This window comes from Dermacentor andersoni, chromosome 2 (assembly GCF_023375885.2).
Source record: "Dermacentor andersoni chromosome 2, qqDerAnde1_hic_scaffold, whole genome shotgun sequence".
NCBI classification, from domain to species: Eukaryota; Metazoa; Arthropoda; class Arachnida; order Ixodida; family Ixodidae; genus Dermacentor; species Dermacentor andersoni.
The window spans coordinates 132,863,463-133,007,641 of NC_092815.1; the positions used below are offsets into that span (position 1 = coordinate 132,863,463).

The 144,179-nt window shown below is 47.0% G+C and overlaps 4 protein-coding genes, 1 long non-coding RNA gene, 2 other non-coding genes and 1 pseudogene across 9 annotated transcripts; 4 read left to right on the plus strand and 4 right to left on the minus strand.

Moving 5' to 3' along the window:
• The first annotated feature begins 12,107 nt into the window (after positions 1-12,107).
• Positions 12,108-16,808, plus strand: LOC126540698 (uncharacterized). Its single transcript, XM_050187542.3, has 2 exons — positions 12,108-12,629; positions 16,390-16,808. The coding sequence occupies exons 1-2, from the start codon at positions 12,357-12,359 to the stop codon at positions 16,762-16,764; spliced, it is 648 nt and encodes a 215-aa protein (XP_050043499.3). The 5' UTR covers positions 12,108-12,356; the 3' UTR covers positions 16,765-16,808.
• Positions 16,809-18,006: 1,198 nt separating this feature from the next.
• Positions 18,007-21,232, plus strand: LOC126540694 (neprilysin-2-like). Its single transcript, XM_050187538.3, has one exon. It carries the CDS (start codon positions 18,014-18,016, stop codon positions 19,721-19,723), a length of 1,710 nt encoding a protein of 569 aa, XP_050043495.2. The 5' UTR covers positions 18,007-18,013; the 3' UTR covers positions 19,724-21,232.
• Positions 21,233-32,534: 11,302 nt separating this feature from the next.
• LOC129387323 (piggyBac transposable element-derived protein 4-like) lies at positions 32,535-34,628 on the plus strand (annotated as a pseudogene).
• A 12,776-nt stretch (positions 34,629-47,404) lies between these two features.
• Positions 47,405-84,918, minus strand: LOC129387322 (uncharacterized). Of its 2 annotated transcripts, XM_055076240.2 has the most exons (3): positions 84,696-84,918; positions 62,064-62,176; positions 47,405-54,249 (listed from the first exon to the last, which is right to left on the minus strand). In XM_055076240.2, exon 3 carries the CDS (start codon positions 53,910-53,912, stop codon positions 53,340-53,342), a length of 573 nt encoding a protein of 190 aa, XP_054932215.2. In that variant the 5' UTR covers positions 53,913-54,249; positions 62,064-62,176; positions 84,696-84,918; the 3' UTR covers positions 47,405-53,339. The 2 variants fall into 2 exon arrangements, 1 of the variants encoding a protein (XP_054932215.2); XR_011892831.1 differs by lacking the exons at positions 47,405-54,249; positions 62,064-62,176 and adding an exon at positions 76,536-79,209.
• A 1,543-nt stretch (positions 84,919-86,461) lies between these two features.
• TRNAK-CUU (transfer RNA lysine (anticodon CUU)) lies at positions 86,462-86,534 on the minus strand. Its single transcript has one exon. It is a non-coding gene; the product is annotated as a tRNA-Lys (tRNA).
• Positions 86,535-86,815: 281 nt separating this feature from the next.
• On the minus strand, positions 86,816-87,686 carry Blos4 (biogenesis of lysosome-related organelles complex 1 subunit 4). The gene has a single exon (XM_050187551.3). The coding sequence runs from the start codon at positions 87,626-87,628 to the stop codon at positions 87,014-87,016; it is 615 nt and encodes a 204-aa protein (XP_050043508.1). The 5' UTR covers positions 87,629-87,686; the 3' UTR covers positions 86,816-87,013.
• Positions 87,687-88,119: 433 nt separating this feature from the next.
• Positions 88,120-92,819, minus strand: LOC140216152 (uncharacterized). 2 transcript variants are annotated; one of them, XR_011892833.1, is made up of 3 exons: positions 92,236-92,819; positions 91,288-91,399; positions 88,120-91,105 (listed from the first exon to the last, which is right to left on the minus strand). It is a non-coding gene; the product is annotated as an uncharacterized lncRNA (long non-coding RNA). The 2 variants fall into 2 exon arrangements; XR_011892832.1 differs by having other exon boundaries at positions 88,120-91,399.
• Positions 92,820-92,979: 160 nt separating this feature from the next.
• TRNAG-CCC (transfer RNA glycine (anticodon CCC)) lies at positions 92,980-93,050 on the plus strand. Its single transcript has one exon. It is a non-coding gene; the product is annotated as a tRNA-Gly (tRNA).
• The last annotated feature ends 51,129 nt before the right edge of the window (positions 93,051-144,179 follow it).

Consider the following 144,179-nt stretch of genomic DNA (forward strand, 5'->3'; position numbering starts at 1 on the left):
TCGTTCTAGCTTTATCTCTTTCTATGGTTGAATTGTGAAACTGAGAGAATGGCAGACAGCTGGCGCTTCGATCCCGACCAACTGCGCGGCAAACTTGGAAATGAAGAAAACGCAAACCATCAATGCTGGACTGCCCGCACAGAGCGGTTTGAAGCAAAAATTGTGCGAACACTTTTTTTGGCTTATAATTTAGCAGGAAGAACACAGAGAAACGTCGATGTTAGACTGATAAAGAGAGCTTATCTTTAATTAGGCGAAGGCGGCATACATGCCCATTTTCCACCTCGCTATATACAGGGTGATCATTTTTATGTTTTACGTAATTTTTAAAAATTCACCTGTTGCACATAACATAATTCTAGTCCTTGAGCTGAATTAGTCAGAAAGGCCGGCATTGTTCGCACGAGAAATCGAAGTGCATAGTCAACTAATTACCTTCACAATTAATTACTTTACAACATGTGTGGCAATTTACTAATTGTAGCCGGTGAGCTTGCAAGACATATCCACTTGAAGTTGACTTCAAGAATGACACCCAGTTTGGAGATACACGCCATCCAACTCACCGTAATAACGCACTGTTCTTCCACTTACTTTTTTAAACAAAACGCTCTTTCATGCACTGAAGCACAAAAGTAACTGGAACGCCGGTGTATTTCGTTCCACACTTCGGGAAATAATACCTCGAAAGGGGTGCCATCCTCGAAATTCATTTCAAGTGGATACGTCTCGCAATCTCGCCCGCTACAATTGGTCAATTGCATTATGTCCTCTAATGTAATTAATTAAAATATGTAATTAGAGCATTTTCGTCAATTAGTTGAATGTGTATTTGCGGTTTCTCGTGCTAGTAACGTCCGAATCTTGGAATAATCCAGCTCAAGGACAATATTTATGCTATAGCTTAAGTAGTGGATAATAAATAAGAACGATCGCCTTTGGTAGACATAACTGCCACAGGCTATCCTTAAAGATTCCGTAAAATTCAAACGTGATCACCCCGTGTATTCTTACTGGCCGCAAACGCCTGGCAGCGGAAACTAGCTGTTTCGTCAGGCGTTTACGAAACGGGCGCCTTCACACAAGGGTCAGTTCGGACATCGTAAAGAGCGTGGACCACGTGAATTCCATTCTTTCTTTCTTTTTTTCCCACTCATGGGAAATCGACAGACCGATGCAACGCCGTTGCATGTGAGCCAACGTAGTCCGTGTTGCCTCCCCACCATCAGCAGTGGTGGGCGCCATGCCGGACAATAATGGCTACTGTTCGCTTTGTTTCTCAAGCCATAGGTGGTCCTTTACATGCAGCCTTTATCCTTTTTTATTTCGCGAACTTCCGTACATCTGTGTCCGTCGTGTGATAGAACGGCTGTGTGTGAAATGTGGAAAAAGAAAGAGAATTCGGGTAGGCTGTACCGGGGACGCAGCCGCATGTGGGGTACGAAAAACGTCTTGTGCGTGGTGCTGAGGACGTGTGGGCACTATATAGGGTACCGAAATGATGCAACCAAATACGCAAGCGACATCTATTCACGCATTAGAAAGCCTACAGGCTTAACTCGTCATACAGCTATAGTGGTGGTCCTACAGTCTAATCTTGCAGTCCTTCTCGATCCCTTTTCGTAGAGGGCTCGCCGTGGTCAAAGTTGGTGGGCGCGGATTGGCATCCTTCCGTGCCCAAGCCTCTTCACGCCATTTATGGACCCTGCGTGTCGGACGAGGGGGCGCCATATAGCCGAGCAAGCGCCAAATTCCTGCAACAAAGTGCACACTTGTAAGCCGTATATAACTCCTGATGAACACGGGTTTCAGTTTGATGCATCATCTACTATATATGGGCTGGCTGAGCTCCCTCAGACGCGACCACTCCCGCTGGGATCCACAAGCTTACTGCCGAGCTGTGCCGCTTTGTCTCCCTGAACACTGAGCGAGAGGGTAAATTTAACTCGCACTGCGTCATGCGCGACACGACAAGGGTGCCCTCTGTGCACGCGACTCAAGCTAGTCTAATACAACCTACCCATGCATGGTCGAGTAACGTTATCTTGCCTCTGCACAACGATACCAAAGTAAGGCGGTGTAGCAAGCGGCCCCTTATATGCTGAACGAACTGAAAGACGTTGTATGTAAAAAAAAAAAGATACAGCTTAACGCTGACGCTATTATCTGTGTGCTGCTGAGCGTCATTTTGTCATCTTTTTGTTTAATTCATTTCAGTTTCCTTCTCCTTGCGTTAGCTGAGCGTTTCAGGTTGTTTTTAAGTTCAAGCGGATTGCCACGCGTATATTGTAATTATATCAGCAGCAGCCCCTCTTAAAAAGCCACTGAAGCACTTTTTGACGTTGTAAGGTAACGTTCGCGGTCTCTCGTGGACCGTCATGTCTGTCATGAATGCTGCCATGAACATGCAAGCCGAAAGCTGACACTTCACACAGCTGGAATATGTATGACGCGTTAACATACCATGGGCGCTAAAACTTAAAGCTATTCCCGAACTTTTATATTCCAAACTTTTATATTACAATTCTGCAATCAGTCCTCGACGATTGTTCAAAAAAATTTGCGGCCCCCCCTCCTCTGCCTGCCTGTCACGCGACGTCACGAAAACCGCGAGACGTCCCATCTGATATGATATGTGCACACTAATTATGCATGACTAGACCTAACGAAAAAAATTATAATTTCTGAATAGACGCATTTTTCGCTATTAGCTAAAATGGCGTCATTTGAGCAATGGCTATTGGTCAAACGTTTTCGGGAAGCGCCCACTTTTTGTGACGTCGCGTGGGCGCGACGTCACAAAACTGCGAACTCACCGCGTCAAAGCGACGTGTACGCGTTAAAGACGCATTATTATGCCGAACAAAACATATTTTTCTGAATAGCCAGAGACTGGCCCGTTCCGAGAGGAATAGAAGATGGCTACCCGCCGATCGCTCTGGCACTAGCTACTCGGAGATGCCAGAGAGCATGGATTTATTTGTGTAAAATAAACCATGTTGCGGTGCAGTATAACGTTACATGACATTGCGCTGCCAGCTCTTCTTTGCTGAGGATCCCTTTTAGCCGCATTTTTAGCCTTCAGTTGCAAGCCGCGATTTTCGACCAGACACAGCATCCTAAGTAAAGGGAAGCGGACCAATCACAGACACCGGCACCACCCTCCTCATCCGGTTATCTAATTTCACTGTGCTGGCTCGGACCCATTGAAACTCTCTCCCCTTGAGCGTGCTCCTCGCCTCTCCTCAGCCAATTCGATAAAAACTGCTCAATGTAGGCAATGCTATTCGCTTCAAAACCAAAACAAAAAAAAAAGTGACATCCTATAAACGAGAAGCGCGTTTGATTGGGCTTTTGAAGCAACGCTGCAGGTTACCGCCCGATGCTTGCGTCGGTGGTTACGCAAATTTGACGTCAGGAGATCGGAATAAAAACATATTGGAATAGCTTTACGTTACAGAGCCCCATATCGCATAAAAGATTGTTCGCTCTCTCATTCAGATTCTGAGTCCTCTTCCCTGCTTACAAGGAGATTAATCACCGCGGCAACCCACACACGCCAGCCTTTGGGCGATCATCCATGACCTTGAGTTATTACCGAGCTAAAGCTCGCGCACACATGCACATTGGGTATAGAGCGCTAGTTTTATTTATCTGGGCCTTTCTTTTTTATGGGGCTTTACGTGCAAAACCACGATCTGATTCTGCGTCAAGCCGTAGTGATGGGACTCCGGATTAATTTTGGCTACCTGGGGTCCTTTAATGTGCACCTAATTCTAAGTACCCATTGGTGTTTTTGCATTTCGCTCCCATCGAAATGCGGCCGCCGTGGCCAGTATTCGATCCCGCGACCTCGTGCCTTAGCAGCGCAACACCAAAGTCACTAAGCCACCACAGGGTGTCCGCCTGTCCTCTTAGACGCTAAAAGCGGCTTTTTCGTTATTGTAGATGGAAAGAGGGAATAAAACGATTTATTGAGGCCCCCGATCTAGGCTAACCGACAAGAAGAGAAGTAACTGATTCATACAGCTCAACCCCATAAAGTACAGGCCCACTTCGCACCGGCAGAGCAGGGGGTAGTTATGAAACATACCGTCCATAAGCCTTCTCCATATGGGCGCCAGTTTAGTCGCTTTGTACTGGTCGTAATAAAAGTAGCTTTTCGCAGACAACCCTCGATTCACTCTACAAAACGAAAGAAGGTGAAAAAATATGGGAAAAGAGCACAGCAGGCGTGTCACGGGGTCTTCGTTTATTGAACCGCCAACCCACGTGACAGAAGGTGCAATGGCTGTCAGGCACGGGACCCTCCGCACCTGCAGCGTCTTCATCCAACCGAAAAAAAAAGTGAAGTTCATGAGAGCAGAGGCGCACGACCATCGCGAATGTACCATATAGGAGATATATAGTTCTTTTTTTCTTTCTTCTTAATCGTTCGTTTTAACGCCCGAAAGCAACTCACACGTTGTGAGAGACTCCGTAATGGGAGGCTCTCTATTAATTTCGAACGCGTGGGGTACTTAATGTATACCCGAACGCACGACCGCCGCGGTAGGGAATTAAGTCCACGACCTCGTGCACAGCAACAAAGCGTCGTAGCCCACTGAGCCACTGAGTGGGTGGAGAAAGTTTTGGCCATCGTGGAAGAAGCTGCAAGCTGTCTAGGGAATAATAAAAAGAGAATGAAAGGGGTTTCGCGTGAGCAGAGAGTGATATTATATTGATCCGCATGCTAACTGTACAATTATCACGTCGTCGTTGACTTATTCAGAACACCTCATTTAAAAAGAGCAGGTCTAGCGCATCGCATATGGAATTATATAATTTTTTTATGTAGTTGGAACTCCATCTTGTGCGAAGGAATCGTAATCTCTAATGCCAGATTCCCAAACCCGTCATCCGTATACCTTCCCGTCACCGGGACGGCAGCGGTTTCTGCCCCGAGAGCGCGTTTTCTGACCGGTTTCTCCTCAAAATACTCCCTTTTCTGCATGCAAGAACTTTGGGTCGGGATGGGAGTAAATTTTTCACTCCGACTGGTACGGACTATAAAAAACCCAGAAAGAAAAGTGCGATACTGGACGAGCGGAGGAGTAGATTTTAATGAAGCGAAAGGAGGAAAAGTCGGCCTGGAGAATGTGTCTCTGGTTTGCATGCTGCTGACTGGGGTGACAAGAAGTGAGAGCGGATTTTTGTCAGCAGTGTACAGCCGCTTCGCAGCTGCGCCGTAGGAAAGACGGCGGATAGATTGAAAGAGGGCAGAACGATATGCATTATGATTATCTCTTATGCTTCAATAAGAGTCTTTTGAATAATTATCGCAGCCTCACTTTTTGTTTGTTATAATAAACGCACTGTCGCCGTAGTAAAACACGCTAGCTTATTTTGAAGGTATGACCAGCATGTGCCGTTACGTGATCCTGTCTTGTCTTGTCTTGTGTCCTCAACAGTGGCGCGTACTCACTATATGGGGGATTGGCCAAGAAGCAGGCGGTTTTCCGTATGGTTAGAAGTAGAGAGAAACTAGATTTGTATAGTGGAGCGTGGGACGATAGAACTGTAATTTATAAGTGTAATGAAAATATTGTTAAGAATTTCGATAAAATAAGTTAACGTAAAGAAATGAAACAATAGAACTCATGGATAATTTTAGAAATTCAGCAAGGTACTCTTTTTGTCTCTCTAATAAAATTGTAAATTGCCAGAAAAGCATCCCCGTGGCTGGATCCCAGTGAAGTCGTCCCCAAAAGAAAGAATGCTTGGCGTGTCACGCAGAGAAACGAACAAGAGGATAAAGAAGCAGCTCGTTCCACCTCACGCGCCTCACGGGGTACGTGGAACGAGCCGTTCGCGAAGCGCGTTCGACTCGGTGCTCTATCTCCAGCGTCTCGCCCAACCTCACTGACCGCCAATCCGAGGGGCCTTCTCGCGGCCATGTCGACGGCCAGCGACACGTCTTCGAAAGGCCGCTCTTCGTCGGACTCGCAGAAGACCGAGCCGGCCGCTGCGGAAAGCGTAACCGCCGCGGAAGTCGCAGTCTCTGCCAGCGCACTGCCGACCCCTGAGAGCAAGCCCGACGGCGGCGGGAAGGAGCGCAAGCAGCGGAGAACCAGCCCACGACGGTTAAAGCGCACCAAGTCCAAGAAGCAACCGCGGGATGGCACCGGCTCTGACGCCGGGTCCGCGCAGTCCCAGGTACGTTGCGTCCTGTGCCAGCGTCGCTGCGACGCTCTGCTGTCCCCGTTACTCCCAGGAAACCACGGTATACGGGCGCAGCCGTATACATACGTCTTGTCAGCGCTAATCACCAGAATCAAAGTTGCCGGATTCACAGAGGGCTTTTACGCTACACTTGTTCGTAAGAGAAAGTTTCAGCCAATTCCGATGCCGGACATGTCATTCGCTATAAGGCGACCGGCCAATGGCAAAGAGCACTTGCGAACGAAAAGCTTTGCGAATATGGCCCCAGATTATTCTGTACTCTGCCTTCCTAATGGCTCTTTCGAAAGCAACACTAAAAAATTGGAGGACGCTTAAGTTTCGCATTTAGGAGTGGAACGCGACAGCATTCAAAGATCCCTGGCTGCTTCTAACGTTTCCCAGCAACGGGAGCGTATGTAACCGTAATGCTTACCAGAAAACGCTGGCGGCGAACGTTATGCACTAAGGCGAGCTTTCTGGTAGAAACGCGGCTTCTTGCGCGGGCCGCGATGCGGAGGAGGCGAATACTATCTGTAGGTGTTGCAAGGAACCGGGCACGCCCCTTTATGGCCTTTGAGATTTGCGCGTGCCGACGCGCTCTATGAATGATAGAAACGCTGGAAAAAGGATTTGTGTTTTGAGTTTCCGCGAAACAGAATTATGTTTCCTCGTATATTCAAATTACATTCCGACGCTATCATGTCTGTAGGTTGTGTGTAAGTGGTGCTCTACCATATTTCTGACGTATTTTATCTTGATAAACTCAATTAGTTCAGTAACTTTCTTGTGCTATATGGAGGGCCTGCGTGTTTTGATATTATATTAACGATAGTCGACGCCGGACGCCGGGTTTTGTGCGACACGGCGCCCTTAACGCTTTCGCGTTAAAATCAGCTTTGAACGTGCTCTTGTGCGCCAGTCTTGGTGCTGCCGCCAAGAGTTTCGCGAGCCCACGCTCCTGCAGCAGAGTTCAGAATGCCCGTGCACACCGGCCGGCTACTATGTGCACGCCACGAGGCAGCAGGCTGTGAGTTCGATCGCAACTTATTTTTGACGTCCCAACGCACGCGCGGAACCAATTTCATGCGCAATAACAGACGTGGATCTGTGCCCTGACGTTGAAATTCACTGCTGCAGAGGAGATTATGCGTTTGTCCTCTTCGGTGGCTATTCACCGTATCTGACGCGGCCGAGTGCGAATGTCACTGTCAACTCGGTGAAGTAAACAAAGCACGTTTATATTTGGTTTATAGAGGAATTATGTTGATGGTCGTATGATACATGTATAATGTTTTAATTGTTTAAATAAATTAATTAGCATTTCGTTCAGATTACTTGTAAAAGCGTCCCATTGCTTAACGATCGTATTTTACCAACACCAAAGGAATTTTGTGTGTGTGTGCGTGTCCTAAAAACAGTCGACGTGCCAAAAAGTTAATTTTGAGGGAATTGGGGTCATTTCATGGGCTTTTGTTTGGGCAAAGTTTCATCAGCATAAGTTAATTGAACGATTTGCAAAAAAAAAATCATTGTGTTCTTTATGTATATCTTTTCCTGTTTGATTCCTACACACATTTCATTTCGCATGGAAATCAGCCGTAATGTTCCCCAATTTTCACTTAATTTATTCCTGCTCACCTATCCTTGCCACATCATTTCTCTGTACTGCACTCTTAAGCAAAATTACACCCTTTTGCCACACAACGATAATCGGCATCTGTCTTTTCCGCATTTTCTTTCTTTAACGCGGCGAGCCCGGTACTTTCCAGTAACGAACGACATGCGCGTTATCAGCATGGCATAGCGTTCCCGACAAGAAAGTAGCGGGCGCGGCGTTTTCAAGAAAGGAAACGCAAGCAAGGTAGATGACGATTATTGTAGTGTGGCAGAGATACACCCCAAAGGGTGTAACTTTGACTAAGAGTGTGGGACGAAGCCATCATTTGCGTCATTAAATACCACAAAGCTTGATTTGTCTACAGGAACGTTAAAACCTGGAGCCTTAATTGTCCCCCTTGGTACAAGTGTTTGCGGTGCAAGCTTAATTTCGCACGCAGTCTAAAGGACAACAAGTGTTTAGTGAACCCAAGACTCTTGGACGTATATGTCTGTAATGGCAGCTTATATTGACTTCTAGCATTTGCGTGTCTGCTTTGAGCTAACATTTTCTTTAAAGGGACGCTTAAGAGAAAAGCTATTTGAATTGTATTAGTAAATTCGCATCTACAATGCCAAAAACAACACTGCTCTTACCATACGAGGACACTTTATAGGCCAGAAAAAAGCGCAAATGACACGTAGTCAGGCCGCTTCGGAGTTTTCGCACCAGGCCGCCGTGAGGTGGCAGATATTGAGTGCGTATGCTGCGGCGTATAGTTATTGTGGGTAACGCTTGACCGAACTGCATTCCAGAAGGGCCACAGACTGAGATTAGAGAGTTTCAAGGAAATTTACTAGCCACAATGACCGAAACGCGAAAAAGAAAATATTTTGAAATCCGTGACGTCACACTGACGCATTGGCTCGAGCGTTTCGGCGCGAAATATGTGGCCTCCATTTTTTCTCCTAATAATCAACTGACTACCGCAAAATAAGCGACAGAAGAGTTTTGAGAGAATACTTTTTTATTAGTTATTGATCCGGTGTTTTTGATTAAGTGGAAGCTTTAGCTCAATAAACGCCAAAACGCTTTTGTGAGACAAGCCCTGGAACAATTTGGATGAAATTTGTTGCATTTGAGAGAAAATGGTAATTTCAAGCAGCTCTAGGAACTAGAATTTTGATTTCGGAGATTACACATTTTGACAAGGTTGCCGAAAATTGGTAAGTTTAAAAATAATGGCAGCACGAAGTCTACAAATCCGCAACTCTGCACCAAAAAGATACCGCAAATCTGTTATCTGCATCTAAAGCGGACAAACATGATGTGCTAATTTATAGCTTATGCAAATTTCTTAGAATATCTTAGAATTTCTTAGAAACTCCTACTCACATATTAGTGGCATATTTCAGAGCGGTGTATAATACATCAGCCTTGTCCGCCTTAGATGCACTATAATATGCAGTTTGCAGGATCGCGATACCCTTTTACATTGCTGAATTATAAAGTTTATAGTTTCGTTTACGGAATTTTACCAATTTTAGGCAATTGTTATACAAACATTTACGGCCTATATCAAGATTCTGCCTTCTATAGAGTCACTAGTTTTAACTCGCTCTCTCCAAATGCAACAAACCTCTTAAAGTTCAGTGCTGCGGTTGCCGAGAGAAGCAATTTCTCAGTTCCAAATGCATTTAGATATAGGATCCCCCGAGTCAAAAGCTTCCTGCTAACTCCCCCTTCCCCTTTGCTGGGGCTGTCATAATCTCCCTGCCTCGACTTGGCTTTGCAGGCGGCGCAGGGGCAAGCTGGCGATCTCGCTTTGCAATCTTTAGCGCTCACTCCGCTGTCGGTGTCGACTACCAGCGACGACCCTTCCGCGCAGCTACGGACCAGCGGCAGCAGTTCCGTCCAGAAGGAGCTCTCCAAAAGGTGAACCTCGCTGCGGCAAAGAACTACGTGCCTGTCACGTGTGCCCGTATAGTGCAAGACATCGTATAGTCCTCGGGCACGATTCGTTGACTCAGGATGATCCTTTCAAACAAGCCAACGGTGCTCGCGGATTTGATCGACCTATGTCCGTTAGTTTCATCGATAGTCTGAAACACACTTTGCCGAGTTGATGTTCGGGTTTCGCTTTGAAGGAAAGCTCCTTGACGATATATGCCAGGGGTCTGTTTTGTGCAAGCTTTCGTGTGATGGCGTTTCCGCGCTAGAGTCGTCGTCTTTGCTATTGAGCATCATTTGGCGCATGCTATAAGTTGGACGCAAAATTCCGCAAGCATGCAGGCTTTCTAACGCGCGCCTAACACGCTCTAACCAACATGGCCGACCTGCCTCTAGTAAGCAGATGGTGCGAGGAACGAAGCACACCAGGGTTGGCAGCACCAGGGCGAACGCTGACACCTTACTTACGATTCTACTCTCATGTCCGCCGTCTTATTTAGGTCTTAAAACATGTGCGAAGAAATACGCTTGCACATTTGCCTGTCGTCTATTACTACAGCACGCCCTCCCGGCCATCGCTTTCTTTTATTTCCGTCATAGCGGCGTGCGAAAACGGACGCAAATGAGGGGGGGGGGGGGGGGGGGTGGAGGGTGGAGTTAACATTGCTTGGGCCTCAGGCTGGCGCCTGACTTCGACCTCGCTAGGCTTCTTGCATATTAGAGTACGTGAGCCGCAGCTGTGCGCTGACCGCCATCTTAGCTGCCTGAAAAATGTGCTTTCGCTTACCCTTTTCGGTTAAAACAGCATTCCAGAAATAAAGATTAGGCATACTTATCGCACTTATTTATTTTTACACCAGGAACGCGGGATCCTGCTTATAGTGAATTCCACGGCAAGCGACCGATTCGTATTTCACTGCTCAACTGCGGCGGGTTCGCGCATGGCAGTCTCGATCGAGTCAACTCGATTCGCCGTCGCCGCAGGGGTTCGACTGGAAATTCAAGGGCACGTCGCGTCACACCGTCTGTTCAGGTTAAAATTAAATTATGGGGTTTTACGTGCCAAAACCACTTTCTGATTATGAGGCACGCCGTAGTGGAGGACTCCGGAAATTTCGACCGCCTGGGGTTCTTTAACGTGCACCTAAATCTAAGCACACGGGTGTTTTCGCATTTCGCCCCATCGGAATGCGGCCGCCGTGGCCGGGATTCGATCCCGCCACCTCGTGCTCAGCAGCCCAACACCATAGCCACTGAGCAACCACGGCGGGTCCGTCTGTTCAGGTTATTTCAATCGACAGAAACGGCTTCTCTCTAAAGAAGAGTATTCTCGCTGGTAATAGTCGGTAATGCCAAAGGCTTACGCTACGCGTATATGTTCGTTTACTGAGGTAAGGCGTGTGATTGTTTAAATTGTACACTGGAATATTACGGGGAACATTACCTGGCTATGGTGTTCAATGGTACGGAGTGCGATGTGTTGATATATAATACATCCGCCGAGTGCAATGTGTATTATATGCTGATGACATCAGCCTTCTCTGACCATGATATTGAAGATGTCGCACAGAAAGCCGACACTGCGCATTGCGAGTTATTCAGTTTGGTCTGGTGTCAAAATATATCGTAACAAATGTAAAGCCACGCTGTTCGAAGCCATGGGCAAACGGTGCCCGTTTAGAACAAGAGTGGTTTTTTAGACGGTGTGCTCATTTAGGCGGTTTTTTTTAAGTTTTATCTGTGACCTAATGTTGACATTAACTGGAACGCTATGCAGAGCTTCGCGTGGTGCCTTCATTGCCTTGCTAATCTGAAGCTCCGTCAACCAATCGGGCTCTATCGGTCCAGAACGATAGACGCCCAGTCGAATTCGATCACCTTCTTAGAAATTCTGAACGCAGCCCTAGAAACACCACTGCGTGCCCCTTAAACAGCTATGTGCACTGATAACTGAGCGAACTTGAGGTAATCAGTCAATCAATTCATGCAGTTTGATCCATTCAATCAATTTGTATGACCCACTCCTGCCTTAAGGCCTCGCGTACAGCAAAGGTCGGCAGTATTTCTGAAATAAATAAAATCAATCAATCAATCGGTCAATCTTTATTTCCGCTTCTATCAGCGGAGAGCTATACAGGAGAAAAAGCCATAGCATCACTGGCGCCTAAGCCCTGCACAATTCGGTAGCGATGTGATCGTGGCAATTAATGGTACGGAAACTGACCACAATCAAAATTACATGCTGGCTACTGGCCAGCATGCTATATATATGATATATATATATATATATATATATATATATATATATATATATATATATATACACGACTAGAAGGCCGCACAACTTATCACAAAAAGAAAGAGACAAGCAATAAACGAGCAAAATGAAAACCAATAAAATGTAGATCCCTGCACATTCCAGAGAGTCAAAGAACAGAAGTAACCAAATAAGCAACGCGCACGCAGAGGCGACCAGCCGCCGGCTTCAGACGCGCCTTCGAGAGCCGAAGCGGGACAGTCTGAGGCGTCGACTCCAGCTGTTCGGCATACCGACGAGCCGCCAGAGTCGACGCCGGTTCCGGCTTCGTCGCCGGCTGCCCTCAAGGTCATGCTTCTCTATCCGGCCTCCTCGTTGGCCACTCAGGGCGACGCCGGCTGCAGGGACGCCGATGCGAGGACGGCGCGCCGCAGCGCCGAGGCTGCGCCGTCCTTTTCCGAAATCGGGAGGAGCCTGAGCCGCCGGCGGGAGACGTCCCTGCCGAACCTGACGGCGGTGCCCGGCAAGTCCGCCCTGGCTGGACGTGGCGCGGGCCGCACGGCGTCGCTCTCCTCCGCGACGGACAGGCGCGCCCGCTTCCGCGATGCCCCCATCGCCGAACTGGTGCGTCTCCACGCGGTGGCCTCATATAGCACACTGTCGTATAGCTACATAATGAACACCGAGTTCGGGATATACCAGAAATGATAGTGCGTTCCGTTTTGTGGTTCGCCAGACATATTGAAATTTTACGCGAACTAAATCGCGAAGCACATTCGTCGACGTCTCTTTCTCTCTTTTTCTTTCTTTTTTTGTCTTTCGACCTGTCGTTTTTCTTGCGTCGCGGTATATGTACCTCCAGTGGTTTTACTGACGACAAAGGGCACCTACTGCTCGCTCCTTCTCCCAGATTGCGAGATAACGTAGAACATTCATATTCAGATAACATTCATATTCGGTGGAAATTGGGTCTTGTTAAGGCTCATGTGTTTAGAAAGTTCAACGTTATTGGCTTAATTATGATCGTTGCAAGTAATTACTCAACACCTTTATATATATATATATGTTTTTTTTTTCACGCGTTATACGCGTTATACGAGGTCATTTGTATGTTGCCCTAGTGCCCCCGGTGACAAAACAGGCCACCTTGTTTATACGTGGTGAAAATAAGCGCCTAATTATAGGTGACCTGCAGGCGAAGTTCACAATGCGTGTTTTAATTAGTACCATTTGCAGTATAACTTATATGTACGCGAGTTCTGCGGCGTATTGTGTGTTTTAAACACCGTAAAATTTATCCAGCGGTCCTCTGAGAACTATATATAAGTTCCGCCTAGACCGGACTCGATACGGCAAGGTGGAGTGGGGGGGGTGGCGGGAATAATGGTCAATATGCATGCGCAAGTGTATTTGTGTAGGTAAAAACACCCTTTACAGAACATTTCGCCACCAAGTGGTCGAAAGCGTTACAAGACCGCTACACGCTGTTCAGTGTCCAGAGAGAACTGTTCGTCACACAGAGTTCACATCAGTTGAAAATGTGGGACAGTCAATTTTAATGCGCAGGGAAACTAGAGTTTCTAGTTTAAATATGAAATTTGCATATAATTACTGAACCCTCGCTTTCTCCCAATTTCCATGCGTTATACTATACATACGAAATACATACGACACCTCTGCTCCTGGACAGTGTTAAATGTGATAACAAAAGAGGAAAAACGAAAAAATAAAGGCAAAACCCTTAGCAATGCAAATCTACAATCTACAACATCAAAAAGACACATCATTTGATTCAACCGTCACAACATCACTCGGCTGTCTATTCCATTCCCGAATGGTTTTAGGAAAGAAAGACATTCTAAGCAATTCAGTTTTTGTCGCAAATTCACGGACCTTAAAATCATGGTCAACACGATTGGATCTATGAAAAGGCACTTGCACATACTTTTCGTAATCAACCCGAACAGCTGAATAATAAATAGCATGGAAAAACTTCGGAAAAACTTCTTACGGCGCGTGTCTAGCAATTCCCAGTTGAGTGCTCCCTTCGTAGTGTACTGTACTGTACTGTACTGTACTGTACTGTACTGTACTGTACTGTACTGTACTGTACTGTACTGTACTGTACTGTACTGAGCCCCGCGTATGCCAGATACGAAACGAGCGGCAATGTTCTGCACCCGCTCCAGCTTATCTTTATCTCTACGAGTAGGCGGGTCCCAAACCGTACACGCGTATTCCAGAATTGACCTCACATAAGCCTTTTACAAAATGTCCCGACATGACTGTGGAAAAGTGTTTGCATTTCGGCGAAGAAATCTCAGGGTTTTGCATGCTTTAGCAGCGACATAATCGACTTGACGGCGCCAATTCAAAGCGGGGGTAAAATAAACACCTAAATATTTAAATTCGAATACCTGTTCCAGCATCACATTCCTAATAAAATATGGTTGCATATCAAGGCTTTTCTTTCAAACTCAAATTCATATTCCATTTGACGCACCACTCTGAGATTCTGTTCAAGTCTTCCTGAAACATCTCAGCATCACGGTCACAAGTGACTACTCTATAGAGGACGCAGTCTTCCACAAATAACCGCATTTGAAACACTATTCCGTCACTAATGTCGTTCACGTACAGCAAGAACAATAGCGGCCACAACACGGAGCCTTGCGGAACACCGGACACAACTTGCACCTTCTGAGACTGAGTACCATTCACCACCACAAACTGCTGGCGTAAACGTAGGTAATCTCTTACCCTTGATATCACTTGAGGACGGATATTGTAAAAGGCCTTTTGTTTTATTGGTAAACAGTGCGTCATGGTACCAAATGCCTTTTTGAAATCCAAAAACACACAGTCCACGCTAAGACGCCTGTTTAATGCTCCTGCCAGGTCGTGCACAAATTCAGTCAACTGCGTAGTACAATATAGGCCCCTTCGAAAACCATGCTGACGAGGATTAAGCCACTTGCCCACGTCTAGTCTCGGCATGCAAAGTTCCTTCCCTGAGTTCTTCCATAACGGAGCCAGAGTATCGCGTCACGTACACGTCACAAGCCCCTCCTCCTTTTTGCGTTCTTGCTGTGCGGCGCACTTCCGGTGACGGTCTAGCGTGCGAGCCCGCGAGCTGTTGCGTTTGTTTCGTTTCACTCTGCGCACGATCTTGCGAGCTGAGCACGAGAACATCTGCGTTGGTGTCTGCCTGCTTCTGCGAAATGGATCCCTCAGTGCGCGCACGTTTGGAGAGGCCGGCCAGGCTCACATCCTTATACCGCGATAGATTGCGTCGTTATAGCGCTGGCATAGTGGTATGTTAAGTCAGTGCCACATGAACACTGAAGTAGAGGCGAGCGGATGAAAGAGCATGATCGCGCGCTGGAACACGGTAGAAAACGACAGTTTCGTTCTCTGCGCGCGCGACTGCACGACGTGAGAACAAGCATACGAGACAGAAGTGCATCTATTTTGCTACGGTACGAGGTAAAACACTCGCAGACATTCGGGTTGTAGGTTTTACTGTTTCTCTAAACCTTAATTCGTCTATTGAAGCAACAGATCAAATAACTGCTGTTACCTTAATTGAATTATTATCAAAGTCAAGTCACGTGTCACTGCTAGTGACGTCACAGCACTGTGAATTACGTAGCGTGGTTGTGCGAATGACGTTGACTCTCCTGCTGGGAGCGCAGCGCCCGCGTGGAGAGCGCCACATGGCGTTTGGTTAGATATTTCACCTGTTTTCACGGTCTGTATGGCGCAACACACACGATCGTTAGCCCGCATCGTATGCACTGCGCTTGTCAGCTCAATATGTCTAGACCTGGTGAGGAGCCCTTTAATAGCCGAGCCTTTGCATTATCATAAAATAGGACACAGAGTTGAATGCCTTCTGGAAGTTTAAAAAATAAACGATCTATTTCGCACCTGGAGACCAAATAAGACGTAACATGGTAATAAATATCGCGAAAATAATTTTCAATGGCCTTTTGAACACCGCTGCTAAATTTTGTAGAATTTGACTGTGTAGCCTGTGTGCAACTGCCACACCACCATTATCCGAACTACAAGGAACTGAAACCACTTAGGCTGTTGAATGCGACCTTACGTCTGTGGCCCCTGCAGGTACATGCAGTATGGCCGAAGACAGCAAAACAAAAGCATATGCCACACAAGTAACGGATACGTATAAGATAGAAGTGAAGTAAGTTGGTAAGGTTGCGCCAACTTCCGTTATGCGACTCTTGCCAAGTTCCCTGACATATCTACCCACCCTTTTTCTCTTACATTCGTGCGCCGTTCTCACGAACAACACCGTTGCCCACTCCGTACACCTCTTACAGGGAATGAGCTCCACGTCTTGCACACCCATGACTCGCAGGTGCTGCTTAGTCTGACGCAGCTTTCGTCCGGCAAGAGGAGCGCGGCACTGACACTGACGGCGGCGGCCGCCGCCTCGGCAACCATGGTGCTGGCCGCCATCATAATTTACGCGCTCTTCGCGCACTCGGACGCCGAGGAAGACTCGCCCGAGTCCGCGGGGTGCACTAGCGCCGACTGCCGACACCACGCGGCGCTAATCACCAATCGCCTTAACCTGAGCCTGGACCCGTGCCACGACTTCGCCGCGTTTGCCTGCTCGGCCTGGTCGCCGCCGGCGACGTGGCAGCACCGAGAGTTCCCTTCGGCGCGCGACGACGTCGTGCTCGCCTGGGCGCGCGACTTCGAGAACACTCTGGTCACGGGCTCCAGGTAGAGCGAATCCACGTGCCTCTCAAAGTGCCGATTGTTGAGGAATGAATCCCGAATAATGGTTTAATAATGTAATAAATCTTATGACGTTATCGTTGCGTTTTACAGTGATGGCAGTGTACAATCATTGCACTCCAGTGGGACTAACATATGGGGCAGAAACTTGCAGGTGACTGAAGCAACTTGAGAAGAACTTAAGGATCATTAAACGAGCGATGGATAGAAAAACGATAGGCGTAACGTTATGGGACAGGAAGACAGCGGTGCAGTTGAGAAAGCAAATGGGGTAGCCGATATTCTAATTGACACTAAAAAGGATATATTTAGCTGAGTCGGCCATGTAATACACAGGGCAGATAACCGATTGTCTATTAAATTTGCAGAATGGGTGCAAAGAGAAAAGGCGTGCAGTTTAGTACGACTGAGAATTAAGTGGTGGGATGAAATTGGGAGATTCGCAGGAATAATATGGAGTCGGTTACGCAAGAAAGGGGTCACTAGAGATCGCTGGGAGAGGCCTTCGTCCTGCGTTGGACATAAATAGGCTGATAATGAAATTCTACTGACGTCTGCGTTGCATGGCAGAAGCTTCCGGTCATATCCGAGAACATGGCACATCAAGGCCCTAACTCCCTACAGTGTGCACGATAGAGCGTAGCTCAGCGAGAGAGCGAAATAAAACTATAGACATACCAAATGATATTGCTGTGTGCAAACTGAAAGTGACTTCCTTGGAGAAAAACTTACCAACAGTACTTTATCGAGTACATTCGTCTAGACCAGTGTAGGGCATTGTTACAGTGCTATATAAGACCCATTCTCGGTAAAAACAAGTTGCCCGTGTCCATATTCCATTCATACTTGCGCGTGTCTTGCAGCTGCCGCGCGTTTTTTGAAGCAAGCACGAGTGGGCGTCTTGTGAGACCAACGATACTAAGTGGTTGAGGTCATATACGGCTAGGTCAAACCTGCGCTAGTGGACCTATTTCATGCAATCTTACATGTGCACCAGTGAAGCCTTGCACTAGTGAATAAGGCAGTGCAGGCCTCACCACTAGGCTTCCGCTTACAAGATAAACGAACGAAAAAGCCAGCAACTTGTTTTTGATCACCGCTATGTACGAGCGTCAGTGCTCCTATGACGTTAGCGGTCGCATCGAGCAACACAGAACGACGTCATCCGAGCTGCGATAACGATGGGTAAAGCGTCGCGTGGTGCGTCCGCACATCGCAGATACCTCCCAACAGGCGAGATGGCTACGCTGATGTTCCGCGCCTGCGCGTACGACACGACGTCCCAGCACGACACATCTGCTCTGCTGGAGCTGAGGCGATTCATGACCCAGCGGGGCATTCCGTGGCCCTCGAAGCTGTCCTCTCCGGCAGTCAGGCCTTTGGGCGTACTCATCGACCTGGCGTTCAAGTGGCAGGTGCCTCTATGGTTTACCGTGCGTTTTGTCCGCAGAAGCGCGAAGCCGGGCAGCAGTCCGCCAGCTGTGATCATTGGGCCGAGCTCCTATACACTCGTCTGGTTCAGTCTGCACAGAGATATCGTCAGGAGGGGTGCCTTTCAACATCACTGGCGCCGGCTACACGATGCCCTGTCCAACACCTCGAACGCCAGCGAATTCAGCGTCCTACGCGCGCAGAACACGGCCGATGTCGATTCGACGGTGCTGGGGGAGCTGGCCAACGCTCTGACCAATGGCAGCGGGCCCAGCGACGATGTGGAGCTGCGATACGTGAGCCGAGAGCACACGCCGAGCATCAGCCACACCGAGTGGCAGCATCAGCTCCAGGAACATGTGCTGCCCAACATCGACGGCAACCACCTGCTGCGTGTTTCCAACAGCGCCATCCTCAGGGCCACCGACGTGCTCTTCTCCCGGTTCACAGAAAGCACGCTGCTCGAGAACATGGGCTGGTTCTTCGCCCGGCTGTTCGCACCGCTCGCTGACCCGTCACTGCTCCGCGACCGGCACGGGACGCACCACACAGGGGAAGAGGAGCTCTTCTGCGCAGCCCAGGTCGAGGCAGTGTTCCGGCTGCTCGTCATCTCACTGTACACGGTCCCGCGATTCTCGCCGACGCTGCGCGAAGACATCAACCAGCTTCTTCACGCCATCCGCGGAATGGTAGCCGACAAAGTGAGCGCGCTGGCGTGGTTGGACGAGGAGTCTAAGCAACGCGCCGAAGAGAAGCTCCGCGAGATGGGCACCGTGCTGTGGCCCCCCGATAACATGATGGATAATGCGGGACTCGCGGCCCTGTACTCAAAGTTCAGGCAGCCGAGCGGCCCGTCCTGGACGGTCGTGGACTCCTGGGTCCACTACAGGGAGGCGATGAACAATCTGGAACAGGAGTATCGCGATGTGGTGCTGCAGCTGCCGGCTAACATGGAGCTACCACTCGTCGAGTATGACTACCTACGCAACGAGGTGCGCGTGTCGGTGCAGGCGCTGTCGCGGCCTGTCTTCTACTTCGAGGGTACGCGTGGCATGTTCTACGGTGGTCTGGGCTTCCTATACGCCGCCGAGGTCGTCCGAGCGTTGGACGCCGACGGCGCGAGACGCGATGCCAGCGGCGTGCTGGTCACCAACGGGTCCTGGCTGTCGCCCACGTGGACCGAAGCCGTCGTGGACCGCGAAGATTGTCTACCAGAGTCCGGTGGTTACTTCCCAGAGATCCCAGCCGTCGAGGTGGCCTATGCGTCCCTTGAGAAGGCACTGGTCGCCTCCGGCGAGCGGATGCGCACGGCTCGCTCAGCCTTCTCCCAGCGCCGGCTCTTCTACGTGACCTTGTGCTACTTGATGTGCGCGAACCAGACGCTCCACCCTCAAAGACGTCCGTTTGCAGGCGACTGCAACAAGGCGGTGGCCAACTTCCCGCGTTTTGCCGAGGACTTTGGGTGCGGCACGGACGCCAGGATGAGGCGCGAGAGGCCCTGTGTGTTCTTTGGCTGAACAAGTGGGGGGCGCGCATATGTTTCCGCCCGACATTACAGGCGGAGGATATACGGTACTCCTCGGGTACACGTTGTGGGACGGCGGATATCCGTGTACGCCTCGTGTGTCGTACAGAACGCTTACGTCACGTTCAAATTGCCCGAGCGTGACTTAATGAACAACAGTGATTTTCTTTGCGTTTGTTTGAGTTCGTGCTTATCGTCACTTTTTTAGCTCTCGTCGTTATATCTTGTAATACTTGTAACTGTGGACACGTACCATGTGCAACCCTGGCTTATGCTTTGGTTTGATTGGAGATTTACTCTGTGTAATCTTAACATGCTTTGTATTTTAATTCGTTCCCGCTCACAGAGCATCCAGTACTTCTCTAAGCACTGTCGCGAGTGCTCCGCCTTGAATAATGCATAACGAAGGAGTTTTCTTACGTTATAGCTGGCACCATGGATTTGTACACGCAAGTCGTGCAGCATACATTGAATGGGCGTCAGCCGTAGTGCGAAACCGCTCTTGACATTGCTTTGAAATTGACGGCTTTTAAATGCCGTATTACCGCCTTCTCTTATAAGGAGTTCGCAATAGCGAATGAGCACCTCATTCATCACCTGTTAATTCTCACGCCATGACCATCCAAGAGTCGTTACCATAGAAATTGCAGTGGTCCTGGTATGTATAATACCACAAGGACCTCTTCCAAAGCGTGATATAGAATAATGCGCTATGGTGTTCAATTCGTTTACGCCTTAAACCGTATATAGGCTACGGTGACAACGTGACGCATGGCATTGTTGATATACCGCAGGATGCTCCAAAGTGCGGTTAGAATAGTGTTCTATACATCGATTGCGTTAGTGCGTTGGTGCACACTGGTGCGTTGAATTCACATTAAGTATTAACTGTCAGTGTAGCTGCGCCTTCCGTGTCGTGACGTACGTGATCGAAACGAACTTTGTGCCAAAACACAGTTGTGCGTTGACTGCATTAGGCATAAATTGTTGTGGTAACACAGCCTCAAATTCGGCTGAAATCGATTGAAACGCTCAACTCTTGTTAGCACTGGTGTTATTGTGCATGACATCATATCGGCGCAGCTTTCAGCAATGTTCCAATAGCCTTCGGACGTTCAAGCAAAGTTTACCTATGGGCAGAAAGCTTGGAAAAGTACCCGCACAAACTCTGCACGTATTTTTCGTCGTTCGGCTCGATTTTTGTAGTGATTGAGTCTGTCGTCTGCGGAGTTGTGGAATACACTACCAAGCAATGTTATAAATACTAATACAGTCGCAAGTGTCGAGTCCTACTTCCGTTTGTTTCCAGAAAAGTTATCTCTCCAGAAAAGTGACGCCCGATTCTTATTTTGTTTTTGTGTTTTAATGTTCATAGCTTACTTGACACGATATCGCGTGTGATGTGCGGGCTGACTGCTTTTGTTTTATATCTTTTGAACCTTTTGCGCTCAGGCGCGCTGCTGACCTCTAGCTGGAATATCGCAGCCGGCATGCATCTCTTTGTGCCGTGCTTGACCGCAGCACTGCTACGGCACCCGAGCGGAAAGCCGGGTCCGCTTATCCTTCCTTTCGAGATGATTGGTGACGATTAGCGTCCTACTTTATGATGCGTGCGTAACTGGTGAGATGTTTCGTACGGTATAATAATGATGAACAACGGCGTAAACACAGGGCTAGAAAGCGAGCTCTACACCCACGGGCAACGTCCACTCGCACGCATCCAAGTTGCCAAGTGACCCAAGTTGACGTCAGAGAGGTTCACTGAAGAGCGCCACATACCCGGCGACCTAAGTTGGCATGAAAGAAAAAAAAAAGCTGTTAGAACCGGACATTGATACCGGAAAGTACGCAAAGTATCCTAGGAATGCCAATTGCATTGAAAGAGCCACACAGTAGAAAGCGCACCGCAAACAAATTGCATATCGTAAGTATGGGATGGTTGTTTATAATTAAGGGGATACTATTTTATTCTTTGGAACTAAGGAGGGTGAACTCATAAATTCGGCAAGTGATATACTCAGCAAAATGTATAACTGGTCGGTAAACTCTCTCCACGCAGTTAAACTGCTCCAAGACAAAAGCTGTCCTCCTTAGAGCGAAGTCCACGCCTCATGATCTCGCTCAGTGCCTCGCACTCAATGACACGAAAACAGAACTTCCCGCTACAGCGAAAACTTTGGGTGTTATCTCTCATGAACGGATTGTATGGGACCACCACACCAATTATACTTGCGAAATAAACTTAGTAAAGCGTTAGGTATGTTGCGCAGATGCCAGAGGTTACTACCAATACCACAGAAACTTATGGTTTATAACGCGCCAATTGCTTCTCACCTGCGCTTGGTTGGTCAAATAGTACTAAGATATCGTTAGAAACGAGAAGAAAGGGGGTTAACCGAGGGGCCCGATTTTTATTAGTGATATCATAAAAAGCCAACAAACATTGACACCAAGGATAACATAGGGGAAATTACTTGTGCTTAATAAATGAAATAAACGATTAACTAATACAAATTAAAGTGGATGAAAAAACAACTTGCCGCAGGTGGGAAACGAACCTACAACCTTCGCATTTCGCGTGCGATGCTCTACCAATTGAGCTACAGCGGCGCCGTGTCCCCATCCACTTTCTTGGGTATTTATTTATGTGCCCTAGTAGAACCCTGGGAGTGTTAGCCAGTGCCACCACTCACAGACCTTGACGGCGGACGTGGAACGTCCTCCCAGGGTTAGTTTATCCCAGGATAGTTTAGGGCATTAGTTTATCGTTTCTTTATTTCATTTATTAAGCACAATTTAAGTAATTTCCCCTATGTTGTCCTTGGTGTCAATGTTTGTTGGCTTCTTATGATATCAATGAGACATCGTTAGGTAATTTAGTTTCACTAAAAAAAAAAAGCCTTACGTGCTATTTCGGACTTGCCTTACAATGCACACACGTGTCATATATTCCGGAAGATTACAATTGTACGAGTAGACCACCTTTACGAGTATCAACTTATATGTTCTTTTAAATGCGACGTGATTAAGGGTACTAATCATATCACAAACATTGAAAACTTGCAACGGAATCCTGCTTTCCGCCTAAACCGATACACTGAACACTGGACAGTTCCACGAACTAATTATGGCCTTCAAGCACTCTCCTACTGCCTTCCCTCTACAAATACAATCTAAGTGGTGTAAATGTACGTCATATATCTTTACCCTTTAAAAATTGCCATTTATGCTTTTGCTGCATACACCGTTTTTTCTTGGGCTCCACTATGGATGGATGGATGGGTGGATGGATGTTATGAGCGTCCCCTTTGGAACGGGCGGCGGGTTGCGCCACCAAGCTCTTGCTATTGTACTGCCTAATGACTTACCTAGGTTTAAAAAGAAATAAAGAAAAAACCAATATGAACTCCCACAACCAAATTTCCTGACCACCTGTTGCGAACTTTGCTTTTGTACGCCTCCCGTTTTCTGTGGTTTCCCTACTTTTTATCCACCAATCTTCCGATCGACTCTTACCATGGATGGATGGATGAAAGGTAGGAGCGTCCCCTTTGAAACGGGGTGATGGCAGTTGCCACCATGCTCAGCTTTTTGTTTTTGTTTAACTATGTTATAAGTTATTAAAATTCGCCATTTTCTTTAAATACTTCTTCCTACACTTTAAACCTTGTGTCAACTCTCTGCTTTTGAGCCACCAATCTTCCAATCACTTTTTGCTAATTTCCACCGCATATTTATTTACATGAATATTGTTATCTCTAAACCCTAGGGCCTCAGAAAGCGTGACTATGCCCGCATCGACATCGGGATGGATACCATCACATTTTAGTATGAGGTGTTCTACTTCTTCTACAGATTTACTACATACAGTGCATGTGTCTTCTTCGTTAAATTTATTTTTATAGCTGCGCGTTCTAAGACATCCTGATCTAGCTTCAAAGAGTAGGGCACTGCCTCTTGAGTTATCATAAAACGTTTCCTTCCTGATCTGTTGTTTCCAGTATCGATATAGTTCAACACTATGCTTCTTTTCCATTGAATTTATCAAATTTTTACCTTCCGCATTTTTAACCTGTCGTTTAATGCTCTGTCTTTCTCCGTCCTCGTGTCTGGCATACTTACTGGTTAGCTTCCTAGTTCTTTTCCGCCATTGGAAGTCAATGCACTTTCTGTATAGGTATTTATATACCTTAGCTGCCCATCTGTTATCGTCCAATTTCCTCAGGCGTTTTTCGTATAAGATTTTACTCTGAGCTTCCCATGCTTAGAACGATGCCCAGCCCATATCCCCCTGTACCGCCTCGTTTGTGGTTTTCCCGTGGGCACCTAGTGCTAATCTTCCAACAGCTCTCTGATTTACTTCGTCTCGACTGAACTTCTGCCCTTAAGCACAGGACCGCATTCCCGAAAGTAAGCCCCGGCACCATTATTCCTTTCCAAATACCTCTCAGTACTTCATAGCTGTTGTACCCCCACAATGCCCTATGTTTCATTATCCCGGAATATCTTCGCCCTTTTGCTATGAGAAACTGTTCGTGCTTTTCCGTGTACATCTGCCCTTTGTTTATCCATACCATGGATGGATGGATGGATGGATGGATGGATGGATGCTATGAGCGTCCCCTTTGGAACGGGGCGGTGGATTGCGCCACCAAGCTCTTGCTATTATTCTGCCTAATGTCCTATCTAGGTTAAACAATAAAAAAAGAAGAAAAAAAACGCTATGAACTACCACACCCAAATTTTCTTATTTCCTATTGCGAACTGTGCTTTTGTACGTCTCCGTTTTTTGTCGTTTCCCTACTTTTGCTTTTGCATTTTGCTACGCAGTGGCGCCATCTACGGGCAGTCTGCATGCTGGCTTGGGCGAGCACTCCGTTTTGCCTGGCAGGTATACGTTCGGCGATAGTTTCTGGTGTCTGTTTTCGCGCTCGTGCGGTCTATTCAGCATGACGTGCGTCTTCTACGCGCTAAATGGTTGTGTGAGGCGTACTGAAGCAGTTTAAGTCGGTATGGTCAGACTTTCTGCTGGCATTGAGGCGGACGGAGCACGCAGCGCGATGTGTGCGCGCATGTATTTGAGCCTACAATCAGCCTCGAAGATAAATTGTGTATTTCTGAATGTTCCATTCACTAATGTGACTTTATTGCAGTGTTATCCTCTAGTTCTAAGCTGCGGTGCAGGAGAAATGCAACATACGCGACAATCGTAACAGCGTGGATACCGTTCTGGTACGATAGGAGCTGTGATGTTATACTTTCACAAGCGTTCAAACTGTTCGCTGCAGGTTACATTGCGTGATTACTTGGTTCGATGGATGACGTTTCCGCCCATGAATAAAATAGTTTTGGCGAGAAGCAGCCGCATACCTTACAGTCTGAATTAAGCTTGTCCAGCAAAGCGACCGTTTACGAACTGCGCGAGCGTCCTAAGCAGTGGCAGGTGCTGGATTACAGATATCTTTGTTCTATATAGCGCATGGTCCAAGCATACGGCATCAGCGGTTATATATCTATAAACGTTGTGCGGCGTGACTATTCGAGGTGGTATTGCGGCGTTAGCCCATTTTCTCTTGCTTTTTCGAGAAAGAGAATGATAACCTAATGTTTTTCGGTTGTGTTCATTCCGTTCTCTACGACGCACTCACACGTATTACAGAAATTTTGTCCTCAAAAATAGCCATCGCATTCTTTTTATGCGATCCCTCTCATATATTATGGCTATATATAGGCCAAAACGGCAATGCTGAAGCACACAGCTTATATATGTATCGTGCTGGCTCACCAACCGCAGTGATCGCTGTGTTGAACAGCGCCATCGGCCTCATGCAGGAAGGCTAGCGTAGGCATATAGCAATTTCAAACCTACTAGACTTGAAATGCGTGAGAACGATGCCGGTGTATCACAAATATTTGATAGCGCCTGCCGCTTAGATGTTTCGTGGTTGCCTTAGGTTGGCCGTGCACGAGCATGCGCTCTTTGTTTTATGTCTTACTCCCTACGCCAAGCGATCAGAAAGTGAGCTGATTTACCATTTAATGCTAGTAATACAGAGACACTGGTTTTCTCTCTTGAATAAAAACCGATATAAGCAAGATAGTTCACAACACATACACACACCGCGGCTGATAAAGCGCGTCACATTTTTGCGCTCCCAAGACATATTTCCGCCTACTGTAGTTACCGATGCACTGAAAGGCTTCCCTGACGACCTTATATGAACAGATATGGCGTAAATTTCACAAAGTTCGATCTAAAACATTCCGAAATTGTTCCGCAGCACGTGACAGCAATACTTTCAAGCAGCGCCGCACCGGATCGCCCAAGCCAAAGAGCAGGGAAGGCTCGCGGCGCGCCTTATCCTCCTCGCCAGATGAAGAGAGGTGTGTGTGTGTGTGTGTGTGTGTGCGTGTGCGTGTGTGTGTGTGTGTGTGTGTGTGTGTGTGTGTGTGTGTGTGTGCGCGCGCGCGCACGTGCGTGCGTGCGTGCGTGCGTGCGTGCGTGCGTGCGTGCGTGCGTGTGCACGTCCCTCTAGGCTGTGGGGTGTATGCGATGTAATATGTGTAGGTTCGTGTAAGTGCCTGTCTGGAATATGCTTCAATAAAACTTGGTGCTGGGCTAGTTGGTGATGCATTCTTAAAAAGTGACGTTCCCTCGTCGTCGTGTCGTCTTTTCACCGTGTATTCGTCCCTTTTAGCGCTGCCATCAGTTTTAAAGAAAGCCTGTCTGGAGCCTACTCCAGGCAGCGGCTGGAGCCTACGCCAGGCAGCGGCATCCTCTGTCTAGATTTCGACAGGGTGGTGGATATCGCAAGCGCCTACAGGGACGAATGTCCGTGGTGCGGGGCCACACCAACCTTGTACCACATTACGTGGGAGTACACACTACACAACATAGAACACCCCGACACGAACACCATGAAGGAGCAATGGGAGGCCCTGCTGTCCAGCTCGGCCCTCGACGGCCAGCTCAAGCTGATACAGAGAGCTGAGAAGATGGCAAGAGCCAGCGGAGCCCTGGAATAGGGGCCCCGACCATTAGCGATTCTTCTGATTATTACTTTAATAAAGTTTATCTATCTATCTATCTATCTATCTATCTATCTATCTATCTATCTATCTATCTATCTATCTATCTATCTATCTATCTATCTATCTATCTATCTATCTATCTATCTATCTATCTATCTATCTATCTATCACATGCGATGCGTCAGCTTCGGCGGCAGCCGCTACGTTTTGCATCCTAATCGGCGCGGAATTTTGGCCAGTTGATGCGATTATTTTTATGCGCGATTGTTTTGTTCTCGTTCGACCATTCTGCATGCTATTGGCGGCGAGGAGTTACAGAGTCGCCATCTATCGGAAGTGCCTCGCTGGCGTAGTATGAGGGATCATGCGGCGCGCTCCTCATAGGTTTCGCTGTCAGCGATCACTGAAAACACCACGCGCGAGCTCTCCCGGACATTTGTGTTAAGTGCTTTCGAAACGAGAGAAGTTTTTTACTGTCGAAATAATAATCTTGGGCAAACTTAAAGCACAGAATCGTTTACAGACGCTATCTCTTTACCGAATACGTACAGTGAACGCCACTGCGCGCGGTAGCCGCGATGGAGTCTCCCGAACCGGCTTCTTGCGTGAAAGGTAGGTAAACGCTGAGAGCAAACTATGTGAAATATGTTCTTATAGTGTTTGTATAACTAAATGGAGCGTAATAGAATAAAGCCTCAATGCAGCGATCGCACAGATTCGCAGCGACCGACTGCGCGTCTGCATGCTTGTCCGCGTACTGTTTCGCTTTCGCCGCGTGCGCGTTTTCGCACCGTGCCATGAGCTTTAGGCCGCAGAATATGAACATTTGACAGTATCCAAGCAACCATTGTTGCGTGGGGGCTATCAGAGCTGTTCAAAAATAATTTCATTGTAGAGACTTCGACGCCTACGGGGACTGTGATGTGCCTTCGCGACGATTCAATCTTTTGTTTTCTTCTAAATTCTTGGACGTTTCAATATTATTTCTCGAGTTGCGTCGCACTGTATGTTTATCGGTGTTCTCAGCGTGCGATTTCCCCGCTGCTTCTTTTTTGTAATCCAGTGCATTAATTCATGACACAAACATGACCATATGCCACGCTTTCTTTAAATGTGCTTCTTACCGCTCCCTTTCCACTCCAATGAACTTGCCAGTATCTATTGCATCGACAAGTTCATAGACCAAACCGTCATGACATTAGTCGGGCAGCGGACTCGGGCGAGCCTCTCAGTGCGCGTTTTCCGAACATCGCAGACCCGGCGCCGTAGCAGAAATCTTCCTGGCGTCTGTGCTTGCTGCATACCCGAGTTGTAGCCGATGACTGTTTGCCAGTTTTATGTTTCGCGAGCCAAGCTTCACGCAGCTTCTTGTCCTGCAGCTACGTGTGAATAAGGCTGACACCGGGCTCCGTTGCGTACGTCCGGCACTGCGGCACTAAGCAGTAGCCTACCATGTTGCGCGCCTTCAAAGGCAGCCACTACCTATTGTAGTGCTTTCAAACGTTGTAAAGGAGACACACGAAGCGGGAAAATCTCGCCACTAAATGAGGACCGCAGCGTACGAGGGAATTTAAACTCTCGTTTTCAGCTCGCTTCGGCGCTCCCGAAGGCCACTGTGTCCACGTGATCCCTAATAGCACGTCACGCCGACGGTGGCGCCAGCTTTTCCAGTGGTGGAGCTCGAGGCCAATATGAGACAATTCTACGTTTTTCTGCGGTCTATCATCGAACTTTGCTGCGTGTACTGTCTGCTGGCAACTATATTGTGCGGAAGTGGACGGGCGGTGCTGCTGGCTTTTCCGGAACCTGGATGCTCGTTAAAACCTGGTCGGTCGCTTTTAAAGCAAGCATATCTGCCCGAAATCACAGGATTCGGCCCTCAAAAGTGACGCACTCGGATAAGGGAAAAGAGTCACCTCGACACTCTTTACCACAACTCCTGGGCATGTCCCAATACTCCCACCCATCCTCCAATCCCCTCACCCACTTATTCCTTCCTAGAAGCTGCGCTGTACAACTCGGACCGCGTAGTCTAACGCTGGGGTTATCCGGCGGGCGTAAGACATCAAGCAGCTAATGGAAATCCTGCAGACCAAGGACTCGTGGCACTTCTCTTTCTCTCTCTCTTTCTCACGCAACTGTCGGATGCGGCAAGTAGAGTGCGTGATATCGCAGCTTATCGGGTTTGGCTGTCCTGAAGACGAAAGACAATACTGCCGACGATGCTCAAGAGCACTTGTCCCGTCAGATCATCATATTTGGTCATGCTATTTCACATCTGCACAACTATGTGATGTAAGCACCCAGCGTCTTCCCTTAAGCCAGAACCCGATTAGTTCAAAAATGTTTCAAGAAACTTTAATAGTCAGGTCTACATAGTGCGAAGTTCTGCTATAGACTTCGTGATGACTTTCTCATACAATTCCTACGGACAGGCAGCGGACGGTAGCGAGAAATCGTGTGCTGTCGATGTTTCTCAGCATTCTGTGACAAAGCTCAAGGACGGGACTCAATCTATAGTCTTCGACTTCTAGTACAGTGAACATCAAGAAAAGAAATAAAATATCGCGAAACTCTTATGGGTGCGCAGCGGCTTCGCATAATGCCGTAGAAATGGACTAATTTTACGCGGTGTTGGTACTGTATACACCGTTATAAGCATTCCTTATTCGATTTCCGCTAAATATAAGGCATGCCAGGAGCCTTTTTCACAACAGCAGACATCATCGGGAACGTTATAGCCCGTGCTTCTCGAACCAAGATGTTTCACGAAATGTTAACGCACAATATTGCGACTGTGGTTATCCGGCGGAATATGTTGGTTTATGTTGACCTCGCTTCAAATTGCTTCGCGTGCTTTCTTGACCCTGAAAAAAAACCTGTAGACTTCAGTGACCCCTTCGGCAGAGTCTTTTGTCAACGGCATGTGCAATACGCTCAAGATGGCGAGGAATAACATAGGCCAGTTATAATTAGCGAAGTACAGTGATCTTTTCTACCAATAAGCTTTGAAGACCACACAAAATAAGCACACATCACGAAAACTGCATATACCCAGAAGCTCCGGTATGAGCCCCTTCATAGGCGCTGACTCAGGCCCTACCGGAGTTTTCCGGAGGGGGCTGAGCTCCCCCTCCCCCCCCCACCTCCACGTAAAGTGTTATTGCCAGAGTTTTGACACTCAGATCATCTGAGGTTTCTTTTGAGTTGCCTCGACCTTTTCACTTAAAATTTTATTGTGCCTAATAGCTTACTGCTTCATTGTTGGCGCGAACGTGCACAGCTTTTAATTCATACTTTCGCATTACTTCTGCAAATCCTGACAATAGGAGGACAAGCGCATTAGAAGCATCAGCGGCGGCTGCTTCATCTGTATTTTCTCACTTCAACATTGTTTTAAATTTACAACCATGCACATATACAATATATTTAAATATGTGCACAGGATAAAGTTTACTATATTTACTAGAAGGATGTAGCCCATTAACAAGTATATCTAAAGGTATGAATAGCCTATGCCTAGAAAATGAATATGTTGGCGTATGTTCACCTCGCTTCAAAATGCTTTGCGTACTTTCTGAACCTGCAAAAGACCTGTAGACTTCAGTGACCCCTTCGGCAGAGTCTTTAGTCAACGGCATGTGAAATGCACGTGAATGATATGTGTCTTAGTATTGCTTCTCTTTTCAGCAAGCAATGCTAACGACTCATGAAAGAAAAAGCACTTCTAATAATTTACAACATTTATTAGGGATGGAAACATCGACACTTGCATGCAGAGATGATAAATATATTCAGGGTGCCATGCACCAAGATTTTAAAAAAGAAAGCAATGCGTTACTCAGAGAAAACCTCGTGCATATTGTTTCCAGTACAGTGGAGTAGCTGCTGTTAAGAACGGCCAGCTGCAGTGCAAGTTTGCCAGCCATTTACGCCAGCGGTGGTAACCTCATCTTGGAACGCCGCCGCCAACCTCTAGCCTCGTCGCCGTTGCGAGTGAAGGAGTTCGACGAAGCAGGCTTTGTGCGCAACACGACAACGCCGCCCTGTTCTTCTATGAGGGGGGGAGTTGCCGCGGGAACGCCGACAGGGGCTCCTTCCCGCGTTCCGACCAAGACGCAAGACAATGTGCTACCCGCAACGGCTCAGAGTTCTACGAAGCCCTTCTGACGTCGGCTCCGGACCATTACACCTGTGTGTATGTGCGGCACGTGTATGTGAGTCCTCATCCTCCTCTAACAGCCCTCATCCTCCTCCAAAAGGGCTGGTCTACGGTGACGTCGAACGATGACTGGACGAACGTTTCCGTCCGCTTGGAATCAAGGGGGGACCAAGTGCTTATAAGCAGCGATTGCCGGCTGCTAGTGTGTGCTCGTTGTCGTGCTCGAAATGTACTAGTGAGCTGTGTGCTCGTTGTCGTGCTCGAAATGTACTCGTGAGCTGTGTGCTCGTAAGCTGTTTGCTGTATGCTCGTCTTGCGGGCTCCATTTGGGAGTCACGCTAGACTGTCGATGTATGTCTTGTCTAAGATGTAAATAATGTAAATAAATCCTGTTCACCGAGTTCCTCTCTACGACCGTCAACTCCTTCAAACGGTGGCAGCGGCGAGATCGTCCGACGACTCCAAAACTGCCAGTAATTTTTTTCGTTACTGAGATTTAGTTAGGTAACTGTAAATAATTATATAACTCGAGACGTACTATCCTAATTATCAAAGTGTCAATGAGGCATTTGTAAGCACAACCAATTAAGGGAAATCCAACTGCGGTGTTTTCAGTGACGTACAAATTGCGTACTAATTTTTCCGACTGATAAACTAACCCCGCGAAATATGGAAAATACCACGTGACTGCGCTGCTACGCGCATCACAAAGCAGCGCCCTCAAATAAGCTGACTGAAAGCAACTGCACTGCCTGTCGCAAACACCCGAGAAGAAAAAGAGCAAGCATGAGGAGTCCATCTTCAAGAAATATACTACCTAACACAGCTAGCCTGATGCGGGTAATTTCGGAGAAACGAGTACGAAGCACTATATGAACATGAATATAGTTCGCGGTAAGCAAGGTTAACGTTAATGGTAAATAATAAGGCAAGCATATATCGCGATCATAATTCCTTCTCGGAGTAGGTAGCGACTCTAGTGCGGCATACGTATGTGTACGTATGGTTATTTACAGGGGCCCTGAACCACTTTTTACCGAAGTGGAGAAATGCATTTGAAATGAGAATAGCCTATTTCATAAATACTTTGCCGCAAAAAGTACTTCAATGCATTCAGCAGAAGCCGAGTTGGCAATCAGACACGGCCTGCGCTGCGCTCCCGTTCCATCTTCAATGCCTTGCACTGCGACGGCTAAGGCGCAGCGTGGCGTGCCTACAACGTGCCTTCTGATTGCCACCGTGGCGCCAAGTTCAAATTTCATTTTGGATGTTCACGTAGACGCCACCACTACCAACGTTCTAGTAACGTTGACCACTACCGACTTTGGTGCGACGCGCCAAACAGCCAAACGTAGACCTCAGCGAGCCGCAGGGCTTAGCCAGTGGACTCGTGGCGGCACCCCACGGCGGCCGCGGTATCTATGGCTCGTAGTCGACCGCCGTTACCAATAGCAGTCGCGTACAGGAATGCGACTTACTGCGAAATAAGTTAACTCTTTCGCTACGATCAATTTGATCGAAGCATTTCAAGTTCTCGCGCTCCCGCGCGGCTTGCGAGCGCCTAGCGCCATCTAGGTTAGAAAGTGGGAAGCACACAACGTGATCTGCTATGTTTTGTTGGTTTTTTGCTTTCCGGTGTGTCTCCCCGTGCCGCAAAAAGTTTCGGATTGTCAGGCCATTGGTCAGGCGAGCGCGTCGGTCATGGCGTCGTCATCGCGCGCAGACGCTCCTAAAGGACGTCGTGTTTTCTCGCGAATCGAGCGCTTCTGTAGCTGATTTTACGGATGCAATCAGTAGTAGTGAGCCTGAAGAAGATGTGGACATATCAGAATTCAGCACTGAGGACGAGGATGCATCAAATCAAGCCGGAACATCCAGTGGGTGAGTGTCAGCTCTATGTGTGGCGCACATTTCGATTACTAATAGATAGTTATGGGCAGTGGAGCATGTACTCACAGCTATATTATGTATTTTCAGGGTTTCAACGTCATACGGACACGATTCCTTGCCAGCAGCTGTAAAGCGCGTACAGTTTTTTCCGAGAAGAAACCCGGGGGTCGAAGTTGGCGGCGCGCTCCGGAGTAATGCACGGTACTTCATACGGGCCGTCGATGTCTTCCAACTATTTTTCACTGCAGAGCTAATCAACGTTATCTGCGAAAACACAAACAAATATGCGTGGACGCATATTTTAGAGACGCAGACCTACGCAGAAAAGGACGGCTCATGGAAAAATTACAGTCCGGCTGAAGTAATGCAATACATGGTAATACATGGGAATTGTGGAACTGCCTTGCCTGCATCTGTACTGGAATACCCCGGAGTAATTTTCGGGCCTCATTCCTTCAATGATTATGCCCAGGAGCCGATTTTTTTCGTTCCTTGCTTTTCTCAGTGTGATGGACCCGGAGAAGACTGACCCGGCCTGACCGCGATGGCAAGCTGCACAGGATCGCACATCTACTGCAGCATATGAATGACGTGTCAGGTCAGCTTTTTCAGCCATACCGAAATTTGTGCGTGGACGAACGAATGGTTAAATCAAAAGGACGATCGGGAATTCGGCAGTATACGCGTGACAAGGGGGTCAAGTGGGGGTATAAGCTATGGGTCCTCGCTGACTCAAGAACAGGCTACACTTTTCAATTCAGTGTTTACACCGGGAAGCGAGTAACACCCAGCTCAAAGGGACTGGCTTATGACGTTGTAACCCGCCTGTGTGATGCATATTTGGATCAAGGCTACGTCGTCTACCTTGACAACTTCTACACGTCCACCTCCCTCTCTGAACATCTACTTGAAAGGAAAACTCCCTCTTGCGGAACAACGCGCAAAGATCGTCGTGGATTTCCCTCCCAGTTGAAAGACTCCACTTGGGAGAAAAGAGCAGTGGAAAGACAAGCGCGCTGTAAACATGATAAGCACAGCACACACTGCCAACAATCACGTCACTGCAATGCGAAAAGTGAAGAGAGGAGACCAATGGACAAAGCTCCCCATGAGGAAGCCGCTTTTGATAGAATACTATAATAAGGGCATGCTTTGTGTTGACAAATCCGATCAACTTATTGCTTCCTATAATGTCTTGATGAAGGGTGTCAGGTGGTGGAAGACACTGTTCTTCCACTGCATTGACATTGCTGTCGTCAACAGCTTCATCATTTTCCAAGAACACAGGGAGCATCACCCCGAGATAGAAGAGCTCTCTAGAAAGACTGGCTTTGACCAGCTTGCATTTCAAATTGAGCTGGTAAACCAGATTTTTGGGATGGACGACAGACATAGTCACCCTCCACCTCCTCCAAAGAAGTCTGAGCACAAGCCCCAGGTGCAAGAAAAGCGCCGTAACTGCAAGCTCTGCTACGAGAAAAACAAAGTAGAGATGAAGATGACAGTTTTTTGTGAGCCATGCGGTGTGTATCTGTTTCATCCCGACGAGGGACTGCTTTGGAGAATGGCACGCCACTCAACCACGCTAACTTTTCTTTTGTAGAAAGAACAGTTTTCCGAAAAACTTTCTGAAACTTGTGTAATCTCTTTAGGACATATTAGGCTACAAAATGTATATCTTCAAATTTTTTTGCCCCTGATATTTTCAAAGTTGTGCACCTTTTTCAAGCAGAACGATATCCTCACTGTATAAATTCTTACACTATAAACATATTTTCATTAATTTGTGTAATAAATATATATGAAACATTTATGTTATTGAATAGGAAATTCCCTTAGCTACATTTTGATACCAAACAATGTAAATGAGGCATTCGTGCATAGCTGCCAAAAAATATTTCCTTCTTCCTAGTAAAAACTGCCCTTTTTCCCCTGGTAGCGAAAGAGGAGGAGGCAGGCTTGTGTTCAAAAGGAAGCGTCTGAGAGAAAGGCGACTTTGCGAGGTGCTTGGGAGCTCCACGCACCGTGTACGACAGCAAAATTTGGCTGAGATGTTCACAGCAGCGTACGCTTCCCGCGGACTACGTTATTTCACCAAGCCTGAGGCGTGGTTCAGGGCCCCTTTAAGAATGTAGCGACCGAAAGATATCACTGAATGAATAAATAAATAAATAAATACAATTATGCTGATCCAAAGCACCGTGGGAATCGGCTACCGTCACACTCTCAATACCGAGATGCTGTGGTCTCGCCGCACAGATACACCGTGTATCCCAGCTAACATTAGCCAAGCTGCTCAAGAAAACAAACGATAAAAAAAAAATGATGCAAGATACGATTATAAAACCTACGGTGTTAGGTCGCCAGAGGTGTGAAGGCTTTTATTTTTTCACTTATTTTTACCCTCGGGGCCTTTCGGCATTACTGAGGGGGATGGGCACGTCAGCCACACAACTTGATTCAGACAATATAAATGCATACATATTACATGAACACAATGACAGAAATTAATACAACAGTAATGTAGATAGTAATAATACAAACATAACACATAATAAAATAAAGAAATATTAATACAATAGTAATACAAAATAGTAATATACAACTGAACACCGTACGTCTTGATATCACACCTTACGCCGTGTCATTTCATTCTTTTCTTTTTTCGTTGAGCAGGTTGGCTAACGCTAGCAGGGACACCTTATAGAATTGCAAGTGCACATGTATGTACTGAGAAGCATGACGCATAACCGGACATTTATAAAGTGTCTGCCCCCCTTGGAAAGACAATGAATTGCACCTTACATTGACTTCGATAAACGGTCGTTTATGGTCGCTTAATTATATACGAATACCATATGGGATGTACAAACCAGTGTCACTAGGCAAGTGCTTCCTCCCCAAACTTCTCCACATTGATGTTACAATGCTTCTTCGTGCTTTCTCTACATCTATTTGGCAAGACACCAATGCAAAACCCGGAGATAAAGGCAGCGAAGGCCAGGCTCGCATGCTATATGTGCACACTTGAACGACTGTAGCGGAATAGCATTACTGGGATCAGCTGCAGCCTTCGATTGCACCACCTACAGGGTTGGCCCACGTTACGAAAGACAACACCACAAGTGTTCGAATAGTGAGATTTTAAAATTTAATGGAATATGAATGCTCTATAAAAACGATCCCCGAATATAAATATTTGCTCATTTCTGAAGCAACATCAAATATAAAGATTGCACGCAGTCCATCTGGTGAGAAAAAGAGATCAGTCAGGCTTAGAATACCTTGTTACAGACATACATGTAATACCGTTCGCAATTAGACATTCGAATAACTGAGGAGCTTGTAAATAGTAAAAAAACTGATTTCAGTTACCTGGGGCACCATGGCAGTGATAGTAATGCAATAAGGAAACAGCGTGTCAACAGATGCACGTATGCAGACTTTTGTATAAAACTGAGCCATTCTTATTGAATGGCCGCAATAATTATCTGCCCTGTGGGCTCAGTCAAGAACCGGTGCACCTGTGTGCAACAACCGCAGCTATATATATCCTGCAGCATAATCATAGGGAACCGCCCTCACATCCGTCGTGGTCTCCCTCAAGACTCCTTTATAGTGTTTCTATCCTCTTGTACTGTATATTGGACAGAAACGAATATTCGACAACTTAATAGTGAATTCTCGAACCGAATACAAATCGAATCAAATTTCGAATATCTTAAACACCTCTAATAAAAATCCTTTTGAGGTCGCATAGCGTGCACTAGTGTGATGATCGGCATACCAATGAAATCACTATCCCTTTGAATATATTACACACTCGATCGGCCAGTTAGCCATTACACTATGTCCTCTGGTATCGATGCACTTTAAACTCACAGAGAAATGCAAGGGACAACCCAAACCCCGGGGAGATATTCTAAGAAAGCTTCATTTTAATAAGAAATGAAAATAATAGCATAGCACACTCGTTTGCAACAGCCGTCTGTATACATGAAGCAAAAGGCAATGAAGCTTTGTGTCTGCAAGCTTCATATTGTTGTCACTAAAATCGAGACTCTTGGTTGCCCCTATTCTCTTCGCTCAACCTGGATAGGAGTAGCGCCAAAGAGCGATTTACTAAAGTTCAGCACCATGGCGGCCAGCTGAGTTGCAGTTATAGCGAACACTGTAACTGTAGGTCGCAGGTTTGACTCCCGTAGAGGCTGTGTCTCTATTGTGGAGGTATTCAAATGTGCTCGTGCACTCGCTGTGCATCTTACAGAACTATAAGTGGTCGCATAATTAATTCGGGGCGCCCTACTCACTCCAGCGTTCGCCGTGTGCAACACTTGGACGTAAAACTCTGCCAGTTCTTCAAATCTACAAATCTGCGATTCGCACAAAAGCAGCGCACGCATCATCTAAAACATTTCGAGTAATTTTCTTGTTTTATGTGGGGTTTAACGTACGCATGCAGGTAGAGTCACTGTATAGGCTCCCTTTAGGCACCCTAAAGGGAGCATACAGTAACGCTACATGTGGTGATGATGATAGCATTATTTATTTGCATCCCCTTTCAAACGGTGCGGTGACAAATAGTCACCTAGCCTGCTTGAGTTAATCAGGTATGCTATACAGGGTGTCCCACGAAAATTGAGCCAAACGTTAAAATATGCAAATGCCATGTAGCTGGACAGAACCAAGGTAATGTTGTTTAGATACTAAGATTATTTTTTTCAGTTTGCCTAATTTGAAAATTAGTCTTAATTAATCAACTTCTAAAATATTATGATTAGATTAAAAGCGTCAATGAGGAAATTGTAGAGCGACATGAAAAACTCCTGATACAGCTCCTGCAGTCTGCACAGTGGCCTAGACTCCCAATTTACATGCACCATGATCGGTGCTCCCCGTTCCATCCTTTCCTGCCATAGCTGTGGGTGAATTGTGCTTGTGGCCTTCCTTGGCCGCGATTTAGCGTGAGCGGGGACCAGCCTACATGCTCACATGGTCCGACGTGTATGAAGTTGATAGCCACTTGGGTGGAAAGGCCTGCAAAAATGGCTGCTGAAAGTGATGCCCATGAAACCGATTTGTCCCTATTGAGACAAAGTGGGGTGCCAAGTGTGAGCCACACATTAGTGGCCACCGAAAGAAATGTGCAGGTTGAAAAGGAGTTAATGCTAACATGTCGGGTAGTTCATTTCGCTATGTTGGCTGCGGCAGCAGACGCCTGCACCAGCTGATTACTTCACAATGCAAGCTTATCTTCAACGGTGGCTGTCAGCGCAAATAAGTGGGACACGCTACCCAACCTGTTTGCACTACCGGTTGTCGATCGTTACCAGACCATGATGTGTGATGATGAAGGTGAGTCATTTAGGAGCTCGCATTAATGATTCCAGCGTATCTCGACACGCAAATTTTATTTCTGCTATTGTACGAGACAGTGCACTGCTTGTCTTCTGCCAACGAAGTTGCCTGTTCTGCCCACTCACTTCTGGCTTGTTTGTATAGGCGTGAGTAGAGGCTCTTTGGTCTCATGGCAATTAGAATGCACCAGTTACGCAGCAGGCAAGGCACTGAGGCATGCCGCAAAGCCAGCAGGCCGAGCACGGCACTCACCAGCCAAATTGCACCAGCGTACGCTTCCGGTCAAAAGCGGCCTTGCTGTAAAAAAAAAAGTTTATTCCTGCTTCCTGTTTGAGCAGCGCCATCAGCCGTACACCTACGTAAGTCCCATACACTTTCGCTGCTTGCTTTCATCAACGCCTGTTTTCGTACTACCGTGGAAAGTACAGTTTCCCTTCTCCAAAGCTGGTTCTTTATACACTTCGCTCTTTCCAAATACACTGGTGCAGCCGTGTGGATTCTTTCCAAAGCTGTAGAGAGGTGATGGGAGTGATGGGTTCTTGGATCGCAGCGTTGCAGTCTGCAGCACTCTTCGGTATCGCGACAAACTATCTACGCGTGAAAAATAACCTTATTCGTTGTGCCAAAGTACAAAAATCATGGAATATAGGCAAAAATAAGCCCGCACCAGGTTAAGAAACAAACGAAGTTGTGTGCCATAAAGGTCCAAATTTGGGAAGAATGTGAGTGAGGAAATGGTCATGCACATGAGTATTTCAAGAAAATTTCTTTTGGGGCCACCTTGGTTAGTGTATTGAATGTTGTGCCACATTCAGTGTTTCCACTTTTATTTTTTTAGGAGTAGCGACAGAATATTTTGAAAGCTCACATCCTCGCAAATGCAGCTGAAGGGTAATGTTGCTCCTTCAAAAATACACAGTTCAGCTGGGATATATTCGTTACAAGATGTGATTCTAGAGTGACACTTTTGCAAAATCATCGTATAACCAGCTGTCGTGGCGTGGCAGTTTTGGTGTTGCACTGCTAAGCTCTAGAATACAGATTCAAATCCCAGTCAGCGTAGCCACGTTTCGATGGGGGTGAAATGCAAAAACGCCCATGTACTGTTCATTGGGTGCACATTAAAGAACACCAGGTGGCCAAAATTAATCTGCAGTGCCCTGCTACGGCTTGCCTCATAATAATATGGTTTTGGCATGTAAAAAACAAAATTTAATTTTTAATATCACCGTATGTCATGCAATAGCACAAACGGAATGGAAGATTGTTACAATACCTTTATTTGCAAGCAAAGAGATTGAACATGTACTACAGTGCTTGCGGTCTCCTTAATTCCGATATATGTAAACGTGACTGACAATTATGCAGCATCACATTCTACGAGACCGCTTTGCATTTCCTCAGAAAGGCCAGACTAGTAAGCCACCTGCTACTCGTGACAAGCATGTTTCCTCGACCCCTCCATCAATTCTATCACCGCCATCTTTAACCTTCGCTGTGTCATCTGGAAAATGCAAATAGTTTGCAACAGGCGTTGCTGCAGTGCTTTTAGTGGTGACAAAATACAGTGGCTGCTCCCCACGCTAACAAATGCTTGCAGTAATGTGTAAGGGCCAGCGAATACTGGCTGGCAGTGTTAGGCCTAGGTCTTTCTTTTTGTTATCTATTCGATGCCTGAACTGTGGATTGCAACTGCACTTGTTGCATGCAGAACGCTGAGATCACGGGCAGTTATTGTGCAGTGCTGTGGCCAAGCTAAAGTAAGCAAGCAATGCTATACCAGTTCATTCTCTTTTTTGGTCCTAGCGCAGAAGTAGTGTAAGCACTGGTAAGTAAAAACTGAAGCTTTTTGTCATATGTGTGTGCTGTCCCTCCGTCTTTCATCACCTCTCTTGTTAGGAATTGTGCATGTACCAAGATGATCATCTAATGACTGGCCTCCTTAACAGTCTTGCCAGTACTGACAACTGTAGGAGCTTTTTCATCCTTAGTTTCTCCAAGATAGTGAAATCTCACCTTTTTTTTTTTTTTTGGTAGCCCTTCTCTATGCTGTCATCTTCAATAAGAGGTAGACAGCTGTTTAAACCAGCAGCTGGTGTTGTCTAGTTGTGTTATGCCAGAAGGAGGCATTGGTCATGCAGTATGCATGTATGACCAGTTAACCAGGAGGCTGGCAGATTGCAGAACAAGGCTGAATTAATAAACTGCTCGAAGCAAAGTACACACTGACTATGGCAAAATAGTTCTGCGGAAGCCCTCAAGATAAAGGCTCATGAAGAAAATAATTGTCATCCACCTAACTGTAGTACAAAGTTACAAAGGAAGCCCACATGAGCTTCTCAAAAAGAAAGCTTCGCAATTGAAGAAAAATTCATCTTAATCTGGTGATCGAACCTGAGACCAGCACCTCTTCGCGGTGGCTGCTCTACCATCTGAGCTATTCATGAGGCTAACTCATAGCAGAGGAAAACTGAATTAATTGACAACTCAAAGCAAGGCAACACTGAATATGGCAAATCAGTTCTGCAAAAGCATCGCAAGGTAGAGGAATATTAATGAAAGGGAGAAACTGTTATATGCCTGACTGTGGCACAAAGCTAGAGAATAGTAACAAATTTGGCCTCACTTTGCAATCTGCCAGCTAAGCATACACGTTTACAGGTGTAATACACCACGATTCACTTTTGAGAGCCCTTGGGGAAGCGATATGGCACAGCACCAATGCCGTCAACACTTTGGCACCTTGCTACACACCACCGTCTCCCATGGCACACAGCCATGGTCAAGAAGAGTGTCAAGTTGAAGGAAGAATGAGCATGCTGCCTGCTTTACAAAAAGAAATAAAGAAATATGACGCTGGAGTAGACTAATTTGAAGCCAGGTGAGAGAAGCAAGAATGGCAAAACCCAGAGACAAATCAGGAATAAGAATGAACCAAGCCAGTAACTACTTACACTTAACCTTTCCATGACCCAGGCAAGGCCCAGAGAATAAGTAGCCCAGCAAGCAGAAGCATGTGTCAATGTGTGCTTGGACTCAAATTACAAACCTATAAATATAAATTGTTTCTTCATTGAACACATTCACATTAAATACAGTTAGATCATTAATAGCATATATCAAAACTTATTAATTCCTAACATTACAGCATAATTAGTTTTTCACAATACTGTACGGCTTTGTAACCCACAGTTGTGCTCCAATTGCGCAACCTTCATAATGTTGCTGGAAGCTAACTTTCAGCTAAATTTAACCCCCACTTTTGCAACCTATGTGAGTTGGTCATAGTGGAGTACACTGCAAAGCCTCTATGGCTCTGCTTTTTGTTGTGGCTGCCAGCTGTTTAGCCTCCATGCATTTCCATTGGTTATATGCATGAGCATCATCAAAGACACACTGAAGGCAAAATCCCTAGTACAGTGATTTTTACAAAGCATTTTTAAGCAAACCATGGTTCAAATTATTGGGAGAGTTCCTGCATTGTGTAGAGCAAGCATCTAACCAAACGTGAATGGAGCTGCAGGCTCACATCGTGTACTGGCTTGGAAGATTTCATACTTCCATAAGCAGCCAGTGGAAATGAGAATTTCTCTCTACATAATTATATCATGCCTTTATGTTTTCGAATACCAAGATTTCTTTCTAAATTTAAATATCTTGCCTCATGACAGGATCCAAAATGCTGTTCAAGTTATCTGTTTGTTCAAACTATGGGAGTTATAATTAAAGCTACTTCACTGTAGCTGGTAAACACTAGAAGGCAGAGCACAACGATCTCTTGTGCTCTCTGATTTACTATTTATGACTGAAGGAATTAATACAAAAACTGAGATCACTTGGGTTTCTCCAGATCTGGAGTGTTCTGCTTCAAATAAACTGCTCCAAATTCTAAATATTCTGCTCCAAAACAAAGCTTTTTCCGTTCCAAAAATTGCTCCTGCTGTCCCACCCTTACTAGACTAAACTGAAAGGCTTGAAGCAAACTGTCTTTCAGTGTTTCTGACTATACTTCCACATTGTGTAATGCATTGATCATACAATTTCTTAGTGTTCCCACATAGTTATGGCTGCACATGAAGTATCGAATCAGTCACTTAATGAGCGGCTCTGTTCAGAGGCATACCGAAAAAGATTCTAGCATCATTTATCAGTGGTTCTGTACACAGGTGTACTGAAGCGCAAATTCTATCCAGACAGCAGCACCAGCTGCATCCCTGCCAACTCTCCATAATTTTTTTTTTTAATTTCTTCAATTAGGGCACATTCTATGATTTTGCATTTTTACAAATTCTAAAGTTCACTGGTTGACAGGTATGCAGTGGTACTGCCACCAAACATATCTCACTTCACTGTCTCCTATGGCAAGCCAAGGCATCAACCTTGGCTTGCCATAGGATAAAACGCCTGTGATTAAAGGATGGCCATCCAATCTTTTGAGGTAGCGTGTTTGTTCAAGCACACAGTATAAGCCTGTCACTGTTTTGATTCTATTACTAAATGATTGTTACGGACATTTATATGTGCCTCATTCTCCTTTGTTCTCATCCTTTTCAGCCAGTGTTAGCAGATCTGACGACTTCTTTCAGTGCTGTTAGTCCACCCGTGTGTATAAGAAATGCTGTGTAAGAGCCATTTTATTTAGTGGGGTCAACCACTTACAGGTACTTCATACTTCATTATGTACCTTGTTCTGGCACAAGCCTATGTTATTTCATACCGTTCACTTAGGCCACAACAGTGGTTACTGTTGGCATGGGATTGCTGTTGAACTGAAGCACCGCCAGGGCCCGCACACTCTCAAGTTCAACAAATAGCCACAGAGGGCGAAAAAATCGACCGCGCGGCGCTGCTAAAGAAACAGGCATAGTACGCCAATTAAAAAGGTTCCCCGTTGAGCACATTATCTCCCGCTAGAGGCGCCGTAGTAAGCGCAATTTTAACCTACAAGCTTTCTTAAACAGTTTTTTTTTTTTTTTTCAAGGGAATTTTCCACGTCTCAGTAATTTCTCTCGTCGTATTCGAGTGCTGATTGCCGTGTTATAGTTTGTTAACGAAGCTTTCCCTCAAGTCTAAATATTTTAAGGCAGTTTTCCTAGCCTCTAAAGCCGCTCGAGTTCGCTCTTCTCCTTGAGCGGCCATTTTTCCTAGAAAGTATGCCTTCCAACTACTCCGCCCTTAAACTGGCTCTCTCAACTACTACACGCAGAGACAAAGCAACAGCGCGCGCATTAGATCCCATAGATGGTTCAGAAATAAATATGCTTGATATATGCTTTATTGGCTTGCTAGTCTTGAGATACATGTCAGTTGTTTGTAGCAGATGATATGAACATTTGTTCATGTTTACAGTTCAGCGTAATTAGTTCGAACATAAAAGAAAACACTACATGAGTTTGGATAATCTCTGCTGTATCTCATGTGCCATTGTTCTGCCCCAACAGAGTCTGTGCCAAGTACATCTTGGTCATCATGGGAGCCCCCATCTACACCAACAGGAAGGGGCTGGAGCTGAATTCGCAAGACCACAAACAAAGAAGCCATTCCAGAATTATTTGGATGAGATATCAAGTCTACGGACGACTGTTTCAAGAGTGAAAAGAGCCTACGCCATCATTCCACCAGCACGGATATTGGCCGAGTCATCCAGGTACCTCAACAACAAAAATTATTTGTCTTCAGATGTACCTGCAACCTCTGAACAAGCACAGATGACGCTGGCTAAGAGTGTTCTGTCAGCTTGCCCTTCCTTAGTGAGCTTGCCAAGTATAATTTTGTTTCAATGAATGCAAGCTTTTTCATTCCACACTTTTGTTAGAGATCATTCCTATTCCTCATACAAACAATAAAGGTCAACCGATTCTTTGCTCATACTTAATGCCAGTCACTGTCTAGTAGCATAACATATGTGTAGCAGTTCTTTCTAGTGTATGTTGCCATGTGCAATTCCTCTCCTGATATAGCTGATGCAGCATTGGCGTGTGTCTTGCATTAACCTTTACACTGTGTGCTATGTAGCATTTAACTTTTGTTAATGTTTTTGGCTTTCAATGCTTGCAAGTGGCTTCTTTCTTGAATGCAAGCTTTCTCATTCCCATATTGAATTCCTAGTCTCATTCAGGATTGCTATTCTTGCTCGACAGCCTGTGTTTTTGTGCAAGCTACATTGAAGTGATTGATTGCAGAATCTGGTTTCGGCGCTGTCCGACTTGGTACTTGTCACCGTGTTACATTTCTCATATGTGGGAGCCTGGTCAGTTGCATTGGGAAACAGTCTCTCGAGGCAAGCACCTGCTCCTACAGTCCGCACAGTGACATAGACTGCGAATTTACACGCACACCGTGGTTGGTGCTCCCCGTTCCGTCCTTTCCTGCTGCTGCCGTGTGCAAATTTTGCTTGTGGTCTTCCTCGGCCATGATTTGGCGTCAACGGAGACTCTCATACATAATTACATGGTTCTAAGTGTATGAAGTTGATATCCACATGTGTGGAAAGGCCTGCAAAAGTGACTGCAACATAGTGATGTTCACAAAACCGACCATGCCCATATATAGAGAATGTGGGGCACCAAGTGTGAGTTACACATTAGTGGCATGCAAAAGAACAAAAAGAAACATGCAGGTTGGAAAGGCGCTAACGCTAAAATGCCGGGCACTCCATGTCGCTGTTGGCTGTGGCAGCAGATGCTTGCGTCACCCGATTGCTTCGCAATGCAAGCTGCTCATATTCAACGCCAACTGTCGGTGCAAACATGTGGGGCACACTGTCCAATCTGCTTGCGCTGCTGGTTGTTGCTTGTTACCAGACTGCAGTGTGCGACGAAGGCAAGCACTATGCCTACAGTCGGACGGTTGAATGTGCCGCAAGCAACCCGTGTGCGTGTATGCTCACTGTTGTCATGTAGATCGTAGCCAATGCATAGTGCCAATGTATAGATTGAGCATTATGTTAGAGTATGCTGAAGTGATTTGATTGCATAATCTTGTTTCAATGTTGTCCCACTTGGTCATGGTTGCAGTGTTACATTTCTGGGATGTGGCAGCCTGTTCAGTTGTATTGGCCAATGGCCTCTCGAGGTAAAGCACCTGCTCCTGCAGTCCACACAGTGACACAAACTCCCTGTTTACATGTAGTGTGATTGGCGCTCCCTGTTTGTCCTTTCCTGCTGCAGCCGTGGGTAAAGCGTGCTTGTGGCCTTCTTTGGCCATGATTTGGCGTGAACAGAGACTATCATACATGATTACATGGTTTGAAGTGTATGAAGTTGATATCCACATGGGTGGAAACGCCTGTAAAAGTGGCTGCGAAGTGGCGATTCCCACAAAACAGACCACATCCATATTGAGAGCAGGTGGGGCACCAAGTGTGAGCAACACATTAGTGGCCACCGAAAGAACAAGAAGAAACGTGCATGTAGGAAAGGAGGTAACACTAGGATGCCGGGTAGTTCATGTCGCTGTGTTGGCTATGGCAGCAGGTGCCTGCGTCACCCAATTGATTCGCAGTACAAGTTGCGACTGTCAGTGTAAACAGGTGGGGCACTGACCAATCTGCTTGTGCTGCTGGTTGTCACTCGTTACTAGACCACCATGTGCGACGTAGGCAAGCACTGTGCCTGAAGTCGGATAGCTGAATAAGCTGTATGCAATTTGTAGTGCATGAATGCCCACTGTTGTCATATGGATCTTAGCCAATGTACAGTGTATTGTCTGAACCTTATGCGGTGATTGAATGCAGAGTCTAATTTGATAATGGTCGCCGTGTTATGTTTCTTCGATGTGGCGACCTAATTAGCTGCATGGGCAACAGTCTCCCGAGGTAACCATCTGCTCCTGCAGTCCACACAGCGACAAAGACTCCCAATTTACATGCACCGTAATTGGTGCTCTCCCCATTCGACATTTCTTGCTGCAGCCGCCGGCAAATTATGCTTGTGGGCCTTCATCGGCCGTGATGTGGCGTGAGCGGAGACAGCACACGTTATTACATGGTCCGAAGTTGATAGCCACATAGCTGGAAAGGCCTGCAAAAGTGGCTGCAAAATGGTGATGCCCACATTGAGAATGTGGGGCACCAACTATGAGTTACACATTAGCGGCCCCCGAAAGAACAAAAAGAAACGTGCAGGTTGGAAAGGCGGGAACGCTAAAATGCCGTTTAGTCCATGTCGCTGTGTTGGTTGCGGCAGCAGATGCCTTGCGTCACCCGATTGCTTCGCAATGTAAGTTACGGCGACTGTTAATGAAAACAGGTGGTGCACTGCCCAATTTGCTTGCGCTACTGATTGTCACTCGTTACCAGATCGCCATGTGCGGCGACGAAAGTGAGCAGTTTACGAGCTCGCGTTAATGGTTTCAGCGCATCTCGACATGCAAATTTTATTTCTGATCTTGTATGAGAAGGTGCACTGCTTTTTCTTCTGCCAATAAAGTCGCACGTCCTGTTCACTCACTTGTGGCTTGTTTGTATGGGCGTCAGTAGAGGCTCTCTTTAGTCTCCTGGCCATTAAAACGCGGCAGCTGAGGCATGCCGCAAAGCCAGCGAAGCGAGCACGGCGCGTACCCAGCGTACGGCACCGGTATAAAGCGGCCATATTGAATATTGTACTTAAAAAAAAAAATTTCCGCTTCCTGTTTAAGTAGCGCCATCTGTCGGGCCCCCCACTAAGTTCCATGCGCTGCCGCTTCTTATTTTCGAACCACTGTGGAAGGTACAGTTTCCCTTCTCTAAAGTTGTTCTTTATTCTATGGCACCGCTGTCGGCAGACAGCCCAAGCACTTTGGGGGAAGACGGCATTGTGGCTGCGCATGGTTCGTTCAAACAGTTTGTCGAAGACAGGAATGAATACTTGCAGTCCTTCATTGAGCACTTCGAATGCTACCTCCAAGTCACGCATGTGAGCACAGAGTTGAACGTCTTTGTTTTGGTAACAGCCAGAAGAAAAAAGGCATATCATACACTGAATAATCTGCTCATTCACAAAAAACGGGAACAGAAGGATTACGAAGAGCTTGTCAATGTTCTCAAGGAATACTGCACCCCGAGAAAGATGGTGATTGCAAAATGGTTCTGGTTTAACCACAGAGTATAGCAAGAGCATGAGTCAGTGGTAGTACTTGCAATTGAATTAAAATGGCTAAGCACCTGATGCGATTTTCTAGATGAAGCAACATACTTTGTGGCTGGGAGACCAGGTTGCCCAAGCGGAACTCTTGAAAATGAGCAAACTGAGAGAGAGAGAGAAACAACTTTATTTGACCAAGGGGTTCGGGCATGTAGGTCCCACGGTCCCCGCACGACCCCACTGCACTACACGTCTGTGAGTTCATTGAGTTCCATGACGTGGGCGGCCCAGTCAGTGGCGATCTTCTGCCTGGCCAGGTCCATCGAGCACAGAAGGGTCTCCCATTCCTCCCAGGTAGTCAGGAGCTCCATGCCCCGCGGGGGAGGGTCCGCCGGGCATTCAAGGAGAATGTGGGTAAGCATAGCATGGGGGTGAGTGCATTGAGCACACGAGGGGGTGTATGCTCCCGGGCGGATGCGGGAGAGGAAATAGGGGGAGGGAAGGGTGCGGGTCTGGAGGTCGCGCCATAGTATTTGGTGACAATTGCCAAGAGATTGGTGGGGTGGGGGGTATAGCTGGCGTTCGGCGCAATATGCCTGGGATCAGCTCGCTGAACGAGTGCATGCGCTCCCGGGAAGAACTAGACTCATTGGCAGCTTTGTTGCCAGGATTCCCAGAGTGCGCAGGCACCCAAGGGTCAATTTTGGGTCCACTGTTCTTTATTCGATATGTAAACGATATTATAAACATACCGCTTACTCCAGATATAGTCTTGTATGCTGACGACACAAGTTTGTTTTTCTCAGGTGACAGTCTACGAGTGCTAGAAATTACAGCTAATAATTGGTTAGATCAACTTTTAGTTTGGTTATCAGCGAACCACCTGCAGTTAAACGTCAATAAAACGAAATATGTGGTTTTTAAGCCTAGAAATAGGCCTGATGACTGTGCTTTTTGTGTAAAGTTCAATAGTTGTGTAATCGAGCAGACTTCAGCTTTTAAATTTTTAGGTGGGCTTTTTGACGAGAACCTGAGTTTTACACCTCATGTAACGAAGATTCATTCTAGCATTTGTAGGTCAATAGGCATATTGTTTAAGATTAGATGCCTTGTTCCTACTTGGTTGAAACGCCGTCTGTATTATGCTTTAATTCAGTCCCGTTTTAGTTATTGCCTGTTGGTATCGGGGACTACATTCCAATCAAACTTGGATCAATTGATATGTCTCCAAAAACAAGCAGTTCGCTGTGTTGAGAACCTTGTACCCCGTGATCACACGGCACCTTTTTTCATAAAACAAGCACTTTTAAAAATTAATCAACTGTACGAACTTAAGCTCGCTATATACATACGAGGCGAATTCAAGAAAAATTCACTCATTTTTTATCAAAACCACCTCTCAAGTTACACCCAATACAATTTCAGGCATGACCATATTAGAGTTCCATTTTGCAAGACCAGCTACGGTAGGAAACGACTAGCATACTTAGTCCCATCCTTCATAAATGCACATCCTAACACGATCACTATCGTGCAAAACTTCAGATCATTAAGCTGCTTTAAAAGTGCCATGAAAAAATATTTGCTTTCCCTTTCTGATTGACATTGTGCTAATTGGTTTCTTGTGTGTTTTATGTGCAATTATTTTAAGTGCGTTTAATATTGTGCTTGTATGTATATAAAGCTTTTTTCGTGTTCATATTACTCTGTTGACCCTAACCTATTTCTACTTAGAAAGTTGTACAGTGATTGTTGTATTTAATGCACGTATGTTCGTAATGTATGCTATGTATGTCTAATCCACGCTATTGATATATGTGTATGCTATCTATATGTTATGATATGCTACCTCACTCTTGAGCAATGTATGGTTGACAGGGCGTTAGTCAGGCAGACAATGTACTGCCTTTAGCCTTGCCATGCAAGACCTTCACTGTGTCTAAATCAATGCTGAATTAAAAAAAAAAAAAGATCAGTTCCACATGGCGGGGCGGGTTTGCGGAGAGCAAGCTGAGAATGCAGAAGGCGGTCTCGTGGACTCGTCCTCGTGCAAAATTTAGGGGTGCGGTTTTTGACTCGGTAAGGACGTACCGGGCATCAGTGTGCGTGAGGGCAAGCGCGATCGCCGTTTCTTCCGAGGATTCCGGGATGGATCCACCAGGAAGGTGGAGAGTTGCGATGGGTTGGAGTGTATTGTCAACGACTACAGCTGCCGCGCCTCCACCCGTGCAGGCCGCGTCCACCCACACGGCGTCAGCTTCGAAGCCATAGTATTTGTGTAGAGCTTTTGCACTGGCTTTGCGGTGGGCCGAATGATAGGTGGCGTGGGTGTTCCGAGGGAGGGGTTTTACTATAAGCTGAGTGTGTATAGGGCGGGGAACTGGTAGGAGTGTGGGGTCGTCTGCTGGTATGCGAATTCGGAGAGCGTCTAGTATGTAACATCCTGTGATAGATTGAGCTAAGCGAGTGTATTGTGCTTGTCTGTGGGCCTCAATGAGTTCATGTGTGGTGTTGTGGAGCCCAAGCTGGAGAAGTTTAGTGGTTTGCATGTTAGGGGGGAGGTGTAGGGCCACCTTGTAGGCTTTACGAAGCATAGCAACTAGGGTGGCGATTTCTTCTTGTCGAAGTCGAAGATATGGGATTCTGTAGAGGAAACGGCTGAGTATGAAGGAACGCATGAGACGACACAAATCGCGCTCCTTCATGCCATAGTGTTTGCTGGTAACTCTGCAGATGAGGTGCGACAGCGCTTCCGTCACCTGCTTGAGTTTCCGGAGAGTTCCGTCACCTGCTTGTGTTCCGGCCGTTGCTCTGGATGTGAAGGCTCAGGATCCGGAGTGTGTCGACCTCCGGGATAGGGTGTCCGGCCAGAGTAATGGTGATGGGGGCCATGGGAGGAGTACATGGTGAGGGACGCATGAGAAGTATCTGAGACTTTTCCAGGGAACAGGAGAGACCGATGCTTTGTGTGTGTTGTTGTGTGATGTTTGCGGCGGTTTGTAAAGTTTCCTCTATGTCACCATCAATGCCGTGGGTAGTTAAAATAGTGATGTCGTCTGCATAGAGGGTGTGGTGAAGGTGAGGGATATTGTGAAGAGCATGGGCTAAGGGAATGAGTGTGGAATTGAAGCGAAAAGGGGGAAAGGACAGAACCTTGTGGAGTACCCACTTCTCTGAGGGTATATGAAGGGGCCGCATGGGAGCCCATATGAACCTCGGCCGTGTGTCGCGAGAGGAACGCTTGTATGTAGGCGTACATGCGGGCACCTACATTGAGAGGGGAGAGAGCAGCCACGATCGCTTGGTGTTCTACACAATCAAAGGCCTTGGACAAGCCCAGGGCCAAGATGGCTTTAGTATGAGTGGGGATGAGAGGGTCAAAGATGTCGTGCATCAATTGAAGCATGGCATTTTGGGCGGAGAGACCTGGGCGGAAGCCCACCATGCTGTGCAGATATAGGTTGTGCATATGCTGATTGAGTCTGTTTAAAGCAACATGCTTGAGCAGTTTCCTGAGACATGATGTGAGTGATATGGGGCGGAGGTTTGATATGGTGCGGTGTTTGTTCTGTTTCGCGATGAAGATAATTTTGGCATGGTGCCAGGACTGTGGCAGGGTGCCCTCTCTCCAGCATTGATTAAAATATTCTGCAATCTGCGTGATAGATTGATCATCCAGGTTACAGAGCATAGAGTTCGTTATTCTGTCCTTTCCCAGTGCAGAGCTTGTGCGGATGTTTTGGAGGGCCATGCGGACCTCTTGCTCCGAAATATCGGTGTCAAGGGCCTCATTTGGGGCTAATGTGTAGGGTGATAGAGGGGGGGAGGTGCCAGGTTCCGTGTGTTCTGTCCGGAGTGGGTCCAGAAGGGTGTCGGAGGAGAGCATGGAGTTGTGAATGAGGCGTGTAATATGATGTTGTGATGCTGTGTGCGAGTGTGTGGGGTCAACAAGATGCCGTAGGAGTTGCCATACGTTCTTGGTAGAGAGGTTGCCAGATATACTGTTGCACACCTGATCCCAGTTGGAACGGCACAGCTCCTCGGCGTGTACAGCGATTTGTGTCTGTAGCGTGACCAGTCTTCGTTTTAGCTTTCTATTATGTTTTGGCTTTTCCATCTCTCTAGGATGCTGTGGTGTGCCATTTAGAGGTGAGCCAGGCGTGTGTTCAGTGTTGGGATGTCGGGTGACGTGGTAATGTGTTGTGTGTGTGCGGTTATGTCGTTTAGGAGAGATGCGACCCAATGATCAATGTCTTGTATCAGGGTGTCTGGGTGTTCTCGTCATGTGAACCGGATTGCGTCCCATTTAATAAGATTGTGGGTGAGGAGTCGAGGGCTGTGTTGTGTATGAGGTATTTGGATGGCGATAATGTAATGGTCGCTTCAGAGTGTGTGTTGCGTACGTGACCACGAGATACCTTTGAGGCAATGGCTGAATGTAACGTCCGGACTAGTATCCATGGTTACACTGTTGCCGATTCGAGTTGGTGTGTGAAAGTTATGTGTAGTGAGGCGCAGGTCTTGGATGGTGGTCCAAAGCCTGCGACCCCATGCTGTGGTGTAGTGATAACCCCAGTCAGTATGCTGACAGTTAAGGTTGCCTCCTATTAGAAGGAGATTTCGGCCTGCGATGCGATGAATTTTCTGGAGTAGAGCATCTAGAGTGGTCATGGCTTGGCGTGGGGTGTGGTATACGTTGGCAATAAAGATTGGAGGTGTATTACGTTTCATGGGGATGATTTCGATGAGGACACATGGGGTGGTGGAGGTGATTGTGTGTTCTTGGTAGGCAATAGTGCGATGTATCAATGTGAATACCCAAGGGTTGTCAGTGGTGTGTGAGTGTACTGCGTGGTAACTGGGAAGTTTGGCTTGGTGTTTTGTGTCCTGTAACAAAAGGGGCTTAGGTATGGCAGGGAGGGTATTAAGAGCTGCAGCGGTGGGCGCTTGCCCCGAAAGCCGCGGCAGTTCCATTGGATTAGTGATAGGGGGGTAGAATTATCCCGGCCCGCCATATTGGAGTGTGGGTAGGGCGAGGATAGGTTCTGGCGGTGGTAGTGGAAGTGGGTAAGAGGAGTAGGTAGGTGTAGGACGGAGGTAGGGGACCCCTCATGCGAAGAGATGGTATTTGTCTCTAGCCTCTGAAGGCGCGTCTCAAATTGTGCAAAAGTATGTTCAAGAGTTAGGCTTAAATGTGTGAAAAGTGTGTCCATCTGTTGCTCAAGACGAAAAGATAGTGCAGCGAGTGTGGTGAATTTGGTTTCGAGGCGTGCCTCCAGAGCAACCAATTTAGCGTCAAATTTTAATTCCAAGTTTTTGGCCTGATAATCGTCATGCGAGTCCGATGTGCATTTCTTTTTATGGGGGCGTGAGGCGGGGATGGCAGGTGCGGTGGGTGATTCCACAGTGGTGGGAGGATTCACTCTGGGGAGGGATGTTGGGTTGGGCAGGGGGGAATGGGGTTGTGTGTTAAAAGTGTTGTGAGTCGGCTTACCTCCACACGCAGAGCCTGAAGCTCCTGGTCACGGGGGTCCGGGGTAAGCGGGATGTTGCTTGCCAGTTTTGTGTTCACGTTGGGTGTCTTCAGCTTGTCAGCCCATGTCGGTCGTTCCGAGCTCTTGAAGCGCCCTGTTTTCTGGTCGGCGGATGGTTCCGGGCGTTCGGATCCTGCACTGCGCAGCGAGTGGTGCTCTACTCATCGCCGGGATCGTGCTTCGCGTTCGGAGGTAGGCTTGGTTGTCCTGGAGGTGATGGTGCTTGCATTCCCGGGTCCCGGACAAGTGCGGGCCTTGGCAAATGATGCGGGCTGGAGTGCATGTTGGAGTTGGCTCCTTCGGGTGTAACTCTCCGCATCTGGGGCACTTGCGTGTCCTAGATTGGATACAGACATCCATGCGGTGGCCTATGGTCTGGCAGTTACTGCAGGTCTCGACTCTTGGTGTATAGGGCGTGCACAGATGCAGTCCTCCGCCATAAACAATTTTTCGGGGGACGATGGCTTGACCGAAGGTGATGAGTATCGAGCGTGTGAGTCCCATCCGCCGAGCATCTAGTATAGTAGCGTTGGGGTTGCGGGCGATCAAGTCTGCTAGAAGTTCTTGCGGCTATTCTTTCCAGTAGGCATTCGTGATAACTTCCCTGACTGAGCCATCAGGGGGTGCAATATATGCCGCCATGGCATACTCAAGTTGGTTGTAGATGATGTGCTGGAGTTGTACGAGCTTGAGAGTGTCATCTTCATTCGCCGCAGACACTATGCAAGTGTTATTGATGAGGTGAATCAGAAGTGTCAGCGTAGATGGGTCGCTCAGTGCAGCGGCCTGCATGAGAGCGGTGAGGAAGTAGCGTGGCTGGAGCATCGTCAGGTCAAGGCCTCCCTGAGAGCAGAAGACGACTTTATATTCGTCTGGGGGAAGAGCCGGCAGTTGCTTGATCTTTTGTGCAGCTGTACGGAGCGTGCGTAGCTGCGTTGAGGAGCGGTGTAGTGCTGGAGTTGTGGCGGTCTCCCGCATTTCCAGCGACTGACTCTGCGTCTCCTGGCCGGTAGGATCGGCGTTTGAACCTTGGGTCGCTTTTCTGGTTTCCCGGGGGTTCACCTGTGTTCTCAGGACTTGGGTCCAGTCCCGAGGGTCATACTGGCTCGGGTCCATGTTCGTATCTTGCACATGAACCTTCATGCTGATCACAGTACAGGGAAGTTGCGTCGCGAGGTGCAGCACAGCAGTGACACAAAGGGACCGGGTTTTCGGACCTGGTGTCCTCCCTGGGGCTTGCCCAAGCCTCAAGAGGAGTCAGTAGAGACCGCTCACCTGTATGAAGGCGTTGGTGTAGTTGTGCACACTCGGGATATCAGCGACTAGCAAATTTCGCTGTCATGGTGTGGAGCTGAAGCGAAGAGGACCCAGCGGCCAGTCCCAGGAAGAAGTTGGTCGGTGGGAAACGGCGAGAAGGCCACTTCCCTGATGTTCTTCTCAGAGACAAGCGACATCGCAAAGAGCATCAAGCTTGCAATGCCTGCACAGAGATAAAGAGAATGCAGCTGAACTCTCACTTGCAGAAAGTGGGGAAAAGAGCGAAACTGTACAGCAGCTAAGAAAATTTATTCTCTAACATATTTGCACAATTTGTTTTACTCACGCTGATCATATGAAGATGTGGCCATTACATGCACAGTAGATTGCAGTGTTCGTTTGAATGACTTCCACTAATTTAAGACATGTTTAGATGGCAAAGTTAAAGATATATTGAAGTAGCGCGATGGGACGAGAACAAAGAAAACACACTCACAACAGGGCTTTCTTCGTGCTCGTCCCATCATGCTACTTCAGCACACTTTCAAGATGAACCAACTCGCTCAAATCAAGTTGTTGCGGCAAAGTTGATGTTCAGCGGTACTGTCATGTTAGTCATAATTCTTTAAAAGGATGGTGTGGCCACATTACTCAAACATGTTACAAGCTTCTACTTGTAGTGCACAACATGTACACTTGACATGTTTCAATTTTTTTTCACCAAAAACAAGCACTGATTGGAACCATTTCCAAGCCTCCGTCACCTCCATCAGTGACTGTAGTGCATTCTATACTACTTTTACTGATTATGCTATGGAGCAACATTGCTTGTTTGTATGCTTTTCTTTTTATATAACTGCGTTGTTCTATTTGTTGTTTGTTATAATTTTTAAACACTAATTTGGGATGCTTGACCCCTGAGAGAAGATATCTTGAATGTCTTCTTGGGACCATTCTGTAAGTAAGGGTTCCCTGAAATGTTGCAGGGAAGAACTAAACTATGCTGTTTATGGTAAGCAAACTTCACAATATGAGCGCAACAGCAGTGGTCAGTCTGCAGCCAAAAATGCCAGCTCTCTGCAGGTTCTCTCTAGCAAAAATTTAGTGCAACAGTGCCTGTAGCACAAGACATCACTTGAACATTTCTCTCAAGAGCATTCTGTAACCATGATATTGTTCACGATATTTCTGCAGCCTTTGACTTCCTCCTAGTCCCACTTCTCTGCATGGACATGTTTGGAACTGGTGTTCTGGTGGCCTTATGTGTAACCAGTAGAGTCAACAGGAAAGCCATGCAGCTCTTCAGAGCTGTGTGCGAGAAAATAGGCCATGTTCAAACAAAGGCGTTCATGTGTAATGATGCACCTGCATTCTATAATACTGGACAGCCATCACGAGGAATGCTGAGCAGAAAATGCTATGTGCTTAGCATTTCAGCAAAAACTGTAGAGGGAATATCCGGAAACCCATTTAAGACCTGCAACCAGCGCTGGATTAAGGGGGGGCTAAGGGGGCTGCAGCCCAGGGCCTCACCTCGGACAGTAGGAGAAGGGGGCCCATTTATTCTAACCTGCTTAGTATATGAAACCATGGGCAACGGAACTTCGAGCGACATGTATGAAGCGAGAAAACCAGAATGAGCAGACGGGGCCCCCCACCTAATGTAACAGGATGCGTTTAGCCTGATCAGCTTGTCGAGCTGCAAAAACAGGAACCCCCGCCAATCCAGCGGGGCCCTCTTTCTTACGAAGCGAGGTGCATTTGCTTGGAAAAGTTTTCGTGGTTTCCTGTCAGTCTGTCTGTCCAGTGCTGTCTGGAGAGGGGGGAAAGGGGAAAACACCTAAAACATGTAATGTGGGATGAGTACCTAAATCTCCCTTGCCCCTCGTCAACACCACGCCACCCTCCACCTCTCAAATAGTTCCGCCGCTGTCCTTCTCATAGAAAGGATGTGCTGCTGTACCCAACATTCCATTCCATGCCTCCCATTCGACTTTTCTTTACCGTGATGGTAATTTGGGCGGGGGAGGATGAGTCCGATAGCAGATGATGATGAGTCTGATGGCAGAGTCTAGGCAGGAAAGGAAAGAAGACGTCACACGTGCTTTTGGCCGTGTGCCGTGGGGCATGGAATGTTCACTGTTCGGGCTAGGGTTGTGGAAGATTGAAGGGGGAAGTTGGAGAGCTGGACACAAAGGCCTGTCTCCAGGGCCCATTCCTGCCTAGTGGCTGCGCACCCTCGCGCGCGCTCGACGGAAAAAGTAGGTCAGACTGGCACCGAACTTTCCAGAAAGAAGTAGAAAAAGATGACTCAGAGGCGACGGAGGGCGCATAACTTCGCCCGCGCTAGGAGTCGCCCTCTCCCCTTCGTTCTCGCGCTCGGCGTCGACTGGGCGAAAGAAAAATCAAGAACCTCCCAGAACAGATGATTGCTCCTAGCCAATAGGAAGACGAGACCGGAACAGGAGAAGGAGTGAGTTTGTATGGAGAAGGTGGGAATTTGTACAAGGAACTCTATGTGTATGTGAACGCCTGCTTTGGCGCTAGTAAGACGGGACGCGGCGCGCATCTATAAAAGGAAGTTGATCGCGGGCTGCGATTCAGCCCCGAGCTGCCGGTTAAGCTTGCATAAGCCCACCCACTGAGGAGCTCCCGGGGGACACACCACTCTCGGCCAGCCATGGACCATCCAGGCAGCGTGCGCCACTTCACCGGGCAGGTGAACAATTAGCATCCATTCATGTGAAAATGCTCGGTTGGAAGCATCAAAGTGGTGCGTCTAAACGAAAGATGAAGTTAGAAAGAGAAAGAGCATGAAAAGAAGCTACCAAAGATGAAAAAGTACCTACTGAATGCAGCTTCCGCGGAGCAGTATCTTCGCTCTACCCAGAGTCCGTGTCAAACTCCCAATAGTACCGACTGTGCTTCTGTGGAGGACTTGCCAATTCCATCACCACGGTTTCCTGGCAAGAAGCAAGGTTTGACTCATCTTGGTTGTCTGGATTCTGTGAAAACGGTGCCAACCTCGGTCGTCCATATTTCTGAGCAACCGATACTAACTGAGCCCTGTCCTGTTCCTGAGTCAGCAACGTAGCTAAGTGCCAAACGTAACTAAGTGGTACAAAGGAAGCCCACACGGGTTCCTCGAAAGAAAAGCTTCGCAGTTGAAGAAAAATTCTACATGGTCCGGGACTCAAACCCAGGATCACCGCCTTTCCGGGGCAGCTGCTCTACCATCTGATCTAATCAGGCAGCTAGCAGATGGCAGGCGAAGTCGAATTTATGAAAAACTCAGAAGCAAAGGCAAGAGTTTGATGTAATAGTTCCGCGGAAACCCGCAAGGTGGAGAGAAGTAATTATTAAAGGGAAAATGAGACATCCACCCAAACTTAGCTAAGTGCTACAAAGGAAACCCACACGGGTTCCCCCAAAGTAAAGCTTCGCAGTTGAAGAAAAATTTGTCCTGGTCCAGGACAAATTATATTAATAATTACTTTTCTCCACCATGGGGGTTTCTGCAGAACTATTATGTCTTCCTGAGCGAGTTAGGGGTAACGTGGGACAGGAGTCACTGCGCACCGCGCTATGTTGTTAGTCATGTGGATGGGTTAAGCCCAAACCCCATTAGAGTGATCTTGTGCGCGACAGCAATGAGCGATAGCTTCAAGCAATGAAACAGGCTGTCGCACAAACCGATTGCTCGTTCTTGTTGCTCAATAGCTCAGTTCTGGAAATCCAGAATCCATAGCTTGTCGCCCGGAAATGCTATGAGCAACTATAATCAATTGCCCGAAGTCGGAACAGGATGTACATCAGTCAAGTGCCTGCTGAGGCATGTGCCTGTGGTCAAATAGTTAGAGCATGGGCCTGCTGTGCTAGGGGTCCTCTGTTCTAATCCTGCCATTGAAAAATATTATATATATATATATATATATATATATATATATATATATATATATATATATATATATTACCGGGATCACCGGTAATATCATTATCACCAGGATCCGCCCACAGTAAGAGGCTAGAAACACTAGATATGGAAATGTGGTGGTAACTTGCTAAGAAAGACTTTGTCCTTAAGTATATCAACCAATAGGGCATTGGTACCACCTGGTGGTGGAAGATCCCACTGTTACATGTATACCATGGCCTCAGAAATCGGATGATGCGACAGACTTGCATGACACAATATCAAGATCACATAGATACAAAAGAGTCGCATGGTTTCAGAAGCATGGCAGGTGTCATTTCACTCTGGCATAGTGGCAGAGTATTAAATGCAATTCTAACTATGGAAAAGAGAGGAATGCCATAAGGCCGTGGGAGCAGGTGAATTTCTGTTGATAAATCCATTTATACAAAGCCCATTCAAGACCTTTTGTTGGAATTGTCTCAGTAGATGCCTCTCAGTACTACTAGTCCCATTGGTTTCTCTTATTTATGACAGGTATTTTATTGATGCAGTCCTGGTACCTTTAACCTTTACTAGTCTCAAAAAGAATCACACAGGAATCAATGTGCCAGAAATTATCCATTTACATGTGCTTCAACACTGTGTAAAACTTTCATAGCTTGGCCACTAAATAATTGACAAAAGGTAACATAGTTTTCAATTAGAAGTGACACTGAGACAAGTGTTTACTTCCAATATGATCAAGTGATACAAAATTTTACTGGTGGAACACACACACACGGGTTGGCAAGAGTAACCAATGTGCAACATGAAGTAAATAAATATCAAGTCATCTAAACGAGACATTACAAGTGAAGCAGTGGCCAGAAAAATGTGGAAAAGCCTTAATTCTTTCTATCGAGACCGGTGAGCATCAGCATCATTAATTTTCAATTAAAATTGACTTGTCCAGGCAGCTGCATATTTTTTTCACTTATTCAACCGAAAAGATATGTTGCACCTCCGTGGCTCTAGAATTGTCACATTATAGAAGGCGCAAAAATGTTTGCAGCCAGCGTTCTAAAAGACATCTCGTAGCTTTTCTCTCGCTGAAGAATATATTGTGTCCTTTGCCAGAGCAAATCATGGAAGTTTGCTAAAAACACCAACTTTAATTTGGAGATTTCTACACCAGGTTTGATACAGCAGAATACTTTTGACTTGGCACTGGTAGGAGAGATATGGGCAACTGTTCTTGATGCCCGTAATCTATGCTCGTAATAAAAGAACTGTTCTGTCCAATATGCTCCGACTCCAACACAGAAGTTTAAGAAACATTTGGCATCCTTGCCTAGAACATATGTAAAGAAATTCAAGAATGCATGCTAAGTTACCAACTTTTTCAACACCAAAATGGTAAAATATACCAGCTGACAATAGGCTTAAAGGATACTAGTTGCATGGCTACTGCAGGATTTATATTACAGCAATGCAACAACGCATTTACCACAAGCAGATCAACCATTAATAATGTGTACAGCCAGGAATAAATATGCAGCAATTTGTTGCAGAAGCACTTTATTGTGTTCGCGCAACATTTAGCCTTGCATCTAGCATATTAATTGCAGCAGAAAATTTTCATGACCGTATCTTTTTGTTCCCCAGGATTCCAATGAGAAGATGCAATCGAGGACAATTTTCTGGCTGCTGCAACTTCACTCCGGATTGCACAGGCAAAGGGAGAGGCAGCAGCTTCAATACGCTTCAGTGTAAAATATGGCCAAGTGATTCGTCTGTCTCACACCCTGCTCTGCGTCTTTCAGGCAGCTCTCTTCCCCGTCTTAATCTCGTCAGGTTCGGCATCGCACTGGCTTGAAATTTTATCATGTTGATGTACTCTCTGCCTTGAAGAAAAGAACAGCCATCCTGGACACGTTCGGCGAACCCTTTGCATTAGCACCCTCTGGAAGTGGTCTACCATCATATTTGCTGTGCAATTCTCTAGCCCAGTACTAGGATAGCCCCCTGCTTGAGGTCATTCGTGTGCCTCTAAAGGGTTGCAAATCACTCTGCCTGACACTTTGCTTCCATCATGGTGTTCTTTGTGGCAGCAAAGACACATGCGGCAAAATTAGAGTGAAACATGTTCTCAAATCGTCTCAGCCTCAGCACGGGAATTGTCATCTTCACACGAGGAATGCCCAAACCACCCTCTTCCACATCTGCATAGAAAAACTCCAACAGCATGCCTTTTGGCAGTGCCAGACACCTCCTGACTAACAACCTAATGCGTCTGTCGAATGTCAACAGATTTAGCGGACACAGGTCCAAGGACCAGCCTATGGTTGAGACGTGGTAGCAGGTAATACCTCAGGACTACCAGTCGTCGCTGTGGCTTTAACGGAGCTTTACTGACTCTGTCAAGCAAGCGCAGCAGTTCTTCTTTAGTAGGACGTTCTGTGCAAACTCTGGTCGAAGAAGTAATGCCTAGGTAATGCCAGGTGGATGCACACATGCTGGGTGCAATCACCTTTCATGGATCGTGAACTCATCGTCACAAACTTTCGCTTACTTTTACCAACGAGATGGTAGGATAACGAGTGAAGATGATTTCTCTGCATTAGCCTCTAAGAGCCTTGCTCTGAGGAATTTCTCCAAGTTCTTTAAGTGGACCACAAGACCCTCAAATGAACTGGTAGTAAGAATAAGATCTTCAGCAAAGGCCATCACCGAGACCTCTAGACCTTCACTTTGAACTTGGGGCTCTAGATGGTCGCACGTCATGATTCGAGAAGACCTCTCTCAAGTATGCATTGAGCATTATTGATATGCCGGATCCATCTAGATAGCACTTCGTTCTCTCCAACAGGCGGTGCTCTCGGAATGTCCTCCGGGGTGGCTTTGCAGTCAGCTTCTGCAGTTCCTCTCTGACTACTTGTGTTTCGTCCTGTGCAGGAGTTTTTTTGGCTTCGTCAGAAGGTTGTCCAGCTTGAGAAGTTATGGTTGGTCGGAGGCGGTTCTTCACTTTTTCACCAAGTCTTCTGTAGTTGGGGGCTCTGCAATGTGATTTGATCACGTCAAATGTCCTACTCTTGCAGTACTCCGAAAGTTTCTCATTAACATACATTACACACACTTTGGGATATATACATAGGCTCAACTTCTTTGGTTGCCACCAAATGTTCTTCGCTACCCCAACATATGCTCTAACCCGTGTGAGATCTATATCTACACTGAACTCTGACAAGTGCTGGTGATGTATATGGTGACTGAGGCCAATGCGAGTGCTAAAGCCTCTACCACACTTTGGACATTGCAGGTTCAGCTTACCCACAGCGCACGGTCCTGCAGCTGCAACCACATCAGCCGAGGCAGCGTTTTTTGGCACCGCCTGCAGCGGCCCTGGCATCCTCTTCTGAACGACTAAAGATCTCAGAGGGCACTTTATTTTCGGGAGGCCATGCAACACGCGAGCTCCTTTCTCGACTTGTCCCCTGACAACAGATCAGGCAGTAGTTGAAACTGCCACCCATCTTTTTACCTTGCCCCCATACTCATCCAGGCTGACACCTGGTGGTTGCCGGCTGCTGAACCACAAGGGTTCACCCATGGTTCATCGGCACGGCCTCACCAGGGGCTGGGTGGCCGAAGGCTGCATGCCGCAGACCGGTCTGCTAAGGCAAGCCTTTCTCCTACTCAGTCCTTGGTCATGCTTGTTTCATCAAACTCATTTGACTCGCCACTCTCAGCCACAGTTTCCCTAGTGGCCACTTTGATTGTTACCACCAACTTCTCGTCTCCGTCCTCTGCTACAGCTTCCTCTGGTGCTCTCATTCTTTGCCAATGCAGCTTTCACATCACTTTCTCGGTGGCGCATTCTAGTTTCATGAACATTCAACCCTCTTACGGTGTTTAAAGTACGACTGCAAACCATGCACTCAAATTCAGGGCCAAGTGTATTCTGGGACTTGGGCTCACGTGTCTCAACAGACGGGGCCCCAGCAGACACACATGTCCTATCGCTTGATACCTCAGCCACACGGCTGAAGTTTTCTCATTGGATTATGTGCCATCAGTCAAGCGCAAACAGGCTACCAAAACCGAATCTCGGAGCCTTAAGTTGCTACTGCTGTTGCACCTACCTCAGATGGTTTTGGTAAACAATGCACACCTTTCAAGAAACGGTGGCAGGGGGGAACCATGAGTAGGTGATTGTTGGACTTCTCCATTACTGCTCGATGCCACTCGAGGTCACCTGCAACAGTGTGTGCCAGAAACGTTTGTATGCTAGTTTGAGCCTGTGCTGGAGGAGGCTTTTGCAGGATTAACTGCACCAACCAGCAATTCACACCCAGCACACTATGTGCAGAAAAAAAAGAAGAAAAGAAGCCGCAGTGTCGTTTTTTTTTACCCCTTAAAACACTGTGCAGAAAAAAAAAAAGAGAAGAAGCCGCACTGTCGTTTTTTTTTTACCTCTTAAAGCACAATCTCTGTCTCACCTGCATGTAAATAACCTTGAACTGGTACTATTTGGTTAGGGGTCTAAATAATGATGTGCAAGTCTAAATATTATGATGATGAATAAACTCTGAAACTTGAGATGAATTAAACTTAAAACTTGAAACTGTGGAAGAGTGAGGGTGGGCTTGTACTAAATAAGAGCATGCCCCAGAAATTTCTACCTCCATGCTGTTTCCTGTCAAGGAGAAAACACATTGATTGGTGCACTCCATGCAAGCAAAGGCAAACTTTCAATTATCATGACCTTTGAGGTATTCACTTACACCGCTAACAATGAACAGTTTATCTTATTAATAAAAGAATAAAGAAAAGCATATCTCCCTGCTCGACTATGACTGTTTGTTAACATGCTGCTTCCACACATGGGAAGAACAACAAACTGAAAGCTAGTATCACCTACAAGCAAACACCTACACAGTCACCACGAATGCGTACTAATTCAGCACAACTGCATAGAGTATGGGCTCCTTGTGACCCACCGTGATCACCTTCATAAATCAAAATAAACAATATGGCAACCACCGTGAATCATGGACAAACAAGAATGTCCGAATCAGAGAAATACAGTAAAAGCTCGTTAATTCGAACCGCAAGGGGAAGCCGCTTCAGTTCGAATTAACGAAAGTTCGGACTAACGAAAGTGAAGGAGAGCAACAGTACACTGCGATTTGGAAGCAGTAGGGCATGTCAGAAATTTGGCGTGTCAGAAAGCGATGGCGTGTGCCGCGGGCACACACCATCTTCAAGTCGAAGCTCTGGGTCCGACTGTGCCACACCACCGATGTCCACCGAAACAAACGTTAGCTGAGGCTTAACACCATCACAATGAATCGCGACGGCCGATACCTCCTAAGCTGAAAACAGAGGTACACAACCGATGAAGACTGCAGAGACAAAGACGATGAACATGTGAAGGTGGCGAAGGCCCTGATTCGTTGGTTCTTGATTGCAAGCGCAGCTGCGACGTACTTGATTCGCTGTGTTTTGGCGCTTGCCGTGCCATCTCCGCACAACATTAGCAGCTGTACAAGATTTGCAAAGCCTCCGAGATTCACAACGGGCAAGAAGTCTCGGAGGTTACGTAGAACGGAGAGGCGGCAGCCGCCGCTGCCTTCTGGCTGACCCCGCGTCGGTTAGATTTTTTTCCGATTTTGCCTTCTCTCGCCGTTCTCTCTGTTTAGGAGGCAATGCAGCCTTGTGTGTAGGCAGTAGGCGCGTTTCTCTGGCCTTGTGCCAGGCGAGCGTAGTTCGAATTATCCGTGAGGGAACCTCCTCGCGTTCGAATTAACGGACGTTTTTATACATAGACTTCTGTTGGAGCTTGGCCAGACCAAATCGTACAGTTCGAATTATCCATAAATTCGAATTATTGAAGTTCGAATTAACGAGCTTTCACTGTAGCTGTTTCAAAGAAGTAAAGAACAAGCAACTTTATCACGGGACATCCAGTAAAGGAGAGTTGTCCTCCTTTCTTACCTTCTCTCTGCTCATGCATGCTTAGTGACGAAGCTTTTAATCCTCACCTAAACATTATACAGAATCTGATGGCGTTTAGCTAAGTATGTATTTCCCACATGGCACAATTTATGGTTGCTAATTGCACTGGCAAGTTGATCTGCTACAACAAATGTAGAGATAATTGAGGTTTAACGTTTTCATGTGAAGCATCTGTGCCTCATACCAGGCACTTTGCTGTAGGCACTTTGCTGTAGGTACGTTCCTGCCTCGCCTCATTTCAGGCTGCCCCAATAAAAAAAAAATGTGTAATAGTGCGATTGATCCATTGTCCTCTCGTGCAATTCCAGTGCTCTACCCATCAGCTACAGACGCATGCATACTTCTCCCATGCCAAAGCCAACTGTTGCTTTGAGATTATTGGTGTGTGCCTCCCATTGGGGTCATAGCCACAATTTTTTTTTAACAGTGAGAGCACATGCGTGTGTACCACAGGTGCAGGAATGGAATGCACAAATAATTGTAGACTTTACCATTGCACTTCACATGCATCATGTCACATAAGTTTATAAAAGCAAGAGTGTAGCAGTTTCTACCATAATGTTATGCCCTTGGGACCGGCCCAAGTCACACAAGAGATTATGATAGTTATTCGCTGGAAAACAATAAATCAGCTGCCATGCCGCTGCTATCATCACCATACTATTGTCAATGCCTCGCTGCTGTCATCACGCACACTGTCATTCAAAGGACAATCGCTAACCTTGCAGGAACACGTTGGTCCCTCTAGTAACATTTTGCAGAACCACAGCAATGCTGGACAGCCAGCTACCGTCAAAATGCTTTGCATTACATCAATTCCCACAGTGCGTGGGATCAGCATAATTTTTATTCATTGTTGCATCTGAAGAGGCAGAGATAAAATTTACCACACTTCCATGTGCGGGTACATCATGAACGTCATTGGAGCTCTGCTGCAATGCAGATCAAGTAATACAAGAACATACTGATTATGATAGAAGATCAAATTCAAAAATGGAACTCTGCAAAGCCATGTGCATTAGGTGTTACATCTCAACACCATAATCGCAACAGTGGCCAGCTGTAATTACGTAGAAAGATACAGAAAGAAACAGAAGGAAATCCAGGGAACTTGATCGTGCTGTGCTGGTTGGCTACACTGCTCTTGGAGACAGAAAAATGGGTGTTGTGTACTGATATCGCTTGTCACACTGCATTTTCATGAGCATCGCTTATCAGCCATGCCAGTAGCAGTTGGCGGATCACATGTTCATCACCCTATAAAAGGGCACTGCATTAATAAATGTTGTCTGTTCCACCCTGGCGTCCGGATGATACACAACAGTTGGCGGCGAGGAAGCGATGGTGATGGCCGTCGACAGGATCGGCGAGTATCGTCTCGGCACGAACGAGACATGGGATGAATACGTCAAGACGCTGGAAATGTTCTGTGAAGCAAACATTTCCAGCAAAAAAGGTAGTGAAAGAAGAATAGAAAAGAGCCATCCTGCTGAGTTGTTGCTGTGAAGAAGCGTACAGGCTCATCGTAACTCTGGTGAAGCCAGCAAGACCGACAGCAGCAACCTACGACGAAATTAAGACGGTGGTTCGCAAGCACCTGCATCCAAAGCCTTCAGAGCTGTACGCAAGGTTCTTGTTCTACAAGAGAAACCAGGCTGCCGAGGAATCGGTTGTGGACTACGTCATCGTGAAGCTAGCCGAAGACTGTGGTTTTGGCGATGAGCAGCTTCTGTTGGACATCATGATGCGAGATCGTTTTGTATGCAGCCTCCAGAACGAAGCAGTTCAACAGTGACTTCTTGCAGATCACGACCTTACATTCAAGGTTGCATATGACATGGCCGTAAGCACAGAAGCGACAGCCAAGCAACAGTGAGACATGCGCATGCAAGGCCGAGACGAGACAAAGTACTGCCAGGGCATGATACAAGCAACCCACACGAAGCAAGACTCTGCGGCAGAGGGCTCCAATTGCTACCGTTGCAACAGTAAGCACACTCGCATTTATGCAGCTTTAGAAAAGCGGCATGCTTCAAATGCAAAAGGGTTGAACATATAGCGAGGGCTTGTCGTTCAAAAGACGAAAGTAGAGTGGCCCGGAAGACGACGCCTTAGCAAAAGAGGAAAGTTGAAAAGAGCAAGGGCGTGTACAAAATGAGTGCATTGTTTTCACTCTGCGAAGTGAATGAGCAAGAACAGAAGTTAATGGTTCAAGTACAGATACAAGGGCACGAAGTCTTGATGGATGTTGATTCTGGAGCCTCGTGCTCAATTGTGAGTGAAGATACATTTCGAGTAATCGAGAGAAATTCAGGTGAAAACCACTCCAAGATTCTGGAACAACTCTCGTAACCTGGTCAAAGGAGGCGTTACCACTGCTGGGTTGAGCAACCGTCTTGGTAGAATTCAGGGGCCAGAAGGCAAAGCTGCCTCTGTTGGCAGTAAAGAATCAAGGCAACAGCCCGATTGGGCGAAACTGGTTTAGGCCGTTAGGCGTTTGCTTGTAGGGAATCCAGCAAGTAAACGCGGAAGACATGCTCTCATGCTTTTCCGAGGTGTTTCGCAGGAACCTTCCTGGCTTCAATAGACCACCAGTTCACATCGAAATGAAAGACGACGCCCAACCGGTGTTCCGCAAATGTTGACCAGTTCCACTGGCCCTCAAGGACGATGTGGGCAAGGAAGCGGATCGCTTGGTGCAACAAGGGGTATGAGAACCCGTCGCATACTTCAACTGGGCCACACCACTGGTAGTGGTAAGAAAAAAAGACGGAACCTTACTCCTGTGCGGCGACTACCGTAGCACCCTAAACAAAGCTATTAAGAGCAGCTGGCACCCTTTGCCCACTACCGGTGAAATGCTCACAGATCTGAGTTGAAGCAAATTGTTTACAAAGCTGGATCTAGCTCGAGCTTATCAACAGCTTACGCTAGACGATAAGACGGCTGAAATGCTCACAGTTAACACGATAAAGGACTGTACAAAGTCAAACGGCTGCCGTTTGGAATTTCGGTGGCGCCGTGGGTTTCAACGAGTCATTGACACGCTGTTAGCAGGCATTCCCGGCGTGAAAGCCTATCTTGATGATATCTTGATTTCTGGCCATAATGCAGAAGAGCATGCCGAGAAATTAGAGACCATGGTATCGCGTCTGCAGAATGCGCAGTTAAGAGTAAATAAGGACAAGTGCGAATTCAACCAAGCGAGCATTGAATTCTTGGGTCACAGGATTGATGACACGGGAATACATCCGAGCCGAAGCAAGACAGGCGCCATCCATAATGCACCTGCACCCACAAGCAAGAAGGAGCTGCAAGCCTTCTTGGGCTTTTTGGGGTTACTAAATTTTTACAGCAATTTCCTCAAGGGCAAGACTGAAGCAGCAGAACCACTCTATCGACTGCTCGACTATGACCACGAATGGAAGTGGACAAGTGAGCACCAACGTGCGTTTCAGAGACGAAAAAGATTGCTTAGCTCCGACACTGTACTCGTGCCCTATGACACCAAACGTCCTTTAATTTTGTGCTGCGACGCATCTCCTGTGGGAGAGGGGGCAGTGCTAGCCCATCGTGCGACTGACGGGAAGGAACAGCTTATGCTTCTCGGACACTTGGAGCCAGTGAACGTAACTATTCTCAGATTGATAAAGAGGGCTTGGCTGTCGTCTTTGGCGTAAAATGGTTCCACCAGTACCTGGATGGGCGAGAATTTACGGTTATAACAGACCACAAGCAGCTACTGGGCCTGTTTAACACGGACAAGAGAGTGCCTGAAGTTGTGTCACCCAGAATGCCCCGTTGGATTTTATGTTTGTCTGCGTATAACTACAGCCTTCAGTACAGGCGAGGCCAAGACAACTCCAACGCCAATGCACTCAGTCATCTGCCAGCTCCGGGAGACGAAGACGAGCCACAGCCACCTGGGGACGTGCTCCTGTTGGAAGAGGTCGAGTGCGCACTGCTGCAGGTGGCGGACATCGCTATGCTGATCAAGAAGGACAAAGTCTTATCCATGGTAAAGGAATGGATCCTTAGTGGCTGGCCGTCAACACAACTGAACAGCAAGTTCTCACCTTACAAGGTGAGGAAGTCAGAGTTGTCATTGCATCGTGATTGCATACTGTGGGGGAATTGCGTTGTAATTCCTAACACAGCAAGAGAAAGTGTGCTTCAACTCCTGCGTGCAAATCACCCTGGGATGAGTGCCATGAAAGCGTCAGCTAGAGGGCTCATGTGGTGGCCGAAAATGGACCCTGAAATTGAAGAGCTTGTATGGCACTGTCAGCCATGTCAGAGTAACCGGCAAACAATCCCATGGTTCCAGTGCATTTCTGGATCAAGCCAGATCAACCTTGGAGTCGCCTACACATTGATTTCGCTGGCCCAGTTAATGGAGAAGTATTCTTAATCGAGGTAGACACGTACAGCAACTGAGCTGAGGTCGAAGTCATGTCATCTATGAAGGCTGCAGCTGTCGTCACCAGCTTAAGGAAGATGTTTGTGACACACGATGTGCCAGACATTATCGTTTCAGATAACGGCACAGCCTTCACTTGCTCGGAGTTGCAAACGTTTCTAAAGTGTAATGGTGTGCATGTTATTTTCATTGCACCTTCTAATGCCACCAGTAATGGTAGGGCAGAGAGTATGGTAAGAGAAATTAAAGAAGCATTAAAGAAGCAACAGGAAGGTTCAAAGCAGAGCAAGATTTCGCGGTTCCTGTTTAAACAGCACATGACGCCACATTTGGTCACGGGAGAATCTCCGGCAGAATTAATGATCGGACGAATGCTGAGGACAGCCTTGGACAGACTTCATCCAGACTGGCAATATGCGCCTGAACTGGCAACACGCGCCTGAACTGCAACGACCGCAGATTAAGAGGTTCCGTGTCGGTGGCACGGTCTACGTTAAAAGCTTTTGTCCAGGTCCAAGGTAGAAGGTGGCCAGGGTTGCGGCAGTCCGAGGCCCGGTGTAGTACATCGTCCAGCTAGACAATGGCGAGCGCCATCACAGGCACCGGAACCAGTTGAGGAGCGCCTGGACGAGGCTCGAAGCCGATCCAGTCCCAAGTGCAGACTATCACGTCAGGCTTTCTCCTACAGCCAGATGGCTTCAACAGCTGCCGGCCAGCACAGAAGCAACCGCAGGGGCAAGTCCGGGCCATGCTACCCAAGACCCGGTCGAGCCGCAAAGATCAACACGCTTTTGACTGCCAGTTGCACGTTATGGCATTGATGACTAACCAGACATATTGGAATCGTGTAACGAATCTTCGGAGAAAGGAATGTTGTGTACTGATATCGCATGTCACACTGAATTTTCGTGAGTATCACTTATCAGCCACACAAGCAGCAGTCGGCGGATCACATGTTCATCACCCTATAAAAGAGAACTGCATCAATAAACGTTGTCTGTTCCACCCTGGCGTCCGGCTGATACACAACAATGGGAAAAGATAAGATGGCAACTATCAGTGCAGTGTAAGCTTCACTGAAGCAATGTAAATACAGTTAACATATATTGATTTGACATAGTCTGCAAAATGAGCTCACACTATACAATGTTTGGATTAAGTGACGAGTCTGAAATGTGCTGCAAAGTAAACATTTATTTGCCTTAAATACAATATTGTGGCGACAGATTATGCCACGCGCTATGCCATCACCAGGGTGCTTCCAACAAGCTGCGCCACAGATGTCGCCAATTTTCTTTTACGCGACATGATTCTGCAGCATGGTGCTCCACACCAACTGCTCACAGCCCATGGTCAGACATTTTGTTCTCAAGTCATCGCCAACATCCTGCAGTCCTGCTCCACCAAGCACAAGTTGACTCCATCTTACCATCCACAGACCAATGGTCTCACTGAGCGTCTGAATCGTACCCTAACAGACACGCGTGTAAAGTATGTCTCGTCCGACCATACTGATTGGAACCTTGCCCTACCCTATGTCACTTTTGCATGTAATTCTCCGTGTCACGACACTGCCGATTATTCTCCGTTCTTTCTGCTGTTCGGCCGAGAACCCACATTGCCACTGGATGCATCCCTTCCATCCACCGCAGCAGAGACCAGCAAGTATGCATTTGACGCCATCACCAGGGCAGCCCAAGCACGCGAAATTGCCCGTGCTCGCCTTCTGACCTCTCAAGAGAAGCAACGGCGCTTATACGATTGCCAACGCAGAGACGTCTATCTCTGGTACTCCTGTGGTCCCCGACTCGTCACGTCGGCCTGTCAGAAAAACTCCCGTCTCGGTACACAAACCCATATCGAGTGCTGCGGGCCGTGACTCCAGTAACCTACGAAATCGCCCCAATCAGTGCCAGTGCGTCATCTGCCCCGAATTCCACTGACGTCGTGCATGCCACATGCCTCAAGTCATATTACTCTCCTGTTATCACCGCTATTTGAACGCCCTGGGACAGTGCTTCTGCCGCCGGGGGTAATGATACATGCATATTGCATCATTTTTTGTGGCAGATGCATGCAGGCGCCCCAACGAAGACGACGAATGCTCTCTGGCTCTCGAGCTGTCGACTGAACTGGCCAGCACTGCAGTTACCTTTCTTAAATATACTTTGTAAATAATCTCCAGTCTTAATCCTTCGTTCGCGTAACATTTCAGAAGTCTTCAGAAGCAGGCACTATACAGTGAAAACATACACTGCAAATTGTGATAGGCATTGTCTTCATGCAAGGAGGATCATTCTGCTAGTCCAAGCCTAGCTTTCATTTCAAGACCAACTTAGATATGCTGCAGTAGTAAAGATTCGGTTGATGGCTTGAAAGAGGTTGCGTGAGGCTACAGCCTACAAACGAGACCTATTTAGGAATTGATGTCCTCGTACTCTCATTTTGGTCAATGTTCTCCTGCATGTACACATTTACGTGCAGTTCTCACCCTTTTGCATTCCTACCCTTATATAATTCCTCTTCTTGTTTTCGTTGACTTTTCTGTACACAGCCCCCCATTTTGCCAGAAAATATAATGTACAGCAACTCTACCATGGCTATTAGCACACATAACATATACGTGTGTCATTCCCTCTTGTTCGAACTATCCTATGTTCAACACACAAAGCTCAAAACAAATAGCTTTTCCTCCTTAGAAAAAATATGGGCACAGATTGAACCTTTAAAAAACAGTTGAATTCAGCTGCAAGTGCAGGCTTGCAAGTGTTTTTGACATAATCAGATGTTTAAACAGAGCCTCTGTATGTCCTGTGCATGTCATTTCTTTGTCCTGCTCTTGCATTCCAGTGCATTTTTGGTTTTTTTTGTAAGAGCGACAAACAGTTAGGCTCTTGACACATTTTCAGGTACACACTCGGTTATGGAGCTGGTACTTTGTTATAAGGGCAAAAAACAATTGCCTCATCATTTTTGGTAGTGTGTGCTAAACATAACAATGATTATTGGCTTATTTCATGACCACTGTAGGACAAAGACCTCTCCCAGCAATGCCCACTTACCCTTGTCTTGCATCAGCCGACTTTATTTTATTGCAAGATCTACGTGAAAGTAAATCAACTCAATTGCAACTCTGCCATTGCCTATAGCCAAAAGAATAAAAAATTATAAGTACAAATACCACGGCTGTACATCACTGGAAAAGGCAACACGGAATGGCACCATGAACCACTCATTCATTCTAGCCATCATCTGCACTCATAAGGTTGGCAGAATAAGGGGACACCCACTCGCACTCACTCACCAATATTTTTGCAGGCTTTGTACTCACAGACATTTGTGCACTCCCACTTGTTGGCCTTCATTCATGTTCCTACTCGCACCTACTCATACTTATAACAACACTTACATTCATAGTCACTTCCACTACTTACCAGCACCCACTAAAGCCCATAGTCCTGTCCAAGCCCACTTTCCAGCACTTATACACACATATTCACATCCACTCAGACTTGCCAAGAGTCATTCAAGTTAATAGTCACATTCACTCAATTTCAACATTACTGATTCACATTAACCATTCACATTCACATTCTTACCATTCAAATGCTCACATTAACAAATACCGACTCCTGTTCATGCTCACATCCACTCAACCTCACCGACACTCACTCGATCCACTCGAACTCATGCCCACCCGCACCTTTAATTCATCATTCATTAATGCTCTATCTTATGCCTCTAAAGTGAGTGCGGAGCGAGTACGAGTCAATATGCTCCTGAATGAGTATACCGACCTATGTGCACACTACTAACCTTCACACAGACTCCTCTGTCCATGTGGCAGTGATGGACATAGAACTTAAGCTACTGGTAACATTCCCTTCACACTCGGCTTTGCTGTGAAATTAATTTACATTGCTCAGAAAACAATCTTACGTTATATGCTTTTGATTTGCGAGGATGTAATAGCTGCATATGTTGCCTCTAAGTTATGCATGGGCATTTCTAAAAAACCACTTGGAACAGTTAAATCAAACTAATGGCGTGTTTGACTAGTTACATTGGAGCACTCTGCTGTGCTTCAATGGTCATGCTAGACAGCAACGGAGCTTTAATGTGAAATTAAAAGGCCCCAAACCACCTCTGATGCCTTTTCACACATTTCAAATAAACATGAGCATCATGTATAGAATGCCGTGACAATCACTTTTTGGTGAATGCGGCAGCACCACATGTTGTGGTGACACCGCAAATTAAAGAAGAACCAATCCCATGCTTCTCTCCTGGCCTTTCTAGTGCCTTCTTCGCCTCAACAGTCTCAACATTGTCTCAACAGGGTTCACCAGGTGACGTCGCCAGGGTAAAAGTTCTCAAATGGTCGGTTGAAGAGGGATGACAGCACCAGCACGACGAGGACCAACTGTGTGTTCCAAGAAAGAAGAAGGGCTTCCTCTCCCCATTGTGCACCGCTAAACCTTTCATGAAACTTCTAATGAGTGGGCATCACACAGAGTACACGGATAATCGTTTCTTTTCGTGTGTTGGTGGGACCTGTAGCTTTCACTGCACTACACCGAGTTGCATTAGAGTATGAGTTGAGGAGAAGAGAACACCAGTGGGGAGAATATAGTGAAAGTGAGTGAGAAACTGCAGTGGCTGCATAGTCATTCGTCAAACACCTGTAACTTCGCTAATATGGCACCATTAAAAAAAAAATTATTTAGGTTATGCATTCATTGTAGACTGGTACACATTAGTCAAATAAGTTTTGAGCTCAGAGTGCTTTAGGAGCCCTTTAATTGGTGCCCTTTAGGAGCCCTTTAACTCGCAGGGTTGTCTGAACAGACCAACCAAGCGCTCTCCTCGATGATAGGAGGTCACTTTTGTTTGCTTGAAAAATGAATAACATTGCCTACACTGAGCGGCTTGTCTTATTTAACTGGCTGACAAGAGGCGAGGAGCACACTCAAGTGGAGAGGGATTCAATGGGGCCGAGCCAGTGCACTGAAAATCGTTAACCAGATGAAGAGGGCGATTGGTCTGCTTTCCCTTACTTAGCTTGCGGTGGCCGGTCCAAAATCGACGCGGCATGCAATGGAAGCTTAAGAATGGCACTAAAACGGATCCTCAGCAAAGAAGCATTGGTAGAACAAGGTCGTAAACGTGCCGAAAGTGCTCGAAAATGTTACATGGCCACACAGAAAGCTTTATTATACGCAAATAAACCCATGCTCTCCGGCAGGTGCGAGTAGCCAGTGCCTTAGTGATCGGTAGTAGCCATCTTTTATTTGTTTCGGAATGGGGCAGCCTGCGGCTATTCAGAAGAAAATTCAGTTTTGTTCGGCATATTAATGCATCTTTAACACGTACGCGTCACTTTGCCGTGGTGAGTTTTCACGGTTTTGTGACGTCACGTGACAGGCAGGTGCAGTGGGTGCAGCCTGAAAACTCTTGACCAATAGTTGAGGGCTAATGGCGAAAAGGCGTCGAATCAGAAATAACTATTTTTTGTTTGTTCAGTCAAACCATGCGTAATCAGCGTGTACACGGCATATCAGATGGGGAGCTATCGCGGTTTTCGTTATGTTGCGTGACAGACAGGCGAAGAAGGGGTGGTCCAAAAATGTTTTTGACCAATCGCGGAGGGCTGATTGTAGAAATGGAATAGAAAAGTTTGGAATAGCTTTACGTTATGGTGCCCCAAGTTCAGAGAACACCCACCACTCCCCCCCCACACACACACGTATACGTTACAAATTCTTGCACCACATTCTCATATCCCGTAAATCACAACTTAAAGCTGTAAAAACCGGGGAAATTTTTCAAGGTAAGCAAAATCATGAAAAGAGAAGCCCACTGGCCACGTATAGACCACGTGGAACCTTTCTAAAATACCGCCAGTAATATCCTCGGTCTCTCTCAAGTGCATCGATCGACACCGGACACGTTGGGATCTATGGGCAATTGTGTTACTGGCCGACATTATGCTTGTCAGAGAATTGAGACAATCCTAATGCAATATTTGAAGCCAGCCATCCGAGCATAACCATTCCAGACATCCAAAAAGTGGACGCTGCTACTTTCTTCATCATAATGAATTCAGGACAACCTCACTTCGAAAAGTGAAACTGAACTAGCGCAAGAGCTAATGCTTTTAGCAGACGCGTGCGAGTGACGCGGCGTTTATGCCTCACACATACAGTTACGCGAGCATGAAGTGAGACTTCCTCCAGAGGCAATCTTGGTGATCGCTGTGAGCTCGAATGCTGGCTTCTTTTGGGCACAGTGCGTCTGCTGATCATGCCTGCTAAAAAGTGACAATCATCGTACCTCAAGGTCACGATTATTTCGCTGTGACCATACTGATGCCTCACTGATAGCGTCCTAAATGATGGAAAAAAAAAAGAAAGAAAGACTGCAGCTCACCGCTGCATGTCGTGAGGCCACAACAAAGTGGCAGCGAGCAACCTAGCAACTGCGCGGTAGCGGTGGAACAGAAAGAGAGAAAGGGCAAAGATAACTGGGGAGCGTGGTCTGGCACAGGGTCTGTGCTAACGATCTGCCACCAAAGCGAGTGCAAGCGGCGCTGCCCCGTCGTCTTTTCCTTGGTATTTTCGAAGTGGAGATTTCAAGATATCTGAAGTTAGGCATAGAAGGTTTTCGATATAAGATGTGAAAAACACATGGGTTGACAGCATGGCCGGAAAAAAAAAATTCGACTTAGCTGATATTTCGAGATATCAGAGTTCGTGTCAACAACAGTTTACTGTAGTTAGGGTTCTGCATTTTCAGCATTTAACTTCGGCAAGATATTGAGCTTATGTTTTTGGACTTTATCATTTCTTTACTTTCACTAGATTTTCAAATTATGCAAACTTCGTGTTACATTGGGAGTTATTGGATATTATAAAGAATAGGACCCATGCAAAGATGTGTTTGGGTATGGGTATGTTCACTGAAATGTATGTGTACTTGAGTCTTTTACTTACTATAGCAGGTGTCTACAATATGCGATTTAAACATGAGTATATAGTTAACGCGGTATCACTGATGGCAGTATGCACTACTTTATAAATTACTGATAGCATAGTCTTCACGGTAGCACTAAAGATTTGGAAGGCTAGAAGACTGAGTGCACAGTGAGAGAGAATTAACTGACTGCCATAGAAGACAATGCCTCCAGAACAACAAGAAGTCAGCAATGTTGGCAGTTATATATAGTCCTGATGGCAAATGAACTTGCTAGCGAGACCCCACACAAGCTGTTGCTGTACGAGGCAGCTCAAGCTTTACACTGACTCACAACTTTAATAATAATAATAAATCATGCCGTTTTATGTGCCAAAACCACGACCTGATTATGAGGCACGCTGTAATAGGGGACTCCGGAAATTGGGACCATCTGAGATTCTTTAATGTGCACCTAAATCTAAGTGCACAGGTGTTTTCGCATTTCTCCCCCATCGAAATGTGGCCGCCGTGGCCGGGATTCGATCCCGTGACCTTGTTCTTAGCAGCCCAACACCATAGCCACTAAGCAACCGCAGCGGGTGACTCACAACTTTCACCTTGCACCAAAACAATCTGCATGTATATACTTCAGTGCATATGTCGGCAAAATAAAACTCACTCAGACATGCTCACCAAAATTTGATTAGCTAGGCTCATTCAGACGGAGACTCACAGGTCGGTCTCAGTCTGTGTAAGTCAACTCATGAGCGAGTTCACCGATCTATGCTTGTGTATCTGTACCTTCACAGGTAATGTTGAACTTCTTTGTATCCAGTGGCAGAAGCACAAGATTTGAAATGGTTCTGGAGCAGCTACAGTAATCTAGGACATCTAGCAGACTTATGACGTCAGGTGTGATGATCATATTAAATTGGTCATGACCATAGTTGAGCAGTGAGTAAAAACGGACTCCTTGTGTTGCGAACTGCTTTGCGTAATTCAAGAGTGCTTGACTGTGTGGTGCTGTGGTCCGTATTGGTCCTTCTTTTGTTGGACGTGATGTCGAAGGTCTTGTGTTTTGTGACTAAATATAGCAAGCGTATGGCAAGGTATCGTACAATATTACAGGAGTTCCCTGTTTTCCACTAGAAAACAAGATATGCCAGAAAATGTCCATCTGTGAAATATTCACCGATTTGGACATATCTTAAAAACACAGAAGAAAAAGAAAACAGGCATTTAATAGTCGGCAAATGTCATCACGTGAGCAACCTTCTTATAATATGAACTGAGTGCCTTGCTGTTTCAAGCCAGACATATGTGGCACCACTTATGGCGAGGTACAGGGCAAAAGGCACCTGTTCCCAGCATGCAGTCATACAGGAGTTAGCTATATTTGAACCTGAGAGTTAAAAGCAAAAGTTGCATCAAAGAGAAGTCGCTTCTGTGCATTGTGGCTACAGATGTCACAACGAAAACATGCACACCACTGTGAAGCTACAAATGCTAAAAGTTGTTCAATTATCATGGTAATATAGTGTGGGCTCGACAAGGAACGTGCTGGATGAGAGCTGGACAGTACACTTTTCCAAAGACTGACACTTTTTGTTGGGCCCATAGATTACACATGCAAGTACACGAAGTAAACTTAAATGTACAGAAATGTTTGCCCCTGTATATTCCGATTACTCTGTTGAAGCTTTCCAGACATGTTTCTACATGTATGTGTGCTTCCGTGCATGCATTGGAGGAGGGTGGGCAACCCAATGTGGACAGTGGGAAAAATATTAAAACTTGTAAATCATCCTCATCACTTTTAGTGGGTTACATTGAACTCTCTATGTCACATTAATTTTGCCACCTTGTAGTTTTTGTCATAAATTTCGAGTGATTCATTGCTCTCTCGACAGCATCACTAGGCAGAGTATCACTAGGCTGAGTATCAATGGGCACAAAATTGTATCCAAGCAACTGATTACAATGAAGGTTTGCAACATATCGTACCCTAATTACACTACAGATGTTGCTCGAGATGTTATAATACCGGTAGCTCAATTCTCACCAAAAGTTTATCCTTGAGCGAAACACTATGGAAAATCTGTGTGCAAAGTGAAATGCATATGGATCAAATACAGGTTTTGTAAAAAATTTGTTGATTTCAAGTGTTTAAAGGTGACACACTACTTTTATCAGCTATATTTACCGATGTTCTGAGAGAACTCAGCATTACAGAATGTTTATATTTAGTAGAAATGGGGAAAATGTTACTGTGTCACGAAAGTTTACCATTTCTGACCTAATTACAAGGTCAGAAGTGCGAACATCCTCTAATAATGAATCAATTAAAAAATGCTTGCAAAAGAACATTTCCAAAACAACATTTTACGACTCGCAGCGCATAACCCAAATTTCCAATGAGGACTGGTGAAAGGTGCTTTAAATTGTTTTTGTACAGGCACTTGTAGACAAATGCACAAACTTGAAGATGAGCACAGGTGCTAACTAAAACAAAAGATTAAATGCTGCAAGACAAGTTCAATGGCGCGATGAGATCAGAGCAGGGACACATCAAACAGATGAACACCTGTCTTGCGACAACAAACATTTACATGCAAGTCAGCCCTGTTGTTTGTTTCTGTTTTCATAAGTGTGTTGCTACAACATGCCTGCACATGTCTTTACAGCAACAATGACTAACCAACTAGGCACACAAATATTATCTTCATGAAATTCTTTCAATTATTATGCTCGAAAATACAAATACAGCACTACACAAAATTAATAACAAGAAGAGGAACTGAGGGACTCGATATGAAACCAACAGACAGTGAAGCCAAAGAAACCATAGAGGAAATTAACTGTGGTTTTATTTTAAATGTAGATCTAATAGGGAGAAGGGAAATGAAAGTGGACTAAAAGATAACTTGCCACTGATGGAAGCCAGGCCCATAACCAATTCAGCTAAAGCGACAGCTATCCCTCCGTTAACTTCCTAGAATACTTGGGTGTACTAGATCTGGCCCTGGGAATGTTATCCAGCGAGTAACGCTGGCTAATGCTACCATGGCCAGATTTAGTATACCTGCACCTATACTCAAGAAAGTTGGCAGAAAGATAGCCATCTCAGTAGTTCAATTGGTAGAGCAACACAGGCATAATGCAAATATTGTGGTTTCTGCTCTCACCTGTGGCAAGTTACTTTTTCATACACTTTAGTTTCCCTTTTCCTCAATACTTCCAGATTTCAATTGAAAGCAGTTATACCTGCACTATGACTTCCTTCACTTCATTGTCTTTTGGCTTTATTATGCAAAAGGCATACGCTAAAAATAAACACTAATCTTTAAATTCCTTTACAACTTGCAACAACTTGATTTTCATATCAAGATGTTTTTCTTCTCTGACTTTTCTCATGTGCTTGACCAGAGACATTGCAAAATATTCGAGATCGTCCGGTGGTTTGCACGATTTGATTGCATTAGAGACTTGGACTAATGTGTTTAATATTAATTGATCCTCGTCCTTCTTTTCCATTTTCATTCCCCTTGATGTCATAGCTGCAAACCAAATGCTTTTCGATGTCTCTTGCTCATGACTGCATGCCAAAGCTTGAGTTGCTTGTGACGGTGGCCTGCTGCTGTGCGCCGGGGAATCCTCCAAAACCAGCAATTCTTGGAGCACCGGCGACTCCCAAGGTACGAAGGAGTCTTGAAATTCCAGAGACTCCAGTAAGACTGCGGGCAATGTCAAAGCTTGTGCGTGGGATCCTTTGTCTATGGATGACAACTCAATAACTACGTCAGAAAACTGGCACAGCTCCGGCAAGATGCCAGCTGCACTTCCCTCCTCACTTGGCGAGAGCAGTGGTGGAAGATTGCTGGATGTCCTGCGTGTGACTGTAATAATGTTTGCTCGCATCATGAACATGCACGTAAATAAAGTAACGGCCTCAAGGCTGAAAAATGAAATTGCAAAAGTCCGTTCACATTAGCTTTAAGGCGCCATTTTCATTAGAAAGCAACACCCAGACTTTGTCTGGGTTTCATAGGGATGTAAGTAGCATGCGTACACAAGCACAGTGGCGTAGCAACAGGGGGGGGCCGGGGTGCCGTGGACCCCGGGTGCACGGGGCCACCAGGGGGGGACGGGGGGTGTCATATACGTCTGAAGACACCCGAAAATTGTCGATATCCTCGCCTTCCTCGACTACACCTGGTGGGGAGGGGGGGTGACAGAAGAGCTATCGGCCCCGGGTGCCAGACGACCTAGCTACGCCACTGCACAAGCAGAATGAACATTTTTTTCATCCACTTATTTAAAACTGTGGATTGTAGCTTCTGAGCTTTGTTTTGCTTCTGATGCTTTCAAGCAGTTCTTAAAGGGGCCCTGAAAAGCTTTAAAATAAACGCAGTGAGAAAACGTTACCAATCTGTTGTAGAGGCTGCTGCAAACATGTGAGCCAAATATTACTGCACTGGGGCCGTATTCTGAAACAATCACTTTTGGTGATACAATCACCTTGGCCACACTTTCGCCATCGGCATATGCTGATTGGCTGGTTGAGCACTACGTCATCCGATTTTGCTCAACCAGCCAATCAGTGTGTGCCTGATGGTGATGCTATCGCCGAAGTGGATTGTTTCTGAATATGTCCCCTGCATGCAGCAGGAAATTAACAATCTATTGTCAAATACAGCAAAAAATTGCTTGCTCTGGCTTACATAACACTGTTGCGATGCTGCGTCATTAAAAGCAGCTGGCCCACCAATGCTATTGGCTGATTTCATGGTTGAGAGAGCATTCTAAGTATTACATAATTGCCAATTTTGAGTTAAACAAATGAAAAATATATATATGTGTGCGATCTCAAAAAGAAGGGGAAATGATTTCATCTTTTCACTGCACATAGCTGCGTCTGCTGTGCATGGCCTCTGAGATGGCAGCGGCGGGCTGCGAAGTGTAGCCCACTGCAGTCGCCACAGGGTGCTACAATGACCCCTGCCACCACTGTGACACCAAATTTTGGTCGGGGCTTTGCCCTTGTGGCTTCTCTGCTATGCAGCTTCCAGCATGCTAGTGATGAGGAAAGTAGAGCGAAAAAGCTGGGTATGGGAGCGATAACTCCACTTATGTTTGAAGGATTCAAAAAATTTTGTGGCATGAGACTCTTGAGATGACGTCCTTTAAGAGTGAGGCCATTCTACGATTACTTAGAAAAGTGTTTCAAGGCCCCTTTAAGAGATAATGAAGCCGAATGCATAAAGATACTACCCCATATACCCAAAACAATGACATTTGGTATGTTCCAACGTATAGAAGTATATATAGACATCAAGCATTGCACTACAACTTACGAAGTTTACAAAATCAATACAAACATGTAATAAGCCTCACTTTTAAAAACCTGCACTAGTGCTTCGTAAACATGGAGTAATAGCATTGTTGTTCATGTTATGTTTTAGCACAACGTTCTATTGTGTTGTGCTGTATCTACTTGAAATGTTTTTGGCTTGTTACTTTCCTGTTCTCCTTCCATTTTTTATTTTAAATTCATGTCGTAGTAAATTACTTTTGTTAACTCAATGTATAATGTCTAAACATAGTAGATAGGAGTCAGTGCATTTGTTGTTTGTATTTTGGAAGTTACTTATAATCATGCCTGTCGTCTTGCCATCTGCCTTGTAAGGGTTTCCTGGCCCTGTCAAGCTGTTTAAAGCAGTTTTTCGCTGGTGTTATGCCACACTCTGTGCCTTCATACAGGCAACAGGCACTCCTCCCTTCTCCCCCCTCCTTATTCTGAAGTGGCAGCCCTTGTGCTGGGCTTCAAACATCTACTGACGACCTTCAAAGTTCCAAGAAACTGCCGAGCCTTTTCCTTGGATCGAACTGAGGAGCCCAGGGAACAGAGCAACAGGACGAATCCACTCATAGCCTTCAGAATTCCACAGAACTGCTGACCACTTGCTGTGGAGACCGGTGGTATGCAGCTTGGATTTCTCCCTCGAGAAAAGAGGAGAGCAGCGTGGTTGACATCAGCACTGATCCTGCCTTGTTCCTGCCAAAGGGCTTTAAGGCAGAACTGGCCCACTGTTAGAAAGACAGTCACTACCGGCTGCCCCGCCGGTCTGGTGCACTTTTCAGCCCTGCTACTTGTATGGTATTACCTGCTATATGTAAATATTGTACACAGCTTTTTATCTCCTCTTTGTCTGCTCCAAAAGACCGTCTCTTGTCTTCGACCCCAAGACACAATACTGAGAAACCCCTCCAGAAAGTTTATTTTTCTCTCTCTCTTTCTGGGAAATAAAGTAAATTGAACCGTTATCTTGGAATGTGCTAGCAGCACTTGAAGCGGTTATGACAATCTTACAATTCAGTTGTCTGGAATAAATTGCAGTTTCTATTTTTTTTTGCTATTTTCATGTATGGTTCGTCAAAATACGGGCCGATTTTCCCATATGGGAACCCTGTTCACAAGACTGTGAACAAGGTTACCATGTGGGAGTCGATCCAAACCCATCTTGTGGTCAGTGTCTTCATCTTTTACCGAGTTCTGTCTCGTCTTGATTTTGTCATACTTATGATTACGACCTAGTCACTACTGAGGTCATGAAGTGCAAGGAATACATGCATTTACTTGAATCCAGAGATTTAAAGTGCCACTGTTCACTTAACATATTATTACCATAGTTACAGTACACTCCCACCAACACAAAGTTGCTTAAGTTGATTTTTTGTTTATGAGAAAAAATGTGTTAACGTATGGTTGGTTTCTCATAGGTCCAATGCAAAAGAAAGCTGCCTAAGATGAACTGCTAATTTGGCTTAGCCTAATTTTGCCAGTCACCAATAATGCCCGATACTCAGCTCGGCCGGAATCAGCAGACTTGGAGGGAGGCAACTCCGCTGGCTACACGAGAAGCACATGGTGTTTCTGAGGACATAAACAATGATGGCAGTAGTGACGATGATGTGGCTGGAATCATGCAGTGGTGACAATATAGAAAGATTAACTGACGAAGTCCTCAATGTGCTTTGCAGGCTGGTAATAAGGCAAGGACACTGCTGAGGCAACACAAGAACCGGCATCATCAATTACACAGCTGAAGATGCCATCAATGCTTTTGTGCATTTTGTGACAGAGCACAGATTTGCAGGGTGCCAGCAAGCAACAAAATGCTAAATGAAAGCTGTTTACTGCAGAGCGATGTGTTAACAGAGAACTAAGCAAGAATCGGCTAACTACTGCCTATTGAATTGCACACTACAGCTAGGGTCAGGGCACAAATCAAAAGAAACCATTTGCAAGTAGACGATTATTATTACTCTTTCTATATCAGTATTATTTTTTATAACTTAAACAAGTTCTTTTCTGTTTATTTTACTTGGCTAACCTCTTGTTTCCAGTCATTGGTTGCATTCTCAGCTGCAGTCTTAATATGCGACTGTTTATTTTAAGTAAATTCCTTTGTGTGCTTTACTGCATCAGTTTGTAACTGCTATTGTACCTGCTCGTCAATATTGTGCTTTACGAGTTTTATGCTCGTTTCTTTATGTGCCCCTGCACCTGCTATTTTGTACCTGCACTTATGCTTTCTCCCCCACCCTCCCCTTCCTTGACATTGAGAGACTTTGACATTTCCAACTTTATCTGGTATAAAAACTTTTCTGACTAAACCTGCACGAAGCAAGTTTCATTCTTTGTCCTTTGAATGTCTTAAGATTTCTGAGAATCTCTTTGGAGAGAGAACAGCAAAATTTTCAGGAAGAGAACTTTCTGTAAAATTTGACGCAAGTTTTGTAAAACGTACGAGCCAAAGTTCGTAAACTTTACATGTTCCGAAGAAATGCTGCGGGTAAGTACAGCGTATGATCATATACGGCTGCATTATTCCACTATATACCGGGGCATTTGTTCACACGCGGTTGAAACTCTATAGCTATAGTTTTCATTCAGATAGGAAAAGTTGCGCCTATGAAGACTTGCTCAACAGAGGCATATCCACATTATTTTGTTGTATGTTATGGTACCTGTAGCCACTAGAGGGCGCGCAATAAGCCAGCACAGGGGGGTGAAACGGCGGTGGTAGCATCAATACATATTAGTTTACACTTGTTTAGTAGCCATGCCTGCATTAACATTGATGCTATGTGGGATGCTTGTGGGACGTCTGTCCCACAAGTGATTTCAATGCACGCAATAGCTAGCTTTGTTAGTCCGCTTCAATGTGGCAGACATGGGCAGATATAGAAATTTAGTGTTCACATGCTGAATATGTGCCAACTCTGATAATCCAATCACAGCCACATACAGCCTGCTTTAAAAGCACAATAAATGTATATTAAGCAGCGAATGTGACACGCAGACATCAACGTTTCAGCATGCAACATTCTTTTTATTTTGCACAATTTTTGTTCGTTATAATCATACTCAGCTGAAGTCTGTCCCCTGTTAACATGGCATATTGCGCATACCTATCGACTGACAATGCAAGTCGCGAGCACATAGTTTGGTAAGGCAGCGAACGCATGGCCTCCGAGATCTGGCGGCGCACAGTAGCACGCGACGTAAAGCCTGACTGGCCGTTGCTTGAGCTAGAGTTTCTGCATATGGCTCCCTGCAGGAACCATGTACAGAACTCTAGGTTGTACTGACACGGCGCGCCGCCGCATGCCCTGAAGGTGTTGCACGATCCCAGTACCGATTCCGCACGCATATAATTCTCGATCGCAGATTGCGCAAAAGAGGCGATCGCGATCGAGAAGTCCGATCGGGTTCGATCGCTATCTACAGTGCACCCTTGTAAAATTCGGAGCATTTACATGTGACGGCAGCGTTGGGTAGCACAATTTTCGCTATCTCGGCTTACGTACATCGTTACACGTATGCGAGTTTTTATTATGCTCGCGCTTGGCCTGCCAAAGTGCAGGCCGAGCCTCAACAGAGGCATCGGTTTTGTGCCCGACAAAGAACCAGCGGCGACTCCCAGTGTCGCAGCAAAGATCCGAAACCACACAACTTGTTTCAGCCAATGCATTGTTTCAGCACACGTGCGGAAGTTTACATGCCGTCCATGAGATGTCGGCGCACAGACGCCCATGCATAACGCTTAACCTTTTACTATTTTACCACAATATTACGCTATGCTCATATCTGGCACTACCACACACTCGCGCCGCTTGCGCGTCTCCTCTCTACCTAAACCATTTGAATATTTCGAAAGCGCGGGAATCGGGTCCCGTATTTTCATGCAGTTTACTGTGCATTTTCACAGCTGCTGCTTTTCTCTTGCGTACTATGTACTACATAGTTGTTCTGTGTTACTACCATAGAATACAGGTACTACTTCCTTTGAGATCAATTAGCAACAGCGACACTTACTTGAGGCGCCGACGATACACTACAGCCTGCGAGTTCTTCCCACACTCTTGTCTGAACTCTGATGAGAAGTTGTAGAAACGGCACTCCTTCGTCGGCGAATCCGCCGAACATGCCGCCGGAAATGGAAAAAATTAGGCTTTCAGGCAGCAAACTTGTTGAGTGTGCGGAGAACAGGCAAATGGAAAACACTGACTAGGGAATAAACAAACCTCATTGCCGGGTGCTTATGCCAAGTTTATGCTATATTCTAGGCACTATATTTATGCTATGACGCTATGGCCTCAGAGAACTGCGCTTCGCACATTTCAATTGCAGAGACCATAAGTAACACTAATTATTTGCTTATAAATTGTTCTTATATCGTAACAGTTTTCGAAAAATTACGTTAAGATTGAAATATGAATATTTTTATGATAATATTGTGTTAAAGATTGCGTTTTCTTAGCAGCGTGAAGAATGACAGCTGCGGTAATGAGTTCTCAGAGTGCACATGTTGTGTGAAATTCGCTACTTATTGTAAATACAATGCTTATCATATGAAATATGATGTTTGGCAATGATAGTTTACGTGTACTTCTTATTGAAACATCAGTTTTTCTGTGCCTATCTCAAGCTTAAATCCCAAATGCCCTTTGCCACCGGACCATAATGGTAGGTCCTTTTTCATGATGCCTTGAAAACTGGCAGATTTTCGTTGAGGGTTACGGAACGGAGTATCGAGGTCCAACTCGATCCCCGCCGTTATTTCTCTAGCTGGATCGCCGATAGGCGGTCCTACATCTAAATAAAAAATCAGTGCAAACCGAATGCGACGGCATTGTAGGTCGAAAAGTCGCACGGCCGCCCGGCTCAATGTTCACTATGGCACCAAATTTCGAGCGTGTGCTTAAAGAATGCCGCGATGTTTTTCTTTTTTTTTTTTTTTTTCAGTTTATCAAACTGCGGACACTTCGCTAAGTAATCAGTGTGGTCACAAAATTAACTGCGTGTGGTTTTCCCGGTTTTGTTCATATTTATCGAGAAATGTACACTTGTCTTATGACGTTTCCGGGAGCATAAGTACGCCTGCGAGAACTGGAAATACATGTCTTGTTGAAAGTTAGCGCTGTGTGTTTGCCTTTCTGTGCCTCTCTCATTCTGCCTGCGCTACAAAAAAAAGTAGAAGGCACCACATATGCAAGCCCGCGTATCGTCGATTACAGTGTCAAAACAAAAAAGTTTTGCGTATATGTCTTTATGACTTGCCACTAACGTTCTGACATGCAATTAACCACGCAGACCCAGTGGCGATGTCTAAGCGACCGAAAAAGAGAAAAATAATACGAAGTAACAACGCATTCGAATGATACTGTCAAAGTAATTTAATGAATGTCTCGTGAGCGCGCAGGCTTTTTCGAGAAACTTCATCCTCTTTAGCGCGCGCTAAATTTCGACTGAACTACTTTGGTTATACGTGATCCGCTGTTATGTCTTTATTGATTTTAGGCATTGTCTTCTTCGCATGCATACGTACCAGCGCGGCGTAAAATGAAGACTTGGCAGTTAGCCAGTGTTTCCGTAAAGTGAACTTGTGAAGCTTGCTCCAATCGCCGCTTTGCTCAGTTTCTAGCGTGCTCAATGCTGCTAAAACATGACCAGGCGCGCGCAAGCTACCAGTGGGCACTTATTACGAGTTGATGGACATCGTGGTGTACCGTGTTCTTTAAGAAATCTGCGTTTCGCACACACACACAAAAAAAAAAGAAAGGGGGAGAGGGAAAAAATTGCGCCCAACGTGGGGCTCGAACCCACGACCCTGAGATTAAGAGTCTCATGCTCTACCGACTGAGCTAGCCGGGCGGGACGATTTCAGCTATGTATAATAGGGTATTTGTATACAGTTACATGCCTTTTACTTGTGTCGACGCGAACGGTTTAAAATAAAATTGTTTTATTGTGCTCCTTTCCGCTAGCCATAATACTAACCACAGCAGAAAAAACAAAAAAAAACAATCGTGCATCTTGAACGCATTCAAACGCTTCATTCGCAAGGTGTCGGCTAGCAAAACTAAAAGAGCGTAATGCATCGTCTTACAGCGCACACACACAACCAAGCAGAATAGGTATAATAAGCAACGACAATCTGGCTATCAAGGTTTAATATTTTCTCAATTGTACTTCTCCATTAGACAAGAAAAGGCTTAAATAACTTCATCTTGACACGCCACGCATTTGTCATGCACCAAGTATCATGCAGCTTAAATGCTATTTAACGCAAGACGGTTTCTGCGTGGTGCGGGATGAACGCATCCCATGCGTGGCGAAATTTGTTCTTGTAGCTAGTCGGCTGGACTCAGTGGTGCCCGGTCATCTTCAACGCTGCGGTCACTAGCAGTAGTATCGAGGGAGAAATTTGACACGCTCGTCGGTAACGGGTCATCCGCCGAGACGGTAGATAGATAGTCTGAACAGCGAAATATGTCCGGTTCTTCGTAGCGCAGTTGCTTTTTGTACTGGGGTGCCGGTTTCTTGGCAAACAACGGAGAAGGAAGACTTGAGAGGAACTTTTTAACGGTACTGCCACCGAAGGCGTTCTCAGCTTCAGTAACCTTCTCCTCCATCGCGTCGACACTTTCACGAACTACACTGACGAACTTCTCCAGCGCGTCGATTCGGTCATACACCTGTTCCAAACCTTTGCTTTTCTCGCAGATGTCCGGAAGCGTGTGTGTCAAACACAAGGTGTCGTCGCTGCGTACCATATTGATGAGGCCAGTGAACTCGTCCAGCCGCGCCAGCAGCTCATCGATGCCTTCGTCTAATATGCGCTTGTCGTTGCATATGTCCACCCTAAAGAACTGGCTGTAGTCGGCAGCGAGTTCTTCCATGAGCTGACGAGTTTGTCCATTTCCTGACGATGCACCGTCATTTACACCAGCTGTGGACGCCTCCATGGTCACTCACGCTGTCGACCGCCACCAATGCCACCACGCACAGCATTTAGCGCAGGGGGCGTAACCGAATAGTCGTATGCTTTTAAAATATCCCGATAGATGGCGAGACCTTTCCGCTCACTTTGGGTGACCTCGGTTACTTGACGTTCTTCGTTCCTTGACAGCATAAAGCACAAACATAGAATAAAGAACAAACTTAGAGAAGGGAAACTGTACCTTCCGCCGTGGTTCGAAAATAAGCAGCGGCAGCGCATGGAACTTACTTTGGGGGACGCCAGATGACGTTGCTCAAACCGGAAGCGGAAGTGCACATTTTTTTTTTTAGAGCAAAATTCAATATGGCCGTTTTTTGCTGGTCGCGTACGCTGGTACGCGCCGTGCTTGCCCTGCAGGCTATGCGGCATGCCTCAATGCCTTCGCTGCCGCGTAGGTGGTGCGTTCTAATTGCCAAGAGCCTCTACTGACGCCCATACAAACAAGCCACAAGTGAGTGAACAGAACGCGCGACTTTATTGGCAGAAGACAAGCAGTGTACATTCTCGTGCAATAGCAGAAATAAAGTTTGCATGTCGAGATACGCTGGAATCATTGACGCGAGCTCGTAAACGGCTCACCGTCGTCGTCGCACGTGGTGGTCAGGTTAACGAGCAACAACCAGCAGCGGAAACATATTGGACAGAGTGTGCCACTTGTTTGCAGCGACAGTCGCCGTTAAAAATGCCCAAATTGCATTGCGAAGCAATCGGGAGACGCAGGCATCTGCTACCGCAGCCTACACAGCGACATGGGCTACGCCAGATTTTAGCCATTCACTCCTTTCCAACCTGCACGTTTCTTTTCTTTCGGGGGCCGCTAATGTGTGGCTCACACTTGCTGTCTCACATTGTCTCACTATGGACAAGTCGCTTTCGTGGGCATCGCCTCCATCAGCTACTTTTGCGGTCCTTTCCAACCATCTGGCTATCAACTTCATACGCATCGGACTATGTAAGCACGTATGCTGGTCTCCGTTCATGCCTAATCGCGGCCGAGAAAGGCCAGAGGCACAATATGCCCATTGCTGCAGCAGGAAAGCGCGAACGGGGAGCACGAATCACGGTGCATGAAAATTGGGAGTCTATGTCGCTGTGCAGGCTGCAGGAGCGAATGCTTACTTCGAGAGACTGCTTCCCAGTGCAACCGACCAGGCCGCAATATTCTAAAAACATAACACTGCGACCATAACCAAGTGACATAACAGCAAAATTAAACAGCAATCAGTCACCGCATGAGGTTCAGACAATACATTATACATTGGCGACGAACCATATGGCAACAGTGAGCATTCACATACACGGGTCTCTTAGGGTACATTGAGCTGCCTACCTACAGGCGTAGTGCCTGCCTTCGTCGCACGTGGTGGTCTACTAACGAGCAACAACCAGCAGCAGAAACAGATTGGACAGAGTGTCCCACCTGTTTGCGCCGACAGTCGCTGTTAAAGATGAGCAACTTGCAGTGCAAAGCAATCAAGTGACGCAGGCATCTGCTGCCGCAGCCTACACAGCGACATGGACTACCCATCATTTTAGCATTGACTCCTTTCCAGCCTGCATGTTTCTTTTCTTTTGGAGGCCGCTAATGTGTGGCTCACACTTGGTGTCCCACATTGTCTCAATATGGACAAGTCGCTTTCGTGGGCATCACCTTCATCAGCCACTTTTACGGGCCTTTCCACCCAACTTCATACACGTCCGACCATGTAAGCACTTATGCTGATCTCCGTTCATGCCTAATCGCGGCCGAGAAAGGCCAGAGGCACAATTTGCCCATGGCTGCAGCAGGAAAGGGTGAACGGGGAGCACGAATCACGGTGTGCGTAAATTGGGAGTCTATGTCGCTGTGCAGACTGCAGGATCAAATGCTTACTACGAGAGGCTGCTTCCCAGTGCAACCGACCAGGCCGCAATATTCGAAAAACATAAAACTGCGACCGTAACCAAGTGGCATAACAGCAAGATTAAACAGCAATCAGTCACCGCATGAGGTTCAGACAATACATTATACATTGGCTACGAACCATCTTACGGCATAATGCTTGCCTTTGTCACATGTGGTGGTCTGGTAACGAGCGACAACCTGCGGTACAAACAGATTGGACAGAGTCTCGCACCTGTTTGAACCAACGGTTGCCGTTGAACATGAGCAACTTCCATTGCGAAGCAATCAGGTGACGCAGGCATCTGCTGCCGCAACCAACACAGCGACATGGACTACCCGGCATTTTAGCGTTAACTCCTTTCCAACGTGCACATTTATTTTCTTTCGGGGGCTGCTATGTGTGGCTCACACTTTGTCGCAATGTGGACAAGTTGCTTTTGTGGGCATCACCTTCGGCAGCCATTCTTGCGGGCCTTTCCACCCATACGGCTATCAACTTCATACACTTCGAACCATGTGAGCACATATGCTGGTCTCTGTTTTGAGCAAATCATGGCCGAGGTAAGCCACAAGCACAATTTGCCCATTACTGCAGCAGGCCAGAACGAACGGGGCGCACCAGTTACGGTGTGTGTATACTGGGAGTCTATGTCGCTTTGCGGACTGCAGGAGCAAATGCTTACCTCGAGGGACTGCTTACCAATGCAACTGAACAGGCCCCCACATCTGAGAAACGTAACACAGTTACCACAGCCAAGTGTGGCAGCAAAACCAGATTCTGCAATCAATCACTTCACTGTAGCTTGCACAAAGACCCAGGCTATCAAGGAAGAGGAGCAATCATCAACGAGACTAGGAATATGGAAAATGAGAAAGCTTGCATTCAAGAGAGAAGCCACTCTGCTCTGCAAGCATTGAAGGCTAAAAACATCAAGAAAAGTAAAATGGTGCATAGCACATGTGCATAGGTTAATGCAAGACGCATGCCGATGCTGCATCAGCTATTTCAGGAGAGGAATTGCGCATGACAACATACACTAGAAGATACTGCTACAGATATGTTAGGCTGCTAGACAGTGACTGGTATTAAGTATCAGCGAAGAATCGGTTGACCTTTATATTTGGATGAGGATGAATGACCTCTAACAAAAATGGGCAATGAGAAAGCTTGCATTTATAGAAGAAAAATTACACTTGGCACAAACGGAATTAACATGGCTAGGAAGCTGATTAAGGGCAAACTGATGGAACTCAATCTTTTGGCCAGCGTCGTCCGTGCTTGGTCAGATGTTGCAGGTGCACCTGAAGACGAAGAATTTCTAGAAAGTCCTTTTTGAGTTACCTGGATGACTCAACCAAATGTCCGTGCTGGTGGAATGGTGGCTGAAGCTCTTTTCAGTCTTGACACAGTCCTCTGCAGACTTGATATCTCATTCATATTCTTCTGCATGTGCTTCTTTGTTCTTGGTGTAAAAGCCTTGCAAATTCGGCTCCAGCCCCTTCCTGTTGGCGCAGATAGGAGCTCCTGTGATGACCAAGATGTGCTTGGCATAGACTCTGTTGAGGCAAAACGGTGACACATGAGATACAGCACAGATTAGCCAAATTTATGTGTGTTTTATATGTTCGAACCAATTATACTGAACCATAAATATGAACAAACATTCATATCTGCTGCAAACAGCAAGCCAATACAGCATATATCAAACATATTTATTTCTGAACCATGTGTTGTTTACCTTGTAGTAGTAGCCAATGTCCACACAATGACCTTGTTGTAGCAGGCAGCAGCTTCTGTTTAGTGCGTGGAGTGTGTTGCTTTATACTGGTGCCGTCTTCATTACTGCATGTCTGGAACAGAAATCTTGACTGAATCAGAAATTGAAAAAGCAAAGTTTTAAAATGCAAAAAGGTGTGACATATATGTTGTAATGATTTGCGACTACAGAACGCATGCAAATGTACACTGTCTGTTCTAGGGTGCTTAAGCAGCATGTTAAATAAATATTGCTATTGTCCATAAAATTGATGTCTGCCTAACTACAATGCATGTCAACAGCGCAAGTACTATTAAGATCACAAATGAGAACATTTGTGGGTTCATTTATACGCTAGAAGTGATCACACTGCTAGTTCCACAAGCAAATGCATGAAAGTCATGAAGCTATTAGAACTGATGCATTATTTTTCTGCACGAACGTGATGCACCGCTTCACTACTGCAAAAATAAATGCCCTACGGTAAACCAATCTGAACAGCAAGAACATTTGGAACCAACAAGTACGAAATATGGGTGAATTGTCATGCTTGCAACTGTTTAATACATTAAATTCTGTACTTTCACTTTATTTTACCAAAGGATTATTCGGTTTTGTGGACGAAAGACGTTGCCGGCCGACTCGAAAAAAATGTTTAATATGTATATTGATAAGGCTACTCAGTCACCTACAACCACGGCTACAATAACATGAAAAATGAGACGCGCGTTCCGATATCGCTCTTTCTTTCCTGGTTGTGTGTGTAAACCAAACGACAGCGTCGCAAGTGAAGGTTTATTTAGGAAACAGCAACTGAGATCCTCAATGCCCATATGTAATGCAGGATCTAGTTCGTTAACTTGTGCCCGCCTGGAAGGTAATGACACGGATATTATATAACGATTCAAGCAGCGGTGTTAAACGACTCACCGTTATTGCCGTTGTCAGCCGCAGCAAAATCCAGCTCCCGTTTCGATGCAGACCTGTTCCGAATGGCTCACGACCGAAACCCAACTGCCGGGCTTACATGTCCGCTTGCAAACACGTAACTTCACCCCAAGTTAAATAACGCGAGACATCGAAGCGCAAGAAACTAGTTTTAGAAACAAAGCAGTCTTGAGTGTACGAACGAATGAATCCGTGCCGCCGTGCACTCGGAAATACCGGTAAAAATTTTAAATCCAGGCCAGAGGTCACGTGAAAGATCGATGATGCTGAACGCTATTTGCGTTTATAATGGCGAAGAAACAATAAACTTACTAACAAAGAGCACAATATCTAATTAGCAATGATAATTTTGCCCTGTTTTTATGTAAAAGAAAATGCTTCGGTAATTGTAAGAGAAAGTTTGTAAGATAAAATTGCGCTTATTACGACGCCTCTACCGGGAAATGTTGGAACTAACGAACGAATCCCGAAAGTGATGCTACTACGTCGGCTTTGTTAGCAGCGGCGCGCGGTCGATTTTTTCGCCCTCTGTGGCCATTTGTTGAACTTGAGAGTGTGCTACCCCTGGCACAAACCTCAAAAACGATTTAGCACAAGACAGCTCGTTTGTTTCTCTTCTTTTCGGTGTTGTTTTTCGCTGCATCCTCTCAACAAACTATCGGCAAGCAAGCATTAGCCATGTCAAGATATACAATATATACCTACTTAGGCATAACATTCGACAAGGCGCCGCTGGTGTAGTGGTATCATGCAAGATTCCCATTCTTGCGACCCGGGTTCGATTCCCGGGCGGCGCACGCTTTTTTTTTTTTTTTCTTTATAACGGTAATCTTATCATACCCACATTTCATCGAATTCATAAATTACATTGTCCTGACTGACGCGGCAGAGACATTTGCGAGACATTTGAAGAAAGAATGTTCGCCTGTCACTCATTCGATCTTATATACGGGCTTTCACGGCCTTCGCAGCCCCCAAACAAAAACTGGCGTAGCTATGATTTTAATTATACTTGTTGAGGGGCTGCGAAATATTACTCTGATTTTACTAACGCAGAGCATCAACGCCCGACATTGAGAGTAAATCAGCAAATACACGCAGCGGTGCACACTTTTAGATGCCTTTTCTCTTTTTCTCGCATTTTAAACAGAGCAGGATAGACATATTTGCCTTGGTTAACACAAGACACCAACAAGAATGAAGCGTTCGGTTGCGGAAAACTTGTTAAGAATCAACTAATGCCATCTGCGATTGTACGTTTATTAACGCGCCTTATTATGCTTTAGAGCATAAGGCGCCCAACAATTTGCTTCGAACGCCATGACTGCATAAAACAAATTAGACGATATGATAGCACCTAGACGTGACCGTATATTGATGAAACTTCCGCATGCAGTTACGCTATAGCCGTTATATGCATCGGCGCACTCATCAGCAGTATGCATACCTTTTGCGACGAGCTCTGCCTCCGCTTCAGCTTCATATTTTCCAACAGCGATGCTCGTATATCTTTTCGACGCACTGACCGCTTCCTGTAGTTTCGAAATCCAACATTGCTGATTGGGGCCGGGCGTCACCACTGGAAATGCTGGCGCTACGGTCGGCGTGACAGTAGGGTCTGTTGTAGGTTGCCTCAATGCGCACTTCGCTGCGAGGCCAGTGAGGCGGTGCGTGAGGTGGACATCGTGGTACGCTCTTTATTCTTAGGTGGTACCCTACCTAACAGTAAACCTGACAGTGTAGGGTGTCTGAAGGCTCTCCTCCTCGCCCCCGCGAGCGTGGGAGAAGCAGAGTTCAGGCACGCTACCTGACAGAAGCGGACGGCGCGCGCATCGAGCCACCCTACATCATAGTGCGGGGCATGAGCAGGGCACAGGTGTTCTGTTACGAAGCGTGAAAGAGATCACAGGCGCACAGCTGCCGCGTCGGCCGCTTCGGAAGTAGGAGAGTAGGCTGAGAACCTGCTGGTTTTAGCAACGGCCTTAGCCGCACTGTAGTTCACAGCTCACCAATGATACATAATGAAACATCAAAAAAAAATTTTTTTTTTCAGAAAGAAAAGTTTGAATCGTTGCGAAGGGCTATCGCGTTGTCTGTATAGCTGCACAGCGAGAGTGTTTTAGAACAGCTCCAGATGCGTTCGCACAAACATGTTTGCTTTTGTCCTGTCAAATGATCGCATGCTGTGACCTAAAGCCCGCAGCACGGGGCAAATTCGTGCGTTACGTGTACTGCGTTCGTGACGAAAAAAAAATAAAGGTGGGGAGAAAAAAGAAAGGAACACTACGCCGAAAGCGGTACAAGAGCGGGTAGAACACTGCCTCGCCCTGTCCGCTCTTTATTGTATTGCTTTTTCTTTCCGCTCTTCGGGCATAAACGTAGGCGCGTTTGTAATGTAGCATGTTTTATTATGCAGTTTTTTAGTTGGCGAATATTTTTTTAATGCCTTGAAGCGCAATATTCCACCTGTTCAGATGAGTTATCTGAAGAGGTGGAAATTACTTGCACGGCCAGTCGCAATGTCGATTGCGGAAGCTGTAACTGAAAATAAAGTATTTACTCGAAGGTAGGCCGAATACGAATCTAGCTAGGTCTACCCCTATTTGTTGAATTCGCGGAGAAATAAAAATATATAGAACTTGAATTCAGATCGGCCCTTATTATTTTTTTAGAAAGAAAGTTAGAAACATACATGACACACCTTTATTTGCCGTAAGTATATCTCACTAGTCGATTCCCCAAGCAGCTACGACACTCGTCGGAACTGCCAGAGAAGTCGTCCTCATCGGATGCTTCGCCGGCGTACTCGGCATCTCAAACGACGTCGTCCTCGGTGCGTTCGATATGCAGCGCTTGCTAAAGCCAGTCTGGGTGATCTGCAGACTGGCTTTACGGCGGGCACGACGAAGAAACTACATTAGCTCTGTGCTACCGCTAGCTTTGTTCATTTATATAGGTCGACATTCTTTGGTCACGAATATACGTCGATAGCTCATTTTGTGTAACATTCTGAAAAAGGAAAGAAACAGAAAGGAAAAAGGTGGACCTATATTCAAATAAATACAGTATTCACCTTATTACCATTATACCTGTTCACTTTATGTTCCATGTTGAAATCGTTAAATTGAGCAGTTGAGTCTGTTCAGTCCAGCCCCAATTTCGACATCAGCGTTTTAAAAATGTGGCACGAAATATATTGGCAATTCAGTTAACAGTTTAACACAAGAATGTACCTCCGACAGCTTGGAATAATAATGACTGCAAAGCCAATGCGCATTGGAGCACATTTTGCATCTTCACTAAGTCTCCGTTCCAGTTTTGAGATTCGAACAAGTGAATAATTTTTTTTTTTAAGATGTTTACTAGCGGATCGTCTCTATTGCTACATGCCGATTACAATTTATCGTGCATGTACTCCACTTCATATAATGCACCTGAACAGACCGAATCGCTTTATATTCCACAGGCGATATCCCGAAAAAAAAGTGCGTTCCATTAAAGAAAGGAAAGAAACGAGACACGCGGGTGGTACCACTCGCTCCGAAATGGAAATATTGAGTGATAATTAAATGAGAATGGAAGTACAGAGTGACATCGCGATGCGAAATGCTGCAGAGAAACGGAAATATCGCGCGACATAACACCCTTGCCCGTGCACGTGCAACCGCTCCTTGAGAGTTCGTGCGATCACTGCATCGAGACGGAATTCGCTGCAGCTTTATAGACAGCGTACAACACGAACATATTTCATTACATTTATTTCAGACACGCAGGCACAAAAAAAAAGAAAAAAACAACTGCCTCGGCGGGCACCATCGCGCGCGGCCGCACAGAGTGAATACAGTGATACGGCGGGCGTCAAGTGTTTCATGTGCTTGCGCAGTGTTGGAATCTCAGTGCTGACGCCCGTTGTTGCAAATGGGTCGCAAGCCCCAAGGGTAGCGTTGACCTGGCGGCCTGGGGCACTGGAAGCATCCGAAGGTCCCGGCAAAGCATGAGTCGACTGGTAACAGAACAACTGGTTTATTCTAACATCGCAAAAGAGCGGGTGGTCAGGTCGAACGAAGTGAGAGACGGGAGAGCACGTAACTCGACAGAAGAAATCGGAGCCTCTCTCCTGGCGTCCGGGGGCAGCTGCTCTTATACTCTCGGCGTCGCGGGCAAGAAGGAAGGTCACGGGATGAGACCACGTGACGGCGGAGCACGGACGAGCTGAGAGACATGTTGAGACGAGTGTAGTGACGCATCGCCAACCCGGCGACGGACAGACCTCCTCGCTTCTCACTTGGGGAGCTCCTCTCCCCGGCTGCCGCGCTTTGACAAGCGTGGGCACACACACACACACGCACACACGAAGACACGTGGCACTGAAACACGCCTGGACGCGCTTGGCGGGGAGGCTTTGCGGCAGCTCCGAACGGGCCAAAATGTCCGCCGCTTTGAAAGAAGCCCCGGCGTCCGTTGCATCCGCGCCGGCTATACCGCGCGTCGTAGGCGAAACGTAACAGACCGCCCCGCCGGGGGAAGGAGATCCCGATGGCCAGGGGACTGCATCCGCTGTCCGGAGGGATGTCGCTTGATGATGCTCATAACCGAAGTCGGTCGTCCTTCGGCGTTTCTTGAGCGCAGCGCAGAGAAGGCCTCGTTCTCTCGTTCAGGTTCACACAGGACACTGCAATGTGACTTCGGGAGAGTTGACATTTTTGTTCTCGTTCCCGGCAAGCGTTAGAACTACGCCGAAAGTCAACCGCTCAGTCAGCAAGCACGGCACAACCCTCACTAAGCCCTGCCAGGCTCTTTCCCCTTTTATACTACTGCCTAGTTCCTTACAGTAGTTTAGCAGCACTCAGAACGCGTCCACAAATCGGAAAATTGCACTAGAAAGCACATCATCACTTTGAAACACTACACAAAAGCAATATGTTAAAAATCCTACCTCAGGAAGAAAAACATCAGTAACAAACAATTTTGAGGCTGATTCCCACGTTAGGGGCTTCGACTTAAGCCATCGGCGTTACCGTTGAGACTCCCCTTTTTGTAACGCACCTCAAAGGAATATTGTTGCAAAGCGAGGCTCCAGCGCAGGAGCCGGCCATTTGTGGAAGAGATAGTCTGCAGCCATTGGAGAGGGCAGTGATCCGTCTCGAAACATGCGAAGCGGAGATCGCAGCGAGCGACCGTACACTAGCTCAGCTGGCGAAAACCCCGTAGCCGCATGCGGCGCGGTCCTCAATGCAAACATCACCCCAGGTAGACACAGCTCCCAGTCAGTTTGTTGTGCAAACCACAATGCTCTCAACACGCGCCTCTTGACGGAGTGGAGCTTCTTAACGGAATTCGACTGGGGGTGGTGCACTGAGCTGTGTAACAGCTTTACCCCGCACCTTTCGAGAAAGGCTGTCGTCAAAGCGCTAGTAAACACTGTGCCCTGATCTGACTGGATCTCCGCAGGAAAACCAACTCGCGCAAATATGGACAGTAGTGCATTGACTATCTCAACTGAGCTGAGTTCTTTAAGCGGCACTGCTTCAGGGAACTTTGTCGCTGGGCAGATCACAGTCAAAATGTGTCTGTACCCCGTGGCTGTTACCGGCAGAGGTCCCACTGTATCAATAACGAGCCGTCTGAAAGGCTCCGTAATGATAGGTACCAACTTCAACGGCGCCCTCGATTTGTCCCCTGGTTTGCCCACCCGCTGACAGGTGTCGCATGTCTTCACAAAGTGGTCTGCGTCCCGAAAACACCCTGGCCAATAGTACTCTTGCAAGAGACGGTCCTTAGTTTTCTTAACTCCTAGGTGTCCGGACCACGAACCCCCATGCGACAAGCGCAACAGATCCTGACGGTAGCACTGAGGCACGATCAGCTGATCGAACTCCACTCCTCTGCGGTCTAGATACTTTCGGTACAGGACCCCACCTCTTACCACAAAGCGAGCATTTTTCTTGGCGATACCTTCCTTGACAATGCAGCGTATGTTTTCTAGGCTGCCATCCTTCTTTTGCTCGGCTATCAAAGCCGCCCGGCTGACTTTTAGCAACCTATTAAGTCCGTCTGACGTAGGCGCGATGAGCAAATCTGCAGATAGCTCTTCTAACTTTCCCGCATCGGGAATTTCCTCTCCAGTATCTGGTGCCTTTAACGCTACAGGCTCAATTTTATTCAGTTCGGGCGTGCTCTGAATATCAGCTTGCTGCACCTCTGACCCTTTCTCATTGTTCGACAACGTCGGTCCCGCAACTACCGCCTTTGCAGCGAGCTCCCGAACCTTCGATCTGGTTAAGGCCTGAACGCTAGCCTCACCAAACAAAAGCCCCTTCTCGCGCAGGAGGTGATCGGACCTGTTCGAAAATAGGTACGGGTACTGGGGGGGCAGCATAGATGACACTGCGGCCTCCGTCTCAAGTGCTCCGAAAGGTCCTTCAATAAGCGCTTTTGCTACGGGCAGACACACACTATGAGCTTCCACGGCTTGCTTGATCCATGCGCACTCGCCCGTGAACATATCGGGTTCTACGTATGAGGGGTGAACTACATCCATTGTAGCTGCGGAATCGCGAAGCACTCGGCACTCTTTCCCGTTCACGAGGAGGTCTCGCATGTAAGGCTCGAGAAGCTTCATGTTCTCGTCAGTGCTGCATAATGACAAAAACACGACTTTTGTTTTTGTTTCTGGACACTGCGCCGAAAAGTGACCCGGCTTCTGGCACGTATAACAAACGCGCGCTTGCCTCGTCTCGAACCTCTTTCTGCGTTCGGCTTCGGTTGCCGCCGTTTCCTTACGTTCGGTCGGACTGCTTTCACTCGCATCCGCACTACGTGTGTCCCCCTTTGCTCTCATGGGCGTGAACTTCGGCCTCTCAAACTTGGGGCCAAATTCACCCTTTTGACCGTCCTTAGCTCCGCGAGCCCGACGCGTCACAAACTCCTCGGCTAGCTCAGCGGCTCTAGCCACCGTACTAACGTCTGGCCTATCCAAGACCCAGTACCGCACGTTCTCAGGTAACCGACTATAAGACTGTTCTAGCCCGAAACACTGCAGAACTTTCTCGTGGTCACCAAACGCTTTCTCTTCTTTGAGCCACTCCTGCATGTTTGACATAAGCCTGTACGCAAACTCTGTATATGACTCACTTTTGCCTTTCTCATTTTCCCGAAACTTCCGACGGAACGCCTCCGCTGACAGCCGGTACTTTTTTAGCAGACTCGATTTCACTTTGTCGAAATCCTCTGCCTCCTCTCTCTCCAAGCGAGCGACTACGTCGGCCGCCTCGCCGGGTAGCAAAGTGAGCAAGCGCTGTGGCCACGTTTCCCGAGAGAACCCCTGCTTCTCGCACGTTCGCTCAAAGTTAACCAGGAACAAACCAATGTCCTCTCCAAGCTTAAACGGCCGCATCAGGTCAGTCATTTTGAACAATACTCGTTCTCCTGCACCGTGTGCCTGACTTCCATTACGAGCGCGTTCCATCTCTACCTCGAGACGCTTCATTTCCAAAGCGTGTTCGCGCTCTTCTTTTTCTTTCTGTTCTTTTCGTTCCCGCTCATCTTTCTCTTTCTGTTCTTTAAGTTCACGCTCCTGTCTCTCTTTCTGTTCTTTAAGTTCGCGCTCCTGTCTCTCTTTCTGTTCTTTAAGTTCGCGCTCCTGTCTTTTTGCCGTCTCCCTCTCCTCAATGGTCTCAAGGCATTCCGACAGCTCGTCATCCTCAGTTTCTAACTCAAGAATAGCCCTTAGCAGTTCTGGTTTTCTGAGTTTGTCTGAGACATCCAGACCCAACTCTCTTGCAAGCTCCAGCAATTTCGGTTTGCGCAACGACTTCAAATCCATGGCTGCTCTGAATGCTGCTTTCTCTACTGCCTACTATTCTCTTGCCGCAAACTAACCCGGCAGCAACGACAACCACAATTACCAGCTCTGTTTCTGACACTAACAAAAGCCTGGCAAAACTCAGAAGAAGAAAGTCCCGCACTCACCAAACCTCGCAGCCAAGAATTCAGCGCAGTCGTTCCGCTGCAGGCAACCAGTCATCACACAGGGCTCGTTGCACTGCTCCCGGATGGTCGTTGTGCTGCTCAGCATACAGTCAACCGCATCTCTTCGCTGCTGGCCTCCGTTGTCGCGATCTCACCGCTGGCAACCAGCTGTTGGAATCTCAGTGCTGACGCCCGTTGTTACAAATGGGTCGCAAGCCCCAAGGGTAGCGTTGGCCTGGCGGCCTGGGGCACTGGAAGCATCCGAAGGTCCCGGCAAAGCATGAGTCGACTGGTAACAGAACAACTGGTTTATTCTAACATCGCAAAAGAGCGGGCGGTCAGGTCGACCGAAGTGAGAGACGGGAGAGCACGTAACTCGACAGAAGAAATCGGAGCCTCTCTCCTGGCGTCCGGGGGCAGCTGCTCTTTTACTCTCGGCGTCGCGGGCAAGAAGGAAGGTCACGGGATGAGACCACGTGACGGCGGAGCACGGACGAGCTGAGAGACATGTTGAGACGAGTGTAGTGACGCATCGCCAACCCGGCGACGGACAGACCTCCTCGCTTCTCACTTGGGGAGCTCCTCTCCCCGGCTGCCGCGCTTTGACAAGCGTGGGCACACACACACACACGCACACACGAAGACACGTGGCACTGAAACACGCCTGGACGCGCTTGGCGGGGAGGCTTTGCGGCAGCTCCGAACGGGCCAAAATGTCCGCCGCTTTGAAAGAAGCCCCGGCGTCCGTTGCATCCGCGCCGGCTATACCGCGCGTCGTAGGCGAAACGTAACAGCAGCTTGTCCAGGACCACACCGTTTGGCAGTTGGAAACTTCACTTGTATTGGTGGAACTTGCAGAAATGTCCAGGGAGGGAGCACGCACACGCTTCGTTTGAGTACCGGCAGCCTAACTATGATGAGAGCGCCGTGTTATCCCTAGCTCATACCCCCTTCGGTGGCGCGCTCCTGGTGGATGGCGCCACCGTATGACCATGCGCCGTACGGTGGCGCAAGGCCATATACCGTGCTGGCTAGGTGACTATTTGTCACCGCGCCCGTATCAACGGGGATGCCAATAAATCATCATCAGCGACAGCAGCGCCCAATTCCGTATGCGGGGATCCGCGATGGCTAGCGCGATCCCCGCATACGCGCTCACGCGGGGAACTCTGGGAAGGAAAGGGTCGACCGTTTAGCCTGAGGCCTAATAACTAACCGTGCGGCCGGCCCCTCGAACCCGGATGCTCTCGTAGAGGCCCCCAAATCCTACGCTGAAATTACTAACTTCTACAAGGAGACGAGACGCGTGTTCCCGGTTCCCCACCCCGACCTTGACCGAGCGCAAGCAACCATGCTTCGCAGACTGCAGATCGATTCCGTTCTCAGTCATTCTAGGCTTTATTTAATCACTGGCGGGGATTGCGACCCCGTCTATACAAAGTGCGACCACGGAGTGTTCGCCACTCGGGCACACATTCTCTGGGGATGCGAGGGTAACCCTCCCCCACAATCATTACTGCCATGCAGCTCCCTGCGAGGAGCGTTGGAACCAGCTGCTGACAAGAGCAGACAAGAAAACACAACTGGCGTGCACTCGTCTCGTGGGCCCAAGACGTCGCCCCCACCTGGGAGCCGCCTACCTGCCCTAACTTCCAACCCTGCAGTGGCAAATAAAGTTTCTCTCTCTCTCTCTTTCTCCCAATTCCGTGGGGAGCCTTGAAGTCCGTATACAATGTATGCACACACGGCTATAAACGCCTGAGGGCGTATACGCGTGCGCATATGTATAGGCTCCCTGCTGTTCTGTAAAATTTTTTACTATTCCAGTCGGGATACTACTACTCTGGACGCTGTGAAATTGGTCATATTCTTCCTTATTGTCGATTTTGCTATCTTAATTGTCAGTTTTATTTCTCTCACGAAGCTGCTATTGGCTCAAAACCCCAAGATGGCGAATTCAACAACTTGGCAGAATTTGACAGTGCCCAGAATACCGGAATACCACCCAGGTTCGTAAAATTTCGGAGATAGAGAGAGAGAGCAAGAAAAAAAACTGGAGATATAGTCACACTTTTCCGTATCGGATACCTGGGTCTTTACTCTTTTTCGTGCGCCAATCCCGAAGATAGCGCAGTCTAGAAATATGGTCCGATCCCGAAGGTAAAGAGCACTCGAAAAATATGGACCGATCCCGAAGGTACTTCAATGTAATAATGTGAGCTGTTCTCGTGAGAATGTGTACTCCAAAAATGTAGGCTTATTCCGAAGATAGTGCCGTAAAAAAAAAAAATAGTAATGAACAGTCCGACTCTCCTCCTACTCCCCTCAGGCGACGGGTGACGCGCCAGAGTGTCGATCGAGGTGACTTCGCCCCATTGTCACCCACAAATCGCTCAGGAAGGCATTGTCCTTGATCAATTAGAGGTAGAATCGCAACCCAACTTTTTTTTCTTTTTTCTGGAAGGGGGGGGGGGGGGGCAGGGGGGCGCGAGAGGCGGCTTGCCAGTAGGTCTAGGATATTTTGTCTCTTTCTCGGGTATTCGAAGAACTGTTGATATTATCCACAGGGACTATTTTAAAGCTTCTATAGCTTGTATGGCGCCGACTTCATTCTACTGCTGCCTAAATACAATGACACTTACTGGGCTTCACGCTGGACCTATGCTGTGCATTGGTATATGAGGAATGCGGTGCGTGGCTTACGGAATAATTTTCACCGCGTACTCACATTTAAACGTGTGCACGAGCGTCTCTGCTTAACTACGAACTGTATGAACACGTATAACACAATGTGACCTACACAAATAAGCAAGAACCGGCGGTAACCGCTGCTGCCAATTCTACCTACTTTCTGCGTCTTGACAAACAATGTATGTCTACGCGAACATATTCTGCACCGCTGTTCTATAGTAACGATACTAATCCTAATGAGTTGAAGCATGGCAGCGACTACGAATGGAAAGGTTGACTTAATATAACTTGTTCTTGGGTAAGTTGACTAACATTCGGTGAAGCCATTTGAAAACGCAAATAAAACAAACGCAAATAACAGAAGACCGGAAACCAGGTGTGCTCGATGGTGTCAGTTACTTCTCTTCCTTCTGTTTGTTTTGTTCGCGCCTTGAAATGGCTTCACGGAGTGAAAAGGACTTTTAGGGGACCAGAGAACATATATAGACATTAGTCTAGCCCGCAAAAAAATCTTGCAGTTTACCCAGTCGAATGCTGCCGATGGGAATCCTTTAGCACATTAATCGGCTGCCGAAGTCGATGCAAAGTATATAGGCCATTGATAGACTCTTCAGAGAAATGACATGCATCCGAAAGAGGGGTTGTAGATTTATAAGTGGTGCCGCGGGTGCATGAAGCATGTATATTTCTTATCGAGAACATATATATAGTAACAGTGGGCTCGGGCATGATGATTTAATTGCAAACCATGATCTTGCGGTGATATTTAAGGATAAAATTCTTCGTAACACTGGCACATGCTGTCTGCCATAGGCTAACATTATTAATTAAAGCGAATCTTTCTTTTCCTATAGCCCACCACGGTTTCGCATCCGTCGGTGCGTACAACTCGCAGCGTAGGCTTGTGGATAATAAATATTGGCACTGGCCTTTATAACAACTGCGTGTTGACCGGCAAAGTGTACAGTGCGAGACAGCGCACCTATGTTTCGCGTAATAAAACTAGACGTCCACACATGTAGTCTCCGTATAAAATGCAGCCTCATATAGGTAGCACACAGTCCGCTTAATGAAATAGCGCATGACGTTGAATGACTTAACTCATTTTCTTACTTGGGCTACTCCATTCTAAGAAAAAAAAAAACGCATATGTGCCATCGGAGGCTTCGGCTTAGTATAGTAAAGAGTTTTGTGCAAGAAAGCGCAGTATATTTCTTTGTTCTGCATTTTTGAAACACTTAGCTATACTATACAGAAAACATATAAGTGTAATGTTGGCCTATAGCCCACATACTTTAACGGAATTGCGCTATACTTTCAATGGCCCTTTTCTTTTTTCGTATACTTGGCATCCCTCAACCTCGAACCACTGAGTATATGCCACAGGGACACAAAAGGGATATAAAAGCATTTAAATGTGCTTACAGGCCGCCATTGGAATATGAACCTGGCAACGTTTAACGCTAGAACGTTATCTAGTGAGGTGAGTCTAGCAGTGCTATTGGAGGAATTAGAGGGCAGTAAATGGGATATAATAAGGCTCAGTGAAGTTAGGAGGCCAAAAGAAGCATATACAGTGCTAAAAAACGGGCACGTCCTGTGCAACCGGGGCTTAACAGAGAGACGAGAACTAGGAGTCGGATTCCTGATTAATAAGAATATAGCTGGTAACATACAGGAATTCTATAGCATTAACGAGAGGGTGGCATGTCTCGTTCTGAAACTTAATAAGAGGTACAAAATGAAGGTTGTACAGGTCTACGCCCCTACATCCAGTCATGATGACCAGGAAGTCGAAAGCTTCTATGAAGACGTGGAATCGGCGATGGGTAAAGTCAAAACAAAATACAGTATACTGATAGGCGATTTCAATGCCAGGGTAGGCAAGAAGCAGGCCGGAGACAAGTCAGTGGGGGAATATGGCATAGGCTCTAGGAATAGCAGAGGAGAGTTATTAGTAGAGTTTGCAGAACAGAATAATATGCGGATAATGAATACCTTTTTCCGCAAGCGGGTTGGCCGAAAGTGGACGTGGAGGAGCCCGAATGGTGAGACTAGAAATGAAATCGACTTCATACTCTGCGCGAACCCTGGCATCATACAAGATGTAGACGTGCTCGGCAAGGTGCGCTGCAGTGACCATAGGATGGTAAGAACTCGAATTAGCCTTGACTTGAGGTACATAAGAAACTGGTACATAAGAAGCCAATCAATGAGTTAGCGGTAAGAGGGAAACTAGCGGAATTCCGGATCAAGCTACAGAACAGGTATTCGGCTTTAACCCAGGAAGAGGACCATAGTGTTGAAGCAATGAACGCCAATCTTATGGGCATCATTAAGGAGTGCGCAATAGAAGTCGGTGGTAACGCCGTTATACAGGAAACCAGTAAGCTATCGCAGGAGACGAAAGATCTGATCAAGAAACGCCAATGTATGAAAGCCTCTAACCCTACAGCTAGAATAGAACTGGCAGAACTTTCTAAGTTAATCAACAAGCGTAAGACAGCGGACATAAGGAACTATAATATGGATAGAATTGAACAGGCTCTCAGGAACGGAGGAAGCCTAAAAGCAGTGAAGAAGAAACTAGGAATAGGCAAGAATCAGATGTGTGCGTTAATAGACAAAGCCGCCAATATCGTTACTAATATGGATGAGATAGTTCAAGTGGCTGAAGAGTTTTATAGAGATTTATACAGTACCAGTAACACCCACGACGATAAGGTGAGAGAGAATAGGCTATAGAGGAACTTGAAATCCCACAAGTAACACCGGAAGAGGTAAAGAACGCCTTGGGAGCTATGCAAAGGGGGAAGGCAGCTGGGGAGGATCAGGTAACAGCAGATCTGTTGAAGGATGGTGGGAACACTGTCCTAGAAAGATTGGCCGCCGTATATACACAATGCCTCATGACCTCGAACGTACCAGAATCTTGGAAGAACGCTAACATAATCCTAATCCACAAGAAAGGGGACGCCAAAGACTTGAAAAATTATAGACCGATCAGCTTACTGTCCGTTGCCTACAAAGTATTTACTAAGGTAATCGCAAATCGAATCAGGAATACCTTAGATTTCTGTCAACCAAAGGACCAGGCAGGATTCCGTAAGGGCTACTCAACAATAGACCATATTCACACTATCAATCAGGTGATAGAGAAATGTGCGGAATATAACCAACCCTTATATATAGCCTTCATTGATTACGAAAAAGCATTTGATTCAATCGAAACCTCAGCAGTCATGAAGGCACTACTAAATCAGGGTGTAGATGAGCCATATGTAAAGATACTGGAAGCTATCTATAGCGGTTCCACAGCCACCGTAATCCTCCACAAAAAAGCAACAAAATCTCAATAAAGAAAGGCGTCAGACAGGGAGATACGATATCTCCAATGCTATTCACAGCATGTTTACAGGAGGTATTCAGAGACCTGGAGTGGGAAGAATTGGGGATAAAAGTTGATGGAGAATACCTTAGCAACTTGCGATTCGCTGATGATATTGCCTTGCTTAGTAACTCAGGAGACCAATTGCAATGCATGCTTACTGACCTGGAGAGGCAAAGCAGAAGGCTGGGTCTGAAAATTAATCTACAGAAAACTAAAGTAATGTTTAACAGTCTCGGGAGATAACAGCAGTTTACGATAGGTAGCGAGGCACTGGAAGTGGTAACGGAATACATCTACTTAGGGCAGGTAGTGACCATGGATCCGGATCATGAGACTGAAATAACCAGAAGAATAAGAATGGGCTGGGGTACGTTTGGCAGGCATTCTCAAATCATGAACAGCAGGTTGCCACTATCCCTCAAGAGGAAAGTGTATGACAGCTGTGTCTTACCAGTACTCACCTACGGGGCAGAAACCTGGAGGCTTGCGAAAAGGGTTCTGCTGAAATTGAGGACGACGCAGCGAGCTATGGAAAGAAGAATGATAGGTGTAACGTTAAGGGATAAGAAAAGAGCAGATTGGGTGAGGGAACAAACGCGGGTAAATGACATCTTAGTTGAAATCAAGAAAAAGAAATGGGCATGGGCCGGACATGGAATGAGGAGGGAAGATAACCGATGGTCATTAAGGGTTACGGACTGGATTCCAAGGGAAGGGAAGCGTAGAAGGGGGCGGCAGAAAGTTAGGTGGGCGGATGACATTAAGACGTTTGCAGGGACAACATGGCCACAATTAGTACATGACCGGGGTAGTTGGAGAAGTATGGGAGAGGCCTTTGCCCTGCAGTGGGCGTAACTAGGCTGATGATGATGATGATGACATATATGTATAGCCACCCTCGGAATATTTCGGAGCACGCAAAAGGAGAATAAGTTAAATTTTCTTGCCACTTCACCACAGAGTGCGAAATGTACGTCGGGAATGTGATTATTGTGTGGAGAAGTACCAACGGCTAACTGTCGTTTGGAAGACCTGTGAATACGCTGCGATGAAACTTACATTTTGTTCGGATCCGGTGTTCCGAAAACTTTTGAGGTAAGGGGTACTATTCTTGTCCCGCCTCTATATATGCTCACAATTTTTTTTTCTCTCTCTGCAAACGTCATACTTCGTCTTCGTCCGCGTGACAATTCTCCGTCGACGCCTCACATTGTGCATCAGCACGGACATGCCGTTTGCATTTCGACATAGCTTGGAAGGTGTGTATGTAGGCATGACATAGCATGACATGAAAGTTGGTGCAGTGCACGATCATAAAATATTGTATGAGCATGCACGTAACATTCTATTAAAACAAAGCCAATTTTACGCGTCGATCTAATTTATAGGGCATTTAATTAACCGCTTCACTAACGTTTCCCTTCACCTAGGTTCCAGCATATGCATTGGATCTGCATTATTTGCATGTATTGTGTGTCTATTTGTATAGAATTTCACTTAGACTTTTCAATAAAGGTTTGTTTAATTCCAACAAGCGTGAACCTGTGCTCATTCATTCATTCATTCACCGTGACTGGTCGATGGTTCAACAAAGTTGGATAATCTCTTAGTTGTTGCTTTGGAGTGTCATTTCGTGGGCACGCATGTGTATGTGTAGCAGTATAGTAGCGGCAGTGATTAAAAGGTCTTCACTCCGTGAGTGTGTGCCGACCATTTGTAGCCGACGGAAAAATTACTTTCGGGGTTGGTGCAACTTTCTCACACTTTCCTTTTTTTTTTTCCACACCCACCGTAACCAACTCCTGGAAACTACTGCGACAAACACAACAAGGCAGGCACCGCTATAGTGCGGAAACGCATCGTTTGGCTGCGTTAACCTCTCCATATATAACAGGAGAGCACGCTATACCAGAGTTAAGCAACGAAGAGATGAAGCGCATTTTGAACCGACCCAGAATGTCATCGGCGTGAACTCGGAGTGGGATAAAGGAAAAGTGCCCCATTAGGTTAAAAATATCGCTTATACACCATATAACGGCCGGAACGAAGAAAACACACAGCTTCCTCTGCGCTGAGAAGTTTCCCTCGGCCCTTTCTGTGATTCTTTAAAAAAGAAGTAATATGTTCTCTTTGCCCTCGTTCCTAGCGATCACCCGAGCGTCGAAGAGTGGTTCTTAATTTTGTTTAGAACTACTTTTTTTTTCTTTTTTTTCCCTGCTCACTCATCTTTCGTACATTCTTTCGCAGCGATGATCTTTTCTCTCTTTCTTCATTCCAGTAGTCGGTATAGTTTGCACCGCGTCGAGCGGGAGCACGAATTCCTTAAAACAAAAAGAAACGAAACCGAAAAATAGCCAACTGACACGCAGGGCAAAGAAGACGCACTGCGCTCTCAAAATGGAACACAGGGCAGGCGAACGACGTCTCCTCCGGCAATCGCGTATATATACGGGCATACTCCCTCCCCCAACCCCTCCCTCACCTTCTCTGCTCATACGTCTCCCTTCCTCCATTTGCCTCCCATCTTCCCGTCGAGAGAAGGTCTCCTGGGCACAGTGCCCCAGTTCTTCTTCTGCCGGAGGAGGAGGAAGAGCGTGGATCTCGCAAGTCGCTGAGCAAGGCGCGCTCTGTGTTGCGCGAAGACCTACGTATATCTGCGCGGCTGCCTACTATATAACGAGCGCTGTGCTACGCTCTGGGCTTGAGAAACTTTTCATTTTATTCAACTTCCTTTTCTTTCCCCCTCCTTGTTTTTCTTTTAAAGCGTAGTGCGAGTGAAAACTTGCCTCATGCTTCCCCCCTCCCCCCCCCCCCCCGGAAACCGTACGTTTCCTGCGCGAATCGAGTCCATGCATGCATGGTCCTCGCGGCTTTGCGCCGGTCGATCTCGCGTGCACCGACCGTCTCGACGTCGTTTGCGGCAGCCTCTCCTCGCGGTATGGAGAGATGTGCACAACTTCGAAGGTGCTCTATATCTTTTGTGGGAGAGAGGCTTTTTTGGGGCTGGTCGTCCGGCGGTGGGCGGCGAATGATGTGTGCGTGGGAAGAGTGCTGCAGCGAACTTTCCTGCGCGAAGCGGGGTTCGCATACATATATCCGCTGCCTGGATTCTGTTTCTCACTTAGGAGAGCTCGTCGAGGCTCTCTTTATGGAGGTATACAAGAAAACGAAATGAAAACTAAAAGAATAAGAGATAGAAAAGAAAAAGCGAACAATATCTTTTTGACGTTGTTCGAATGAGTCAGAAGGAATAACGATAAATGCAATCATCGTTATCGTCACTATCAGCCTATCTTTGTCCACTTCGAGACGAATATGGCGATCTCAAATAATCCCCTGTTTTGTGCCAGCTGACACCACCGTATGCCTGAAAATTACCTAATTTCGTTACGTCACCTACAGTTATTCTCTCCCGCTTCCAATACGCTTCCTTTAGCACCCATTCTGTAACTCCATATGTAACAGACCACCGGTTATTTATATACCTGCGCGTTACATATTCTGCGAAAAACGATTTCTTCCTCCTAATGTCAACTAGAATATCGGCTATACTGTATTTCTTTCTCTCGGCGTTGTACGCCTATCATTTTTCGTTCCGTTGACAGTATGGAGCGGTCCCCAAAATCTTCTCAAGCAACTTTGTTAACCTCCAAGTTCTTGCAATTCATCCGATTTCACAAGTGCACGCCTCCATACCCTGGACCCTAATTTACAGCTCCATATTCCGCCCGAGCTTTCAAGACGTGATTGCACCCTTCTTGTCCGTCTATGGCTTGGAGTAGCATTTTCAAATGCCTACTCTTTCCTAGTCGGAATGGCCAACAGCCCACTGTGTGACTCCTGCGGGTGCAACGAAACGATCGAGCATCTTCTTTGTCAGTGATCTCGTTTTAACCCACAAAGAGCAGTCCTCTCAGCCACCTTAGACAAACTGGACAAGCGCCCAATGACAGAAAACAAGATCCTTGGAACCTGGCCTACGCGAACATCATCGCGATCCGCTATGAAGGCGCTGCTGCGATACTTGAAAGACACGGGACTCTCTGACAAATTGTGACTATACACTGTATGACGTAGGACTGTACGGTGACACTGCGTAAGACTAGGAACGCCTTTGCGGGCTGCATGACAGTGCCCACAGAAATAGTTCGTGTGTACGTGCGTGTGTGTGCTTAGGTTTTTTTTCCCTTTTTTTAATCCTTATTTCTTTCTCACCTATTGCATCCCCTTGCCACTCCCCCATTACAGGGTAGCCAACCGGAGATAATCTCTGGTTAACCTCCCTGTCTTTCCTTTGCCTTTCTCTCTCTCTCTCTCTTGCACCACATATTGTTTATAGCACCGGTAGAATCTAATATGTATACGTGGTTCAATTACTCCCGTAAAGGAGTCGGCCATTGACCTCCCTGATCCGACGGTGCTCCCGCCGGCTCGGCGAAAAACAATATAACAAAAAAAAAAAAGAATAGCTCCGAAAACCATTTGTTCTCGCGGTGCGGCATTCTGTCGCCGACGGTCTTGCGCCGCCTGTGTTATTCCACTAGTGTGGCCGTAGCCTTACATTTAAACAAAGGAAGGAAGAAAAAAGAAGAAAAAAAAAACCACACGTAAACCAAACACAACGCTTTTGCCGTTCTTGGCAATGCCAGCAACAACGATAACGTCAACAACAGAGTCGGAAAAATCATTTTCGCGACCACAGAAAGACCACACTGGAGGAGCAACAGGCAGGTCCTCAAAACCAGACGATTTGGCGCCTTTCCAGGGGTTGCCACGCGCCGTCTTTTGAATGTTGAAGAAAGAAAAAAAAATAGAGAGAGAGAACATTGTAGTACCGGGCAAACGGGGTGTCACACTCGTTTCCTCGCCTTCCTTTCTTCTCCGCTGTCGATACCCGTTTTTCTCAATTAACCCGGTCCATGAACCCGGGTAAGAGCGAGAGGAAACAAGGAACGCGCACGCAGAGAGAACGTGACCCGTACGTACGTACGTAGGCGGGGCGACGCGTGGACATCGGCCGCCAAACGTTTCCGCCGCCGCGGGCACGCATCAACGGCATCAACGCTTCGCTTCCGAGCCTTTCTCCGCTTTCCATTGTGCCCGGCCGCAGGCGGCGACTGAACTGTTTGAACACGACCGCGGCACGAACGGGCGCACCGACAGCGCGGTCGGCTTTGTTCGTCGAAGACGGCGCCCCTGACAAAGGCTGTGTGCCACCGTCGGCAACTTTCTTGAACGAGCAGCTAAGCGCGGCCGACATGTCGCCCGCCTCGCTGTGGGCGGGCGGCAGGGGCTCGCAACACCCCGGGGACCGGGTGGCGGCCCACAGTCGATCGTCACGGGCGGCGCGCCGCTGGCTGACTGGGTGCTGGGGGCGGTGCTAACGAGTTGGGCGATCATCTCGTGTCCGCCGCGCAATGCGACGAGTTCAGCACCACCGCAGAGGGGTCGCGACCGGTGACTTTCGACCACTATTTTTTCCGGGCTTAATGTTGGTCCCAAAAGCGCCGCGTCTAACGACTATACTGCCCGACAGACTGTTTGGAGCCGGCGTGGCAGTGCGCAAGAGCCGTCCCCCTGGCTCTCCGTTGTCCGGGTCCAAACCAAGCCTCTCCCCCCAGTCTATGTGTGGCCTGGTTTGGAGGCGCCCCGTCAGCGGCATAACGGATTATGATAGGAGGATAAGCTTTGACTTTGTGCGGCGGGCCGACTTCGTATGTACTTACTCTAAACCCTTTCCTAGTGTGTCATGGGTATCGAGCTTAACAAATGTTCTAAAAGAAGAAGGCTGCACCAATCGCCGCTCTTTTTCTTTATTTCTATTTCTTTCCCAAGCCACATAATCCGGCGCCTCTTGGCGACCGCACTGTGTTGTGTGTCGACAGACAGACAACAAAAGGCGCGACGTGGCGGATGACTCACTCACGCCGTCCTCAGTCTGTCGTTTGCTAACGTTAGCCAAGCTGTTAAAAAAAAAAAAAAAGGAAAGAAAAAGAAACGAAAACGTGATTATATGACCTATACGGTGTTCGGTCGTCATAGGTCCGACGACCGAAAAGCACCGTCTTTTCCGTGTCACCTGTCTCATTGAATAATATAGGGATGAGACATTTAAGTTATATATTTTGTTTTTGCGCATCCGTTCTAAGGAAGATTGTGTTTCAGTTGGATTCTTCCCCCAAAGGCCCCATCGGTTCTCAGCGCCAGTGCGCATCTCTGCCCCCATTTGCTCTATTAGATTCCGTCAGTTCTCACGGTGCCTCAACTACTCACTGCTTGCTTACATAGGCACCCGCTGTTGCGCATGGACAGAGCTCACGAGTGTAGCAGGGGCGTACCCAGAAATTTCGTTCGGGGAAGGGCGGGGGCTCACGTTCCAGCTCGGCCAGCTCCTTATAGAATTTGTCGAGGGATCAAATACATGAATAAAAACTGCACTGCCATTGCCGAAGATGCCGCACACGAATTCTTTAACGCTATACGCACTGTCAAGATATGTAAAATATGTATTTTTTTTATAAAAGAATATATTCGTGCGTCCCAAAAATTGTGCCAGAAATAACTGATACCAATGCTTCCACCTTTTTGGTCTATTTAATAGACTACGGAGATACTGCACACATGTATACCGATGGCTCTGCCCCACCATATGCATCCACTGCAGCCTTCGTCATTCCACATATGTTCATCGCTCGGCGGCTTAAACTCGACCATGGATCAACATCAACTGCCGCATAACTTGTTGCTACCGGGTAGGCACTTCGATTTCTCTCCGAGGAGCCTCCTCACTCATGTACGATATTCTGCGATTGAAAGCCAGCTGTTCGACCGATTGACTGTGCCCTCAGACGGGGCCCATATCATTCCATGGCTATAAAAATTACAGGGCATCTCGACCACGCAACTAGAAATGGCCACAATGTCACATTTAAGTGGATATATTCACACTGTGGCGCGATAGGAAACGAACAGGCAGACGCTGAAGCGAAAACTGCTTTAGATAATGCTTCTGAAGTACGCATTCCGTTCTCACGAACAGACACAAACGCCCTACTTCGTCGCGTATAATACGCAACCGTACGTTGGAACATTGGATCCAACCTGATCGACGACACCAGCGAGTACACAAACGGGACCAAGAAAGGAAATTTCGTATGCCTCACAAGCTCGAAAGAAGCCAAAGGAGCATGGTGCATCGGTTTCGCCTTGGTGTCGCATTCACCAACCGTTATAGACATATATGATAGGTGGCAGTGACACTAGACCGAACTGTGAATACTGTGTGGTGCCAGAAACACTGGATCATATATTTTGCGTGTGTCCCGCGTATACGCGCAAGAACGACAGCAACTGGTCTCTTCCATTGCAAAGATCCATAAGAGGCCGCTATCAGGCGAGTTTCTTTTATATATAGGTCCTTGGCCTATAATGCAAACATCGCAGCCCTGCATAACAAGTGCCACTATAGCTTTTCTCCAAGCCACTGGGCTGGACGCGCGGCTTTAGAGATGCTACAACTCTGTGAATTTGTATAAGCGCATCTCTTTGTTATACCATCATCATCATTCATCAGCCCTTTCCCTCACCGTCCCTTTCCCACGGTGTAGAGTAGCAGGCCAGAGCAAGTTATAGCTCAGGCCGACCTCTCTGCCTTTCTGTAAATAAATTTCTCTCTGGGAATGAATTTCAACAAATGATTGAGGACCTTAACTGAGAAAATGTAAGAGTAAGGTAGAAGAGTATAATGCAAAATTCAAAGGTAATGTTCAATAACCTGGCAAGAAAACAAGAATGCATGATCGCCAGTCAGCCGATAGGGTTTGTACAGGAGTACGTTAATCTAGGTCAACTACTCAGAGGTGACCCTGACCATGAGGAGAAAATTTACCAAAGAATAAAAATGGGTTGCAGTGCATACGGCTGGCTTTACCAAATCCTGACTGGAAGCTTACCGCGGTCGTTGAAAAGAAAAATGCACAATCATTGCATTCTACTGTTGCTAACATATGTGGCAGAAAGTTAGATGTTGACAAAGATGCTCGAGAACAAGTTAAGAACCACGCAAAGAGCGATGAAACGAGAATATAAGCCATAATGTTAAGAGACACGAAGAAAGCGGCGTGGATCGAAGAGCAAACGGGGATAGCCGATATTGTAATTGACATTAAGAGAAAAAAGTGGAGCTGGGCAGATCATGTAATGCGTAGGGCAGATAACCGTTGAGCCATTAGAATTACATAGAGGGTGATAAGGGAAGGGAGGCGTCGTCGAGGATGGCAGAAAATTAGGTGGGAACGATGAAGTGAGGAAATTCGCAGGCGCAAGTTGGAATCAGCTAGCGCGACAGGGGTTGTAAGAGATCGCGGGGAGGGTCCTTCGTCCTGCAGGGGGCATAAAAATGAGCTGCTGCTGCAGCTGCTGCTGCTGTTGATGATGATGATTGCAAGCGTGAAATCGTACGTACGTCTAGGTATTGTCATTTTTATGTAAAGCATTGCTGGTCGCGCCAGTCACCAGTAAAGATATGGTTATCACTGTTAATAGCTAAGTCTTGCTAATCAGCTTTTACATTAACTTCTTTAGCGACATATTACTAATGCGGAACTGAAACCATTTGGTACTCTAGGAATATTCACTTAGTATAAGAACCCTGGAACTATATAGCAGCAGTTCCTAGCTATTGGTTAACAAACTCATTAATTTCATCAGGGATTTCCCACATTTACTAAAGTCCATGGGTGCTAGATGTACATTGCTGAATAAAGAAGAAATTTAAAGAAGAATAAGAAGAGGAGACGGCATTGTCTTCAACGTAATGCATGTCCATGTCCCAGAAAAGTGTTAACATAATCTTCCCAGCTGATGGTCGACTTTTAAGTTTCTTAACTTCTGGTGATGATGAGTGTTTGCAAACCATGCATGTTCGCAGCCTTACGTTCCAGTTTGTGATGATGTACCAAAGTTTCATCTACAATAACAATTTGCTGTAAAAGTGCATCTCCCTCGCGGCGATAACGGGCCAAATGTTTGCGAGAGTTGTCCAACCTTCGTGCCTTATGCTGCGCTAACAATTCTTTCGGGACCCACCTTGCACGCGCTTTCCGAAAATTTAGCCTGTCGTGTAAGATGGAATACGCTGAACCATGACTGATATGTTAAGTATTGGCGATTGCGCCCACTGTGTACGTCTGTTTTTCATCACTATAACCTCAATGACTTTCAAATTGTCCTCAGTCTTTGAAGTCGATGGGCTATCCGATCTTTCCTCGTCTTTGAAACGTTTGAAACGCTCTATCCATTCGTAGATCTTGGTTCGCAATAAATAACTGTCACCATACTGCGCTTGCACTCAACGAATAATTTCCGCAGATATACCACCATCCGCAAAAAATAAAAGAAAACGAATTACTGCCCTCATTTCCTCCGTGGTACAGATCGACAATGGAGCTGCCATGTTTAACGGTCTGCTACACTCTAAGGACTAACGCGGAAATAAGAGTGACACGTTCCATAGAAGTGTTAAAAATTAAGTTATGGGGTTTTACGTGCGAAAACCACTTTCTGATTATGAGGCACGCGGTAGTAGAGGACTCCGGAAAGTTCGACCACCTAGGGTTCTTTAATGTGCACCTAAATCTAAGTACACGGGTGTTTTCGCATTTCGCCCCCATCGAAATGCGGCCGCCGTGGCCGGGATTCGATCCCGTGACCTCGTGCGCAGCAGCCTAACGCCATAGCCACTGAGCAACCACGGCGGGTCATAGAAGTTTTGCAGAGCACTGGATACTAGCAGTGTCACTAAACCCTAGTGCGAGAAATTGCGAAAGTCCCTTTTCTTTTTTACTTCCCCTCGTATTTTTGTTCATATGCAACGGCCATGGAAAGATCTCAATGATGCTGTTCTTTGTTCCAATGTATTGCGCAGGAGCAGCTGTCACCAGTCGTGTATTGCGAGTAATTGCACCAAAGTTATAGTCACAACAGAAACCATATATAGAAAGAAGGAGTTCTGCAAAATATACATTAGAAATACGAAGATACAATGGAATAAAGAAATGTGAAGTTATAGCTTGATAAAGGGCAAAAAAGCTTCACTGGAAACCAAGTTCAATGCGTCCATACACAAAACCTCGCAACAAGATATTTAAATATCCGTATATGTATCCAATAAACCTACGTATCTAAGCAAAAGCCACTGTATATAATGCGTCAAACCAGGCAAATAAACACGTTGCGCAATCACAGATTCCCAGATCACAGAATTATTATGCCCCCCCCCCCTCCCTCCACTCTCCCCGATGCATCGCGAGCGATGCATCGTTACAGTGGCTGTAGCATCGTTAAGGAGGCCGTGTCGCAGAAAATCCGGCGTCGGCGTCCGGCATCGTTTCCGCAAAAAAATTTTCGAACCACCTATACCCAGAACATCGATATGATGCAAGAAATTTGCTGAAATAATTAAATTTCTCAAGCTAAAATACCCGGAAAATCGTAAACTACGACATATACACAACCTACAGACATGATAGTTCTGCGACTGTAATTTGACTACACGAGAAAACATAATTCTGTTACGCCGCGGCGTCCGCAATTTGTGCACGCCGGCGCGCGGGTGTCTCGGGGGCCACGGAGCGGCGCGCCTGGTTCCTTGCAATACCTCCAGCTGGCGCTTGCCTCCGCCACATCGGGGCCCACGCAAGAGGCCGCGTTTCTACCACAAAGCCCGCCTTCGTGCCTAGCGTGCGCGGCCAGAGTTTCCCGGTAAACATTACGGTTACATACTCACCTGTTGCCGGGAAGCGTGAGAAGCGGTCGGAGATCTTTGAATGCTATCGCGTTCCACTCTTAAAGGCGAAGCTTAAACGTCTTCCAAATTTTCTCCCTTGCAGACACAAGACTGAGCCACCATCGTCGGTTCATCCACGCCCCCTACCCCCATACGCTTTCAATCGCGCATACATGATGTTATCGCCGTTGGAGTTTATACGGAACATGACAGCGACGGCAGGAACGCGCCTAGACTGCCCGTATAATGGCCATCGCAATAATATAAGAGTACCCGGCAAATGAAGAGTCCCGTGGCCCATTACTTTCCGCAAAAGAAGAAGTAAAAAAAATCGAACACGTACTTCTTTCTTTTGTGAGGCGGGGGCACTGAAATGAAAAAAAAAAGGAAAACGCGAAGGAAAGCTTTCTGGCCACAATCGAATGCCTACTCTGGGCACATAATGAGGCTACCGAAGGAATATCGAAGAAAACGCGAGACGCTTGGTCCGCAGAGACCCATACGCATACTGTTGAGTACCCACCGGCGAGACAAAAGACTTGCCGGAGAGGTTGCAATAACATATAAGTGAAGGCGATGCCCTAAAGCAAACGAGTTGCAATCCGTCGAGTCCCCACAGTGTCCCCACAAAAAGCGTAGTTACCTTTGCTCACTTCAATGTCTTGCCGTGGATGCTGTGGCGCAAGTGGGAAAAAAATGTTGATATTCGATCATTTCTGTGACATGACGGCACAAATGAACCACCACAACGTTTCGTCTCATCGGACCTCGCTGCGTGCTTTGCCAATTTGTTTGATAGTGTGTTCATTTGGCTTGTCTCGTTGTATACGGTCCGATGTACGACTTTAGAAAAGTCAGTGCACCTTTGGCATCAAATGTTTATGAGAACATTAAACCCACAAGGTTCCGGAATTGAAAATCTAAAGCACGACGTTGGAAACATCAATGTACCTTTTGCATCAGAGAGAGAGAGAGAGAGAGCAAATGATAAATGAAAGGTAGGGAGGTTAACCAGGACTGAGCCCGGTTGGCTACCCTACACTGAGGAAAGGGAAAAGGGGACGGAAAGATTAAAAGAAGAAGAGAAAGTCCACTGGGGATATCATTCAGCCACTCAGTCCTGATCACAGACGGTGACTCAACCCAGTAGCTTTCAAATATCGCAGTAGCGCTTTTGTGGCCTTTTGTAGCTGCGATATGCGAGGCCGTGGTCCCAAGATCTTGTTCAAAGTGAACTGCTTTCTATCTCACTGATTGAGAGCTGTGCAGAGGTCATGTCTTTCATTTTCAAAAGATGGGCAGTAGCACAGTAGATGTTCTATAGTTTCCTCGACCCCGAAGGCATTGCACTCGGCGCTATCAGCCTTTCTAATAAAAAAAGTATATGCATTGGTGAATGCGCCCCATCGTATGATAGGATTCAGACCAGGCCTATCCACACAGGATACCATGAAACTGATTAAGCATCAAATCATAGACAACGACTCTAGCGACACTCGAGCCGTTTTGGGACTTGATCTTGAGAATTCCTTCGACAGCATTCTACATTCGCATATCCTAGCCTCGATATCTCGGCTCAATCTGGGTGAGAGGATTTATCGTTAGATCGTTCCTCTCGGGTAGGAAGGCTACCCCCCGGGTGGCCGATCTCGAATCACAACTATTGGAACTTGGCGAGAGGGGCACCCCACAGGGGTCAGTCATTTCCCCCTGTTTATTCATTGTAGCCATGGTCGACCTAAGCAGGAAGCTTCTCGAGATTGAAGGCATCAAACACAGTATGTATGCTGACGATATAACTATATGGTGCACAGGAGGCAATGACGGTCAGATTGAGGGAACCTTACAGGAGGCCATAGACACTATCGAAGCCTATCTCGAACCCACCGGTCTCAGATGCTCCCCCTTGAAGTCGGAACTTTTGCTGTATAGTCCTAAGAAACGCGGTCCAGGGCCCAAGGGGTGGACCTCGTTAGAAGACAGAGACATTAACTTATATACAAGAAACGGTTGCCGTATACCCAGAGTCAATTCAATCAAGGTCTTGGGCATGATCGTTGAGTCAGGGGGTACAAATGGCAAGACTATACGCAAGCTAATTGCTAAAACTGAAAGTGCTGTTCGTTTAGTTCGGAGGGTATCAAACCGACATCATGGACTCAAGGAGGATAACCTCATTCGACTAATACATGCCTTCGTTCTGTGTCGCTTTAGATACGTGGCAGCCATGCATCGATGGAAACGGGCAGAGCGAGATAAATTGAATGCACAGCTTAAGGAGATTACCAAGCGGGTTCTCGGGTTACCCGTATACACTTGTACAGAGAGCTTAATGCAGCTTGGCATTCATAACACTCTTGAAGAGATTGCAGAGGCCCAGAAGCGCGCACAGCTAACTCGCCTCACAACAACGAAGGCAGGGAGATCCATCTTGCAGGAACTCGGATATCACCCAGATAGAGTAGCGGAGGAGTTCTCTGACGTTGCTCCGTCGATTCGTGAGAACATTACGGTCGCGCCAATACCTAGGAACATGCACCCCGATCATAATCGCGGTAGGAGGGCCAGAGCGGCCAACCTCCTTAGGCAAATACACAGTGATCAGCGACAGGTCAGTTTTGTGGATGCCGCTTCTTGTAAGGGACGTCGGGCGTTCACCATCGTCACTGTTGATGGTCGCCAAGGAATCACCAATGCTGCCTCAGTTCGGACGAGGGACTCCGAAATAGCTGAACAAATGGCTATTGCACTAGCCCTGCTGGATAGCTCACGGGATGTCATATATAGTGATTCAAGATCTGCAGTCAGAGCATTTGAAAAAGGGACCGTTTCCAAACAGGCCCTCAAACTTATTAGGGGCAAGGCAATCACGCACCACTTCATTTATTGGTTTCCCGCACATCAGGGTCAGATAAAGGGTGCTCCTCCCAACCTCAACGAGTCGGCTCACGCGGCTGCGCGTGAACTTTCCCACCGCGCTACCCTCGACCAATCGGAAGCCGACTACCCAGAGAACAGGAACAGGCCCTGGATCCACCTACAACGAGATTACTAAACACTACTATCCCTGCCGTAGAACCTACTTTGTTCCTCATCCGCGCCTCAATAGAGCTCAAGCATTAACGCTCCGTCTACTGCAAACGAATACCTATCCCAATCTGTCGCTCTTACATAAAATCTATCCGGATATTTACACCAATGCTACCTGCCACCATTGTGGAGAAATATCTACGTTAGACCACATACTCTGGCGGTGTGCCCGGTCACGCTCTATGATCGCTAACAGCTCGGCCAGATGGGAGGCGGTTCTCCGCAGCCCTCTTCTGGCTGACCAACTCTGGGCTGTCCAGCAGGCCCACGATGCGGCCGAGAGGCTCGGCCTTCCGGTTCCCACGTGGGAGCGGCCCGCTTCGTGAAGACTCACGATCTGCAGGACTTCATTAAAGTTTCACCATGCCATACCATTGGTGAATGCGACGCCCAAGCGTAAGCGGCACAGTATTGTTTCCTCATGAAAACTTTATGCCCATAAGGTTTCGAAATTGAAATCCATGCGCTCCGTAGATTCCGCGGCCTCAGCGAGATGCCGCGACGAGCCCGCTCGCCATCAAAACGCCCCTGAAACTGCGCTCGGATGGGCCTCCTTGTGTTATGTGACCCTAGGTGCATGGACGTTGCCACGAAATCCAGTCCCAGTTCGCAATGTTCGCGTCGAAACGTCTTTTCGAGCATGAAAAAGACTTTCTAGACAAAACCCGAAATTATTTCCGGCGCCGGGGTTGTTTTTGTCGGCGGTGCATGACAGCACGAAAAAATTTCGGGGGGGGGGGGGGGTGCAGCCCCAGAAGCCACCCTCCCTGGCTGCGCCCATGGAGTGTAGACAAGCGTAGGGCGCACGCATGCGTGCACGTGCACGTGGGTTTTAAAAGACTCAGGCAGGGTTAATTCTTATTCAATTTTTTATTGCTTTATGGCAACTTTCTCCGAGTAAATTAAGCGGGGTAAACATATGCGTGGATTTCTTTTTACTACAATAGTAATTGATTTGCAAGACAAACGCGAATTCAGAAAAAAACATAGAAAAAAAAAGAAAGAACCTGGTGGTTTTAACACACTGAGATTTTGTTTGGCACGTGTGAATAAAACGAAAAAAAAAATCCGTAAGAGGGGCCAGGGTTGCGTGCACACATGGTTTTGCAGCGACAAAGCCACACTCTGTTAGCAGACCCTTAAGTAAGCTGCTGAGCACGCGAAACAAATGCCTTTCCATGCTGCTCAGCAGTCTATATACTTTGACGTGTGTGGTTGAATGTATTAACACTTCGTTTTGTTTGTGTTGCCATAGTAAAGCATTTCCTTTTTCGTCTTCTGGTAGAAATTCTGTCTGTCTTTCTATTTATTACCCCCCTCCCCTCCCCGCTTTTTTTATGTAACGTAGTCTTCTATATATGTTTGTGGCTTCCAAGGTGACAAAGCAGCCGGTAGTCGCGCTTATCAAACTATGACCCTCATATTAAAAACTAGAATCAGCTGCTCCGTGTTGTTGAGGCATATATTCTAATGTCACCTACTAACAGCTATGGTCATTTGAAAGCGTCTTGCGTCGCCACTATATGTCACGATACTACTAACAGTATTCTCAGCAATAGTGCGGCAAAAATATAATTTAGTTTAAAATTCGTAACTGGATAGACCAGCTGTGCTGCTATAGAATTACTCCAAAGCATTCCACAGCTCGCGACAAGTTACTTGGTTATATTGATTCGATTGACTGAATGACCGACCGAATCACTGTTATATCAGAAATGTTGGCAATACATATGCGCCGGCTTCTCCCCAACGTAAAGTTGTTGCATGAATGGAACGATGATCAGCGTGAGTTGCATCGAACGCTTACAGTTATTGAGTAGTCCGCTTCCACGCGAAAAGCAGTCACTATCAACTCTAATCTAAATGCGCGTCCTTTTTTAAACTTTAGTTTCGTGAACTTAGTGCCCCTGTCGTTCTCTGAAACAATACCATATGCTGTTCTCTGTATAATTATGCTTCTTGATATATGTACTTTTTTTATTTGTTTTCTCTTACCAATGTATAGCATTACGCGCACATTTGTTTTCCTTGTACTTTTAAAAAATATTTGCTGCTTTAACCCACGTTCTGTACACTTCTGAGCAGCAGTTGCAGTAATTAGGACATCTTTAGAATATCTGCCTTTCCACTGCAGTGCAGATGACTACGTGGTTCCTGCTGTTACCGTCTTGCGCGGCCTTCTTCCGCGTGCAGCTGCACCCCTGCTTGCACGCGCTGCCTAACTGCGCTTCCCCCTAGGAGCCACTGCGCCTGCGTTGCCTGGCCTCAGGGTGACAAAAAGGATCTACGGGACTCACGACTGCGGCTCTCCATGCCTGCACGTGCTGCCTCATTGCGTCTCCCCCGAGTACCACTGGCCCCGCGCTGCCTGGCTTGAATGGGTTATAAAAAGGAACCACTGAGGCATTCGGTCCACTTCTGAGCAGCACTTGCAGGAATTAGGACATCTTTTGAATATCTGCCTTCCCACTAGAAGTTTTTTTTTTTTTTTTTACGTTATTTCTTCCCATTTTGTGCTTCTACCTGCGGCTGCTGCTCACTAGTGTTTCTTTGGTTATTGTGTGTGCTATATAACATGCCTTCAAATGCTGAACTGGCTAAAAGAATTGAGCGACTTGAATCACTGCTTAGTAATAGACTTGATGACCTTGTTGAAGAACTTGCTTCTAAAAATTGCAAAACAGCTTGATGACCAGGGCCTTGCTAACGTCTCTTGCTGACAGTGTGCATCACATGAGTGACCAGTACGTTAAAGTGCGGACAACTGTCGATGAATTGCTAAATTCAATTAAAGATTTGAGGGCCGAAAACGAAGCCCTCGCCAGGAGGATTGCACCAATGGAACAATGCAACCGGCTAAACAACATTGAAACCAAAGGCATCCCCTGTACACAGGGCGAAGACTGCGCTGTCATTTTGAAAACAATTGCAAAAAGTTGTTGAATGCCCCATTTCATCGACAGACATCGACGCAGTTCACCGTGTCGCCGGCAAGACACCAGAAAAGAGCATCATCGCCCGTTTTTGCTCGCGTGACGAGAAAAACGAATTCCTTCGGAAAGCACGGAAAGCACGTTTGCGCACGTCTCTGAGAGGTCTGACAGTAAGTAAGGATAGCGCTACTTACGTCAATGAACACCTGACCACTGACAACAAACGACTATTCGACAAAGCACTCGCCCTCAGAAAAGAAAGGAAATGGCGTTCTTTGGACCGAGAATTGTCATATCAAGGCGCGCAAGACTGATGACAGCAGAGTCTTCAGGATAAGTGCCGAGTCAGATCTGCGCTTCTTCACGTAGATATCAATCTCAACATTTGCCATTTTTATAATATATTCTTGACGACATTCCGCTATGGCATTGCTCTCAACGGCAGAAACAAAATCGTTGCTCACTGGTTCTAACTGCTCATTACTACATATCAATGCGTGAAGTTTATGCAAAAACCAAGATAGCATTACTGCCTTTATTGATTTACTTGGTGATTCCTTTTCGTTTTTGTGCATTTTCGAAACTTGGCTTGTCTCTTCTGATGGTAATTTATATGATTTTCGGTCGTTCCATTCCGAATACTGTCACCCCAGTTCGGATCCGCGTGGCGGTTCGGCTATCTTCATATCATCAAAAATCAAGTATGAATGTAGGCTTGACCTGTGTTTAAACGTATGTAACTGGGAATCAGTGTGGATCGAAACTAACCTGTCGCCTTCTAGTAATCGCAATGGTCTAATCATTGGTTGGATTTATCGCTCCCCATCTTCATCTATTCCTGATTTTTGCACAACCTTTCCACAATTCTTCATAAAGTTTTAGCTGAATATAAACAGATTTTAATAGTTGGTGACATTAACATCAATGTAATGGATACTGATAATAGTTCAGTAATATCATATAGCGACAGTTTTGTTGGATTCGGGCTTGTGTCTTTAATTACTTCTACTAGATTTTCCGCTTCTGGAACTAATACTCTTCTTCATCACGCCTTAGGCAATATCACACCGTCTCTAAGTGCGGGTGTCATTGACATGTCTATCACAGATCATCTTCCCATTTTCATCACCTTTGTTGCAGAAAAACCTTATTATGATACTAGTTATTTCCCTTCCAGGTTCGACAGGGATAACTTTGTTAATGCAATAAATGGTACCAACTGGTCATCAATTAGTACTCTATGTGATCCTGAAAAGGCACTCGAAAAATTCTGCTCATTATTTTTCAAAGCTGCCTTCGCTAGCACTAAAACGGTCAAATGCAAAAAAAAAGTTTAAATTTCCACGCAATCCTAGGATAACAAAAGGTTTGTTAACCAGCATGCGTAAAAAAGATAATCTTTACAGGAAGACTAAAAAACAGCCGTTCAATGTAAATCTAGCACGTCGCTACAAAAAATACAGTACCATGTTGAACAACCTACTAAAAAAATCAAAACGGCTTTATTATGAGAAAAAATTCTGCAAAGCTAAAAACAATCCTAAGAAACAATGGCAACTTTTCAACGACTTTTTGAATGCACCCCAGGCTAGTAGAACCATTGATAAAATAACTAATAAACATGAAACTTGCACTGAATCGTCTTGTATAGCCAACTCATTTAGTGAGCACTTCTATGAAGTGTACAGTAATATTCCGATAGCCTCTTCCTATCCATGCAACCGACCCGCCGTGGTTGCTCAGTGGCTATGGTGTTAGGCTGCTGAGCACGAGGTCGCGGGATCGAATCCCGGCCACGGCGGCCGCATTTCGATGGGGGCGAAATGCGAAAACACCCGTGTACTTAGATTTAGGTGCACGTTAAAGAACCCCAGGTGGTCGAAATTTCCGGAGTCCTCCACTACGGCGTGTCTCATAATCAGAAAGTGGTTTTGGCACGTAAAACCCCATAATTTAAATTTTTAATCCGTGCAACCGTTGCAATCATACATTCTTTCTTTTTCCCGTCACAGCCGATGAGGTCTGTTCTGCTATATTAAATTAAGAACACTTGCCCAGTTCTAGATAATGTCTCTGCCTGTCACTTAAAATTTGTTGCCTCTTGCATTGCAGAAACACTAAGCAGCATAATTAATCTAATGTTTAAATGCGATGCCTTTCCTAGTTCGCTTAAGAAGGCAAAAGTAATTCCTGTCTTTAAAAAAGGTGATAAATATCTGGTGTCTAATTATCGCCCAATCTCTATTTTGTCCTCCATTGGTAAGCTTATCGAGAAATTATTTCTGAAACGTATAAACAGCTACCTAACAAAGTTTAAGTTGTTGAAATCTTGCCAATTCGGTTTCCGTCCTGGCAGTTCAACCAACTTAGCTTTTATTGCATTAACGGATTACATAAGGTGTTCGATTGACAGTGGTAAATTTGTTGGCTCAGTATTTTTAGATTTTACTAAAGCTTTTGACACTGTTAATCATACCACTTTATTTGCCAAATTAGAATCTTTAGGTATAATAGGTCCAGCTTCAACTTTTCTTAAATATTACTTACATGACCGTGAGCAAACAGTCTGTGTAGGGGGCGCTTATTCCGAGTCGAAAGTTATTAGTCAAGGGGTACCACAGGGCTCAATACTGGGACCCTTGTTGTTTTGCATTTAGATTAACGACTTAACCGATGTTTTTGACTTTTCTAATGTTATTTTATATGCTGATGATACCACTATTTTCATGTCTGAAAACTCTTGAACAACCTTACTCTTTAAACTGAACAATGAACTAGCGAAAGTTGTTGAATGGTGTCAGTTAAATTATTTAATTTTAAACCCTCTAAAAACTCAGTTCATCTTATTTAAAACAAAGCGGAGGATCGTGCCGTGTATCCCCCCAAGTAACTCTCGACAGTCACCTTATTCCTGCAGTGGACTGTGTGTTGTTCCTTGGCATAAAATTATATTCTCACTTGAAGTTTACTAATCATATAGCGTTTGTTAAACAGAAAACAGCTTTTGGCATAAGAGCTCTCATAAAATCACGTGCATTCTTTTCAAAACCCGCATTATTATCTTTATACTTTGCGTTTATTCAAAGTCGTATCACTTATGGTATTGCTTCCTGGGGAAACACGTATAATAGCCACCTCTCGTCTATTCAGCACATACAGAACCAGGCTAATAGCATAATCACCAACAGTTCCTTTTACTCAAATGCTTTCCCGCTACTCCAGGCAAACTTTATACTACCTGTATCGGGCTTGTTTAAGTATCATCTAAGTATTCTCTTTTTTAAATTACTTAACAAACAGCTTCCTTACAAATTTGTGGACTACAAATTACTCACTAATGCCAACCACGCTAGGTTTGCGCATAATTACAACCTTTTATTACCTAAATGTAACACGAACTATGGAAAAATGGCATCCTCATTTTCAGCATTAAAAATATGGAATGACCTACCCCATTCGCTTAAACTAACGTCTACTTTGAATGTATTCAAACATGAGTGAAGATGTTTTATTTCTTTTTGTAAATAGTTTCTTGTCCTATAACATGTTCTCTGTATAACTATGTTTTTTTATATATGTACTTTTTTGTTTGCTTTCTCTTACCTATGTATTGCATTACGTGCATTCATTTGTTTTCCTTATACTTTTTTTAATCTTTGTTGCCTTAACCCACGTTTTGTACTCATATTTTTTTTCTTTTTAGAACCGAGGGTCCCATTGCAGTCATTGACTTTGGGACCCTCGCCCCTGCATACTATTTGTTATTTACTCATTGTTTTTAAATGAAGAATAAAGTGAAACTGAAACTGAACTGAACTGAAAGCGGAGGGGACGAACAATGAAAACGCAGCCAAAAGTATTAGGCGTATCTAAAGCTCTCGTATATCGCTGCGGTTGTTGGACAATATGATGAACTATACACTCTTAAATATAGTCAGTAAATAGCTAGTAAATGCATGCGTTTACTAGATTACTATGTATTTTGCTATCTTCTTACTACAGTTCTTTACTAGCCAGCGGCTAGAAAACCTAGTAAGTGCTGCCTTCGCCATCCAGAAAAGCTTTCTTAGTAGTTTTTATTTACCACTAAGTAACTACCACCTCACTTCGTCTGGCCGTGTTCTAGTGTACTGTGAGCGTGACAGTCTATTGCAAAATTTTCATAAACTGTAGTTATTGAATTAATTAACTGTGTTGTGCGACGTCGTAAAACACATATATGCAGAGAGCAGGCTATAAAGGTCTGGGCACAAAGCGTTGATTATTTATCCAAACACATAGGTGCTCACCGGTGCAACATGTGCTCCCTCAAAATAGGCCTATAATTACTCTTGAAGATATACTCTCATAACACGTGTAACGTAGCGCCTTTTTTGTTGTGCATTCTTGTTGACAAAGTTGTGTAGTACATTGATACCCGGAGTCATTGTGGCGTAATGTCCCTGACAAGCATCGCTGTCACGGCTTGTCACCCATTCGCCGTCGGCGCGAAGTCGTCGACGGGGTATACAAGCCGGTTGGTTGTTCCGTACTCAAACGAACACAGCGAAGGAGTCAGAGTCGGGAGAAAGACAGAAAAAAAATATTTATCGACTGACAATGACACACAAATAAAAGAAATGGCACAAGAACACTAACACACGTACTTAATATAAATCAATCAAAACGGCAAAAAAAGAAAAATGGCTGTGGCTTAGCTAAGGTTAAGCCCAGGATGCGAAGCATACTAGCCTTTATTTTAACGCGACAGCGTTAAGTATAAACCCCATGCAAGCGATCTTGCACGCGACAGCGACAAGCGACGCGATGCAGATGGCTGTCGCGTTCGCTCGTCGCCTACAAGTTGCACCCCATGCGAGCGATGACTTCGAGCGACGTCTCCCCAGTGTTGCCGGTATGAGGGCAGCAATATAGGCGCCGAAACTAGCGTGACGCGTGCTTTATTAACTTAAGTTGATGTATTTTACTGTAAGAAGCAGCATAACTATTCCTGAAAGTCTTGCAGTAGGTTCTTATCCTTGCACGTATAAAAATTCAATCGTTTGCTCGTTCCGTGCGACAATCGGAAGTACTGGAGTTATGTACATCCAGTTCCGGCTTTGCGCTATTGGCTAGTCGCTCATAGCCCTTCCGGGCGACGAGCGACGAATTCTAGATTTGCAAAACCGAGCGATCGCGCGACAAGACCGAGCGATCTGTTCAAGCGACGGCCCGATCCGTCGCGCGAACCCGTCGCTCGTCGCTGTCGCGCACAAAATCGCGCTAATGGGGTTTAGCCTTTAAGGAGCTCGTGTCGCAGAAAAGCCGGTGTCGTCGGCGTCGGCTCAGGCGTGCGTCGCTTGCTCAGGCGCACATTTCGTTGTCGCGCCGAACGCTGCGCTGCTCGACGCTCACCGCGTCCGATGCGGGGCGCGTAGTCGCTGCGCCGTAGCCCATTGTCTTACACCCCTTGGCGGGTCGACGGGAACGCTGTCGCGTTCCACTCTTGAAAGCGAAGCTTAAGCGTCCGCTTTGCAGCTGTTATGACGTCACATGGTAGCTACGCGGCCGCGCGAGGCGCAGCAAGGAAGAGCGTGGTTGTACGGCTAGTATGCTTCGCATAAAAAAAGAAGGCTGGCGAGCCGATCTCGCTGCGGTGGATGCGACTGCAGTGCTGGGTTTCCCGAGATCCTAGATCTGGTGACGTCCTTCGAGTAGGCTGAGCTAACTTGAGGGGAACTACCGGGAGCTTCGTTGCAGACGTTAATTTGTCGTCTCTTACGTCAGCTAGCCACTCGGAGTTCAGACGCGTCTAGGCGGCCCAGGCGATACTGGACGGCGCTAACCCCTCAACGCTGCTCAGCAGATCATAGAATCAGCTTCTAGCTAGACTGCCGGGAAACACAGCACAGTAATCGCATCCACCTGACCGAGATCGGCTCGCTAGCGTTCTTCGGGAAAGCTCTGCCGTCAACTCCACGCTTTGTGAATTTGCTGCTGCTGCCCGCCCATGCGTATGCCATCATTTGTTTTCTTTTGAGCTCCGTTTAGCGGACCACCGTTAAGTGTATTCTTGTGTACTGTAGTTTTTACATCCACTGTTACTTGCTCATTGTATTCTTTTTTTTTTTTTGTCGTCGTGATTGATCTATGGTAGCTACGTGTGTGTACTTAGTGTTCTTGTGCCATTTTTTTTTAATTTGTGTATCGTTGTCATGAGATAATTTTTTTTCTTTCTCCCGACTCTGACTCTTTCCCTGTGTTCGCTTGAGTACGGAATGACCAACCGGCTTGTATACCCCGTCGACGACTTCGCGCCGACGGCGAACGGGTGACAAGCCGTGACATAAAGTGGCGTCCGCGACAGAACACGCCCCAAAGGAAAGGCAAAAGCCCTTTCCGAAATTGTGCAGTCAAACAATGGCTCTTCCAAATGACGCGTTTCACTCTGAGAGAAAAAATTCGCGAACATTTCCGAAAAGCGAACTCGCCACCAGTGGCCTCCAACGAACAATCTGGACTAGACATTACAAGCGCATCTCTCTCTCTCACTCTCTAAAATGAAAAGAAGAAAAACAACTGTATATAAAAAAAGAACGCCGCATTGAAAAACCAGTTTAAAACTTTTAGGTGCGCGCAAACCATCACTTCGAAAATATCATGAGCTTGTAGAACCATCTGAACAAAGCTTAAACCTTGCTTTCGAAAAACTTTCAACCGAATCCTACATTAAAGAAACAAACGACTCTTGTTTTCTCTAGACCTGTATTGCCATTTCTCTTCTCAAAAGCCCACGGTTGTGGCATACTTTCAAGCCGTACTCAAGGCGGGCGCAGTCTGGAAGCTCGTCCTGTCAACCAGGGAATACAAGGGGCACATCGATCATTCCCCTCGCTGCGGACCACCGACACTGTACATACTAGCTGGTAAACATGCTTGCTTGGTATCGTGCTAGTACTTCACGGCCGCGTATGACCATTTCGCGTCGTCTAACAGCCTCGCTCTCGTGTGTCATGCCGAGTACATGAAAAGAGCCGAAGGTGGGGGAGCATGATTGCCCCCTGGCCTTTGTCCACCTTTGCCCCGAACGGCCCTTTCTCTTCTTTTTCGTCAGGCGGCTCCGACGCGCTCTCAATGAAAGCTTCCCAAGTGACAGACGTGCCTCTTTAACTGCATTCCCCACAGGATTTAGTGCCTTTCGATTCGTTCGGCCGCGTTGTCGTTTCTGCCACATTCCTGACTCTGCGACGCCGCTTTTTTCTAGCACGCTTCCTGGTGCTCATTCCTTCCGCTCGCGTCTCGTGCTGACCTGCACTCACATCCTCGGTCACGATTGCCATCTGAACCACACAGTCTGAATGACTTGCGGGTAAATCATTCCTGTCATAGCTACCTCGACTGGCGGAGATCTTCAAACACCTCGAGACAATGCAGTATGTTTTCATTTGCGCAACGTTGCTCGCATACCAGGGAGCTGTCAACAACTGCAATGCCTTGCCTACATTGTGCCTTAGCGCACTTTTCTGACCGACTGCGCTTCACACTGATGTTCATGTCTAATGAGTCGGTGCCACTTAGGGCGTCCACAGCTGGCCTATAGCTGCTTCTCCTGCTTCTCCAGCATTCCACTGACACAGCACCTAGTCGGGGCTCAATCCGGTCCCCATCAACGTGCTCCTCAGCAACTACGCCACGGTTTACGGATCGGGCATCACCTACGGACGTATATTTAGGCTCACAAAGTTTTGCCTCTCTTTCTGTACCATCGTTAGAACCGTCCATACTACTTTGCCCCTTCCGTGCGCAATTTCTACGGGCGCCTGACATTTCTGCAGCATTTCTTCAAAGTCCTCTTCTGCTAGGTGCTTGTTGTTAGCCCTGCTCTCGTTGCTACCTTGAATAAGCTGAACCCTTAGCTGTAACAACAGTATTTCCCGCTCTCTTGCTTCTTTCGCCCTAATTCGCTCCCTCTCGTTTTCTTCGCGCTCTTTCTCTTTTTCTTCTCAAGCCAACGCCCGTTCTTCTACGGCCTGCCCTGCTGTTCCACCACCCGTGTCTTCAGCTCAGCGTCCCCTAGCTAGGCCCAACTGTTTGCCCCGTTCTATCCACTTGCCGAACTCCATTCCCTCCAAAGTGCCGCTAAGCATCCAAAATTTGCGCGCTCACAATTCTCAGGCACGTGCATTCAACATTGGGCAACAATGTGTCAGTAGCACAAATAGATCAACCTCCACGATTCTCGTTCTTCGTTCACTGCACTGCTTTTGTACAGAACGTGCTGTGGCGGACGTCAGTTTATGTCCCGGCTTGTCACCCGTTAGCCGTCGGCGCGAAGTCGTCGACGGGTACACAAGCCGGTTGGTCGTTCCGTACTCAAGCGAACGCAGTGAAGAGGTCACAGTCGGGAGAAGGAAAGGGAAAAAAATATCGGGTGACAACGATACACAAATAAAACAAATGGCACAAGAACAATAACACACGCATACTTAATATAGATCAAATACGACGACAAAAAATACAACGAGCAATTAACAGCGGATGTAAAAACTAAGAGTACACTAGAATACACTTAACGGTGGTCCACTGAACGGAGTTCAAAAGACAACAAATGATGGCATACGCATGACCGGGCAGCAGCAGCAATTCCATAAAACGGGGAGTCGACGGCAGAGCTTTCCTAAAGAAAGCTAGCGAGCCGATCTCGTTCAGATGGATGCGATTACTGTGCTGGGCTTCCGGGTAGTCTAGAAGCTGAACCTATGATCTGCTGAGAAGCGTTGAGGGTCTAGTGCCGTCCAGTATCGCCTGGGCCTCCTAGACGCGTCTGAACTCCGAGTAGCTAGCTGACGTAAGAGACGACAAACCAACGTCTGCAACGAAGCTCCCGGCAGTTCCCCTCAAGTTAGCTCCACCTGCTCGAGGGACGTCCCGGGAAACCCAGCACAGCAGTTGCATCCACCGCAGCGAGATCGGCTCGCCAGCGTTCTTCAGGAAAGCTCGATCTGCCGTCGACTCCACGTTTTATGGACTTGCTGCTGCTGCCCGGCCATGCATATGCCATCATTTGTTTTCTTTGGAACTCTGTTTAGTGGACCACCGATAAGTGTACTCTTGTGCAGGGTTAATTTTTATGTCCGCTGTTAATTGCTCGTTGTATTTCCGTTGCCGTCATCACTGATCTATATTAAGTGCAGGTGTGTTAGTGTTCTTGTGCTTTTTGAATTTCTTTAATTTGTGTATCGTTGTCAGTCAATAAATACTTTTTTGTTCTTTCTCGCGACTCTGACCCCTTCCCTGTGTTCTCTTGAGTACGGAACGACCAACCGGCTTGTGCACCCCGTCGACGACTTCGAGCCGACGGTGAGCGGGTGACAAGTCGTGACAATCACGTACAGCAATAATTGATGCTGAACATATAGCGAAAGTACGTGGTCATTTTACCTTGTTATCATTTTAGATTAACATCGACTTAATATGGCTATGCAAGCGGTACTCATAAATCGAACGGGCCCCGTTGCATCGTTGATAATTATATTTCAGTTGCGTTAGTAGATGCATGCACTAGTACTAAATTTAGTGCTATTTTACTAGCTTCAGCAGGTAGTCAATAGTACTAACTATCGCTTTATACTACCTTCACTTCATATAGTTCGTTTTATAGTACCTTCAGCGCATTCGTATTACGTACTTATACTCGTGATGCACATGTGTCACGTACTCGTAACGCCTGCGGCAGAAAGGATGTTCTACATCCGCCGCGAAAGCTTGTGAGTGGTGGTGCTGGCTAACAATCCCAAGGTTAGTTCTAGCAGTAACACATAAATACACAAGAAGGTGGATGGGGAAACAGCGCCGCGGTAGCTGAATTGGTCAGAGCCACGCACGCGTAATGCGAAGACGTGGGATCGTTCCGCACCTGCGGCAAGTTGTTTTTTTTTCATCCACTTTCATTGTCATTAATTTATGCTTTCTTTAATTCATAAGTACAAGTAATTTACCAAATGTTTTCCTTGGTGTCTTTGTTTGTTCGCTTCTCATGACATGATCAATGAAAATAGGGCGCCATGGTTAATCCCCTTTCTTCCTGTATTTAGTTAAGGAATATGACCATCTTTTAATAAAAATTTTATGACGAATTTTTTAAAGAGTGTGTAGCTCTTTGATTACGTCTACCCAGCCACCCCTGCAACATCCCGTGGTATACCACTCTCTATACGCATGCCTATATGCACAAACAGGCTCAGCTTCATTTCTTCCTGGTGCGCCCACAGAAAAAAAAAGAAGAAAATAATGAAAGAGAGAGAGAGAGAGAGATTGCCTCAGATGATCGCGACGACATCGCTGATAATAGCTCATCCTTATCACGCACTCGGGACGCGCTAAATCTTGAGACAGCGAGGCTTTAAGCGTGCGCGGACCAAGACAGGCGGGTATCAAAGCCAGGAATGACAAGAGGCGCTCTTCGCAATCATTGCTTCCAGATGGTCGACCCTGGCAGGGCCGCACCATTGGGTGGCTCGAATTCTGGGGGCGACACCGGGCGTTCGCTCGGCTGACAGGTTGCGTAAGCGGCAAATTTCGCCGCCTATACTTTGTTCGCGCATTTCGTAGCACTATAGCGTGCCCTATACACTGTATAAACGTGTCCGCATTACCACACGAGCTTGCGGCTCTTGCGCGTCGCGATGTGTGATCTGTATATGTAAGTCGAGACGCATACACGGCTTCCGTGTTATGGAGAGTGTCCGGACGCGTCATCTGAGCTCGCGGTTTCGACACGAAGACGCAAGCATCGCCGCACCATGCAGAAGCCTTGCATCACGGTATAAGTACGTGCTGATCAAGTTCGAGTGTGCAGTTGAACTGACAGATTAGCTGTTAGTAAAAAAAAAAAGAAATCTGGCGTTTTACGTATACCAAAACCACGATATGATTATAATGCACGCCGTATGGTGGGGGAATACGGATTAATTCTGACCACCTGGGGTTCTTTAACGTGCATCCAATGCACGGTATACGGGGCGTTTCTATTTTCATTTCGTCCCCATGGAATTGCGGCTGCCGCGGCATGGATTTGACCCCGCAACCTTTCGCTTAGCGGCGGAACCCCCAAAGCCACTACGCCACTACGACGGGTGAGCTGTTTGTCTATAGGCATTAGAGAGATATATGGATTTATGAGACAGTAAGTCCCAACTTCAAGTTAATGCCTCTACGTCAGTGACTCTAGCTGCTCTTAAAGAAGGAAAAAATAATGGGAAGGAAAGACGAAATAACAAGCGAGCAAAGCATGCGGGCACCACGTAACCATCACTGCAACTTAAAACCGTGCAACTTTCACATCATAATACATATGCGCTCTGATGCGATGAGAAATACCTAAATATACGAACTCTTCAGGCACGATAATGTGACTCGTGTAAAACAGACCGTCCATCTTTACCAAACCATGGCTATCCTGATGCAGTCATAGAGCTCCAGAAAAGCTTAAAACAACTTGCCTGAAAATCCTAGTGAGCGGCCTATAAACGTCTTCAAATTGTACTACGCTGGCACAAATAGGCTGTCACACCCTAAGTCATTCTGTACAGCCGCGGTGTTCGTCGACGCACCTTGCGCCCCGTTAGGATGGGGGGTCAATCCCATCGCTCGTAATCAGTTGTCAAGATTGGAGTCGGGCATGAATTAGAAGGTAGCTGGCCCATGCCGTCGTCCAACTTATCCACGCTGAGAACATTGTTGAAGGTAAGGACTGCTTCTCATCGAGAACGAGGAATATGGGTTTATTTACAGTATCTACATGCAGTTCATCAGTCTAGCATGACTGCGAGAGAAAGTGCATCAGTCTAACATGACTGGTTGAGAAAGTCCTGAGCAGCCGCACAACAGCGGTTTATAAACACTCGGTCCTCAATCGATCCCAAGGTGAGGGAAACGTTCGTCCAGGCACCGTATAGGCGAGACGACAAGGCACCATGGGCGCATTTTATTCCCCTAGCTGACCTCCGCAGCGGCCCGCCGGCTGCCCATTGTCTTGTTTCTTGAACGGCGCGTGGGAAGGGGTCTCCGTAGACGTTCCCGCGGCAACTTCCTCGCTCATAGCAGATCAGGTGGGTGGTGGCGGGTTCAGGCACAAAGCCTGCTTCGTCGAACTCATCTCGGCTCCTGCGACGGAGAGTCGAGGACGCGCGTATTGTCCTCCGGACACAGTCGGATTAGTGACGCTGTGGCTAGAGGGTTGCGGCGGCCTTCCAGGAAAAGTTGACGGCAGGCAAAACTTGCACGTCATCGGGCCGTTCTTAACAGCCCTCACATACTGAAGGTCTAAACCGGCACAAGCATAGTGTGTGCGCACACACTTCCAAGCACACACAAAGTGTGTGCTGGAATTAAATTCTTGCTGATTTGTTTCGTTGTTTGCAATCTTGTTCTTGCCTTGTGTTGCATCTAAGCTGTTGCAGGAAACAGCGATAAGCACCCTCCTCTGCCCCCCCCCCCTCCACCTGCCCATCTAGTGGCGCACTCTGACGCACGCTTCTTTTCATCTGTATGCTCCTAAATTTCTTTTCTTGAAATGCATGCTTTATACATGATGTATATTCGTGAAGGTCCCCTTTTACATCGGAAGAATGTATAAGCTTCTCTGACTTGTACCATATGCTGCCTCATTGTCTAGCTCCGTCGTTTCCGACATTCATTCCTTTGATATGCGTGTGTAAGAGATAAAGAAGGCCATAACTGATAACAATCCTTACCTAAATAGAATAACTCTCGATTTTCGGTAATATAAGACGGAAGGTACAGGAACATTAACCGGAAAGTGTTCACTTGGCAACTCTACACTGATGAGAGAGACAGGGGTTTTGAACAGTGCGTGTGTATGAGAGAGAGAGAGAAAGAGAGAGAGAGAAGGCACAGACAACATCTGCACACGCAAGGAGAGCATCTCCAGCGCGTTCGCGCGTAGGCCAGTCGGTTTCAAAGAACACGGAAGTGCCTGCGATTGCTTGTGAGGCAGTGATCGCTCGTTCAGTTGTCCCGATGCGCTGGAGAGGGATTGTATTTGCAAGTCAAATTGGGGGCAGTAGTCCAGCAGGCGGTCGAAGCTTTCTGGTCAGTGGTCTTCTTTCAGCCGCAGATATCACATGCGGACCTGTAATACATTACAATGAGCGACGAACATGCATCGAAAAAAAAAAAGCTCCTCTAGTCGACATAAGAGAAACGCTTCACGTTGGAGCACTGCAGGCGAACGTCGGAGTTGCAGCAGCGAAAGGAAACGCATTTGGCCCTAAATAGAATGTTAAAGATTTTGAATAATTGATCTCAGTTAATTAACTAATTGAACGGAATATAAATGAAATTATTTGGGGGCGCCACATGACAGCAAGTCATATGTCGTTGGTTTAACCCAGCTGCGGTTAACCATTTTATTTAAATCTTTGGTTCAAGATACGTGAAACACCCTATATATATATGTATTGTATCAAAGTCCTTTTTTTTTAATGTGGTGTCATTGGTCCGGCTGTTACAAATGACGTATATACAGCACTTCAGTGCGGCGCCGTTGAAGTTCGCGGAATCGTTTGTCCTTCACTCATTCCTGCCTCACCTCGCTCGCACTTCCGTCGGTGCATCCGTATACATGTCGGCCGTTCTCGGCCACGGCGTCTCATCCGTGATTCGGCGCCTTTGAATCGCCGACGAGGCTCCTCTTCTTTACGCCACATTTGACGACGAGATAAATTCCCGTCGACCTTCGCATGCATGCATGGCGACCAGCTGCGCACAGGTTTGTGGGATATTTTCCCGAGTCCATGTATTGCTGCACCCGCGTGTATAGCTTCCGGCTAAAATGCAAAAGGTGCTGCTTGATACAGCACGTGCTTCCACGATCCACTCCGGCGCGCCGGCAGAGCGCGGAAATAGACATCGGTGCTCCTTCTCGGGAAAAAAAGAGGGAAAAAAAGGAAAGAAAAAGTAGGAAGAAGGAGCGTTTCCTGGGCAGCCGAGTTACGCATGGCATAGTGCCCCGGTATATAAATGTGCCCGAACACGAGTATGCGTCGTGCTCAGGTCACGCGCGGTGATGGTGACCCAAAAGACACCGTCCATAAACCGCGAAATCGATCGGACCGCGGTAGGCGCTTTCCGGAGAATACTCGCGGTAAGCCTCGTCCGGGTATCTCGTGTATAGAGGCGGTACGGCAGCGCGCACGTCATGGAATACTGCAGAGCGCATTCAGGTGGAGCCCCTTCCGATGTACGTGGTGTTACGTTTCGCCTACAACGCGCGGTAATGCCGGCGCGGATGCAACGGACGCCGGGGCTTTGTTCAAAGCGGCGGACATTTTGGCCCGTCCGACGCCGCCGCAACGCCTACCCGCCAAGCGTGCCCAGGCGTGTTTCGGTGCCACGTGTCTTCGTGTGTGCGTGTGTGTGTGTGTGCCCTCGCTTGTCAAAGCGCGGCAGCCGGGGAGCGGAGTTCCCCGAATGAGGAGCCTGGACGTCTCTCGGCTCAACTGTTCGCGCCGTCGTGCGGGTGAGGGTTGGCGATGCGTCACTACACTCGGTTCAGCAGGTCTCTCGGCCCGACAGTTCGCGCCGTCGTGGGCTCCTGCTGCGCCGTCCCGTGACCTTCATCCCGTGACCTTCCCTCCTTCCCTTTTGGACCGCGACGCCGGGAGTATAAGAGCAGCTGCCCCCGGACGCCAAGGGAGAGGCTCCGATTTGTACTGTTGAGTTACGTGCTCTCCCGTCTCTCCACTTCGGTCGACCTGACCGGCCGCTCTCTTGCTATGTTAGAATAAACAAGTTGTTCTGTTACCAGTCTTCTCATGCTTTGCCGGGACCTTCGGATGCTTCCAGTGCCCCAGGCCGCCAGGCCAACGCTACCCTTGGGGCTTGCGACCCATTCGCAATAACGGGCGTCAGCACCGAGACCCCAACAACTCGTGCCAGCGGGGCGATTACAACATCTGGTTGCCAGCGGTGAGATCGCGACAACGGAGGCCAGCAGCGAAGAGATGCGGTTGACTGTATGCTGAGCAGCACAACGACCATCCGGGAGCAGCGCAACGAGCCCTGTGTGATGACTGGTTGCCTGCAGCGGAACGACTGCGCTGAAGTCTTGGCTGCGAGGTTTGGTGAGTGCGGGACTTTCTTCTTCTGAGTTTTGCCAGGCTTTTGTTAGTGTTAGAAACAGAGCTGGTAATTGGGGTTGTCGTTGCTGCCGGGTTAGTTTGCGGCAAGACAATAGTAGGCAGTAGAGAAAGCAGCATTCAGAGCAGCCATGGATTTGAAGTCGTTGCGCAAACCGATATTGCTGGAGCTTGCAAGAGAGTTGGGTCTGGATGTCTCAGACAAACTCAGAAAACCAGAACTGCTAAGGGCTATTCTTGAGTTAGAAGCTGAGGATGACGAGCTGTCGGATTGCCTTGAGACCATTGAGGAGCGGGCAAAAAGACATGAGCGCGAACTTATAGAACAGAAAGAAAAAGAAGAGCGTGAACACGCTTTGGAAATGAAGCGTCTCGAGTTAGAGATGGAACGCGCTCGTAATGGAAGTCAGGCACACGGTGCAGGAGAACGAGTATTGTTCAAAATGACTGACCTGATGCGGCCGTTTAAGCTTGGAGAGGACATTGGTTTGTTCCTGGTTAACTTTGAGCGAACGTGCGAGAAGCAGGGGTTCTCTCGGGAAACGTGGCCACAGCGCTTGCTCACTTTGCTACCCGGCGAGGCGGCCGACGTAGTCGCTCGCTTGGAGAGAGAGGAGGCAGAGGATTTCGACAAAGTGAAATCGAGTCTGCTAAAAAAGTACAGGCTGTCAGCGGAGGCGTTCCGTCGGAAGTTTCGGGAAAATGAGAAAGGCAAAAGTGAGTCATATACAGAGTTTGCCTACAGGCTTATGTCAAACATGCAGGAGTGGCTCAAAGAAGAGAAAGCGTTTGGTGACCACGAGAAAGTTCTGCAGTGTTTCGGGCTAGAACAGTTTTATAGTCGGTTACCTGAGAACGTGCGGTACTGGGTCTTGGATAGGCCAGACGTTAGTACGGTGGCTAGAGCCGCTGAGTTAGCCGAGGAGTTTGTGACGCGTCGGGCTCGTGGAGCTAAGGACGGTCAAAAGGGTGAATTTGGCTCCAAGTTTGAGAGGCCAAAGTTCACGCCCATGAGAGCAAAGGGGGACACACGTAGTTCGGATGCGAGTGAAAGCAGTCCGACCGAACGTAAGGAGACGGCGGCAACCGAAGCCGAACGCAGAAAGCAGTTCGAGACGAGGCGAGCGCGCGTGTGTTATACGTGCCAGAAGCCGGGTCACTTTTCGGCGCAGTGCCCAGAAACAAAACCAAAAGTCGTGTTTTTTTCATTAGGCAGCACTGACGAGAACATCAAGCTTCTCGAGCCTTACATGCGAGACCTCCTCGTGAACGGGAAAGAGTGCCGAGTGCTTCGCGATTCCGCAGCTACGATGGATGTCGTTCACCCCTCTTACGTAGAACCCGATATGTTCACGGGCGAGTGCGCATGGATCAAGCAAGCAGTGGAAGCTCATAGCGTGTGTCTGCCGGTAGCAAAAGTGCTTATTGAAGGACCTTTCGGAGCACTTGAGACGGAGGCCGCAGTGTCATCTATGCTGCCCCCCCAGTACCCGTACCTATTTTCGAACAGGTCCGATCACCTCCTGCGCGAGAAGGGGCTTTTGTTTGGTGAGGCTAGCGTTCAGGCCTTAACCAGATCGAAGGTTCGGGAGCTCGCTGCAAAGGTGGTAGTTGCGGGGCCGACGTTGTTGAACGATGAGAAAGGGTCAGAGGCGCAGCAAGCTAGTATTCAGAGCACGCCCGAACGGGATAAAATTGAGCCTGTAGCGTTAAAGGCACCAGATACTGGAGAGGAAATTCCCGATGCGGGAAAGTTAGAAGAGCTTCCGGTCGAGCTTCCGGGACTAGGCTCAGTGACGAACAGGAAAGACACCGATCAAGTCATTAGTGACTTAATAAGTAAAGCATCGCTGTCGCCTGAGCAGAAAACCGAACTACACCAGCTCTTACAAGAGTTTCAAGGTCTGTTCTCTGAGAGGCCTGGTAGGACTTCTGTCCTTACTAATGACATAGAACTTACCTCCCCAGAGCCAGTACGATCCAAGGCGTACCGGGTGTCACCCCGCCAGAGCGATATTATGGAGGCTGAGGTAACGAAAATGCTACAGCTCGGTGTTATTGAAGCGGGTGAGAGTGATTATACCTCCCCTTTGATTTTAGTTGAGGTACCGGGCAAGGAACCTCGTCCTTGCGTCGACTACCGCAGGCTTAATTCCATCACTAAGGATCAAATTTATCCGATCCCTAACATCGAGGAGCGCCTTGAGAGAGTGAGTAGCGCTCAGTTTATTTCCACCCTAGATCTTGTCAGGGGTTATTGGCAGGTTCCACTTACAGAAGAGGCTAGTAGGTATGCGGCGTTCATTTCACCAATGGGGACATTCCGTCCTAAAGTTTTGAGTTTTGGTTTGAAGAACGCGCCATACTGCTTTTCAAGCCTCATGGATAAAGTGTTGCGGGGACAGCAAGAATTCGCTTTACCGTATCTAGACGACGTAGCGATATTCTCCGCATCCTGGCCTGAACATATGGCGCACTTGCGGGCAGTGCTAACCCGCCTGCGCGATGCGGGCTTGACAGTCAAGGCTCCCAAGTGCCAGTTAGCACAGGCCGAGGTTGTCTACCTCGGACACGTGATTGGTCGGGGTCGACGCCGCCCCTCTGAAATAAAGGTGGCCGCTGTGCGAGACTTCCCGCAACCGCGCACGAAGACCGATATTCGGTCGTTCTTAGGTGTCGCCGGCTACTATCAGAGGTACATCCCCAGGTACTCTGATATCGCGGCTCCCTTGACGGATGCTCTAAGAAAGACAGAGCCGCAAACAGTCGTCTGGGATGAGACGAAGGAAAGAGCTTTTAGCGCCCTAAAGAGCGCCTTAACAAGCCAGCCTGTGCTACGATCGCCCGACTACACAAAAGGGTTCGTTGTTCAGTGTGATGCTAGTGAGCGAGGCATGGGCGTTGTACTGTGCCAACGGGAAAATGGAGAAGTAGAACACCCCGTCCTGTATGCTAGTCGTAAGCTGACCAGTCGTGAGCAGGCGTATAGCGCCACCGAGAAAGAGTGTGCGTGTATCGTGTGGGCCGTTCAGAAATTGTCATGTTACCTAGCTGGCTCGAGGTTTATCATTGAGACGGATCACTGCCCTCTCCAATGGCTGCAGACCATCTCTCCCAAAAATGGCCGCCTCCTGCGCTGGAGCCTCGCTTTGCAACAATATTCCTTTGAGGTGCGTTACAAAAAGGGGAGTCTCAACGGTAACGCCGATGGCTTAAGTCGAAGCCCCTAACGTGGGAATCAGCCTCAAAATTGCTTGTTACTGATGTTTTTTCTTCCTGAGGCAGGATTTTTAACCTATTGCTTTTGTGTAGTGTTTCAAAGTGATGATGTGCTTTCTAGTGCAATTTTTCGATTTGTGGACGCGTTCTGAGTGCTGCTAAACTACTGTAAGGAACTAGGCAGCAGTAAAAAAAAAAAAGGGGGAAAGAGCCTGGCAGGGCTTAGTGAGGGTTGTGCCGTGCTTGCTGACTGAGCGGTTGACTTTTGGCGTGGTTCTAACGCTTGCCGGAAACGAGAACAAAAATGTCAACTCTCCCGAAGTCACTTTGCAGTGTCCTGTGTGCACCTGAACGTGAGAACGAGGCCTTCTCTGTGCGCTGCGCTCAAGAAACGCCCAAGGACGCCCAACTTCGGTTATGAGCATCATCGAGCGACATCCCTCCGGACAGCGGATGCAGTCCCCTGACCATCGGGATCTCCTTCCCCCGGCGGGGCGGTCTGTTACGTTTCGCCTACAACGCGCGGTAATGCCGGCGCGGATGCAACGGACGCCGGGGCTTTGTTCAAAGCGGCGGACATTTTGGCCCGTCCGACGCCGCCGCAACGCCTACCCGCCAAGCGTGCCCAGGCGTGTTTCGGTGCCACGTGTCTTCGTGTGTGCGTGTGTGTGTGTGTGCCCTCGCTTGTCAAAGCGCGGCAGCCGGGGAGCGGAGTTCCCCGAATGAGGAGCCTGGACGTCTCTCGGCTCAACTGTTCGCGCCGTCGTGCGGGTGAGGGTTGGCGATGCGTCACTACACTCGGTTCAGCAGGTCTCTCGGCCCGACAGTTCGCGCCGTCGTGGGCTCCTGCTGCGCCGTCCCGTGACCTTCATCCCGTGACCTTCCCTCCTTCCCTTTTGGACCGCGACGCCGGGAGTATAAGAGCAGCTGCCCCCGGACGCCAAGGGAGAGGCTCCGATTTGTACTGTTGAGTTACGTGCTCTCCCGTCTCTCCACTTCGGTCGACCTGACCGGCCGCTCTTTTGCTATGTTAGAATAAACAAGTTGTTCTGTTACCAGTCTTCTCATGCTTTGCCGGGACCTTCGGATGCTTCCAGTGCCCCAGGCCGCCAGGCCAACGCTACCCTTGGGGCTTGCGACCCATTCGCAATAACGGGCGTCAGCACCGAGACCCCAACAACTCGTGCCAGCGGGGCGATTACAACAGTGGTAGCGGCGGAGAGCGTTGGAGCAACGACCGTGTTGCATTTATATACGAGGGTCGGCGCTGTAGTTAACTTCTCCGGCCGTGCCCACTTCAGCTATTTGCCGCACGACGTCACAAAAACCGCGACAACTCTCACGTCATAGTGACGTGTGGGCACTAGAAATGCATTAACGTACCAAACAAAACTTAATTCCTTTTTTATTTCTGTATAGACAAAGACTATATACCCATTCCGAAAGCAATTGAAGATGGCTGCCGGCCGGTTGTTCTGGTACTGGCTACTCGGAGCTGCTGGTGGCAATGGATTTCGTGGGGTGTAATCTTTTGCCTGGCAATATAACGTTCTCGAGCCCTTTCGGCGGTTATACGAACATCGCACTCCCAACTCTTCTTCTAGGATCCGTTCTATAGCGGCATTTTTAACGGTCCAACTGCACGCCACCGCGATTTTCGACGAGACCACAACAAGCAAGGCAAAGCGGGCCAATCACGGACACTGGCACCACCCACCTCATCAGGTTATCTACGTTCACTGCATGCTCTAGCTCGCCCCCACCGAAGCCCTCTCCACTTCTCCGCGCTCCTCGCCTATTGTTAGTCAATTACATAAGGCTGACCTGTCGAGGTAGACAATGCTGTTAGCTTTGAAAGCAAACAAAAGTGGCCTCCTCTGAACGAGGAGAACGTTTCACTGGGCTCTTCAAACAACGTTGCGGGTCAGGGACTGGGCTTGTGACGGCGTTTACGTAAATTTGACCTCAGGAGATTGAAACAAAAATCGGAATAGTTTTAGGTAATATGATGCATGGTTTGTCCCATAGGTGACACTTTTAGCCACTGAGACTATAAAACAATTAATTGTACAATAGGGGAAGCTCAAACAAACCGCCGCCGCCGCCGCCGCCGCCGCCGCCGCCGCCGCCGCCGCCGCCACCACCACCACCACCACCACCACCAACAACAACAACAACAACAACAACAACAACACTGTTAACAATACCCCTGGCAAATTTTTATGTGCCCGGGGTATATGGCGAGAGAAACTAGGAAGAGCGATATACTACGAGGAAATCAGAGAGAAGTGCATCTCGAAAGAAGGCCCAAGATAAAGCGTGAAGCTCGGAACAGAAAGAAAACAACACGTTTTGAACGATTTCAATACTGAGAAAATGACTGCTCTATAAACTGTACATTTTGTGGAAAGGCGAGCGTCTGCTGAAAGAGGCGGGAACTTGGAAGGGTTTATATGTTCCCTGGTGGTCTTTTGCGGAACCCGCAGCAAGACAGAACCTAGCATATATGCATGAGTGTACTCCGTGAATGACATTATACAAAAGAGAACATCGGCTTACCACCACTGAGGCTTAATTAAAGTAATGCAAGCCTGTGGATGCGAACTGTTTGAGGAAGGAAAGTGAGGCATTGAAATCGCTTGTAAGTCTTCAGACGAAACCGAACGTGCGCAAGCCTCGTGCTTCTAGCCGCTTATAGCGTGCGG

Coding starts and splice junctions, on each gene's coding strand:
- Blos4 (XM_050187551.3), bottom strand. CDS start 87,628: ATGGAGGCGTCCACAGCTGGTGTAAATGACGGTGCATCGTCAGGAAAT.
- LOC126540694 (XM_050187538.3), top strand. CDS start 18,014: ATGGCTACGCTGATGTTCCGCGCCTGCGCGTACGACACGACGTCCCAG.
- LOC126540698 (XM_050187542.3), top strand. CDS start 12,357: ATGCTTCTCTATCCGGCCTCCTCGTTGGCCACTCAGGGCGACGCCGGC. Junction 12,630..16,389: donor ATGCCCCCATCGCCGAACTG/GTGCGTCTCCAC, acceptor CATGACTCGCAG/GTGCTGCTTAGTCTGACGCA.
- LOC129387322 (XM_055076240.2), bottom strand. CDS start 53,912: ATGAAGGTTCATGTGCAAGATACGAACATGGACCCGAGCCAGTATGAC.